Source organism: Durio zibethinus, chromosome 4 (genome assembly GCF_047325235.1).
Source record: "Durio zibethinus cultivar Kanyao isolate XHJ-2024 chromosome 4, ASM4732523v1, whole genome shotgun sequence".
Classification (NCBI taxonomy): Eukaryota; Viridiplantae; Streptophyta; class Magnoliopsida; order Malvales; family Malvaceae; genus Durio; species Durio zibethinus.
Window position 1 is genome coordinate 4,844,517 of NC_143165.1, and position 144,179 is coordinate 4,988,695.

The window sequence follows — 144,179 nt, forward strand, 5'->3', positions numbered from 1 at the left end:
GTTCAAGCTGGTTTAAATCTCGCTCATAATGTTATTGGTAAAATTCATATCGAGATTAAATACATAAAAAAATCTGGCCCTCATATAAAAAGGGTTTATGATGTTGCTAAAAAAAGTTTTAAAGTGAATGTAATTAAGAAGTTACGTCAAGATGTATGTGTGAGATGAAATTCTACCTATTTGTTGCTTGACTTTACTCTTTATTGTAAAGATATATTAATTTATTAAAGGCAATAGGATAAAGATTTTCAACTCTTTGCACTTTCTGACGAGTAGTAGGGTAATGTTTACATTATTTGCAATTTTTAAAAGTTTTCTATGATGTGATAAGTGTGTTTTCTAATTCTAAATATCCCATTGCAAACATTTATTTTAAAGGCGTTTGGAAGGTCGATAATTACTTGGTAGATGCTAAGGTCTACATACATTCTTAAATCCAATGGCTAAGTCAATCCAAAGTTGAAAATGAAAAGTCATAATTAGATCTTTACTAAGAAAAAAAAACGTTTGAGTTGAATAGTGATATTGATATCTTAAATTATTGGAGTAAAAACTCAATTCGATATTCTAGGCTTTCACTATTGGCTCAGGATCTTTTGGCAATTCCAATATCTACTGTGGCTTTTTAGTCATCTTTTAACATTGGAAAAAAAAGTTCTTACTTCTTTAAGAAGTAAATTCAAATAAAAAACTACGCAAACTATAGTTTGTTTCGATGATTAGATGCATGCTAAAGGTTTTTCAACAAGTAATGCTTTTCTTATTGTTATTCTATTAATTTAATTTTTTATTATAACACCCGTACTTATTTCACAAAGTTCCTAATTGTTTACTCTACTTTTTAAATTAGGAATGGATCTAAAATATCTACCTCTAGCGATGATGAGAATGATGATGATAATGATAATTATGCTTCTGCCATAGCCTTTTAGGTTAGCTTCTTAATTAAAAGATCACAATTCTCTTTTATAATTTAGTTAATTTGATATTTTATTAAAATATGATGTTTTATTTTGTAACTTGTAAATTTTAAGAAGAGTTTTGAAGATCTATTAACAAGCAAGAAAACTATTGGAAAAAATGCGAATGCATTTTTCCAATTGCTTTGGACTTTTTTTTGGAATTTAATTTAAACTTGTATTGTTTTTTAAACTTTGATTTAGATTTTCATGATTTGCAAGTTAAGACATATTTGAACTTAGCATGTTATATAGTATACTTATTAGCCATTATGTGATTTTTAGATTTTGTTTTAAACTTTGAAAAGCAAATGTGTTGTAATGTGTAATTTTTTATGATATTTTTTTGTTTAAAGAAAAATGGCAGTGCCTTGGATGGGCCTTGGCTATCTTATTATAGGTAAAAACAAGTTTAGGCAGAAAATGAGGTTCTAAGAGTCGAGCTAGGCGAGGACTAGACTTGTTTATAATTTTTTTCATATACAACTTAAGCTTGGCCCGATCTAGGAACAGGTCTAATTCCGTTGCTAATACATTTATTCCTAGCGATGAAATTTTCCATCATTAATCCGAAATAATCCATCACTAAAAATAATTTCCAACAAAATTATTTTTTTATTAATTTTCAATAATGACTTTAGAGACAGAAAATCCATCACTAATAGTTTTGTAGATTCTGTCAGTAAAACTAATTAGCAACATATGCTCCATTGCTAATATTTTTTTAAGATTTTGATATATTTCTAAATTCCATTGCTAAAAGTTTTTAACGACAGAATTTTTCATCGTTAATTTTTTTATTTTAATATAGTTCTAAGTTTCATCACTGAAAGTCTTTAATGATGGAATTTTCTGTCACTAATTGCTTTTTTAATATTTTTTCAAGAAAATTAGATTAATTTCCATCACTAAAGCCTTTTAGTGACAAAAAAATCCATTTCTAAAAGGCAAAAAAATAATTTTCAAGTCAAGCCCTGTTTTGGAGAACAAATTCTATCTTAGAGGATCAATTCTTCACTCTAAAGGATCGATCTTTCAAGGTTTTAGGCCTAATTTTACATTTCAAAACCTATTGAAATCATCCATATAGATTAAAATAAAACTATATTATACCATAATTCAACATTTAGTTCATTTTGATAAACTTTACTAATAGCACCTATAGATATAAGCAAGAAATTCATAGTTCTTATCAATTCATTATAATCTTCCATAAATATTTATTAAATTCATAAACATTCAACAATAAATCCAATGCCATCCAAATAAATCCATCAACCTCAATTAATAACATCAAACAATAAAAAGTTAATGTCATTGAACACTACCTTTCAATCGATGCAATCCTAAAGGTTCAATTCTAGAAGATTCGACTCCAGGAAATGAATCACCATCAAACATTTGGGTGACCTTAACAAGATCATATTTATGTCCTCTTGAGATTGAATTATTGAGACTTGTGATTGCCTCATTTCCCTAATTTCATTTTACATATTGGACATCTTTCTTTTCAAATCATTGGGTACAAATGATTTATGCATATGATTGCAATATTGTCAAGCCTCACCTTTAACTAAGTGAATAAGCTCTCCATCAAGACTTTGATTATATGTATGCCATATCATAGACTCCATAGTTATTTTTATATATAAAGCCTTTGAAGTCTTTGTATAATTGGCAAGTTGTACAAAAACTTGTAAAGAATTTGCTTTCACCTACCTCTATTTGATTTGCTCGATTTATATCGAAGATGACCACATATCGAACAATAGATTAAATCAGCATTCTTCTTTATAAAACAATAGGCAATTATTCTCACATGCATGTATTTTAACTAATTTAAAGCCAAATTTTGCCAAAAATTTTTTCGTTTGATAAAAGTTTTTTAGCAATTGATTATCCCCTAGAAGCATACTTTTTATCATCAACATGTGACGATTAATGCAGGCTTTAGTTATATTAAACTCCTACTTACAATTTAACAGTTAAGGCATAATAAATAATGTTGTTTGATTTGTGCAACCTGACCATAAAGGTTCATCAGCATCATTCATCAAAGAAAAAAATTTTGAACCTTGTAATTCGGTTGTACCTCCTCATATTTTGATTCACTACCAAATTTTTCATTTTAATCAAAGTTGAAATTTAGAGCATCCATAACCATTATGGCATATGGATTTTCTATTTCTACTTGACACATTGGATTAAATTCTTGATCTACTTTTTGATGATTGACTTTCTTTAATTTCTTCATAAAGGTAGCAATTCGTGTAACCAATGAAAAAACTTTATAATAAAGGTGTTTACACACATTATCTACTTGATAAAATTGTTTATTTTGACATTTGTTGTTAAGTGTACTTAATTCTATCCCCATTAAGAAAATTCATTTGAGAAAATGCAAAATTGATAAACTCTTTAACTCCTTCCAAGAATTCATTGGTAATAAACCCATTTACGTCAACCGATTATACATCTAACTTTTATCATTATCCATTTTCAAACCTAATTGAATTTCAAAAAGTTCATAAACACATAATTATATATGTAACCTAATTAAATTCCATAAATTCCACCAAATTCAAAAATTTTCCAATTTTCATAATAATTTTCCAAATTTGCTATTAATTTCATATATTCTCAATTGCCACAAATTCAACAATAAATTAAAATTTTCCAAATTTTCACAATAATTATATAAATTTCACAAAAACACAATTTTTACAAAATAGTGAAATTCCATAATAAATTCATAAATTCACAATGGCCATAATTCCACAAATTCAACAATAAATTAAAATTTTTCAAATTTTCACAATAATCATATAAATTTTACAAAATACCTAAATATCACAAATTCAAAAAAAAAAATTACTAACCCTAAATTATAATTATTAAATAACTGAAACAAATTAAAAATTAGTAGTAAAAGAAACTATCAAAGTGTTGTTCAACAAGCAACAAGCCCTTAAATCTTACAATAAAATTTTAATTAAATTATTAATTACAAATATAGAAAATATATTAAATAAAATCTTTAAAAAATTAAACTATGTAACAACACCAAAAATCTTGTCAAATTATAAAAACACTTAAAATAACAAAAAAAATCCAACCCTAAATCACAAAAAATTTGAAACCCTAAAGCTCCAAAATTATAAAAAACAAAAAAGATGATTTACCAAAATTTTGTTGAGTTTCAAGTATAAAAGGAAGATAAAGGATGACTTTAGGGTGAGGGAAGCTGAAAATCAATGGTGGGTGGCTTGAATCTAGTCAAATTATAAGGGATAAAAAGAGGAAGGTAAGGTTGGTTTAAAGTCGGTTTGGGCTTATTTTGGTCGGTTTAAGCCAGGAACGGATACTAGCAATGGCCTAGAAAACGAAAGAGAAGAGTAAGCAAAAAAAATAATAATAAATGAGAAGAGTGAAAAAAGGGAATATGAATTATAAGTCCAATTAGGCTTTAGTGACGAATTTTCATTACTGAAAGCCCTTGTCTACTTCTAGCGAGAAAAAAATTTCGTTGCTAAAAATTTCATTGCTAAAAACTATAAAAATCAATTTTATTTTTTAAAAATGAAAACTCTTTTTTATTTATTATAAAAAAATATTAAAATTTATTTTTTGTTTTTGTTTAATTTTTAGCAATGGACATTTTTATCGCTAATTCCATCGATATTAATGGAATTAGCGAAAAAAATTCAACACTAAAACCATCGTTAATTTAGTGACATTTGTTTTGTTTTAACGTACAATATTAGTGACGAAAATTAAATCCATCACTAATCGTACAGATGGATTTTTGTTGTTATTTCTATAAAGTCCATCGCAAAAAGTGAAACCAAAATAAATCTATTTTTGTTAGTAATCCATCGCTAAAAGGGGTTATTAGCGACAAAAATATTCCATCACTAAAGACAAAATTTCTTATAATGATGGTGATTCATATATTTGTGTTATGTAAAATACTGAAATTTATGTATTTGTATTGTATTTTACACAAAAATTACGTGTCACAATTTATGTCGACATAAAAACATAAAATATTTATATTTTTGATTTTGTTACACCTATATATAGTTATTGCTAAAATTTAAAACAATGTCACTTTCATGTTCTTTTTCATATTATATTTGTATTGTGTTATCATATCATGTTTTAGATTATAAATTATACTAGTGATCAATAATATTCTATCATAGTGTTTATAGATGAACTTTTTACTAATGAATTTAAAGTTATTTTTGACATTGCTATCTTATTATCATTGACGAACCAAAACATCAAAACCATACTTTCCTAGTGTTTTTTAGTATCAATATTTTCGTGTATATTGACAAAAGGAATGGAGAAAGAGGGGAGTGAATTCAAAAGATTTACATCAAACGGTCATAAGGAATTTTATGATCTACTATTGGTGCTTCTTCTTTACATGTGTACTTTAGAAATATCTTAATTTATTGCGTATAGTAATATGATTGATACATCACAATTAGATGTAATAACAATTTAAATTGAATAAGATTCGTTTCAATTTTTTTAATAATGTGTAGAATTATAAATTTTTGAAATTTGATCCAATTTTGAACTAACTTTTTGTATGATCTAATTAGAATTGAATTTTATCAATTTGACTTAGTTCATCGGTTTTTAAATTTAAATTTTTTATTTTTATATATTTAAATAGATTTAGATACAAAATAATTATTTTTATTTTATAAAATTTAAAATATATAAAAATTAACAAAAATATATAATTCAATTTATTTTTTTATTTTTCACTTCTCAATCCAAAATCAATTCCAAATTTAATATATATTTTTAATATTCAAATTTAATCTATACTAAATAAAAAATAAATTAAATATTATAATTTTAAATCAAATTTCTTTTCTCACCTCTAATTATAGTGCCCTTGTAGAATGCCATTTCAAATTCTTACATTTCACCTTTTTTTTTTACTTAATTTCCTTTCTTGCGGTGGAGTAATTTTTAATAATTCACATTGCAGTGTTCTAATAAATGTTATGTACCTTTAGTCTTGGGTTTTTTTTTTTCCTTTGAAGCCTACAGATACTTTATGCTCATGTATTTATCTTTGCATCTTAAATAGAGCGATAACTAAAACAGAAATTCAAATTATATGTATTTCAATCATTGCTTTGAAATGCATTTCACTAAGTTTTTATTCTTCTTTCTCCTTCTCTTCATGCCCTATACACTTTGAAACAGAAATTGGGATGAACTTTTTTTTTTAATAAATAAGTTAAAATAGCTTGATAATTCACCTTTCTTAAAAATATTTATATTTAATAATATATAAATTGCAAAATTTTATAATTAAAATATTAGAAATTTTTCAATATTAATATTAATATTTTTTTATTTTTTATTAAAATCAAATAAAATTACTGTTATTAATATAATATTATTTCGGATTCGATCAAAATAAGTCTGAGCTTAAATAATTATATCCGAAATTTGACTTAATTAAAATTATATCAATATTTAAAATTAAAATATTAAAAGACTTTTAATATTATTTGAAATTTTAGTTAAAATTAAATAAAATATTTTTAATAAAATAATATTTTTTATGGGTTCAAACTAAGTTCGAATTTAAAAATCATGTTTAAGTTTTAACTTGAGTTGAACTATACTCACGAGTTTAATAGATGGTTATACTTGGTAAACAACTTTTTTTTACAAATTATCTTCCCCTTTTCAAAAAGGGGAAAACAATTTTGAGAATAATGTATCATTTTTTGTTGATCAATAAATTATTTTTTATTAATCAATTAATTTTTTTATCAAACAAACACTAAAAAATAAATAAATTATTTTTTGAAAGTTATTTTTTACGAAATAAACGAATATATACATCTCATTTGAAATAAAAAGTCCATTTTTTCAACAAAAAAAAAAAAGGAAATGATAAACTTTCTCATAAGCATAATACTAATATTCCATCTTATATAAATATATAATATTTATCACATATAATTTGGTTTTTTTTATATTAAGTAATATTTTTCTATGCAATACCAAGCACAATAATTTAAAATCACCAATGATTTATAATACTATACCACATATATGTTAGAAATATTTTTAAAATATTAAAATAATTTGATTAAGTAAAAACTTAATCATAAGAGGAATCATACTCAGCTTTGTAATAACTTAATGAAAATTTTTCATGATCTAAAAGACAAAAAAATTAAATCAAAAGATTGTCCAAAAGAGTAGTCGACTTCCATATCTAAGGAGTTGGACTACCTTAAGCTACCAAAGAGTTTATTGCCATCATGAAGCAGTAGACTACTGTGCTTGTATAAAAAATTAAGTAAAGCCTTATCACTTAAATGTACAAAGGAAACAGTCAATTGCCTTGGATTGGCAATTGATTTCCACAATTGAAAATTTTAAGGAAGTCTACTATTTTTGCATATAGAGTCTTGTAGATGATTAAAAGGTCCAAGGCAATCAACTACTTAAGAGGAAAATTGATTGTCCTCGTGATGAAAACTTTCTAGAATGAGTGGGAAGTCGACTGCTCTATTTTTATGAATCTATTGGATTAAAGATAGAATCGATTACCTTACTAAATGAGTAGATTATCCTTCCTTTTGTGACATTCTAGAAATAAAAAATACAAAAAATAGTTAATTATCCTCTCGAAAAGGTCGATTACTTTGAGTGAAAAGTTATAATTTTAAAAAAAAATGTGAAAAGTGATTTTGTTTTAAATAAAAATATTAATTATTTAAATGACTCATTTTGTCTTTAAATATCCAAAAAGATATCATTTTTTACCAAAGGAAGTAATTTTTAATTGAAATTATACAATCAAAGAATTATAATTATTAGATTCAGTCCCTATAAATAAAGATGGTGTGAGTTCATTCGAAGGATTTTAGACACAAAATTCTTTCTTCTTTCTCCCATTCTTTAATAAATAAGACTTGTCACTTTGAAATTATTTTTGCTTAAATTAATATTAAAAGTTAGATATCTTCAACTCTCATCAAATAGTATTTAATAGTTTAATATCACAAGTGTAAGGCATCATCAAATAAAATTTTATTGTATCTTAAAAATATTTCTATTATATTTCTTTTATATACTATAGGTAGTAGGAATGAAATAAACTTTAGCGAAAGTATCATTTACAACATACTTTAAAGCCATTTCATTTGTTTTTTGAAAACTCCATCTTATGTTCAAACAAAGTTCGAAAAAAAAAAAACTACAACCGAAGTTACAAATGAAATATCATCATCAATTACACATTTTTGAAAAAGCAAGTCTTAAAACTAACAATAAACTAATTTAACAATATCCTATTTTTAACTCATTTTTTTATCAACAAACTTTTATTTCATATCTATTTTGAAATTTAACAAATGTATAATAGAAGTATAAGGTGTATATATAATTATAATGTGATGTGCATTACCATGAACAATTTTATAAATATATATAATGTACATAAATCATGAGCGTTTTTCTTTAAACCTTAATGATTACTAAATAAGGAAAAAAAAAACACTTTTTTCTTGTCAATTTTTCAACATTGCTTTTTGGGTAATGATTTTTTTATGCATCAACTCTCAATTAATAAAAAAAAAAATGATAGACCCCTTTTTGTAATTCGCCAAAATCATTCAGAAAAATCTTACAAATTGAAAAAAGAGAGCGCCTCGTTTTTCTTTACCGTTTTTCCATTGAAAATTTAAAGAGATCCGCCAGCCATTGTTTCACATTCTTCCTCTTTCTCAAAGGTTAAAAAAAAAAAAAAAAAAACCCCTAAACCCCTAATTTCTTAGATTTTCTCTCTCTTTCTCTCTTTTGCTTTTGTTTGGCAAAATTGGATTAAAATTCGTTCCTTCATTATTGTCCTTTTTAATTTAAAGACAAAGATTTCAAAAAATTAACCTTAATTCTAACTTTGGGTCTAAAAAGAATCAAAACAAAGTTAAATTGGATGTCAAAGAAACTTAGAACGGTTAGAATAGTTGAGATTAGTTGTGATTTAATTTCTTTAATCTTTAAAGCAGCTTTCTTTCAAGTTTGAAATTGTGGTTCTTGATTTTGATTCGTTGAATGCCTTTGCATGCGCCTGGAATCAAGTTTTAGCTGCATATTGCTTTTCTATTAAGTAAATTTGCCTAATATAGGTCTATAACTTTGGTGCCTTTTGATTGTTGTTTTTGCCACTTGCTATGCTTGGATACAAAAATAAATGAAGCTTTTGAAGAAATGGAGACTGAAAAATTATGTTAGAATTGGTGTTTGGTTTACTCATTATTCATTTTTTATCCATTGTGCTTTTGGTTTATGGCAACTTATTAGAAAATGAAAACCAAGTAGGAAAAGCAACAATCAGTTGAAGCCTAATTTAAACATAATTATTTCAATAAGATTTGATCTCTTTGTTTGTGATGGTAGTTGGTTATTGGCTGATTAGTTTGCAATTTGCTAATGAGGGGTTTTGTCTTTTGCGGTAATAAGTATGGAAGGTTGGGATGTAATTAACCTTCCTGCATCTAGCAATTCTTTGTCTGGAAGCGAGAGTGGTGAACTTCGTGATTTGGATGATGGACCTCATCAAGTGGATTCTCAACCTAATAATGCTGAGACTAAAGATGGTGAAACGAAAGCTGGGATCGAGGATCTGAAAGAAGGTGATATCAGAAATCCCCAGAGCCAATTTAATTGTGGAAGTGGAGATAGACAACTCACTTGTTGACGATTCATCTGACATGCAAATAAGTGATGAAATAACTGAAACTGTGAGAGTTGAAGAGAAAATGGATGGCTTTTCAGTGCCTAACAAAAAGCGGATACCGGATGTCAAAAACGGAAGTCCCATCCAGAACCACATGATGGATGGTATTTGTATCCTGCTTCTCAGTTGTTATCCTAAGCTTACTTTCTTGTTTATTCACCAACTCTAGTGCAAGAGCTTTGCTTCTGTAGTCATATGCTCCATAAGCTCAATTCCATATCAACAGAAATAAAACTTTCTCTGCAGCCTATGGAATGATCATTTTTGTTTTCCATAATTCAATGTGCCAGCTGTATCTGGTGTTAAGAGACACTGAATTACATTTGATGACCAGCAACCTTCTGTTCATATTGTGTATAATTTCTTAACAAGGTTAGGGCTGGAGTAAAGGGTTCTTACTTCTGAAAATAATCGAATTAAAAGCTTCATTTTTTAATTCTTTTCTTGAATTTCTGTTTAATAGAAAGGCATAGGATTTCTTAAGATTCAGCATGTTTGGGAACTATTTTGCACTCTTTTCTGTCATGTTTCTTATTGTCATGTCTTTTTACCTTTTTCCAGAGCTAGTAAACAGAAGCTTGATGAACTTTTGCAGAAGTGGTCAGAGTGGCTAGCTGAACATGGTTCTTCATCCCAAGTAAGTCTGGTTAAATTTGTGGTTTGCAATTTTTCTGCCTCCATTCCTCACTAATTAAAGCCTCTGTCTAATTTAGAACTGAGGGTAGAAGAGGATTTACCCTTCTTTCTCTTGCTTTAGCTTCTAATGCCCTATAACCAGATTGTACATTGTTGTTTTTTCCTTGAGGTGTCTTATCCATCAAGTTTTTAGAATCTGTTGGCAATATATGTTTTACTAAACCTACATTTTAGACTGAATTAGGTATTGTTATGAACTTATGGAGTTCATTTGGAGTATTCTGTCCCCCTAAGTGTGTTCATTAGCTGGATAGAACTTTTGAATATAATCATAAAAAGAGATGGAATATCTGAACCAGTGTCTCCTAATGAAATATCTGTTGGTTATCACTTTATTTGCTTTTTCGTTGTGGAGCTTTTCTTTCTTAAATTTTATTAACCAAAGGAAAAAGAAATTACATTGTTTCACTCAAAAAAGGTACATAAATGCCTATGTGCAATCTGTTTCTGTATTGATAGATGGATGCATGCATGCATATTTGTTTGATTGTGTCTGTGTGTTTTGATGGATGGATGGGTGTGTCAATAAGTATGCATGTAAGTGAATATACACAGATGCATGCATAGACAGATGGGTTGATACGATATATGCACATGTGGACACATAAGCACTGATGTGCATGCATCTGGGCCTTGTATTATTATATAGTTCAGTTATTTTATCCTTGACATTAATGTGCAACTGAATGTAATTCAATCTATTCAGGATCAAAATGATCTTATAGATTCAGGAGAAGAGACTTATTTTCCTGCTCTACATGTTGGTGCAGAGAAGCCCTCTGCTGTGGTAAGCTTGTTTCTTGTCTTCTAGACATCTAGTGTTTTGGACCGATGTATGTATTTATATTTTTGTAATTGGAATAGTTTTTATTAGATGTATAGTTTTTAACCTTTTAATATTTTTTTCTTCAATGTCATGGGCAATCTGTTATCATGTAATATTTTCTTCATTATCTAAATTCAAAACCCCAAGTGAAATGTTTTTTTCCCCTTGAAATAGGTGGTTGTTCAATTATTTACTCTCCAAATGGATATGACATTGCAACCCTTACTATTTCTCCCCTAATAATTGTAAATTTTATTCACATTCCTGTCTCAGAAGGTCTGCATTTCTGTCGTAAAAAGGTCTGATGCATTGTGTGAGAGTTTATTGCATTTTCTCTATATTTTAGTTTGATTTTTTTTGGGGGATTTGTAGTCATTCTGGATTGACAACCAAACAAGGAATCCACATGATACAGAGTTCATTCCATTGGATGGTAACATTGTACCTCTTTATGATCATGGAAACGCGGTGGGTTTGACTTCAGACGATAGTTCAAGTAATTTGGAAGGGTAATGCTCATCTGTGCTTTTTGTAATAATGTTTGCCATGTAACGGATAATAACCTGCAAATTTTTTTGTGCATTGAGACTATTTTAAGTGCTTGCACTTTCATGACTGCTCTTTAGTAGCTCACAATAGCTTCCAAATTAATTTTGTGCTTACAATGAATGGCATGCATATATTTCATTGTCAATTTATCTATGCTCTGGTTAGTAGTTCTCTCCATTTTCCAAATATGTGACATTTTATTTGATTTGATTGATATATTGGACTTAGGTTTTGAAAATTGGAGTCTAGTTGAACTCTTTTAGCAAGTGTCTCCGAGTTTTTGTTAGTAATTTTGTTTTGTTCGGTTCTCACTATATTAACATGCTCAATTCATTGATCCCCCCTCTTTTTTCTTTTTTATTTATTTTTTTTTTGGGGGTGGGGGGGGTGGGGGAGGGAGGAGTGGAGGAGTGGAGTAGAGTGGAGAGTGATGATATATGAATCTATAATGGTGTAACTATTGTACAAAAGCCAAAAAAATGGTGACAACTAGCAATTGTTGCCTGTCTGTTGTTAATCAGTTAATGGACCAGACACCCGTCTGAATTATCAAATACGAAATAGAAATTATAGCTAGGAAGTCTTTTCTTGGCAATCAAGTCTGTTAAAATTGTCCATAAAAAAAATTCTGTTAGGTTGGTCGATGTAACTATAACCATGATGCAGCTTCATGGCTCTCCTACTTCTATGTTTGCCCAGCCGCCTTAAATGTTCTGTGTTTTCTTAACTATTTGGGTTATATCTTGTAGAGGCCTAGAGATAAAAGACAATGCTTCCCGTTGTTTCAACTGTGGTTCTTACAGTCATTCCCTGAAGCAATGCCCAAAGCCTCGTGATAATGTTGCTGTCAACACTGCTCGAAAGCAGCAATACAAGTCCAAACGTAATCAGAATACTGCTTCTCGCAGTGCAATTCGTTATTATCAGAACTCTCAAGGTGGAAAGTATGATGATCTAAAGCCAGGCGTTCTTGGTGCTGAAACACGACAACTATTAGGCCTTGGGGTAATATGCTCCTTCAATTCCATGACAACTCCCTCCGCCCTGCCCCCTTTTTTTGTAGTATCTTATGATACAACGAAATATTACACGGAAATAATGCAGGAATTCGCGGAATGGGGTATCCTATAATTATGGTAGATTAATAACAAATCAGTATAAGAAACAGTTGCTTCTTAATCGTAAAATACTTGCACAAATAATTATCTCAAATAGGAATTGTCTTTATATGATTTCCAATGATATTATAAAATAAGGAGATCAGAAGGAATTCACAAAAATGCTTTAAATGAAATGGGGTTCCCTCGAAAATGAACTCGAGAGAGGTAGAGTAGAAATTAATATGATAAAAAAATTCTGATAAGGCCATCAAAACAAGAAAACAACATGAGGGAAGACGCTCATCATACATCAGTTTGGTTTAGGCCTTAAAACTTCAAAGAACCAACGTCCTGTTCAAAGAGTTATTGATTTCGTCCTTCTGTTTGAAATTCTTCTTCCAACCCTTTTTCTATATGCTGAGAAAAGGACTTTAAGGTACATTCAGTTTTGTAACCCCTTCTTATATGATTAGCATCTATATAATAGGCATCCCCACTTCACTACTAGATGCCAAGTACATAGGTAACGAACACATTCCACCTTTATCTTCTGTGCTTATTCGGCATGGATAATTGACTTCTTCTACATAGCTAACAGACACATTCTGCCTTATCTTTTGTGCTTAATGGGCATAAACAATTGACTTATTCAATTTACAAAGCAGAAGGAAATCTAGTCATGTATAAGTTGTTGAAGTCTTATTTGGCCTTTAATAGATGCATAACTAAAGTGAACTAATGATGTTTTATGAAGATTCTGCCAAACGCTGGTGTGGAACAGTGGATATTGAGGTAATCTTCAAAAAGTTGCATTGGCTTGAACTTCCATATTTTTTTTCATTTTCCCTGCATCTGCAAATATCTCTGCCTGAGTATTGATGCACTGAAAGGTTGCCAGTATTACTAAAATCGTTGTTGAGTTGTCAGATAAATTGTTCTGTTTCTTTTTATTTTTTTCATGTTTTTCCCTCCCGCACATTTGTCACCCAGGAACTCTGCATCTTATGTTTCGGATCTGCTAATTTTGAGGAAAGCAGATGCTTTCTGGCGAAACATTAAGTTATTTTTTTTATGCACGCCTTTCCATTTGATTCAGTACTAATCACTGTTTTTAAGTTCCTTATTTATTTGCTTTCACAGGAGTTTGATCCACCACCTTGGCTTACCAGAATGCGAGAAATTGGTTACCCACTGGGATATCTAGGTAACTAACACATCGCATCCATAGAACTTCAACTTTTATTTATAGTTATTGTGTTGAAGCAAACTTTTATTTATAGTTATTGTGTCGAAGCATTATTGGTAAGTACTCACAATTAGAAGAAATTGCAATCTGCTGTCCATGAATGGCCATGCCATTTGCCCAACTATTTGCTTCCTCTTATGTGACAAAAGAGCTATTGGACACATCCATGATGTGGCGTACCAGTTCCTGGATAACATGTGAGGGGTTGACCCATAAACTATTACCAGTTATTTGTAGCAAATAAATGGAACAATAAATCCAGAGGATTGCATGTCATGTGCATCAAGAAAGTAAAAAAAAAAAAAAATAGAAGCAAAGTCCTTTGATGTGGAAAAGACAATAAGGCAAACTATTCCTATTGAATTCCATGCCACAAATAAATCCTTTCCCTTTTAGTTCTAAAATTTACTGTTTTCTGATCTCAAACACTGTGCTTAGATAGAATCAGCCGATGCTAGTTAGTTTTATTTTGGTACAAAGGAGGCCATAGTCTGGGGATAGGGGAAAGCATTGTAGGTGCTAGGATTCAAACTCCAAACCTGTTGGATGCTATCTGTTAAGGATAGTTACATGAACCAACTGAGCTAAGCTTTGGATTTGTATGCCAGTTAGTTTTAATTGTTTGTATTAACAGCTTAAACATTGACCAGATATAACTTGTCTGTTTTCATTCTCTCATACTATTTTCAAATTGACTATTGTCAAACATGTTCAGCACCCGATGATGAGGATCGGCCATCAGGAATTACAATATATGGGTGGACTCTCGATTTAGCTTATCCTATCCCCAAGGTATGGTAATTATGATTCTCCTTACAGCTTTCACAGTCGAAGAGATCTTATACCCGGGCCGCTAAGCCCTTCCCAATATTCTGATTGGGGTAGAAGGAACCCTGTGGTATATGAAGAATTTGTGAGTCATCGTTCCTATAGTTCCTCACTGTACTCATCAACGGATTGGCGTAATTCACCAAGAATTCATGGCTCAGCCAGATTCCAAAATGAGATTGATGAAAGATGGGATAACAGCTACCCTGACTATTCATCTCGGGTTAATAGTCATCCATCTCACAGCAGGTGATGAATAGCATTGTGTTGTAACTTTTGTTTCTGTCACCCGATTTTATGAGGTCATGATCAGGGATTTAAATAGCGGTCGCGATCATGTTTTCGGTCGCGTAGCATTTGTCGCATTTTCGGATATAACGGAGATAATTACGGTCATTGCGATCATCACGGTCGTGAAAATTTTTTTTTTTTGCACAATTTATTATAAAATATAATAATTATAATTATAATTATAAAAACTCTTATTCAATGATTTTAAAAATAGTTTATGACACTCTATGTTTTTTATTTTCTAAAAAAATTATTTACAATTTTATTTAGATTATAAAAAACATTCATATTTAGTTTATCCATAAAATTTTTCTTGACCAAGTTCATATTCAATATTAATTCTAGACAAATCAAATATTAACAAAACATAATATGTTAAATACCAAGCATTTAATTTAATAAAATTACAAACTTAAAAATATAATAATTTCAAATTCCATCAACTACAATTATTGATACATATTTCAAATTTACCACATGGTAGAATGACGAGGAGGATCAGATTCTTTATCTTCACTTTGAGAGCCAAGTTGACTCCATCTCCATCCCTGAGACCTTTGTTCTTGATACATTTGAGGTGTAGGATATATTTGAGGATAATACATTTGTGGTGGAGGGTACATTTGTGGTAACTGATACATTTGAGGTGGAAGATATATTTGAGGAAGTGGAGGATACATTTAAGGTGGATAATAACCATATGGAGGTGGATAACCATGAGGAGGTTGAAAATTATGTTGTTCTGGTGGATAGTAATGTCTTTGAGTACTAGCAGATGATTCACTATACTCAAAGTTACTAGAATTTGGTCTCTCACCTGAAGATGAAGAACCTCTAAAAATTTCATAGTGGTGCTTCTTTGCTTTTCCTTTTGATCAAGCTGTACGTGCACTTTGACCCTCACTAGATTCAGCAAATGAATTTCCTCCGTATTCTGTCATATTAATAAAAAGTCCACCAGTAGCAGCAAGCTCAAATTCTCATCCAAGTGGGCTGTAAGGTCGATTTGCATCCATATTATCACCAAAATTCGCACCATCACCACCACCATCTCCATCACCATCATCATTTGGACTTAAACCACCACCATCATCACTCTGACTTGGTGTTGGACTTGAACTTGAATTAGACACATTCCTTTCTTGAGATTGACGTGATCGTTCAACATTCATTTCATTATCAAATTTATCTGCAAGCAACCAATCAGAGTTTTGACCATCTAATAGAGGATTTTTTTTCTCTTACAGCCATTCTATTAGTGGATCATCATCTTTAAAAATATGGTCAAGGCTAATAGGATTAAAACTATTATTTATTTCATCAATGCTCATTCTTTTTTGATGTCTCATCCTCAACCTCATGTTATAATAGGTATATACAAGTTTATGGAGTCTTGCAAACTTTAATCTATTTCTTGCTTTGGTGTGAATATAGCTAAATGTGCTCCAATTACGTTCACAATTTGATGCAGATGTTGTTTGACTAAGCACTTTGATTGCTAGTTTTTGTAATTCAGGAACACAAGTACCATATATCATCCACCACTCAGCTGTATAAAATTATTTAAATTAAATTTCAATGGGCTATATAATTAAATAATATAAATAAATTATAATTATTTAACTTACTATTTACCTGGATTCATTTGCTTCCAAGCTCTTTGTGCTTGTGGACTACCAAATGTTTCATGCTTGTCTCGAAATAATAACAACTACATCGATTGAAAATACAATAATAAATAAATAAATAAAAAACAATTTAATTTTTAATACATAAAACAAATGTTAAAGTTATAAAATGGTATTAAATACTAACCTGATTAATCATTCTGATTTGAGTATCTATCGAAGGTTCTAATCTTTCAATAACTGCTTTTATAACTTCTAATGTTTCTTTAAATACATTTGCAGAATGTTCCACTCCAAATTAAAATTATGGATTTAGATAGTAACCTAAACATAATTTATAACAATATTATATTAAAGTAATAAAAAATAAATATATAAGCAATTTAAGTATAAAAAATAAACATATTTTTTAAATACCATCTATATTCTTGGTTTACTTACCAGCTGAATGCAAGTCAGAGTACATGAAACTCCATCTATTGTCAATAATCTTTTCATATTCAGCAAAATAACGACAAGTTTGTTGAATTGCTTGTTTAGCTCTATCCACAGCCTCGTAAATAAAGCCCATTGTTGGTTTTTCATCACCATCCACAAGGCACAACACTTTTACCAAAGGCTCATAAACTTTTATTATATCACCTACTTTTTTCCAAAAATCTTTTCCCAAAATGATTTTTTTGACTTCATAAGCAGGTCCTGATTTTTGTTGTCCCCATTTTGAATCTTTAAATTCCTATATATTCATCAATAAATTTTTAGAGTAATATATTTTAAATTAATATTTTAAAACAATAATATTATAAAAATATGCTATATTTAAATAATTGTACTAATTATTAAGTACTAACCTTTGAATTGAACATCTCTCTCAAACTTTGCTTTTGCCTCATTATTTTTTTTAATTGTATGAAATGAGTGGCAAATCGGGTAAAAGCAGGACGAAGTATTTGCTTCCCTTGTGTATATTTCTTCATCAAATTAACAGTCCAAATGTGATTGTATATAAAACAAGTCACTTTCTTTGCATCATCCAAAACCTTTGCCACATTTTTTTCCTCCCAATATCTTCAAGGCACAAGTCCAAACAATGAGCTGAACATGCTGTCCAATACAAATGTTTTCTCTTCTCCATTAGTCTTTTTCCTGCGGCCTTAAGTGCTGCCTCGTTATCAGTGACTATTTGAACAATGTATTTTTCTCCAATTTCTTCCACAACTTCATCTAATAATCTATAGTAAAAGTTTGTATCTCTACTACGAACACTTGAGACATCTACAGATTTCCAAAAAATAGTCTCTTTACTACAGTAAACAAGAAAATTAATGATATGCATTTGATTCAAACTATTGGTCCAACCATCACACATCAAAATGACACCCAATTCATTCCAATAAGCTTTTAATCCATTAACCCATTCATGAACTTGTTGATACTCAGACTCTAAATACACATTTGAGACCTCATAAGGTGTTAGAAGTCTTACATGTTGGCCAACTTCTGCTGCCATAGAAATCAAATTATGCAACCATGGGGAATTTGCTAATTGAAAAGGAAGTCGATCATATATCAAAAATTTTGATATTGATTCACCCAGTTTTCTTCTTAATGTCTTTAGAAATGAATCACTTACTTTTGGTTGTCTTGAACTTTTACTTCTAACCAATTTAGGAACAACTCCCCTTAATGAAAATTCAGACTCATTTGGAGTTTTTGTTCTTTCTTCAAAATATTCAGCAACTGAACCATGAGAGCTTCGTCCTTCTTCATATATGTTACTCCAACCACTAATTCTTTGTCTGAATTCTTGTCTTCTATGCCACTCATGTTGTGATTGGATACTATCTCGCACGGTTTGTCTAGTAGCAAAGTCTTCATCAATAAATCCTTCATAATCATCTTCCCCTCTTAACTGTGATAAAAATTTATTTTTTCTTTTTGTTGTCAGCCTTTTTTGATTTGCTTTCTTGAAGGAGTTTCATCATACTTTCTCTTACTATACCTATTAATAATATAGTTTAAAAAAAAAAAGAAAAAATTAGTTGCACATGCTTATGTAATTTTATAATTTTTATTAAGAAATTAACAATAATATTTTCAAAGAAATTAAAAAAACATAACATACCAGTAACGTTGAGGCATGGTGCAACATTGTCAGTTTTATGAGCAATGTGTTCTTTGAAACGTGTTATTCTTCCTTTTACAATTTTACCACAAAGTTTACATGAAACATTTCCTCTTGTATTTGGCACAGATGTTCTAAAATGCCAACCTATATTATCACTTGGCGCGCCCTCTACTCCTTTACTCAGGAACTCTTCACGTGGTGGCATACTTACTATTTTGTATAAAAACAAAATAAACTTATATTTAGAAATATTAATATTACTTATTACATCATTAAAAATTGATTTTACGCTAAATTTTTTAATTTTTAGTTTTTAATCTTAAGAATATTATTAAATAACTTAATCTTTTAGATGCACTAATTGATATTAATTTTTTTATCACAAATAACTTCAAATAATTATATAATAAATACAATCTTCAATAATTACACAAAAATAATAAGAATTAATCTAATATCAAAAGAATTGACAACAATATAAATATCAAAACAACAAAAAATTATTAAATTTCATATACAAAATTATAAATTAATATCTAACACAATCAAAATATAATATTTAATTTTAATTAATTTTTGTCTAACTTATATAAAAAATTTATCAATAATTTTCATCTACAATCTCTATGTATATCATATTAAATTATTAATCTTTTATTTTTTTTTAATTATAAATCTTCAATCCCTCTAATTTGATTTTATCTAAAAAAAATTTTAAAAATTAAAAGTTTTCAAACTTATATTTTAATAAAATTTTCAAACCTATATTTTTTATTTTTTAGTTTTTAATCTTAATAAGAGTAATAGATCATAAAATGCTAAATTCGTTAAGTAACTTAATTTTTTTGATACAATAATTGATATAAAAATTTTTTTATCACAAACAACTTTTAATAATTATATAATAAACACAATCTTCAATAATTACACAAAAATAACAAGAATTAATATAATATCAAAAGAATTGACAATAATATAAATATCAAAACAACAAAAAAATTAAAATTCATATACAAAATTATAAATTAATATATAACACAATCAAAATATAATATTTAATTTTAATTATTTTTCATCTAACTTATACAAAAAATTTTATCAAAATTTTCATTTAAAATATCTATATATTATATTAATTATAAATTTTCAAAACCACTAACTAAATTTTATCTAAAAAGTTTTCAAAAATTAGTTATAAAATTAAATAAAAAAATTCAATCCCACCCTCCATACACCCTACCACACCCAATCCCTCCCCACCCCCATCAATCCCTCTCCACTTTCCCCCCAACATCCCACCACACCCAATCCCTCCCCACCTTCCCCCCAACGCCCCACCACACCCAATCCTCCCCACCTCATCCAATCTCTCCACGTGCCTAATATATTAAATTGTTTAATTCTTTCTAACAACCCGAGCCGAGACCCTTCTAGAAACATTCCATTCTTCTGTTCATCTTCTTCTTCGTCTTACATTTTACTTTCTCTGGCTTTCCAAAAAATTTTTCTTTTTTTTTTTTCATCTCTCATTTTCTCTCACATCCCTTTATCACTATCACTTGCTGACTTACCTAGTATTTACAAATATCTCGTTCGTCTTTCAAACTTTCACAAGACACAATAGATCGATCATTTTACAGAAATTTTACAAAAAAAAGGTAATTTAACTTTCTTTTCTTACCTTGTTTGATCTTGAATGTTGATTGAAAACTTGAGGTTGATTTGAATTTGAATGCCGAAAATGGCGTTTGAATGGTTGAAACTTGAAACTCTGTTTTCTTGCTCGTTTTAAAATTTCTTTTGATGATAAAAATCTGAGATTGTGAGGCTGTGAGCTTTATTTTTTGATTTGGCTTTTACTTTTGCAGGTTTGTTGTTTTATTTTGCAGGCGTAAAATTTTGTTTTTTTGTTAGAACTATTAGATCCGTGAGTAGAAAAATGGAATAGCGACATTAACGGTCTGTTATTGTCGCTATTGCCCGTTACGCTGTTATTTTACGACCGTTACTCTCCATTTTTGCTGTGAATGAATTTTTCAACCATTTTCTATCTATTAACGGTGGCGAAAAGCAGCGCTACCGTAATTTTACAGCCGCTATTCCGCTATCAACCCGTTTTTTGAATCTCTGGCCATGACTTCTCATCTTCAACTAAGAGGCTGATTTCATCTCCACTAAAAGGTGAGGTGCCTTCTCACTTGGTGCTTTTGGTTTAAAAACATAACTTGTGAAGATTTCTAAAACAGATGATTTATACGTGTGATTTTGTAGCAACAAAAATGTGGGAGGGACATTCTACAATGGCATTTTTTAATACATAAAATGTCGTAGATTGGGGATAAGAGAAGAGGTTTGTTGAGATTTTATTCTTAAAATTGTTGAATGAAATTATTTAAGGTTAATTATATGAATTAATTAAATTAAATTTAAGATTGATTGTATAAATCAATTGAATTAAATTTTAATTTCAAATACAATGATTTAGATACGTCTCAAATGAATTTAAATGGATTCTCATCCTTAGATTTATTCAATGCCTTCTTACATTTTTACTTTATATATGGATTTTCTCTTATGAGGTTTAGAAGGAGAATTTTAAAATTATTTTAAAATGCATCAATTTAAAATATTATCATTTATAATTTTATTATTTGGATAAATATTTTTTAGGAAAAGTTTTGAATTTTAAAATTTTATGAGATAAAAAATAATCATAATAGAGAAATAATGATATTAGAGATAGAATAAGAAAATGTTGACAAAAATATGCAATATTAGTATTATTAGATTTGTAAAAATGTGTGTGTGTATATATATATATTAGTATATTACTATTAATATAAAAAATAATTTTTGAAATAATTTTTTGTAGTTAAATAAAATAAAAATTGCTTTAAAAGGTGAACATAATAAATATGATATTTTATTTAAAAAATAAAGAATTTTATAAATTTCATCTCTTGAGTTAGAATTTGGAAAGTGGATTTGAACACTATAATTTTCTTTAAAATTTTAGAAATTGTGACAATTTTAAATATTTATTTTTTTCAAATAAAATAATTTCATTTTAAAATTTAAAAAATCTACAAATGAATTCCTTCATAAAATTTTTTCACGCAAAGGTACTCTTAAAATTATTGTTTTGACATTTAGAAAAAAAATTAAAAGCAGGCATATCCATTTGGATTTTTAATTCACATTATGTCTTTCAAAGGATTTAATGAATGCAAATCTATATTAGCTAAGGGTTATCTCTCACGTTGCAACATTAATTCCATTAATTCTAATCATTTGTTTTATTATCAAAATTTTTGAATGAATAAAACAAAAAGATTGCGTCTTAATTTAAAAGACATAATAACTTAATGAAAGTTTGGAAACATTAGTAGATCTTAAATTGAGAATTTAATCAATTTTAAGTGAAAGTTTCATAATTTTAACTATTAGAGTGTTTCCACAAAATTACATTTGATGAACATTTAATATATAATAATCTTTAATGTGATAAAAATTTATTAATCTTTAATAATAAATAAAATATTTTTTAATTAAAAGACCACTTAAATTTTTCTTTAATATTTTTGAAAGATTTTTTGGATAGCCTAATTTCAAGTTTTCAAATAAATAAACGAATAAATTTTGAATGAATTTTTGTAGTTAGAGTTAAAGAAAATAAAAGTTATTTAAAAAATAAAATAAATGTTGATATTTTATTAAAAAAATTAAATTTCAATTAAGAATTTGAAAAGTAAATCTATTAAAAACAATTATTTTATAAATAGATCTAATAAATTTAAATATAACACGATGATATGATACAAAAATGATATAAAAAAATAAAAAAAATGAAATGATTTAAAATTTTAATAAAAAATTATATATAAGTTTGACAAAAAAAACTTAAAAATATATTTTTTATTTGACGTATTGATTTGAATTTGATATATCAATATTTTATATTTTATACACATTTAACATCACATAAACAAAATAAAGTCATACAAATAATTCCATTACTGAATATAATGCAATAAGAATAATTTAAAACTAAAAGTAATAATAGTTTGAATTAAATTAGATTTGATTCGATTTTTTTTATAATAAATAGAATTATAAATTTTTAAAATTCAATTTTAATCTGAATCGAACTTTTTTACTAGTTTTATTGGTTTAATAAATTATTTTTTAAATTTAAATTTTTAATATATTATTTTAATATATTTAAATAAATTTAGATATAAAATAATTCTTTTTATTTTATAAAAATTTAAAATATTTATATAAAAGTTAATAAAAATATATAATTTAATTTGATTCAATTTTTGTATTTTTTATTTTTTTATTCAAAATTTTATTCAAACCTATCATATATATATTTAATATTCAAATTTAATTTTAATCAAATAAAAAATTTAATCCAAATTAAACTAAAAATTATAATTTAAAATTAATTTTTATTTTTTTTCTCACTCCTAGACAAAACAAGTAGAATTAACTTATCATTGCATGGAAGGGTGAAAATTAATCTTGGAAGCAGAAATAGTGTCGATGGGCCCATATATTTTGACTCTTTCCAAAATAAATAAAAAGCCCAGATTTGGTCGGTGGCCAATAATTCTCCTATGTGTTGACTTTACCTGACTGGATAACTTAACCTAAAACAGATTTGTTTTCTCTCATAAATCATTCTCTGGACCCACTCACCGACCTTCGATTGCGAAACTCGAGGAAAGCTAGAGAAAATAAAACTAAAGCAGGGAAAAGAGAATAATCAGGTCAACCGCTTCTCTGTCTTTCTCTCTCTCTTTCTTTTTCGTTCCTATTTTTTTCATAATTTTAGGGTTAGGTTTTCTACTTTTTCGCTTTCCCCATATCGTACCAATTATTAAATTACCCATTCAATTTCCATATAAAACAACACAGGTCTTTGAATTTTTTTTTTAAGTACTGTATTGTTTTTGCTTTTGCTTTTGCTTTTGTTTTTGTCTTGTTTTGTCTCTGGTTTCTGTTTGTGGATTTTTTATGTGTTTTGTTCTGTTTGTTTTTTGGGGGTTCTGGAAACTCTTGGCACGATGTCGTATTGGCTCTACGGGAAAACGGTGTGAAAAAAGAAGAAAAAGAGAATTGAAGCTGATAAACCCTAAATTGCATTTGGAACCCGGACGAATCGAATTAATTTTGATTAATAATTTATCTAGGGTTTTGTTTGTAAATAATCATATATCAGAGAAAAAAGAAACAAAATTTCAATGGGGTTTATTTGAATTTCGTCGGACCATCAAAATTATCTTTAAGGGTAATTTTGAAATAATGAAGATTATTGTATGTCAAACTAGTCAATTAATTTCTTTATAAATTAAATAATGCTTGTTAAGAGATTTCTTTTTGTTGAAAATTGAGAATTTGAGTAAGCTTTTCGAGGCTCAAGTTTTCGAGTTAAGCTAAGTGTGAGCATGATTCGGTTTGATTCAATTACATTCTAATAAAAATTAAGTAGTATGTGCCATTGCATTGGAGATTATAAATTAGTTCTTGTTGGTCAGCTGAAACTTAATGATTTGCAGAACTAAGGTTGCTTGAATTTATTATTGTTTAAATGTTTACAGGAGGAGTACATGAACCAGAGGTACCCTCTAGAAGTCTTGCTCTCAGGAAATGTTCTTAATGGAAATCCTAATTCCAACTGTAAGATGATGATGCCGACTTCGGATTTGGCACAAGCACATGCACAAGATGAAACTAATCAATTTGGCTTCATAAAAGGTTAGCTGTCAGCTATGACAAATTGTAACTTTGTTGAATGACCAAATAATTTCCATCTATAATCTGAATGAATATCTGATACTTCGATAATATTCTTCTCTAGGATTCTTTGGTGATGCACTTAAAGCACAAGCTGCTGCATATACCAGTTCTGATTGGAATAATGCGTCCAACTTTGGTATGGTGCATGTTGGGGGCAAGATGGTTCTTTCTACTGAGTCTGGTATATTGCCTGGTGTGGACTCTGGGATGGCCAGTTCAACTATTTTTCCATGCATGCAGTTTTATAGGCCGTCTGGGGCTGAATCTAAATGTCCTTTCACTGTACAAAATCAATCTTATTGTCCAGTAAATGAACAAACTGCAGGTGGTCTTCCTCGGTTTCCTTTAGAAGAATCACAGTCAGATTCCAATGATCTGTTGAAATGGGCTATCCAGCATAAGATTTTACTTGCTTATATCCAGTACAAGAAGTCAGTGGTGTTTATGGGGGATGCTCGATTTTCTTTTGTGAACCATATGCATTCAGCAGTCTGCAGCAAGTATACCTGCAAATGTGAACAATTTTTCTCACTTGCATTGCATTATGATGGCTGTCATGATGCTGATTGTAATATTTGCGGTCCTGTTTGGTATAGCTCTGTCACCAAAAAACTTCACCCTAAGTTTGAACATGTAAAAAGATGTCTGCTAAGAGATTCCGATAATGGAGATTCTGGCCAGCCCGAATGTGGTAGTTCAGAAACCATGCAACCTTCTTTGAAGCGTTTGAAGGTGGAAAACCCTTCTTCTCCCAGCTTGCCTTATAATGGCATGTTTTATGCAACGGCTCCTTTGAAGGTTCAACCATGTTATCCCAAGCTTCCACCCTTGCTGCAATTGCCAGAATCTCCCGTATCTTCTAATTCTGAGGTTATGGAGGGAAAAATCGAGTTGCTACCAAAGCTTACGGAAGATCCTACAAGCACTAATGAGATTGTTAAGGATGTTGCAGATAATTCTCCTATATTGGCTACAAAGAGTTTTCCAGGTCCTTCAGAAGTGGTTGTCTGCAGTAGTAAATTAGAGGAAACAGATGCTGTTGGCAATCATAAAGAAGAGGATATGAACTTCAGAAATGGTAATGATATTGCAGACAATTTAATAGATCACTCTAACAATTTGGAATTCAATACTTGGCCCAGCTTCTCTGAAGGACCTCCAGCTGGTTGTGAAGAGGGAGGAACAGAAGCCAGGGCTAATTCCAACCAGGCTGAGCTAGCTATAGAAAATGAGCTCATTGCACAAGAATCAAGTTGTGGAAAGGAAATAAAGTTGGACAGTCTAAAAATAAGAGGTTTGTCCTTAACTGAAAATTTCACAGCACAGCAAATAAAGGAACATATATCAAGTCTTCGTCAGTGTATTGGTCAGGTTTGTGCTTCATTGTTTATTACTTTTATTTTCCATTTTGTGCTGCCTTAATTGAGTGGATGGATATATCTACTTTATTATCAACTTAAAAATGCTGTTAGAATGCTTTAACTTGAGTAAATATGGATAGAATAGAATTCATGCTATTGAAGGATATACATACTTGCACACATTTAAACATCTCATTGGAGTGAATAATGTGACAAATAGGAGCACAAATAACTTTCTAAGATATGCAGCCACATCTCAACTGAAGTGCACTTTGAACCTGTTATTCAGCATGCATCTAACATCATGCCAATTTTGTCCAAATACTCTGTTGAAGCCCCTGAAATGTTTGAAAATTTCTTTTCCTACAAGTTTGAAACGGATGGGGCAGGGGAATAGTTAGCAGTCATTTTCTGTTATTTAGCTGCCTTAAGGGTGTTGTTGGCATTAAACTTTGTTTTCTTGACATCTCACTGGAACTTGGCCTTTCCTCTTCTTGTTGTTATGGTGGTTTCCCATAATTTTCCATATCACATCACTGCATATATTGTATGCAATGAAGCAGGATTTTTTTAATGTAATCAAACCCTTTACTTTGACAAACCTACATAAGAGTAGCACGAATCTTTTGAATCATTTGGTCTGTTGGTGGTTTTTGTTGTATTAATATTCTTTGGGGTATTTTGTCTTCCTGAAGTTAGCTGTCTATATTATTACTGCTGATGATACCCTTTTTATAAAAGCATAAACTTTGCATTTGTTTGTGAAGTAGCGTTGACATTGTCTTCACTTATTCAAATAGGATATGCAAAAGAAAGAAAGGGGAAATGGAATAGCCAATGTTGACAGCGAGAACTCGTGCCAGTTGTGTGGAGCAGATAAGCTTTCACTTGCCCCAGCACCAATTTATTGTTCATCATGTGGTGGTCGTATCAGACACAATGCAATCTATTACAGCACACCTGAAGAAAATGACATCAGACATTTCCTTTGTACCTCATGCTATAAGGCAACTCGGGCTGAGAGTATCACATCTTCTGGGATTGTTCTTTCCAAGGCAAAGCTGGTTAAAAAGAAGAATGATGAGGAAGTAGAAGAATCGGTAGGCTAATCCATGTTATTTATTATTGTTCATAGTCCTGAAAGTTTGAACTGGTGAAAGACTCACTTTCTATAGTTGTTGTGTTCCTGCAGTGGGTTCAGTGTGATAAATGTGAAGGCTGGCAACACCAGATGTGTGCTCTCTTTAATGATAAAAATGATAAGGAAGGAAAGGCTAAGTTCATCTGCCCGATATGCTGCTTAAGAGAAATTCAAAATGGAGAACGTATGCCCCCACTAGTGAGTACTGTTTTTGGTGCAAAAGATCTCCCACGAACCATGCTTAGTGACCACATAGAGCAAAGACTCTTTAGGAGTCTTCAGAAAGAAAGAGAAAAGAAAGCACGGGTTACAGGAAAGAGCATTTATGAGGTAAGATGACAACTCTTGAGTGTTCTGTTTTATAGCAACATTGTTGGTATGGTAGTGTATTGTGTATGTACAGGTATATTGTTCTTAGTCACTGATCATAACTTAAAATGAAATGCAGAGGAGTTTAATAGTTCATTAGTTAAATGGAATTATGAATGGAAAGATAATGAATCGAGGATTAGCTAGCCATATTATTTAATACATTCAACTAAGCTTAGACTAAGGAATGAACCTTAATAAGAAAAACTATCTAAATCTAAGGTTCAACATGGTTGTAGTTGTTAATATTGGAGGGTGAAATATACATTTTTGTTCAAAAATGAATTTATTTTCATGTAAACCAACAGTTACTATGCATTTCTATTAATTTTTCTTCTTAACTTACCTTTTTGTTTGTGTTTCTTTCCTCAGCACTTTTTGTTTTTATTTTCACCAGTGTGACATTTTCATGTTTGACCATTGCATCTTTTTTATGCTGAACAATGTTAATAGTACTTTTTTTAGCTGTTTCATTGATGGTGTATAATGTTCTATTGTTCACTAGGTTCCTGAAGCAGAAGGCCTTGTTGTCAGAGTGGTGTTATCTGTTGACAAATTTGTAAAGGTGAAGAAGCAGCTTTTAGATATACTTCATGATGAGAATTACCCTGCTGAGTTTCCATACAAGTCAAAGGTAAGATATCTTTTGAAATTACTGAAGTGTTTTGAAGATAATTTGGTATTCCCGAATTTTAACGTGCAGCCCTAACCTTGAGGTTTCTCGATAGAGTGATTTCTACCAGACTTTGACTTAATGAGAACTATTTTTATTTTCCTTTAGCTATCTTTTGTGCCTCTTTTGGCATAAATCTCTAGTTTCATGTCAGCTTTACTAAACCATGATAATTTTTTTCCAATTTCAGGTTATTCTTTTGTTTCAGAAGATTGAAGGCGTAGATGTATGCCTTTTTAGCATGTATGTCCAGGAGTTTGGCTCAGAATGTGGTCAACCAAATCAACGCTGTGTTTATATCTCATATCTTGATTCTGTAAAGTATTTTAGACCTGAGAGGGAAACTGCAGCTGGAGAAGCTCTTCGAACTGTTGTTTATCACGAAATATTGGTATGTTATATCAATTTCTGCTCCACTTATTATGGCTTTTCAAAGCTCCTTGGTTGTTATAGTTGGATCACTGAGATTGTTTCTTGCTTTTCTCTTCTGTTTCAATTATTAGATAGGATACCTTGAATACTGCAAGAAACGGGGGTTTGCAACTTGCTATTTATGGGCCTGTCCACCTCTTAAAGGAGAAGATTATATCTTATATTGCCACCCAGAGATTCAGAAAACACCAAAGTCTGATAAGCTACGGCACTGGTCTCTCTCTCTCTCTCTCACATGTATCTCTGTGTGTGTGTGTGTGTGCTGCATTGTGTCTGTCTGTGCATGTGTATCCTTGTTTGAGCATATGTCTTGACTATTAACTGTTATGCAAGTGCAGGTATCAGTCCGTGCTACAAAAAGCTGCCAAAGAGAACGTAGTGGTTGATATGACAAACTTATACGATCACTTTTTTGTTTCCACTGGGCAATACAACTCCAAGGTGACAGCAGCTCATTTACCATATTTTGATGGTGACTATTGGTCTGGTGCTGCTGAGGATGTGATAAAGAATATTGAAAAAGAAAGTTTAGAAGACTCAAAAAAGATGAGCAAGAAAATTATGTCAAAGAGAATGTTAAAAGCCATGGGACACACAAATCCTTCTGGTCTTGCCACTAAGGATATTCTGCTGATGCAGAAGGTAAAAATTTACAAACTATCCTTCTTTAGTTTTTTGTAACACAAGTATTACTCAAATAGGGTTAATTTTAGTTGAGAATGGTTACCCTCTTAAAATTGCAAATCTGAGATGTTGAACAGCCTGGTCAGTTTGCCTATTCAATTACTGAACCAAGATGAAGTTTCAGTTTTCCAGCTTGGTTTTTCGACAAACCAAGCCAAGCCTGAATGATTTTTTAGTTTGATTCATAGGGCCCATAAAGAAGCTCAATTAGGGAATTTGAACTAAGATTCTGTTGAGCGCGTACAAGGTTCTTGTGAAAACTTTTATATTTTGAATTGTTTACAAATACCTCAAAATTTTTGAAACTTTCATTCTGTTTGTTAATAGGCTTTCATTTCAATTTGTAGTACCTAGCAAACCAGTGGAACTATCTCGGGCTCAAATTTAGCTTTAGCTTTTATAGTTAAATGTCCAAGCCTAAACATGAATGAATTTGATAGATCACTTTCTTTCAGTTTTTGTAGGTAGTGTTATTTGCGTCAAGAAATGGATTAAATTTTACAGTTTTAACTTTTCTTTTTCGGGTGTGTCTGAGGTGGGGTTGTAGATACATATTCAGAAGGGGACATGCCAGATTTTACGCTCTTTCATATAGTTTTTTGCCCCTTAACTGCCAGCATCATGAACCAATTAGTTGATATTTTGTTAGCTCATCTCAACACATACTTTGGCCGATTCCCTTCATGCTATGGAAGGAGCTTTAATTTTTTTACTATTACTTTGAGCACACTGGAATTAGATGAAGGAATTACATGCAGTAAATGTATTTGTGAAAACATGCTATTTTAGATCTGTTTAGTTATATCTTTCTGTTGAATCCTTTTTTATGCAACTATGATAGTCACTTAATATTTGATTTCATTGTTTCCTTTTGGTAGTTGGGCCAAAATATTCTACCTATTAAGGAGGACTTTATCATTGCCCACTTGCAGTTTGTCTGCACATGTTGCCACAGACCTATATTATCTGGATGGCGATGGTTTTGCGGTCTTTGTAAAAGCTTTCAGCTATGTGAAAGGTAATCATTCTTTATCTTCTTATTTATTAGAATATGCTCTTTGGTAGTTTTTGTGCAATTTTTTCTTGTCGACTTCTGGTTGGCACTATATTTCCTTGGAACTCCATTGAGGCATCAAGTTATGAGTAACCTCGACTGGCTGGACTCTTTAACTTTTAGATGGTTATGTCCTATCTAGAAGTAAATTTGAGAATACAAAGCTATAAGATGATAACAATATTAAGTTTCTTTATTGATTCAGTTTGTGTATAAAATATTGAGACTGGAACTATGTAGAGTTCAAAACTTTTTTATCACCTTTGTGAAATGAGTTTTCTGTTGCCAAGTTTAGTAACAATAATGCATTTGTAGCTTACAAATGGGAAATGTTTTATTATACCTACCAATAAAAGGAAGAAAGAATTGCCCCTTTCCTGCTCAATAACTTTTAGCCTCATACATGAAAATTGTGTCGTACTTTCACCATGGAAGATTGCCTAGTGGTACTTCCCATTTTCTTTTCCTGGTCTATAAAACTAGATAGAGGACAAATTTGATATACTGAATAACAGATTACTTTTAAAATATTGATTCCTTTTTGTTGATTACTTTGTAAACAATGAGGTTTCAATTGTCAAAGTAAGATAATTCACAACGTGGCAGGGATTGTTCTGTTTTGCATTAGAAGCTTGTAGATTTTGTTATTTTCAAATTGTCATGTAAGAAATAGGAACAGAAAATTACTAATTTTGTTAATTTCATTTCAAAGAATAGAGTTCTTAATTTTTAAGAAGTCCTTATTGTGCCAAAACAGATTTTAAAAGGATTAATGTTAGAAATGGCCCCTGAATTATACTGAAGTGTTCAATGTGGTACCTGAACTTTAAAAATCTCTATTGCGATATCTAAGCTATGAATTTGTTAATTAATATGGTACTCACCCATAACATCGTTAGCTCCAAATGATAACACATAGCTGACAAACAGTCCTCCAAGTATCACATTAGTTAATAAATTCATAGTTTGAAGTACTACATTGAATATTTCACTATAATTCAGGGTTCATTCACAACATTATCCCTTTTCAAAATTATGACTGCTAGGAGTTAACAGTTGTTAGTGGTTTAAAACTGAAGCATCAAAGTACAAGTTTGGAAATGTCATATGCTGTGGTCTGTATTTATTTGTCTCTTTCTTTAAATTTAATTAGCATGCTCATAATGTTATAACGCTTCTTCCTCGTATCGAAAACCTATCTCCTTCATAGAGCTGTTACTTCATGTTTACAATATGCATTGCTTCTAGTGGTGCACATATTATTCATTGCACTTTACTTCTAGTGGTGTACATATTATTCATTGCTCTTTACCCTTCACATCATGTTCCAGGTGCCATGATGCAGAGAAAAATATCTACAAGGAAAGCTCTCACACGTTATGTACCGGGGAAAAACATTTACTGAGTAGGGTAAATACCTGGCTCCCGTTGTCTTTGCCTTTATTACTAAGGGGTTGAAATATTTATTCATATCTAAAGTAAGTCCAACTGTATCTCACTCTTTTCAGATTATGGTGGATGCACCTTTGGATACTGATGATAAAGACATCAATATGGATAATGGTTTATTTGAAAATAGGCATGGTTTTTTGAGCTTCTGTCAGAAGAACAATTATCAGTTTGACACACTTCGCCGGGCCAAGCATTCCTCAATGATGATCCTACACTACCTTCACTATCCAACTGTGTTCACTGCTGGAACCACCTGCAGTATTTGTTACAAGGACACACCAACAGACCAGTGCTGGCTATGTGAGATCTGCCCGAATGTTGCTGTTTGTGCTGCATGCTATCAAAAAGATTATGGTTCCTTGCATGTTCATAAGTTGACTCAGCATTCTTCGGCTGTTAATTCTGACACCGAGAATAGAGAGGCTCAGAAGAAGGAATTACTGGTACGAAGATATTCGCACCTGATACTATTAGACTATTGTTGCTCATTTTACCTTTTTCATTATAACTTGGGCACCTAGATTTAATTAGAATGTTATTTGATGGCACAGAAAACGCGAGTTCTGGAAGTTTTGTTGCATGCCTGTCAATGCCACTCTCGCTGCTCCTACCCAAATTGCCTTCTCATCAAAAAGCTATTCTATCATGCAAAAGAGTGCAGTGTTAGGGCTGCTGGGGGTTGCCAGCACTGTAAGAAGATGTGGCTCATACTGAGACTGCACTCCAGAAATTGTAAAGAATCTGATTGCATCGTACCACGCTGCAGGTATGATACTAGTAACCTTTCAAAAGTCTCTTGTCATCTAAAAATATCTAGAGTAAATTACACCATTGGTCATTAAACTATAGTTGTGTTTTAAAAATTGTTACTGAGCCATTAAAATTTTCGATTTAATCATTAAAGTTTAAGTGTCTTTTTGTCGCCCAACCGTTAGTCTCTAATAGCGTGCTAACATGGCAATGACATGTAATTTATTTTTCCTAAATTTATGATGCCATGTCAACAATATCATGTGGCACCTGACAGCCGACATGGCAGTATGCCGTTAAAGACTAACAACTGGGTGACAAAAAAAACATTTATTCAAATTTTAGTGATTAAATAAAAACATATTAGTTAGGTGATCATTTTAAAAATACAATCGTAGTTGAATGTTCAATGCTGTATTTTACCCAAAAATCTAAAACAGTTTCTCCATAAAATGATTTATTTTTCTTCAAATTCACAGGGACATAAAGCAGCATGCAAAGATTTTGGCACAGCAGTCTGAAACATTAGGAAGAGGCTGCACATGAAGAACACACCAATAACAGGGCAGGCCCTTGGGATTGATCGGAGCACTTAGTATCTCAATTGTACAGTTAGAATAGGAATGTCACAACATAAACAACTGCATAACATGTCAAAGAGAAAAAGTTGATAGTCAGGTAGCTTGAGGTCATGAAATCATTGTTTTTCTACCTGCCATTGTTGTATAGCTTCTTGTGCTTCAATTTTGGTATGAATAGTTGGCCATGACAAAAAAATATTGTTTTGGTATGAATGGAGTGGTAGGAGGTATGTTTTAAGTTCAAGGATATTAAAATTTTTGTTGATGTTCAAGTGATGTAGGAGAAACAAAACTGTTTATTAATATATATGTTTGAAATAACAGGTGCTGTAGTGTTTTAATTATACTAAGATGTTTATTTACAAAGTTTCTTAGTAGGGGAGTAAATGAACTGAACATAAAAAATTTTCCTATGTTCATGACTTATTCGTATATTTTTAGGGTTATTCATGATTAGTTGGAGTTCAGTGAGGAATTTTTACACTATGTTGAAGCTTGATTTGTTTAAATATTATGATGTTCGAGATAATTTGAGATCGATTCTTTTATTTTAAACAAGCTTATTTTTATATATTAGAAACGAAATTATTGTTGAATATTAAACAAATATGTTAATGAAAATATAAATGAATATGTTCATAAATAATTAAAAATTTATTCATGAATAATTATCATAATCAAATAAATTTAAAAAATAATAATTATAAACTTATAACAAACGAATGAATTTTAAACAATATTTAAACAAATTAATTTGTGAATGTGAACGAACTAAAAATACTTTTGTTTGAGATCGATTCGTTTAATAAACGAAATTTGAAATATTATTCACTGAACGATTTTATTTATTTACACTCTTAAATTAGTGATGGATTCATTCTTTTAATTCTTGCTTACGGTGAAAGTGGAAACCTTTGATTGAACATCGAAAATTTAGAAGTGACTATTAGATAGCGCAGTGGCAAAGGTGGATTAACAATGTGTAACAGGGGCAATTGCTCCCGCTAAAATCATAATCTACTTCTTAATAAATTTGAGGCATAAATATAAAAAAAAAATCCTTGAATTAAAATTAAATAATCATTTAAATTCTTTTTGTTTTATTATAATTAATTAAACATTCAGACATAAATTTTTATCAATAGAGTTTTTATTAGATGAAATTTGATTAATTATCAATATGCATTTATGTGCAATCGAAGATTTAATTAGATGAAAATAAATATTTAAGACTTTAATTATATAAAAATAGATAATTAAAGATTCAACTTATTCAAAATAAAAGATTTATGGTTTAGTTGAATTGAATAAAAATAGATAATTAAGGGTTCAATTAATTCAAAATAAAAAAAAATTCATGATTTAGTTGATTGAAATAAAATTTTAAAAACTTAAATGATTATTGAATTTTTATTTAAAAGTTTTTTTATCCTTCAACCTAAATTTTATTGAAACTCAAAATTAATAAATGAAGATTAATTAGTTAAAAAAATATAATGTACATTCAAACTTAAGTATTCAATATAATTAGATTCCTCAATATACTTTTTTATTCCATTCTTTAACTAACAATAATAATGAATCAATACTGAGTAAAAATATTTCACTCTTTAAAAATTTATAAAAGGTAGTTATTTCATTTAAGATAAGGTACATATATTTATACATACTTTATTATAATAATAGTAATGTTTAGAACAATACATTAAATCAAAGTTGTCATAATAAGTAAGTTCAAAAATTTGATCGTTAGATATAAAAAATAGAGTCATCATTAATTTTTTTAATTAAATAAGGTTATCACATGAATGAATTTATTCTCATTAAAAAAATTTTAAGTTTTACTCAAATTTCTTAAAAAAGTAAATTTTAGTTTATGAAACTGAATTAGGTTTTAGAATGCGTAAATGTATGGAAAGTATTATCATCCTACAACGTCCATTCAAAAAATAATATCAATTAAATTTATGTTATTCATTATAGCTTTAATAAAGCATTTTAGAATAATTTGTACATTGAAAATTTGTTTTAGTAATTTATATATTGGAAAATTTTTAAATTATTTCAATTTGTCGATAACAATTTTAAGAATATTTTTTATCTCAAGAATATTAAAGAAAATTATTATTTTTCTTAAAGAAGTTCTATATTTGAAATTATTAAATTTTAAAAACATATTTTTTTATATAAATTTCTATCCTTTGATATTGGAAAATTTACTAAATTCCTTAATATTTTTTCAAAATTTAGAAAAACCCATCACTTAGAAATTTTTACAAAAATTGCTATTTGTAACTTTTTAAAAATTTTATTATCAAAAATTTCAAAAATTAGTTTTGTGAAAACATCATTATCAAAAAAATGGCCTTTATCGATGAAAATTTTCATTAATAAAAATCATTTTTTCGTCAATAATAATAGTAGAGATAGAAAAATTCTATTAGAACTAATTAAGTCAACAATGCTATTTAGTCAGTAATAAACAAAATATATTCTTAATTATTGATGAAATTTTCATTAGTAAATTTTATCGGTAATTATCAATGGTAAAATCCGTTGGTAATCTGTCAGTAATATTTATTTTTTATTTATATTTAATACATTTTATTTAAAAAAATTTTCATTTTATTTTAGTTTTTTAATTTATTTTTAAAATAATTACACGAATACTAAATTTACATAAATAGAAAAAATAAATAAACAAAATACCCCATTTATTTATAAAAAAAATGTAAAATATTTTATAAAATTATTTATGAATTCTATTAAATAAAAATACAAAAATTCAATTTCGGCATTAGCTAATATTTAAGTCCCAAACAAATAGTCTTCGTAGATATTAATGTTCATCTCACAATTTCAAAAGGCACCCACCAACCTCTTTTCCAATATGAAAATCAAAGACATGAACCTTCATGTCGTCTCCTCGAGCAATGAACTTATTGCCATACTTTGGTTCCACGTCAAATGAACCCCAAGAAATGTTTTGTAACAAATATGCATAACGTGCAAAATGCACTAAAACTTCCACGCTTGACTTTTAAACTTGAGAAACAATATGCATCCATTACAAAATTGTGTAATTTTTTTTTTTTTTTGTAAATTATTTTATCAATAGAAATTTTTCAACGGTAAATTATTTGTAGATTATCGATAAAAAATTTTGTCGATAAAATACGCGACAACAAGCATCAAATTTTCACCTACAGATTACCAATTAAATAAATTCCGTCAATATTTTATTGATAAATATCAATTTTTTTTATTACAATCTATCGATATTTCGTAAATAATTATTAATTAAAAATTTTTATCAATAAAAATCCATAAGTGATAACTTTAATTTTGGTAGCGCATGAACAAAATAAAAGTTTTTTAATTTATTTCATAATTATGAATTATGAATTTCGAAAGAACATCTCAAAACCTTATTTTCACACCCATTTACTTATAAATAGATACCCTTACTCCAACTATTGACACATAACTAGTAGTCTACAACCAAAGAGCCCCGTCTACGCTTGGTGGGTGTTTAGTCTAGCTTATGGAACAGCTTATTTATTGTAAATGCAGAAGTCAGATGTTTGGTTTTCAAAATTTTTAAAATTTTAACTTGCATGGGAAGCATATTTGAGGTTTTAAACGAAGTTATAAATTAAAATTTTTTTAAAAAGTGCTAATTTTAATGATAAAATTTAATGAATTTGTTTTACATTCTCACTGTCAAAATTATAAGGAGAATTATATTATTTCATATTATTTTTTATTTTGTTTATTTTCTATTTATTATAATTAACAAAAATACATATTTATTTTATACGTTTTTCACCTAAAATTTATGATTAAATTTAACTATTTTTTTATTTATTACAAATATACAAAATTATTAACAAATAGTTCTTTTTAACATTCTATATCACTTCTGTATTAAGTTTGTGAAAAACTATTTTAACTTCTTTTTAAATCACTTTTATAACAGTTTTACTCCAGCGACACTTATAAAAACTCCAACTGAACCAAACAAAGCTAAAGGGCTTTCAACCATTCTTTGCCTCCCACTAGCCTTTTTCTCATTAGTTCTTTAGGTTTCTTTTATGCTAAATACCTTAATTACAATATAAAAAATATTTTTTTTGTACAAAAACTTATAATTAAGTTTTATTTCAAACATGATTTTTTAAAAAATAATGATTATTTTATTATTTTTTATTCAGGTTAAATTTATAAATAAGATAATTTTTTTTCAAAATTTTAGAATATCATAACGAGATATGAATTTTTTATTTTAAAATTTTGAGTACTATTAAAAATATAATATTTTTCTTCATAATCGAATTATCTTGAACAAATGTGTGAATTAAATATTCACTTTCAAAATTTCAAAGAAATTTTTGTAAATTCTCTCGTACTAAACATCATCTTAGAGAATATCTACCTCTAGGAGCCAACATAGCTACATAGAAACCTAATCTCCATCTCCAAAACCTCGAAAACAGATGTCACCTACGATTAGTATAATACAATTACTTAACTAATTATAATTTAGAATTATATAAGATTTTTTAAAAAATATTACATAGAATCTATACTTATAAATAATGGACTTTTATATAATTTTTTGTTATGATCGGACAATTATATGATTTTAATAAAAAAAATTGTAAATAAAATGTTATATTTGTTTTCTCCAAAAAAAAAATTTACTAAAAGATAAATTTAAATTTATCCCTCTATTTAGGTCATATGATGTTGAATTAAATTTATCATTTCTTTTGAAAATAGTGTAATTTTAACATTGTACTTTTAATTAGATTCAAAATTAATAAAAAATAAAAACAAAACAATTCATAGAATATTCTATAAAATATTATTTTGCTTCCTTATGGATATTTCTTTACCGTAAAATTTTGATCATTTTAATTAAATTAAAAATAATGTTAAAATTACATTATTTTGAAAATGAGTAGTAAATTTGATTCATCATATTTGAGTAAATTGATAATTTAGACATTATTGAGGGGTTCTAACTAGTATTTCATAAGCACTTCGAATAGAGGAATAATTTTTTTTTTATAAAGATATAAAGAAATAAAATTAATTTAAGAGCGAAGTAAAGTATGATAATAATATTTGAAAATTATTTGATGCAAAGTTTGTGTTGCAATTGGTAACAAAACTTTATAAATCATTGGTGGAGTTTTGAATTCCACAAGTTAATTTATATAATTGTTTTATGTCTATTTAATAATTATACTAATTGATTAAGTTCTTTAAATATGTCTTAATAGACATATGGTAATTTTCTAAATCTATTTTTAGAGTTTTAAAAACTTAATATTAGTGTATGAAATATTTTTCTAATAAATAATTGAGTTTTTATTGAAATGATTTTGAAGGAAAATTATCATAGTTAATGGAGTTTTTAATGTAATAAGTTTAGATAATTGATGTATGTTTAATTAACTTGACGCATAATTATTAATTATGCGTTAATTATTTAAAATTTGCTTGTATTGCTTAAAAATAGATATATCCATTAGTCGAATCTTAAAAAATTTTTCAAGGTTGAGCTCAATCTGGAATATTTTTTAATCAATAAAAAATTTATTTAAATTTATTTTTAAAATATGTTTAAAATTATTAAGATTTTAATATAATTTTCAAACATTTTCTGTTTCAACCTCTTGGATTTGATCGATCGAACCGAAGCAAAAGCCTTGGGGAGGGTTTTTTAAACGCTAACTAAGCCTAGATTAACCCAACTTGATCTATACATACTTAAAAACTTCACATTTATTTTATAATACAACTATTTATTTCAAACATATGGAATTTAGATTTATTTAATTCATGTAATTTATTTTTTTTTATAAAATTAGAATCTTTTTGCATGGATAACAATTAGAGGTAAAGGTGAGAAAAAAAAAATGAGATAACTGAAAATTGATTTGAAATTATAGTATTTGATTTGGTTAAAATCAAAATTTTTTCTTATTTGATTTGGATTAAGTTTGAATATTAAATGTGTATTTTAGATTTGGACTAGATTTTGGATCAAAAAGTGAAACAAAAAATTGAATTAAAATAAATTATGTATTTTTATTAGCTTTTATGTATTTTAAATTTTTATAAAATAAAATAATTATTATATTTCTAAATCTATTTAAATATGTTAAAAAATATATTAAAATAATATATAAAAACAAAAAATTTAAAAATGATAAATTGATCCGACTAGCAAAATGTGAATCGAATCATATAAAAATTTGATTTAGATTTAGATAGAATTTTAAGAATTTATAATTTTATGCGTTATCCAAAAAAAATCAAATCAGATCAAATACAATCCAATCCAAATCATTATTACCTTTATTTATAAGTCTTACAAACTGAATTATCTATCAGGTCTACTAGCTCAATCTATCTTTAACTAAACCTTGAAATGAATTTTAAGATCTAAGTTCATTAAGGATTGAGAATATTATTATATTAATAAATAATATATTTATTTAATTTTAATTATAACATTTCTAAAAAATATTGAAATTTAATATAATTCTTTTTAACTTTAATAATAAATATAAATAAATAAACCAAATTTGTGTTTAAGTTTTCAAATATCAATCGGGCCAATTAGGGATATAAATAATACATTAGTACTCGCAAGCTACTCGGGTTCGATTCGAATAAAACTCGAATTCGATTCGATTATTATCAAGTCGAGCTCGAATAGCTCGACTTATTGATCGAGCCTAGTTCGAATATTCTTATACCCGACTCGAGTAGCTCGTGAGCCTAACCAAACTTTTATATTTAAATTTTTTTAATTTTTTTAATTAATAAAATATCTTGAATTCGAGTTTGAGCTCAAGCACAAATAATCAAACTCGTATTAAATATAAGAATCGAGCTTATTTTAACATATTAATCGAGCTTAATTGAGCGAGTTCAAGTAGCTCAATTTCAATTACAAATCGAGCTCGAGCTAAGAAAATGAAACTCGATCGAATTTGAGCCAAGTATCGAGCCTTGAGTTGAGAGTCAAGCTGAAACTCGAGCTCGAGCTTCTCACTGTATCGGTTCGACTCAGCTCGATTATACCCCTAGGGCCAACCTTATCATTGAATCATAGTAAAAGCTTATTATCAAATTAATTTGGAGGAAAAAAACTAACATACCTTATTTAGATTTTTGTTTGTGAAAAAAATCAATTTTGTCCAAATGAAGTAAAATCAAGCAATTTATATGGAAATTTTGAATTTTGATAAGTCTAAAATTGGAAATAAAGTCGTTATCATCTATCAATAGAGTGGTGTTATTTGTACCCCAAAAAATTTTGAATACCTCTCAAAAATTTAATTTTTAAAAAAATTATTTAAATATCATTAGTTAATTATCTTGTTGTCCTTTAAACTCATTGTTAGTAAGTTACCAAAAATTCATTTTCAAAAACTTCTTTAATGTATCAGAAATTCACTTTTGAAATCTTATTCATTATATTGGAAAACATTACAATTATCCAAAAACCCATTTCTGAAAGTAAATTTTTTACTTCAGTTTCTTTATTACAATCTCTTGATCAATGTCTTGTACGAGAATATCGAATGTCCCTTGCTGTGATCTCCAAACAGATTTCTAATAATTTCTGCTAGGTATGGGCTATTTAAATCCAACAATAGAAACCTTGACTCGTTCGGCCATATTATCTGTTCAATAATATTGTAATATTTTTCAATTCTAACCAATATACATATGAGAGGAATTGGTAATTGTAAAAAGGCATTCATATAAGTGGCTACTGCACTATGTGCAGTGAGACAGTCACTCTCTATCGCACATAATGTAATAGCTAACTTGTACAAGTGCCTCTTAACACTTAGCAATTCCTCCTAGATACACATTTGTTAGAATTGGAAAAATGTTGCAAACGTTATTTAATGGACAATGCCTGGTAGTTAAAAGATTAAAGGTTTTTATTGTTAGATTTGCTAGTTTACTGATAATATTGTTAGGGTCAATGATCCTTACAGTATCAAGTTATTGTATACCAAAAATTTATTTTCGAAAGTTTTTAAAGAAATATATAAATGAATGTCCGAAAACTATTGAGAAATTTAAGAAATATACTTCTAAAATTTTTTGAAGGTTTTTGAAAATAGATGTCCAAAAGTTTTTAAAAGATTTCGAAAATAAATTTTCGAAAGTTTTTAAATGATTCTAGATATCCATTTTCAGAGATTTTCAACAATTTTCAAGAATTCATTTAGGGAATGTTTGAATCACACCCTAAAACTTAAAATCTTAAATCTTTTGAAACTAAACACAAAATCAAACGAAAAAATAAAAAGAAAAACCAAATGATTTACTTCTGATTCTAAGTTATCTAATATCAAATGGGTGATTAGAGCTTGATTTGAGACTTAATCCTTCAAGAGTTTAGGGTTTTCAATTGAAGAATATGGGTGTTTGCGTTTTTTAGTAAAGTTTGTGGTGTATTAAGTAAAAAATTGGGTGTTAACAGTAGTAAAGTGTGAAGAGAAAAAACTTGGAATGCAAAAAGTACTACTCCGATCAATATTGTAATGTAATTAACAAAATATAATTTCATATTATATAAAATTAAAAAAATTATCTATTCTTTTAAATTCTTTATTGTGATTGTCTAATTCATTTTTAATTCATTTTATCATATTCTTTAGAAATGTTTTTGAGCTTGGAATGTTAGCATATTGATTGAGTGAGTCTCAGAGGCCATTCAAGTAGCGTAAATAATACACATGTACTCATAAGTTATTTGAATTTAGCTTAACCAAAATTCAAATTTAGCACGAATAACTCGGTTTATCGAGTAAGCCGAATTTGAGTATTTTAATGTTTAATTTGAGTAGTTCATGAATCTAATTGAATTTTTATATTTTAATATATATTTTATATTTCAATTAGAAAATTATTTTTTTTTTTAAATATCAAATTGAGTTTAAATTCGAATAGTTAAATATGAGAATCAAACTGATTTTTTATTTTATAAACAAGTTTAATAGAACAAATTTAAATAATTTAATTTTTATCTCAAGTTAAATTTAAATTTAAAAATTAAAATTCAAATAAATTCAAGCTAAATTTTAAATAATAAATTTCGAATTAAATTTAAACTTGAATCTTTTATTGTATTAACTCAACTTGAGTAGACCTCTAGGCCACATTATCCACCAAGCTAAGCATAAGCTTGAGATAGGTAATAGTCTTGTTTGTAATTTAGGATAAACGATAAACACAGAACAATAATTTTTCTTTTTTGGTGAAGTTTTAGGAACATATTACTTATAATGATAATTAATCGATTACAAAATAAAATTATTAAATCATGTCATATAATTATATCATATAATTATATTATTAAAATAAATAAATTATGTATTATTAAATAATTTATTTATTTATTAAAATTAAAATTTATTATTTAATTATCACATGTAACGTCCAATAAATGATTAATTTTTTTTGATAATGTAATTATATGATATAATTTTAATGGAAATAACTTAATTTTCATTTAATTTTTTTATTCATTAAAATTTTATATAAAATTTACATTTATAAGTGATACAATGAACGTTAATATAATTTTTTATTATAATTAAAAAATTATAAATTACGGTGATAAAATTTTTAAGTGATTTACTCTCAAGCATTAAAAGGCTAAAAGGCTAAAGCGATCTTTGAACTTAAAATATATATATATATATATATATATATTTATATATAAAGAAAAGAAAGAGAAGAAAATAACAAAAATTTTCATTTCGCATTTTCTTGGGAAAAGTCATCTCTATATACTCAAGGTAGGTCCATATTTATCTCATCTTCGAGCACAGATTAGAGAAAGCTCTTTTTTTGTCAGATAGACTTACTGATTTTTTTAAGATAAAAGAAAACCCTAGTTTTTTCAACTCCGTTTTATTCGATCAATTTGAGCCAAAGAAGATGTTATTGTGTGGGTATTGGGTGTTTGGGTTCAAATGATTTGTTGATCTGATCTTGGACTCATCCACACTTAGACTCAACTATTAGTGTTTTAGGGTTTTTTTTTTTTTTTATTCGTTTGTTTTTGTTTTCTTGATTGCTTTCACGCTTAATACTGAACACGTCACTCACCATTCTCTCTTTCAATATTACTTTATGATTTTACTTTCGCTTTAAACAGAAAAAAATAGGGAAAAAGAAAAACAAAGAAAGAAGCCAGCTTTGTTGCAAGAAACTAAAAGGGTATGGCCTCAACTGAGAGCTCCAGATCTTCACCTTCTGGGTCTCCTGATTCATACATAGGCAGCTTGATAAGCTTGACGTCTAAGTCTGAAATCAGATATGAAGGTGTTCTCTTTAACATCAACACTGAAGAATCCAGCATCGGTTTGAGAAATGGTAAGGAAACAAACAAAACTCCTTTCTTTTCTGTTTTTTTTTTTTTTTTTTTGGGTTTTGGTTTTGATATTTGAGCTCTTTAGTGGATTTTACTTTGTGGGTTTTCGTTGTTGAGGTGAAATGGTTTATGTTGACTGGTTAATGTGAGGCTGATTTTGTGTTGCTGTCAAAAGTTTCACTTTTTCTACTTTTTCTTCTTTAAGTTCTTTGTTGGGTCATTGGGTATAATAAAGGTTTGTAAGTGAGATGAATGTTGACTCAGGTTTCAAATAGCGGTCATGTAGCGGCATTGTAGCCGCCATTTCGCGGTTTCAGTAGCCTCCGCCGCTGCTACATGCTGAAATTGGGGTGTGAACGGGATTCACGCTCATAAAATAATACTGTAGCGGACAATAGTGGCTATATGTAATCACCATTTTCAGTCCAAAATGTAATTTGGAAACCCATTCCTTTTTTTTAGCAGTCACAGAATTTCATATGAAAAAGCACATTCGAAACAAGAAAAACCCTTAAGTCTACTACTCAATCAGCAAATATAAACCTTAATCAAAATCAAAGAACATGTTGTTGAAGTTAATCAATGACCAACTCAGACCTTGAGAGTCGAGAAGAAGCAAAACATCCTTTAACTGCCAAGATAGGAAGATGAGGGACCTTGGGTTCACTATTAGCGTGGCTGGTGGCTTGAGTTGAGGAAGAAGGCAAAGATAGTGTGACTGGAACTTAGAAGAGGTTAGGAGATAGAGGAAGCATGGGAGATGCTATGGATTTTTAGAGAAAGAGACAGTTAGAGAGAGAGGGAGATACAAAGAGGTTTAGTCATGAATTTTGAAGAATGTATGGATGTGGGAAAGGTTTGGTGGCTTTGGGCTCAGCCGAACCAATCACAGTTTTTTTTTTTTTTTCCTTTTTTCTAAGTTAAAATTTAGGTCAGAATTTAGAAGGGTCAGGACTCACGTGTGACTTAAAAGTAAATTGTATTTTGCTTTTTCCTATTTAGGTGAAAATTTGGAGAGAGAAAAGCAAATGATTTGGTGAGAAATTGGACATTGGATATTTTAGAAAATTCTTTGATGATTTTGCTGAAAATTTAAGGGGAATGTGAGCTATTAATTAGTGAATTATTTTTATGTACCATCATTTAAAAGTAATTAGTAGTTTTTTTATATAATTTCAATATTACTAATGTTATTGTTAATTTTATATTTTTATTAGTTAATAAAGATTAGTTTTGCTACTATTATATTACTTTGATTTAATTAGTTATTTAAAATGTTGCACTTGAAAATTTGATCTAATGGTAAAGTATATTTATCCATGGTCAAAGAGTTAGTTTTAATCATCTTCCCCCAATAAACATATGTTATAAAAATAACTAAAATTTTCTTCACTATTTTTCTAATTAAATTATTATATTCTTAATTAACTTCATATAAGATTCTTTTTCCATCATATGTATTTATGACATTTATGTCCATGAACTTCATGGGTATAATAATGAAAAGCATTTATAGTTTGCAATTTGATTCTGAATTATAGCTACAAAATGTGAAAATTTTATTTTAATCTATAAATAAAAAATTAAAATGTCATAAATTACTTTAAAAATCATTAAGTACGAGTTTTTATTATTATAATTATAATTACTAAAATTTATAGTAACTTATGAAAAATAAAAATTCACGATCGTGATGACCGTGATGCAATCCAAATCATGTCTGTGACCGCAATTTAAATCCCGATGCTGACTGTTTAAGCAACTGGTATTAGTTGAGCTAGTCATTAGATTAAATACCCAGGAGGCCAGCATTGTAGAAACAATTAAATGAATCTGGAGTTTAGCTTAGTTGGTTAATGCAATCACCCTTAAGAAGAAGTGGAATTAAGTAGGTTTGGGTTAAGTCCCTCCATCTACAGCCGCTTATCTTATCTCCAGGTTGCAATCTTCTTTGTACCAAAAAAGAAGATAAAGTTAAAAATGTGGATAATCTAGAGAACCAAAAAAAAAAAAAAAGGAATGTTATAAGGCTGAAACATAGGACAAAAGAGCTGAGTATTTGTTTTCTGATTTACTTTCAAACATCTGGTGTATATCTCAATTTATAGGACCTGTGAAATTTAAATAATAATTCAGTGTTGGCTGCCTGCTAAAATTAATACATATCACACAGTTTCCTGTATTTTTAATCCAACACCTGTAAAACACATAAGATTTTACATTTTACAGCTCTCTAAACAACTATACAGCGGCAATTAAGTTGGCACAGCACAATTTTGGCAATAATCAGGGATTTCGAGTTGTTATTTGTTAAGGACTAAAATGTTTTGTAAAAGTAGTTAATGCTAGTTTGGAGCACCCTGAAGTTGTTGGAAATTTAATAAAAAAGTGAGTAATAAATTGAAGGTTTAAGTATTAGTATTGATGATTGAAAGGGTCAAGTATTAGTGTTTACATGGATTGCTACAAAAGAAATAATATAAAATTTGACAATTGTGGCGAGGATCTTGCAGCTTCCAATGTTATTCTTGTGCTTGTGGTTAAGAAAGGCCTAGTCTATGTTTTAGTGACTATTCTTGTCATTTTGGGTTTTAAGATGTTCTTCTAAATAACTTTTCTTTCTTTAACATTGCAGTAAGGTCATTTGGAACAGAAGGGCGAAAAAAAGATGGTCCACAAGTTCCAGCAAGTGATAAAATTTATGAGTACATACTCTTCCGTGGAAGTGACATAAAGGTATTCCAAATATTATTGGAACTGTAGAAAATCAGAGTATCGTATTGAAGAAAAAACATGAATGTTACAAGCTCTAAGGATTATATGCATCTGCTTTTGAGAGATAAAATAGGAAACTAAATTAGAAATAAAAATATTTACAGATTTCCTAAAATAACGAATTTATTAAACAATACAGCTGGAACCATGTGTTTTCCCACAGGAACTAATGCACATTAATAGTGTAATTATCTACCTTTTAATTATGAAGTTTCGCATTTGGCAATTGATCATGGATAAAGAATTGGACTCTGAATTTGAATTTTGGTCCAAGAAGGCTGTTTTTGAAGAAATGCTGAATTGCTGTAGAGTATCAAGGGTATTTCTTTCGTTGAAAGTATCTTCTTTTGCTTCACTTATGGTGCCATAAGTTGTTCATTTGCTATCTAGACTTGCGCCAAAAGAGGCTAGAAAAAGCAAAAGTTGTTTTGTCGCTTGATCACCCTCCTATTATTGCTTGTAAAGTCTGTTAGAAGTTTGTTTTGGTTTATGCTGAAATACTTTCCAAGTTTCAAAATTTCTTGGTGTTTTAAATTCATTCAACAAAACTATTTTCCTTGAACAATCTTTATGAGATTCAATATTATCTCTTATCTGGTAAGGTGTTGGTGCAGCATTTTATTAATGCTTGACTTATAGATGACTGTAATGAGTTACCTCATAAGTAATACTAATCTTTGCTGCTTAACCTCATGGTGTTATTGTTTATCATGGAATTTGGACTTAATGTTGTATATTAGTGCCAAAGTGTCTTAGGATTGCCCCTGATACGTACCTGGAGCTCAGTCTGGTCAGCAGGCTTAGGTTTGGGTGCACCATTTTGTTAATGCTCGACTTATAGATGACTATTTATGAGTGACCTTACAAGTAAAAGATTAATCTATGCTGCTTAATCTCATGGTGTTATTGAAAGTTGTGATTATGTTACTAGGCCAGAGTGAAGATTTCATGCTACTAAATCTGACATTTTAGATTTATCTGCACAAGAGTTGAGAAAAAAAAAAATATTTACATGCACTAAAGCATTGTAATTTAGATGCCGCATTTGCTAGAATACAATTTGGTTCCATCTACTTTTTAGTGAAGATAGAAAATTTCTTGTTTCATCTCGAATTTTATATAAACCTATTATCTATATAAGCGCCTTAAATGTATTTTTTTTTCTTGTTCTGCATTTGTTTTACAGGACTTGCAAGTTAAATCTTCTCCACCAGTTCAGACCTCAGCACCTATACACAATGATCCTGCCATTATACAGGTAGAGGAAAGAAAATGGTTATTATTTATTGCTATATTGTACTGCTAATAAATAGCTTTTTTAAACCAGTAATATTATCAAGTTTATATGGAATGATATTTAAAATATTTCTAGAACTGGAGTGTCATCGCTAATATTGTACTTCCTAGTGAAAAAAAGAGTCAAAATACTGTATTTATTTATTTATTTTTACATTTGTGGTTCTATTTTAATTTCCAGTATTTAGGAATTCTAGGCGTTTGAATTTGGTTTAGAGTTTAGAGTTTAGCTTGTAAGAATCAATCTTATTTCTGTTTCTAGTAGTTTTCAAATAATGACTTAGCGAGAATTTGGAAAATTGTTATGAGATTTCGCTCTTTCAGTTGTTTCTCTCTGGTTTTCTCTCCCTAATTTTCTAATTTCTCCAATTTCTTCTGTTTCTTCCCTCTTCTCCTTGATTTCCCTCTATATACTCCTTCCTTCCCCTCCTTGTTCATGACTGTGCTTAAATGTGTCTTTCTATTGTTAAGATATGTAGATCTGCATAATCAAAATAATTGGAGGCTAACTCTGAGTATATTTTTTACTGCTGTTTTCAGTTTCAAATAGCATTACAAATTGGCATTTTGGGGTTATTGGAATCAAATTTTATTATTTTTCAAGCATCAATATAGATACATGCGTATTAGTCAACTTTGCTTTCATTTGTACTATTCCTTTCTTGTGCAGTCTCACTATCCCCAGTCAGCAATTGCATCCACAAGCTTGCCTTCTAGTACTGGATCTATACAAGATCCAGGTTCCCAAACTCCGTCTGTAGGACTGGTGAGGCCAACATTTCAAGGCAGTCTTCCATTATATCAACCTGGTGCAAGTTTAGGGCCATGGGGTTCATTGACTGCTCCAACCACAAATGGTGGGCTTTCCATGCCTATTTACTGGCAAGGTTACTATGGGTCAACAAATGGTCTTCCTCCACAGCAACAACCTTTACTCCGACCCCCACCTGGCTTGTCAATGCCACCTTCCATGCAGCAATCTATGCAATATCTAGCCATGAATGTGTCATTACCTACTGCAGCTTCTAACTTGCCAGCTTCTCAGTTTTCTGAAAACAGTCAGTTGCTGCCACCCTTTGGTACAGGCGCCATGAATTTATACTCTTCTTTTCTTCCATCACATTCTTCTACAGTAGTTTCAGACTCATCAACTAGTTTGAATCCAGATAGGGCTTCTTCTTTAACTCTTTCTACTGCAGCTCCAACTAGTAGCTTGCCATTGGTATCCCCATCAAGTACTGCTTTAGATAAAAGTGCTGTCATGTTGTCTTTTTCTGACAAGCCTAAGACAGTCCCTGATCCCACAATGCCATTCAAAGGCATGCCTGATTCTGCTTCCTCCACCATAGGGACAACAAGTTCAGTTTTGAATGATGGAATGCTTCCTTCTTTGGTAACCCCAGGCCAGCTTTTACAACCTGGATTGGTCACAGCATCTTTTTCTATGTCTTCACAAACAGCTCAGAAGGACGTGGAGGTTGTTCATGTGTCATCTCCAGAATTGACGTCAGCACCAGCACTAGCACCTCTGTTAGCAAAAGCACCACCACCTCTGTTAGCACAAGTGCCACCACCAGTTTCAGCACAAGCATCACCACCATTGTTAGAACAAGCACCACGACAACCACCAAAAACAGAAGGACATGAACCGATATTGCCTTCACCTTCACCCTCTGACCAGAAGGTATTGCTACCATTATCTTACTTCCATTCTGCAAAGTGAAAGGGCTTAAAATCTGAGGTACTTTGATCCTGTGACATTTAGTTTTCCTTTTGAGAGGGTCAGGGATGAACGTGGAACAGTCTTCTTTTCCTTTGTGTTCCCCCATCCTTCTCTCTCTCTCTCTCTCTCTCTCGGTTTTTAGGCTCTGTTGAGTTGCTCCCTGTTTTTGACTCTCTTGGTCCATTTCTGAAGCATCAGATGTGACTTGTTTCTGGAGATCATAGATATTAAATGGTTGTGCTACTGGCTTTGGGATACAAGTATTCCAACATGATTTTGCCCTACAGATGAAAAGGACAATTTCTCCTTAACTTAAAATTTAGTGTTTAGACTTTGACCACAATTTCTCCTCAACCTAGGGATGTAAGAATTTCCAATTTGGAGTTACCACATGCCATAATTTGTAGAGTTCAGCTCCTTTTGGTCCCCTTTTTAGTTGAAGGAACCCCAGTTTTTGACTCTGAAATTCAACTACTATAGTGACTTGATGCCACTGAGCTGATGTTGCTAACTTCTTGAAAAGAATTTCAATCTACTGACCTCTCCAAAACAAGGTGGCTAAGTGCCTAATCAATTTTTTAACTCATTGAATTGAGAAATGTTTTCTCTCAAGCAATTTCTTATCTATGACGCATTCTGACTTGTCCATTCAATTTATCTTTTGTTTCCTTTTGACATATCAGGGATTATATTACCAGGTTTCTTTAGTTGTGGCTGGTTTGACCATTGGCTATTAATTGCTTTATCCTTCCCAATAGTTAGGATGCATAATTTTCACGTATGCATATCATTATGTTGGCTTGAAAAAGTTACATATACGCTAACATGCTAGTTTCCCATTTCTGGTGCATTTTATGTTGGTTCTTCACCCCCTCCTAGCTACATGGAGCTCCAATGCACGCCTATCATAGTTACAGAGGAGGACGTGAAAGAGGAAGAGGAAATGGGGTACGTTATCTGTTTCTTTGCATTGCCAGGTTGTCATTCACGATGCATTTGGTGGCAATGCTAATCTTTTGAGCAGGAAGTAGCCATGTTAGTGTCTATAATGAAGAATACATTAAATGGAAGTTTTGGAAAGCTTTTGCAATATCACTCTATGCCTTAAAACATGTTTTAATTTGAGTACCACCCTATGTTAGGGAAGCTAATCGAATAGTCTGAAGTTTTGGGATAATAAAAAACTGATTTTCCATCTATGTAGAAGACTATTTACTTGATAAAACCCTTATTTATACCTTTCGAATTTCATAATTCAAAATTTGCCTCTTGTTCAACAATTAAACTTATTTGGGTCATTTTGAAAATTATAATAGATTGATTGCAATGAAACCATGATTTGACAAATAAATTTCTACATTAGATTCACCAAAAGAATCTGCGATGATGTGCTTGAATGGTCTTGATCATATGGAAGTGATGCACAAGAGCATATGCTGATCTGAAACTTTTATCTCTTTGTTCCCTTCTAGTGTGTGTGAGCCTCCATACAGGCATTTATGTTGTTCTCCAGATTGTATGGTATCATTTCAGTCAGTGTAGTTTGATTATTTCACTCTAAAGGTTGAGGTAAAACAAACAGTTCAAACTAGATTTTTTGCATAGTGTATTCTTATTGCAGTATAATCATGAGAATTGACTGATCATGATATTGGGAACTTCAAGTATTTTAAGCTTTAAGATTCATAAAATCTTTATTTTCTTATGGTAGTCTCCAAGATTACATAAAAGAACCAATTCAAAAGTTTAACAATTTTAACTTACTTTCTCCTTGAAGGCAATGATATTACCTGCCAAATCCTCCTTGGAAGTCTTTTTGTATTTATGAAAAATTGTTTTATAAATTTGACCCTGTAAGAACTTTATTCTGTTGGTCATTGCTTTGCCAACCATGATGAACTCACAAGGTCCGTAACCTTTATAGTCCAATGGCTTAGCATGGTTGTAATGTCAACATTTGGTACTGCAGATTTCACGTTCAGCAACCAGATTTACTGAAGAATTTGATTTCACAGCGATGAATGAGAAATTTAACAAGGATGAAGTTTGGGGTCATCTCGGCAAAAGTAGCCGAGCTCAGGAAGATGTCGATGATTTACAAAATGAAGATAGTGTTGGGTCCCTGAAAGGGGAGGTTAAGGTATGAGCACTCCACCCCATGTGCATGTTGGTGCCAAACAAGTTTCTATAATTTGGTTTCTAAATTTTTTTTGTTACTTATTTTTATTCTTTTGCAGCGTGTATATGTTAAGGATGATTTTTTTGATTCCTTGTCCTGTGATTCTCTTGGTGGTGGGTCGCGTGGGAGAACTAGATTTTCAGAGCAAATGAGAAGAGATACAGAGGTAATATATTCCATTGCATTGGGGGCTGGGCTTGTTTGCGTTAGAGGTGTAATTGAGCTGGGTCGTGATGATACAATGAGAAGCATGAGCTTGATCCAAACTCGAGGCTCAAAACTTGCTAGCTTGATTGAGTTTCATTTTTTTAGCTTAAGTTTGACTTGAGCTAGAAATCGAGCACTCAAGCTTGCTCAAATTAGTGTCATTTACTAAGTACAACATTAGCTCGATTCCCACACTTGGCTTGAAGTTCAATTATTTGTGCTCAAGCTCAATAATAACCAATAGGTATATTAAGGGTAAAATAATAAGTTAAGAATTAAAATAATAAAAATATATATTAAAATAGAAAAACTTGATTAGGCACACTAGTCACTCAAGCTGGATATTAAGATGCTCAAACTTGTCTCACTTGATAATTCGGGGTATTCAAGCTCGACTTCGGCTCGACAAAAACTGAGCTTAATTTGATTTTTGAGTCAAGTTCGTTTAGCTTGTGAGCATCAATGTCTCGTTTAACACCCTGTAAATGACAAGTTCAATGGGGAATAGGAGGAATTGGAGCTTGGACTTCGACCAAAGAAGTAACGACAGTTAAAAACTGATCTGGTTATGACTTATAAGCTTGTAATGGAGTTTACATAAATCTCTGGCGTAGTATTTGTTGATAATGTGTGTTTTTCAATATGCATGATCTCGTATTCTTGATAAAATTCTCTTTACAATGTCTATATAGACCTTTGGTGATATCCCACGGCATCGTGGTGGTAGAGGCGGCCGTGGACCTTTTCATGGTGGCAGAGCACGTGGTTCTTACCATGGACGAGGCTATGGTTATGGTGGGAGGGGTAGGGGATATGGCATGGCAAATCGTACTACGTAGTTAGCAGCTGGAATTTAGTACAATTAGTAGATCAAAGTATTTCCAGAAATGCATGGATGTGTAGACCAAATTGTAGATCCTTCTAATAGCCTTTCATTATACTCTTATAAAAGTTTATGCTTTAGGATTCTTACTATTGAGCTATAAAAAAAAAGGGGACCCCAGAAGACATAGAAGCTTTTCTATGGTTAACAGTTATTTTGGCAAGTAATCACAGTTCTGTATTATGTGAATTTCAATTTTGTTTTCATGGTTTCTCATTAACGATGATTTTAGGACAATTTGGGGAGCATATTATCTAGTCATTGCACCATTCTGGGTTAATGTCTCGTGAAATGTTTAATGTTGATTTTTAATTTAAAAAATTTTTAATATGAAACTTGAATTTTAAATTTTTTAACAAATAATGCAATGATTATAGATGATATGTTTTCAGTGAAAAGATTTTTAGGCAAAAAATCGGTTCGTTTAATCATCCAAAATATTTTTTTTTTTTTACTTGAGAGAATTAAGACTATGTCTAGTTGATTTTTTTTTTTCCTATTGACACTTTATTAAATATTAATTTTTCATCATATGATTTTGTTTGAGAAAATTGAGGAATGTATTAAGGAAGCATCATCTAAATAATGATCTTCAGAAGGAATGATGTTATAATTATAAAATTATAATTTCATAAATAAATGTTGAAAGGGTTGATTGGTTGCTATAAAAAATTAAAGGTTTTGATGGTTTTTTAATTATAATTTAAGGGTTTTTTATATCCTTAGAATTAAATTAAAACTTTCGTATTTAATTATGATTGTTAAAAATTTTACAATTATCATGACACGGTATCATATTTTGAAAACATTTATACAATAAATTTATTATTAATACTTTTAAACACATCTTTTTCAATGTATACGATTAAATTATCATTTAATAATTTTTTATTTAATTATATAAATTTTTAATAATGTTTAATACTGCAAATGCTCTTACAAACCCAAAACAAAATGAAAAAAAAAGTTGTCCTTATGTCTTGTGGCCTAGGCTCTTACAAACCCAAAACAAAATGAAAAAAAAAGTTGTCCTTATGTCTTGTGGCCTAGGCCATTAAACACTTACTCTTTTAAGTACACTTAATTCTGCAAGAGGAAAATTTAGATGTGAAATTTTTTTTTTAATATTTGTAAGGCCTTGTGTCCTTAATGTTATCTTTACCATACTGCTTTTTATAACTCTCGTTTGGCATGATCAATGCAGCCATGCTGGCATAAAAGACTGTTCCTGGAACAAAATGCTTCAAAAAATTGGTTCATCTTACAGCATATGCAGATCCACTTAAGAGTGTTCATGAACATTCTCAAAAATTGAAAAAAAAAAATTATAATTCCATCGATAGAGTGTCTTACTTTTATCTCGGGTATTAATGGTCTGTGGGCTGGTTTGAAGTTCCACAATTATAAGGGCATCAACGACTTTTACATTCTACGCTCGTATAAAATATCAATATTTCATGTATTTACATTGTGTTTTATATTAAAGTTTTATGTCATAATTTATATCTTACATGAAAGACATTAAATATATTTTTTATTTTTATAAAATATATATAATTTTTATTAAAATTTTAACCATTTTACTTTGTATATATATATATTTTTGTCGTTTTCATATAATATTATATCATATCATATAGTTTAAATTATCAACTATTTATTTTGAGGGCATTTTGGTTCGTTTTGTGAAGTTATGTGGTTCTTAATGATTTTTATGTTATACTTTTCTTTTGACATTATACTTTTTTATTATTGCATTTATTATCAGTATTTTTTCACAAAAAAAAATATTTTTAAAAAATTAACTCAACATCTATCTTATATTTTTAATTAATGATTATAATATATATAAAAAATATTATAAATTATCACCTGTGTCCTTATTTTTTAAAAATTACTGCATCGTCCGACAACGAATTTTTCATTGATGTTAAAACTTACATTGATTCTATCAATTATTATTGTTATATAATAAAAATGATTTTCAACAATAAATATCTCGAAAATTTATTTACTCTATCAAATAAAAAATTAATGATTAAATGAAAATTTAATTGTATATATTTAAAATATTAATAACAAAATTATTATATAACGATTTCAAAATTTAAAATTACGTTAAAAATGATTATAAATTTTCTAAAAATTATGATTAGATACGAAAATTTTAATTTATTGTTATTATATTCTTTTTATTATTATTATTTTTATAATTTAATATAATTATAACGAACTGAAAGTTTTTCTATCACATATTTGATCTAAAAATTTAATCATAAAACGATATGCTGAAGTTTTTCCGCCAGGCATCCGAACAAAACCTATATCTCAAATTCTTGCAACAGGAAAAAGAGATGGCTCATCCCAACGATGCTATTATATTTGAACAAGCAAGAATGAATCAACTAGCTTAGAGAAACAAGTTTTACTTGGATTAAACAATTTTGGCTCCAGTAGGCAAAAAGCTACACTCATCCGCTAAGCAAAGCAAAATGTTCTCCCCTTGCCCTCCAATTTTTGAATGCCCATAAATAAAAGAAGGAAGGAATATCCTATCGAGGTAATCACATTTGTTTCGATATATACTCTTCGAGCACTTAACCCGCTTGGATTACATCTAGACAAATAGAAGCGGGGTGCCGTGCAATGAAACGAAATGTATGCTGTGGAGGAAAAATATGGGTAGTATATTTCCAGACAAACCATTTACAGTACGACTTACAAAAACACGTATGGATTTGGGAAAAGATCTCCCACGTATTGGGTAGCTGATAAAAAAAAATGGTATCATCCAGGAAATCTGCTAGAAAATCCAACTCTTGCAAGAAAATTGTCAAATCTGCTACAATAATCATCCTTGAACCTCAAGAGCGAAAAACCAAAACAAAACTTGCTACAACAAATGAGATTGCATCACACTTCTGCCCGGAGAGGCGAAAAGATCGCACTCTTCACTGAGTCAGGTTAAAAAAAACCAAAATAACACTGGAAACAATGTGAGCCTATGGCCTTATTCCACGAGGAAGAAAAGAAATTTAACAAAAGAAAACATGTGATAAAAATTTTCTCGCCTTATTGTTCCGTGGAGATTGACCAGAATGATGGTCTATAACATGAGCAAAATTGTTGAGAAGCCTCGGTGATACATTTACGAGCCTTCGAGGACTAGGACCACAGGTGTTCTCTTCTATATTCTCTCACAATGACAGGCACGCTTGTGGGTGGCACCTAAATCAAGAAGAGCAGCTAATCGAGTTACAACTTGTTGCAACATAAATAGGTAAGACAAGTAGCATGGCTGGGAAAGAAAATTGCCCTGGCTTAAAAGCATATTCAATGTTTCTACCAAGGATACCCCAACAAAGCTTTCCTAAAATTTCCTCAACTAAGTCTTAATCATAACATATGTTACTTTTAACTAGGCCTGATAATTTTACATATGACATGATGACATGATATGAAAAAAACATAAAAGCGATATGGTACGGTTTAAAATTTTAGCAAAAACCATATATGGGTTTGGCAAAAAACATAAAATGTGTTTTGTGTTTAACATGTTAACATGAATTGTTACAAGGCAATTTTCAAATTATACATGTATTTGACATGAAATAAATATACATAGATACATGAATTGCTAGGTCTACTTTTAACAACTAAAAGAAGAAGCATTATCAAAAAATAACTTACCATGCCATAATCTGTGATTACCATGGAGACATAATCTGAAGGTGTTGCATCGTAACTGTCAATGAAAAGTTTGGAATTGTCAGTCCTTAGAAGATATACTTAGTTTTACATCAGCAAATTATATATACTTACATTAAATTCAGAAGCTGCAGATTTTCACAATTGACCAAACCATCTAAGTAGTTGATTTCCTCTCTACCATGAACTTTAGAAATGGCATCTGGATTACCTGAAACAGATGGAACAGACACCTAAGCCACTTCCATTTAAGTGACCAAAAAAAGGAAACAAGACCTAGCAAAAGTTAACTCCAAAATCTATTCCCAGAAATGCCTACCAAGCTCGTTAGAACATATTGAATCAAGCTGAACCCTTTCATGAAATTTATATGCTTCACAACACACTAATACAGGTACACGGAATGCATGAGCAACCATAGCAACACAAGCAGTCCCAACTCTTGAGTAAACTGTTCCATTAGACAAAACTGATGAAGCACCCAGAAAAACTCGAGTAACTTCATGCATGATATAAGAAACTGCGTTTACATGAGTGTATGTACAGCTAAGGCCCTTCCTCACCAATCTACGTAGCAAGAGCTGTCCTTCAAGCTTTGGATGAGAGTCAACCACTACAACACGGAATTCTTTGCCAAGCTCATGGGCATGCAATAATATCATCTCAACTGCAGAGGATGCCCCATATGTGAGAAGAACGTCCCCATCACTAATCTTTGTAACAGCATGTTCAACTATCACCTTGTCTGCAAGGATGATCTTTTCATTTATGAAACGATCAATATCCAACATAAGTGTAGTTTTTGCTTCTGATTCTGACAGAGCCAATGGTAATTTTGCAATTCGACTCTTTAAAAACTTGATTGCATTACCCATGCTAATTGACAGTGGCCTGCATTCAATCAAGAAAGAAACATAACTACTAATCCTTGCAGTTAAATCTCTAATTAGAGTTTTTTCTGGTGGAGTTGAGTAATCCTTGATAGCCTCTTTGAACGCTTGAAGCATCGCAATACAACGAGCATTCCCACCGTATATATCTCCAGACAAATACTGCAATCCAACCTGACAAACCAAGGAAAGCCCTATTGAAATGAAAATTCACCAAGACTTTGATCTCTTTTACACAATGATCAAACATAGCTAATGTACTAATAAATAACACAGAGATTCATGGGTGCGGCCGAAGTAAAAATCAATAAAGCATGATTTGCCAAGAACATGTTACTAGGAGATAAGAGTAAGACACCACTCTATAATTAAGGACTATTTTTTCTATACACCAGTAGAGGAGGCTTTTAATTCCACGTAGTTTTATACAATTTCCAGGGGTCCATTTAATTATTAATTATTGTTTAAATATATCCTAAATGGACATTATCAACAATTTGAATCTGCTTATGGAGTTAAAAAATACTCCACTGACAGTGTATACATATATGCATACATCTATGTGCATTTATATGGTTTAAGCATGTATAAATGCGTGTGTGCAAGTGAACTGTTTTTCCATAAGAGCACCAAGTCAAGTTTGTAGGAATACCTTGTAGAGAGCAGGATGCATTGGATCAAGCTCAAAAAACTTTGTCTCTAAATCAGGAAGCTGAGTTCCATGTTCATATTGAGGCAAATGCCTGAACAGTTCCACTCTATTCCTAGCTTCAGTTTGTTTTACAACAGCACGCTTTTTGGCTTTCTCCACCCGGCTTGTATCATCATATTGCATTCGTGGATGAGGAGCATCTTTCTTTCTATCTTTCTCAGGTGCACGATCACCTCCCTTCTTATCAGAAGCTGCAACTTGAGAACCATCATTCTTTTGTGAAGAGGGTTTTGTGGCTTTAATTGGTTTTGTATTTTCTGAGGTCACAACCTTAGATGCAGAGCTTGATGCCTTACTTCCTTCAGCTAATAACACGTTGTGATCAAAAGGAACACATTATGAGTTATTAAAGGATTTTTTTTAAAAGGTGAATTACACAAGACAAAACAAATAACTATAAGTCAACAGCATACTCATTTAGGTTTTGAGTCCTGTTTAGAGAATAAACTGAGTTTTAGATGTACAAATAGGAAAAGCTGTATGCAATTAAAATGCAAGCATGGTTTGGGAGCAAGAAGTCATTTAAACAAAGCTCTTGGGCATAAAAAAAGGGGGAAAAAAAAGCCAAGTAGCAACATGTACCTTTTGCAGCAGCTTTGGCAGCTCGTTGAGCCTCCTGCAGGGCACGTCTTTCAGCTTTAGAAGTTTTCTCTTTCAATGGCTTTGAACTAGCACGTCGATCATTCTGTACTTCAACTGATGCTCCACCAGCCTCTTCCGCAGTCAAAATTTTCCCTTCAACTTGTAAACACTTCATATTCAGAATTCTTTAGAATGACGAAAAAAAGACTCTAAATACATCCAACCATTAACCATAAACAAATTAAAAGAGTTTCAATTTCTTTTGACCACACATGAAAGGAACTGTCTTTCATTCTTCATATTAAGAGATCCTTTTCCCTCCAAGGATTATAAGTTATTGCTAGTCACTAGCTTTCGGTTAATATTCATCCAAATAAACTCATCCCAAGAAGGAAAGAAAATAAAAAACCCACAAAAAAGAGATAAAATAATGTAATGTAAATATCAGCAAACCAAGAGAGAGGCTAAACTGTTAATCACTTATTCATATTTCTAATAAAGCTATTTTTCCATAAATATGTAACTGAGCCAACCCAACTCACAAGCTACTTTAACTCGTTACAGAAAATAATTGAATTCAGTTTATAGCTGTAAGTCAAGCTCAAGTAATCCATCGAGCCAAGTTTGAGTATAATCATACTTCATTCGAGCCTCTTTAGACCTGATGAAACATTCTAGTTTTTTTTTTTTCCTTTATATATTTTTCATATAATTTGTATTAAAATATGTTTTACATTATTTAATGAAATTGAGCATAGTTTAGCTTAACTGGGTCAAGTCAAGCAGCTTGGTTTATTCTCGAGTCAAGTTCACATTTGAAAATCGAAACTCGATCGAACTCTACTCCAGTTTCAAACCCTGACTTTGTAATTGAGCTCGAGCTTGAGCTGTCTACTCTATTGAGTTCACTCAGTTCAACTACACCCTCCCGCCTAAACATTCCAAATTCCTTAAAACTTTGCACAAAGAAAAAAAAATCAAATATACAGAGAATCAACTTCATGAAAATGCCAAAATCTTTGAAATTTTCACAAAGTGACCACTTACCAGAGATTCCTAGAGCCAAATTAACCACCGACACAGTGGTGAGCTCACTCGCGGGTACACTACTCGCCTTGACGCCCGAAAATGAGGATGGCGATTTCCCGTAAACGACCTTTCGACCAGGCGATCGCAAGTCTTTGTTTTCAGGGGGAATCATTACAGTTCGAGTGGAAGGCGAGAACGGCTTCGTGGGGGAGGTAGCTTGGAGAGCCGTACGGAGGAGAGCGTCGGAATGGTGACGTGGCGGAGGAATCATAACAGGGGAAAGTGAGCTATCGGAGGGAGATCGATCGTTAACCGGAGGGGAAGACTGTGAGGGAGATTGGATCGGGTCGTGGTGACGTGGAGGATCCGAAATGGCGTGGTCGGGTGGTGGTGTGAAGAACCCCACTTGACGGACCTTCGGGTCGCTGACTGTTCGAGCGGTTCGACGAGGGTCCATATGTTTGGAACGAGTGTTTGGTTCGTCCGATTTTTATTTTTTTTTTATTTAAGGGGATTCATGAAGGAAGGTTTTCTCGGGAAAATTTGGGAATTTAGGGTTTTAATGGAAGAGTTATGTAATGATGTGACTTTGCGTAGACAAGAACTTTTTTTCTTTTTTTAAATAAAATTGTTTTTCTCTTCCCTTATTTTGTTCTTATCCCTAAGCTTTTTTCATTTTTGAATTTTTCCTTAATTGGGCAAAAAAATCCTTCTTTTTTTTTAATAATATATTTTTGAAAATCAAATTATTATTAAAATATGTTTGATTAGTAAAATTTTAAATTTTGAGAGAAAATATAATTTTTGAGAATTTGTGATACTTAAAATTTTTTTTATTTTTAAGACATAATATATTTAGATTCACTTATTTGATTGAAAAAATTTACATATATTAATTCTTATAAAATTATCATAATATCTTTGATAGATATAATGGTAACTTTTCATTTAATTTTACTAAAAATAAATACCTAAAATAACAAAGAAAAGAAAACAAATATTTTAATTGATTTTTTTATAAAATTTCATCAATTAAAGCATTTTTTATCTTTAACTACTTAATTAAGACATTTTACTTTTTTATAAAAGGATCAATCATTTAAGGTATTTTTATATACAAATACTTTAATTGAGAAACTTTTTTTTAATTGATCATTAGGCATAAACATTTTAAATGATCTTTTTTTACACCTTAATTAATGATATTTTATAAATAAAAAATAATAAATTAAGTCATAAAAAATAAATGGATCATTCAAAAACACCTTAGATGATCTTTTTATTTTTGCTACGCCTTAATTGATGATATTTTATAAATTAAAAAAATCAATTAAGTCGTAAAAAATTAATTAAATTATTAAAGGTATTTTTATCTAAAAACACCTTAAATAATTATTTCATTTTTTCGCTTTAATTGATGATATTTTATAAATAAAAAAAATCAATTAAATCGTAAAAAAATAAAAAAATCATTTAACTGAAATGCCTTAAATGATCATTTTATTAAAAAAAATAAAATATCTCATTTAAGGTATTTATGTCCATAAACATCCTAAATGAGACATTTTATTTTTTTAGAACTAATTATTTAATGTATTTTTGTCATGAAATGTCTTAAATAATTCTTTTAATTTTTTTACACCTTAATTGATCAATACTGCCTTAATTGAAACATTTTTTTATAACTGATCATTTAAGGCATTTTTGTACAAAACACCTTAAATGATCATTTTTTATAATATATAAAATGGATCAATTAAGGCATTTTTGTTCACAAATGCCTCAATTAACCATCAAGTTATTTTTAAAACTTATCAATTAAGGTGTTTGTGTTTACAAATGCCTTAATTGATCATTTTAAAATATTCATTCCCCGTTCTTGAATTTTGAAAAATCAAGTGGTTAATACAATTGAACAATAAACAGTTGCAAATGCATGTATTTCTCTAAACCCATCAATCCATTTACTTTGCATTTTGGTTTTTTCATCTTTCTCGTTGCCCTCGATCATCAACTACTCAATATTGTTGCACCTCGTTTTTAACAGTATGCACATATTTTTTTCTTTTTATACTATTTATATTCTTCTATATATGTCATTTTTTCCTTTCCTTATTATATATATTTATTTTTATTTGTATAACCATTTACCATTATCACATATGTGGCACAATCTCCCTTCATTACATACATGGTTTTTTCGTTGTTATTTAGGTTGATTATTGTGGTTTGCTAAATGATTTTGTATAAAATAGTTGCTATATTTGTACTCATTTATTTTGCATTAGACTCTTGTCTTATGATGAAATACAGTATGGCTTGTACCTTTATAATATTATTGATTTTCTTATGTTTATGTATATTGTAGTGGATATTGGTTATTTTAACTATGTGATATATAAAGAAACAATTTAGTGTATCTTGTATAATTTTGATCAAAATCGCAAATATTATGAAATCACCTGACTATCTACTGAACATGAGGAGACACACCCTTAGTGAAAAAAAACAAAGGGACATGGGAAAAAAATTAAAGCGACAAAGATGAAAATTCATGTCAAATCTAATCAACATGGGCAGCCTGTGTTGAATTGAGTATAAAGTTGGCTAGCCATATTGGAGTGGTCATCCTGTATACTATTTCTATTATGTACCACAATTGATAGATAGTTCCCAATGATAAAATGATAGTATATGGGAGTCAATTGTGGTATATTTAGTCAACAATATCCAAATTTTAGTTAATTTGAATTTTGATATGAATTAATGTGTTGATACTAATTGTTTTAAATTTATTAAGAACGTTTTGACATCCTAATTGAGTATAAAAAGCTTGTGTTACAATCGACTGAAAAAATATTCAAAGACTTTAAGAACAAATTGACAACCTAATATATTTTACTATTCATTAATAATTCTAAATTGTTGGTTGATCCTCCACCATCATATGTAGATGTTACCAATCATGAAGAATGATTGTAGTTTGTTCGAGATTGTTTATTAAATGAATTTTCGGTATATATACCTAGTTTGTTATTTTTTTTATAATATTTTGTTTAATATATTTGAAATCCTACTATCAAACTTACCTTTTTTTTTTTTCAAGAAAATCATAGAACAACAAAAAAAATTTCAGGCCAAATAAGTATATCACCATCGGACATTGAGAAAGAGTGGTTATGCAAATGTCCTGTATGATCTTATAAGTATTCACATGTTTTTTTTATACTCCTATATGAATATTTATGAACATGCAAACATAGATTTTTTTCTTATATCGCTTTAATTTTTCAAGAATCATCTAGCTTTGGAACCGAAGTTTCTAGATGGGATGTGTAAAAAAAAAGATATATGCACAAAGATAGATCGTTTGCAGATGAAGCAACTAAAGAAATAGCTAAAAAGATTATAAGTAAAATTCATGAATTCATCACATATGATATGTTTGTGCTTGTATGCATGACTATACATTGTACATGGTTTCTTACGCATTATTTTTTTGTGTTTCAAGATGAATTTGCAACAAGATATGAATATGATAAACTGCTAACTAGTTATGACAAAGACCCTTTGTCTTTAGCATTAGGATATAAAGAAAGATATAGTCGAGTTTGAGAGATTAGTAGATTTGTATTGCCATCATAATTCTTTAGTAATCAACCCAAACCTCTTTAATGAACAATACAAAATATAAAACTGTTTATTGTTATCATATAGCTTCATATATAGAAAGATAATGGCAAGACAAATGACCCATAGATTTAGATTCATTAACCCAAATTTGATTAGTCATGAGAGTGTCACTATCGTTATTCGTGGTCATCATGTGGGTCAATGTATACGACAATGGGCAGATTATTTACTAGTCCTTATAATTCTGCATAAGTTCTATTCATAGTATAATTGTATCATTTATGACATCTAATATCATGCCTATTATTTTATTATCATACTTATTATTTTTCGGGCATCATTGGTAGCTTATTGTAATTTATACTAATTCATGGACATCATACTTATTTAATTACGCTCAACCAACGACGATACCTAAACCTGATATTGCCAATTTAATAAAGAGATATTTCATGTTATTAATAAGTGGTAATTACATTATATTATATTTCTTTATATTACAATAAATTTTTTTACTATTGTTTTTCTATTCAATTTAGGGGAATGACTGCAATTGATAATAATAGAAAGATAAATTTGGTGTCATTACCAATAAGTGTAAAATATATTCTTTTATATTGAGTTTGTTTAGATAAATGTTTACCAACCCACTCAATGTTATATTTCAGGTATCTTATCAACCAAGAGTTACTGAATATGAATATTATATTCTTTTTTTTATAAGGGAGATTATTTTATATGATTTTATGAGCACACTATTCAAGGTTAGTATTAATTTCATATAATAGTAATATCTTTAAAAAAGAAAACATAGATATTATGCAAGTTGAATGACATTAACTTCTTTAAAATTTGTTTATAATGGAAGAATAAGGGAAGCTTCGCGAAAGATAAACTAGATGAAGTTCGCAAAGAATAGGTTAAGTATGTATTAGGTTTCGCTAAACATTAATGTTAGACAATATTTATTGGCTGTAAATATATGCATTACATTAATCTAATTTTTTTGCAAAGGCTGAATGGTTGGATATTTGTTAATTTTGATTGGTTTATATTTGTTTTATATCATTTGCATTATATCAAGACATATACAACATTGACCACTAAACATTGTTCTATCAATACAAGTGTGTGATATATAAACCCAAATTGTGTGGTCATTTAAACAATTACGATTTTTGTTGTCTAAATACAAATATGAAATTCGTAGTAATACAAATATTTATTTGATTCACACAAGTACGATATCTATTATAAATAAATGAATGTATAACATGCCACAAAATTTATATATTTACAACTAAACCATTCATGCCTTAATTAGATAAATATGTTTACAAATTTATTGTATGAATATGGTATACAAAATGTTATGAGGTCTACGTGTGTCCAACAAAAGGAAAGTCAAACAATGGGCAATATGCATTACATGTGTTTAACTATTTCCTAATGCAATTACTTTTAAATATAGCATACATAGTAAAGAAAAACTTAATTTTGTGATTTTTTTTCAACATGTACTCATTAATAGCGATGATTTCATTAGGCATGAATTCAGTAAGTTGCATTATTTTATTGAAAAGTGACTTTCTTCTATTCGTATTCTTGACTTCTATTTGAAAATGAGCTAAAATGTCCTCAATTACATTCACAACCATATTATATGATGCACCAATTTTGTCAATGTTATCAACTAAATCAGCAATTGGTCTATCGCCACTCCTAAAACGCTTATTGCCTAACAATATCATCCTAGCATTGCTTGAAACAATAGAACCAATTTCTTCTTCATCTTTTCCCTTTATCCTTATTTCCTTCTGTATTAATATAAAACTCTAGAGAGAAGTAAGCATCATCATTAGTATTAAATGATTCAACTGTATTGGTTGTTGTTTTGGCTCTTTGACCAATTACTCTATCAAATCAAAAAATCACTTTAAAATCATCAAAGAATGGAAATTGTTTGCTCTTTTACCGTTTAGCATGAACATGTAGCTGCCAAAAGTTCAAACAAATATGAATCAAATAAAACCCACAGAAAAAATATATATATTAGTAAGGTAAGCCATAATGTAATCTTAAAAAACTTACCCAAACTCACTAATTAAAAACTTGTTTCTCAACTGTGATACATTTTTCTTAATCATACCACCCAAATCTACTAGAATTTTTCATTTCACAAATTGCATGATATTGTCTCTTCAACAGCTTAACTTTGGATTCGATGTAGGGTTGGCTTTAAGTTGTGAAGTGAAAATGAGTTGCTTTAGGATGCGTTCAATATAACCAAGATATTCGACACGGAATGTCCCATTATCCGCTTTCCATCTAGGATCTACAACCAAAGAATATAGGTATTGAAAAAGATAGGAATCTTACTTTCAAGGCCATGAATGGTTACCTATGCCTAAACTTTCGTTTATTCTTTTAGGTAAACCTCAGGCCAATTGTGATGGATTGGCATGCAATGAAGACATGTTCAATTCTAATCATATGGTTAGACATTATGCAACAATATCAATATAGCAAATCAAAAACCCATCAAAGGAATGAAATAAACGAATAGACATCGAAAGAAAATAAAAAAATGTGTACTCCAATTTGTAATATACATTGGACACTCAAGAAAAAAAAATATAATGTAAACATATATTCAACATTGATATAAAGCAAATTCGACACTTAACCATATGGTAAATATAATAAAAACCATTGAGTAAATGTTATAACATACAAATCATTTCTATAATGTTATTATCCCCGGGATTGCAACCAATAGATGAAAATCTCATTAGCCAAATTATCTGTAGATTGAATCCAATAATCAGAGGACTCAACATGCATAATCAAATCTTGATGTTCAGAATCATCTGGTGGCTAATACTTTCTTCGGCAACATCACCTTCTGTATGTTCTAAAACCATCTCAGACCTAATAAAATTATGGAATAAGTAACAAGCATAAATGATTCTATATTGTTTCTTTATTAAATAAAATGATTTTTTTCTTAAAATTGCCCATCTAGCTTTCAATATACCAAAATATCTCTCACTACAATTTTTTGTCTAAGAGTATTTCATATTGAAGTATTCTTACGGGGTCATTGGTTGGAGTCTTGCCCTCCAATCACTAAAATGGTATTGTTTACCTCTATAAGGTGCCAAGAATCTTTTCTCATTTGTATATCTAACATCACACAAATAGTAATTACCTATTATCCAATTAATAATATTAATAATATGAAAAAAAGTGTTTCATTAATAACATAACACGAACATAATAAAAATAATACCTTATGGGATTTTCAACCCATTTGTACGTGTAACAGCATCTTTTAGCACTTTGCAATCTGTTGCAGAACCTTCTAATTCTGACAGAACGTATATGAATTGCATACCAAAAATACAAACACCAAGGACATTGGTAGCAATTTCATTTTTTCTTGTTTTATATCTAGGCCTGTCAATTGCATCTGCATTGACTTTGATGTATGTCTTATCTAAAGCACCCAAACAACCCTTAAACCATTTTCATCTATTATCTGTTGATTTTTTTTGTATCGATTTGGATTTTTTAAACAACATCATATACAATCTTAAAACAGAACTCAACACTGAATGAAATTATCTATTAATCGTCTTTCCAGATCTGGCCACTTAATATTTCATAACTTTATTTTTGTATGATCGACAATGATATGGAGGAAGCTAATAACTAGTTCTTCTATTGACATATGTGTAGATGACTATAACCCTTTTCTGTTTTAAGCAAATGACATAATTTTGTAAAAGTTCTCTTGTCTATTCTAACATATCTATATACTATCTATCACTCTCAAAGATCATTTCATTTAAGTTTAACTTTATAATATGTAGCATATCATAAGATGTTTCATCATAAGATAGTCTATGTCGTTTTTTAATGTTCATATTTAATAAAGTTACAGTAACAAAACATAACAAATGTAATAAAGTCTTTACCTGATTTGAATGCATCATACGCAATGTAACCAATTGCATCTTCATTCTTAATGATAAACCAATCATAACTGTTTAAAAGATAAAATATCATTAAAGTTGAAAACATAAATAGAAAGCAAATCTTGGCATATGATAAATGGAATATATCAAACATCATCAAAGAAAATATAAATCAGCAACAAAATATTTTTGGATGAAGGAGCTAAAACAAAACAACCACAAAATAAGGTGATTATATCATAAACATAAATTTAGATCTAAACAACATCTACAAATATGAAAAAAAAAATAAAAACATTGGAAGGCAATAAATAATGCAAACTAAATAAAAAGATCAATAAAAAAAATATACACATCATTTTTTGTAAAAAAAAATAAAGAAAACAAAAATTAAATGACAGATATTAAAGTTGAAATTGGTTCAAAGAAAAAAATAAATGCTATGAGCTAAGATATGTTGAAATAAAAATTAGAAATGTATTGGGTATTGAAACATGATAAAGACATCAAATAAAACGTTCCATATATACAAATACCTTATTTGATGTATAAAATATAATCTATTCTGCTTCACGATTAAACATTATAACATTCATATTTCAGAACACAATCTTTGAAAGAAAAAATAAAACTTTAATATGCGACAATTAAAGCGTTTGTATAAAGAAACGCCTTAATTGATAACCATGTAAGGCGTTTCTCTTTACAAATACCTTAATTAATGGACGCTTCTTTGAAAATCATCTATGTCATAACATAATCTTCAAGAGAAAAAAATACATTTATCATAAAATTATCAATTAAGACGTTTCAATGAAGAAACACCTTGATTGATGATCAATTAAGGCGTTTGATGAAGAAAATGCCTTCATTGATGCATTAATCAATTGCATGAAATGCCATAATTGATGATTAATTATGGCATTTTTTCATGCCAAATGCCTTAATTGCAATAAAAAAATAAAAATACCATTGAACAATTGAGTTTTAGTCATTTTCAAACATGCATTTTTAAAAAATAACGACTGTGATAATTTTTTATTCATACTAAATTTGAAAATAAGATAATTTTTCTCTTCCGAAATTTTAGAATACTATAAAAAGAAGTATGTTTTTAATTTCGAGACTTTTGATATTGTTAAAAATTTGACATTTTTTCCTGTAATTAAATTATCATGAACCGAACGTGAGAATCAAATAATTACTATCAAGATTTTGATAAAAAATTTATGAATTCTCTTCAACCAAGCGCACTCCTAATATTTTCCTATTTATTTCAAAGCTCTCAAGTAATAGTTTTAGATATTGGCCAAAAAAAAATAATAGTTTTAGATTGAATTTGGCTAATAATAAGCATTAAATTGTTTGATTTTGTATTTATTTTTTATAGATTATCATGTGCTAAACTAAATCTATGTATTTATATTGTGTTCATATTATATCAAACATGTATACAAAATGAAAAATTATTGTATCAAATTCAAAAAATATAAAATATATTTTTTTATTATTTTTATTAAATTCATATATAATTTTTTAAAAAATTTTAAATTATATAATTTTTATTTTTTATATTATTTTTTATATCATGTTTAAATTATTTAATTTATGTTAAAATAATTTGTATCTATCTCACTTATAAAAATTTTAAAATTTCATTGACGAAAATTATTTATTTATTTATTTATTATTTATATTTTTATAAACCCCTACCCCCAAATTTATTGATAAAATCTAAAAACTTTACCAACATTTAAATTTTATGGCATCAAATCAAACACCTAGAATCATCATCGGATAAATTTCAATTATCTTGAAAGGTAGATGACACAGACACAAGACTGAGCGAGTTTAATCTTTCAAGTAAGCCAGATCCTCTCACTTAAAGTTCAAACCAACCCCTTGGCCAATTTAACCTATCAAATGTCCCTAATTCAAGTAGTGACAGTGATAACACAATAAACATCAAGAAACAAACCGGCAAACAACCGCCGCAAAGATTAGATCTGCCGATACTAATATTCATATTATATTAAATACTGAAATTCATATATTAATATCATCTTTTATATAAAAATTACATATCATAATTTTAATTAATATAAAAATATAAATTTTTTTTTTGCTTCATTAAACTTATATTTAGTTAATACCAAAATTTCATATTACTTTTATGTTTTTCTTTTTTATTGTGTTTGTATTATATCACTATATTATATTTAAATTAACAAATCTAATATTAAACCTAACAATTTTAAAATATGATAAAAAATTAATATAAAAAATATAAAAATATATATGTTAGAATTTAATAAAATTTATGAGTTTAATAAAAACTAAAAAATATATTTTATGATTTTTGAAATGGATTATAACAAATAATTTTTATGTAAAACATAAAATAAATATATAAATTATCAATGTAGGATATAGCTGATATACTGTTGAATTCGAAGGACAGAAAGGCGAAAACACATAAATTTTCTAATTTCTTATCTGTTTAAGAAATTTTCCATCCATTTCGAGCATACCTTGAAAATCTGGTGGACTGATACCACCGACTAAAAGCGGATGCATTGTCAACGAATTTAAATCAAGAAGATGAAATGACAAAGGGCAAGAGATTAAGAACAGCTGATATATAAGTGTTTAAAGTATCAATGATGCCAAAAGGGGTCTGCATGAGGTAAAGCAACACATCATGTTATATAGTCAATCCTTGATTTGGATAAAATAAAATCCATGAAAAGTCATTCAGCAGTGACATTCACCTAGAGATGCATTTAAGTAGTCGGTGAAAATCACATGAAACTAGGGCATACTGGTCCCTTGGATAAGCCAAGGCGAACTTCCATGCTATGGTGCAAGTCCAGTGGCCGTACAGTCTCGGACTCTTGAGGATCTGCAGCCACCAACAAAAACTTCAAATTATTGCTAAGCACAAAATAAACCAAAACCATACACTATTCCATTGCCCAGATTGCTGAGCGACGAATCTGCATCTTTAAAGGACTGTGATGTAGGAACTTAGGGTGGAAAAAATAAAAAAACTAATTCAAAACTGTAGTATTTAGTTAAGTTCGGTTTTTTATTCACTTCAATTTAAGTTTGAATATTAAATATTTTTATTAAGAACTAATTCAAAACTGTAGTATTCAGTTAAGATCGGTTTTTTATTCACTTCAATTTAAGTTCGAATATTAAATATTTTTATTAAGTTCAAATCAGAAAGTAAAAAAACCAAATGATCCAAATCAAATTAAATTGTATATTTTTATTAGTCTTTATATATATTTTAAATTTTGATAAAATAAAATTAATACTTTTATATCTAAATTTATTTAAATATATTGAAAATTATATTAAAATAATATCAAAAAATAAAAAAAATAAATAAATTTCAATCCAATGAACCAAACCAAATCGAATTGGTAGATTTCAGTTCGGATCAAATCAATTATCGATTTCAAGGGGAAGTCGGTTCGAATTCGGATCTAATTTTAAAAATTCATAATACTATGTATAATCCAAAAAAGCCAAATCAAATCTAATCTGAACAATTATCACCCCCTTAAAAGAACATTGCAAGAAATGAATCATCATTCATTCATCTCAAACAACATACATTGTAGTGCAAATATTACCAATTTTCAGGTAAGCAGACTAAAATCAATGACACCTGGCCTAATCAACAGAACGGATAGTAGATGGAAAGTGGAAAACATAATCATAAGAAATGGCAACCAAATTTACAAAAGCAGCATATACAAGTTTCTAAATTTTCCTATATATTCGATGCCATATAAATTCAGCTGAACTTTTTGCAGGAAAAAAGGGGAACCAGATTTATATCTTTTCAATATCTAAAACCTTGGCTTAGAGCCAAAGAGTTGAAGGCAAATGACAATAGGAAATGTAGGAAAAAAAATGATTGTGAATGCTTATTCTGACACTAAATGACTGTTAGATAGCAATTTACCATGTCTTTCATACTTAAAGGAAAACTAATGACATAAAAAAGAAACGACACTGACATGGTAATATAACTCCAAACATGAGACTGAACTGACCTTCCTCAAGTCTTTCACCGATGGACATTGGTCAGTAATCATGAGGGATGCAATCAAGCAAATAGAGACTTGAAAAGATTACCAAGTACCATACAATGATGTTGACCAATAGTAATTTTAAATAGAAATTTCAAGCAAAGATTATCAAGGGGCAAATTTGTACAATAAAATTTGCAAAAAAGAATTTCTTTTGTATTTAGTGTGTATTGTTATACCATTCAGATAATCCTCAAAGCCAAAATCATCCAAAGTTCCTGTTAATGCTTCCAACCCTAGCATTGAAGATGGGAGCAATGGCCTCTGGAACCTGCATAATTTTCAAAGAACATACAAAAAGGATATTTAGCAGTGTGTACTGAATCTGCTTCTAGCAACACTAAAGACATCATACACCATCTACATCCAAGGCAGGTATTTCGGGTCAGGTTAGATTTTGCCACCTCTAAGCTAGACTATAAAAACACATTAAATTTAAGAAAAAGTGAAAAAGAACAAAGAAATTACCGGTTGTTTTCTCATAAAAACCATAGTTTGATTAAAAAAGTGAATGAGTTTTTTAGTTGCATACCTTTTCAGAAACCACTAACCAAAGAGATTTCTTACCAAATAGGATTCAACCCCAACTCTACTCTCTCTGAAGAAAGAAACTATAAATAAAAGAAAGCAAACAAATACCAAATAGATAAATAGTTATGCATCTCTTTTAAGCCCTATCAAGGTCATAGAGGCAGCTTTAGGTGCAAGCCTCCAATGAATTGCAATTCATCATACAAATTGTTCTTTAGTCCCATACAACAACCTCCCAGTCACCACACAGCACATAGGATCCTTCATTTAGCCTCCAAGATAAAATAGAACAAGACAATCCTTCAAACTACTGTTCATTTAAATGTATGTCTTATTTTTGTATAACTACTCCACATAAAACAGAATCATATGATCATTGAAACTATAGTAACTTAAATATAATATAATTCAGCTGTTTCAGCATTAAAAGAAGCAAGCACCTTAAAATGTTCACCTTACTCCCTTGAAATAGAATATATATATATATATATATATATATATATATATCCCTTGAAATATGCAAGGCAGATATCACAAACAGCCGATATGTCAGCATTGGGATGAAACATTACTTAGTTACTCAAACATCACCTAATACTATAATCTTTTGAGGTCCCCAATCTCTACCTTAAAAACCATTTCCAATTTCTTCATCAAATAAGTCCTGACTGTAAAATCTCACATCCAAGAGTCCATAACCAATAGGTTGTATAATTCTAAAAAGGTTGACTGATGTAGGTGTATAGACCAGAAGGAACCATACAAGATATGGAGCCAGTGTCAAGCTACATTTGACCTCTCTTATTGGCTCAACTCACAAAATAATGTTCTTGCAATTCATATAGCACTGTTGTTTCTCCATGAAAATCATGATTTCATCTTCCCAACTTTCAGCTCAATTGCTCTTCTCCAACCTGGACCTATATTTGACTTCCCTACCCTTCTTTATTGCCAGCACCTACAACCAGTGTTGTCAATGGTGCAAGGCTCACTCTAGGTGCTAGAACCCTTATATTGCCCAAGGCACAGAAAAAGCAATCACTTGAGTGAAGTCACGTGCAATATGTATATGTGTGTGTTTTTATATGTGTGTCTGTGTATATATATAAAAGAAGCTTAAGATATATAATTCTGATAATAAACTCTAAACAGCAGTCTAGTTTATCCTACAAAACATGAAAAAATTTTCTTGTTCTTTTGTGCCAACATGCATGATTTCTTTATTGTCCCGTTTTTGTTGTTGAATACTCAAACATTGTGATGTAGAGAGTTTGATACTGTCCCCTTTTTTACTATTAAAGTTATGGTTAATGAAAAAAATTAAAAATTAAAGAAATTAAAGAGAACTTCAATCAGGTAAAGGCTTTTTGTGCCCACTGCCTTACAAAAAAGCACGCCTAGGCATGCTCCTGATGTAATGCAACTGGCCTGAAAGGCTCTAAGGGCGCTTGTGTTTTCTGGCACTATGCATGTCTTAACAACACTGCCTAAAACTAAATGATGCTTACTGGACATAAGAAGCTAGTTAGCAAAAAAAAGATCATAATTATTCCAGTTCTTTATTCTTATCCTCTTCCAACTTTAATCTCCATGTTTACACTGTTTAATCAAAAGATAGTCCAAAATAGCTCATATAATTATTTCATCAGGCAAGACAAAATCCTAATTATTGAGAGAAGTAGAGCAATTTTTTTACTAAGCAAGCCAAATATTGGGCTTAAAAGGACTAGGAATTCATCATAAACATCTCATACCGCGAGAGAATTTGCCTATCGAGATCCATTTTGAGTGGCAATGCTGTACCATAAGTATTGGCCAGGACCTTTCTCCTCATCTCCTCCTGTGTTTTCTTTGCCTATAACAAACCCATAACAAAACCCCAATTAAATAATATTCCAATCTCAATACTACAAAATCTAATAAAAAATTTTAAAAAAAATAAACCGACCAAAAAACTATCCTTAATTTCACAAGAACAATCTAGCTTCTATTTTTCTTTTCCAGTAATGAAAAACCCTAATACTATACATAGTTTTTTAATTTTATGCAGTAATACAACTATTTTACTCGTGCTTTTGGTTTCTGGTTAGTGAAGCTAAAAAGAATAAACAAAAGGATTCCATTGACTATAACTTCCCTTGTTTTCTTGCATTTTCTCGTAAAACAAACAGAGGAGGGGGAGAAATTACAGATTCGTAGGCAGATTGGAGAGGGTGAGATCCAACGAGGTCGCTTTTAACGCCGTTGAGACCGAATCGAAGCGCGTCATTTTGAACTCCTCCGATTTCGTGCTGAATCGTCTTTGATGCCTCCATTTTTCTTTTTTTATCTTTCCTTTCTTTCGGCTCTTTGGAATTTTTATAGGCTGTTCGTTTAGGAATGGCCTAGCTTTGCAAGCAAGAAAAGGATAAAAAAGAATTGGCATAGTAATTAGAGAACGGCGTCGTTGTTACTCATTCAACCAGACGACACCGTTTGCATTTATATATGTGCTGGCATTCCATTTGAGGCCCAACTTTTGTTTTTTGTCTAAGATAGTGTTATAGTCACTCTAAACTCCAATTATTTCAAAGTTAAATTAGGTTAAAATTTATAAGAGGATAAATTTTTTTAAATTTTTATTTTTATTTATAAGATTTAAAACTAAAATTTTATTTTTAAAAAATTTAACTTTTTATTTAACAGACAATATATGAGACCCAATTTTGATCTCACCCACTAGTAATATTTTTTATAAATGAGTATTTTAAATGATCAAAATACTTTCCAAACGGATGGTTTACATGATAAAAAAAATAGTGCTTTTCATAAATATAGAATCTCTTTTTTTTTCTTGGCCTACTTGTATTTTATGTACTAAAAAAATGTGTAAATTTAAATCCGTTAGAAGAATATAAAAACATAACTTTTTTATAAATTTAATAAGTTTAACGTAGATAAAATATATTTGAATCGAACGAAAATAAATGGCTAAAATATTTTTAAAAATTAAATTATTTATTTTTTAAAAATAAGTCTATATATTTTTATTATATTTAAATAAATTTTTATATTTTTTATTTGTATATAAATAAAGTTTTATTTTAAATGAAGAATATCATTTATGTTAAGAGTTTATTTAGGTATAAATTAAAAGTTTAAGAATTTATTTATATACAAATTAAAAATTAAAGACTTATTTGATTATAAATTAAATATTAAAAACTTATTTGAATGTAAAAATATATATAATGGCTTATTTAAATAAAATTGTAGAATTTAATAACTTTCTTTATTATTTTAGTCTAAATAAATCTATTTAAACCGATTTGAACAAAAAGTCTATCAGATAAAATCTAAAAACCTCTGATCATTAAACGGAAAAAAAAGTCAAATTGTGTTATTCATCCCTCTACTTTGGTTAAATAATGAAATTAGTTCATTTACTTTAATATGTTTAAATTTGATCCCTATACATAAATTAATTGTTGAACTTAGTCAATTTGTTAAAGTTCAAATTTTTTTCGTTAAAATTGATGAAGTGGCATTTGACTTTTTTGATTTAATATTTTTTGCTTATATAACTATTGACTTCATTGATGTGTCAAATTTTTTATGATGATTATTATGTGAAACACAAGCTAATGAAAATCTTTATACAATAAGTAGTCAAGTGCCCACCTTAAGGCAATTAACTGCATTAGCTAGAAATCAGTCAAGTCAATTCTTAACCATAAGGAAATCGATTGCTATTAATTAAGAGTTTTTTTAACGTTGATTTAGGCTATAAAAGTTTATTGCTGGATAAGAAAAACTATTTTGAAAATTGATAGGAGTCAACTGCTCTAGTGATGAATGTATTTTGAAAATTGATAGGAGTCGATTACTCTAAAAAGAAGCCAACTACCCTGCCTTAGATAACAATCTAAAAATTGAAAATACAAAAGATCAGTTGACTGCCTTTTAGGTAGAATCGACTACTTTGTTTGAAAAATTATAATTTTTAGAAATAAGAAAAATAGTTTCTCTTGGTATGAAAGTTTGATAGTTTAATAAACTAATTTGTCCTTAACTATTTAGGACATATTTCTAGTAAAAAAAATGTGATATTTTATTAAAATAATACTATCAAAAAGTCACAACCTTATAATTCAATCTTTATAAATAAAGATTTTTGTGAGTTCACTTGAGACATTCAAAATTTCAAATTTTATTCTTTCTTTTCTCTTGTTCTTTCTTAATAAAAGGTTTTTTTTTTTTTCATTGTTTGCTATAGAAAATTTTGTTAAAGATATTTTTGCTTCTCATTAAAAGATTTTTACGGAGCATTTGGTTCGAGAGAATCCATAAATTTTTTCTCAAAATTTTGATGGTGGGTATTTAATTATCATGTTTGTTCAAAGGTAATTCGATTACGAGGGAAAGTAACAACTTCCTAATAGTTTCTAAAGTCCCAAAATAAAAAACTCATATCTCCTGTGGTATTTTAGGATTTCATAAAAAAAGTTGTTTTATTTTCAAATTTGACCTGAATAAAAAATAATGAAATAGTTGTTACTCTTTTAAAAAAATATGCATGGAAGTGACTACAACTCAATTGTAGATTTTTGTTGTTAAATTTTTTTTTATATTGCAATTAATGGTAATTAATATAAAAAAATACTTTAAATAATTTATTATTTAAGGTGTTTAGATTGAAGAAACGCCATAAATGATGATCATTTAAGGTGTTTTTCCCAATAAATACCTTAAATGATCATAAGATGGAAAACAATTTTTTTTTTATTTTGTCAAAACTTTTCCCAGGCCCTCTTCCTCCTTGTTTTGGCTCTTAATGTAAATTAATGGCCAAGATTTGTAATCTCAAACCCTTTAATTTGATCTAATGGCACATTGGTTTTGAAAATGACTTTTTTTCTTAAAATTAAATAAAATAAATGGGGTTTAGAAAGGTGAAGTCGATGTGGACCAATGTGAACCAAGTTGAAACTGTTTACTTAAATTACTATTATTGATTTGACCTTTTTATATTTTTATAAAGAGATAATTTAAGTCTTTTTTTGTATTGAAACTCTTTAAATAATCCTTTTATAAATTAAAAAATATTTGTTAAATATTTCATTTATAAAACAAAATAAAAAAATCATTTAAGGCATTTTTACACTGAAACACTTTAAATAATCCATTTATTAAAGTATAAAAAAATTATTTAAGACATTTTCTGTAAAAAAACGTCTTAAATAATTTTTTTATATTTTTATAATAAGAGTATTTTTATATAATAAAAAAGATTATGATAATTATACAAGAATTAATATACATGAATTTTTTTCAATCAAACGAATGAATCTAAACATAGAATACCGTGAAAATGGAAAAAAAATCTTAAACATCACCTTTTTTCCTAAATTTCAAGATTTCGCATACCAAACACTCCCTTAATTGTTTGATTTTACTAATGTAAAGTAATTTAAACAATGCTTCATTATATTTTAAAGACTTTTTAATTCAATCTCTTTTACATATCATCATAAATAAAGGTGAAATAACTTTTAAGAACAATAACATTTATAGCAAACCTTGAAGCCATTCTATTTAACATTGAAAATTCCATTTTGTTCAACCAAGTTTCAAAAGAGAAAACTACAAGAAGATTATCTACAAGTACATATAATTTGGTATTATTTAAGCCATGTATTTTTAACATTTTGATAACAGTTTTTCTTTTTTTTTTTTTTTGGACCATTAAAAAATACTCAATTTTTTATTAAAATTCTTTTTTAATGATGCTCTATAGGTTTTTGAAGAATGTAATAAGCTATTTACCATATTTTAATTTTTCCCCTTAATTATTCTATTTGTTTTCTAAATGACAATAATTGATGCTAATTGATGAAGTGCATAATTTACTATTGAAACAATAAAAATAAATATAAAAATACATAATTTACTATGAAAAATATCATGACCATATAAAATTTTTAATTTGACTGCAAAATCAGATCCAATTGAGTATTTAAAGTATAATTTAACCTAGATATTATTTAAATTTATCTTGATTTATTTACTAATGAAACTTTTAACATGAAATTATGCATTTTTGTTCTAGATGATGGTGAATAAGGAAAAATATTAAATTTAATATAAATAGAAAATATAAATGAATTAAGTTATGATCATTATGATTGTATGATTATATATAATAGATAAATAAAAATATGTATATTCTTTTATTAAGATAATATCAAATTAAAATGAATTAAAAAATATAATTATGAAAAATGCAACAAAAAAGCTAGTAACTTATATTTTACATATTCTTCATTTTAATAAATTGAAATTTAAAGGAAGGAAAAAGAAAATAGTAAAAACAAAAAAAAATGAAAATGAAAATAAAAAATAAAAAATAAAAAAAAACCTAAAAATAAGCCCAAAAAGGAGGAGCTGAAATTAAGCCCACAACTACCTCTAAGGCCAAAAACAAAACGGTGTCGTATCCATCTAGGGTTTGTCAAAGCCTCCCCAGTTAGATCTATAAATAATAGCCAAATCCCAAAACCCTTCTCACCGTTCCATTTTAACTCTGCTTCGCATATAGGGTTTCTGGCGGACTCAATTCCTCTTCCAAATCTGGGTTAGGGTTTCTACTTTCATTTTTTTTTTTGAAAATTTCGCATTTTTCATCGATCAATTGATGAGAAAACCAAAACTGCAACAATATGATTGGATTTATTCCATGATTACTTGTATTTAAGTCTCTGATGATCATTCTTATCTATTTTTTTCTTGAAATTTCTTCAAAAAATTCTCTTTTTTCTTTTAACGTATTAAATTTCTTCTATTTTGAGAAATGATGAGGTTTTATTTGGTCCGTGTTTCTGATTCAACCGTGACCGACAATTTTTTTTACCAAACTCTGATCTCAAAAGTTCCATCAAATTTTACTTTTATTTATTTTATTATAATTTTTTTCAAATTTTTTTTACAAAGTTTTAATTTTTTATTGAATTAGCTCTGTGATTACTTAGCCCAATTTGGGCAATATACGCTATTCCGATATGCATAAAAAAAATGAGCTGAAAACTTTTGAGAGAAACAATGAGAGCTAATTGTTTTTGTTTTAAAGAATTAATTTAATTTTTAATTTTTTGAGAAATTAATTGTTTTTTTAATCATCTGCTGTGATGAATTATGAAAAGAATTCGCATGTCAGACTTCAGAGATTTTTTCAAAAAATCTATGAGAAGAAAATTCATGTCTTCTGAGCAGAAGTTTGATTTGTTTTTAATAATTTTTTTTATAAAAATTTTACGATATGTTTTTAAAATATATTTAATTATTTTATTTCTCAATGCAAGAACTGAGATTGAGTTAAACTCTTGTTTGAAAAATTGGATTAAAGCTGCCTATGCAAGATGAATTTAAACAAAGGATATTGAATTTGTGTAAAAGGAGTAGGCTTCTTTGACTCAAGCTTAAATTTGCTAATTTGAAATTTGAAATGAAAATCGTCTTGTTAGTCAACAGTATATGGCAAGTGAAGTTACTCTGCAATTCCTGCTACTGGTTTGATTCGAAAAAAGTTTCGAGGATGATTTGTTTATTATTGAGTCGGGTCAAGCTATTTGATTAATTAGTTGGTAAAGTTTAAATACTTTAATGTTTTATTTGAAAGACTCGCGACTATTTTTTATATAAAATATAATATAAATTTAAAAATTATTAATATTTTTTATGATATGGATACATTAATCGACATCCTCTCAAATTAAAATTGCATCCACTTCTTGCCAAAACCAAGCTATGATAAGCTGAAGTGCTTAATTGGCAAATGGACGACTGTAGGTCTATATCTAAGATCCTACAAGATCTAGGACTTCAAATTTTTTCTTTTAAAGAATTCTGGCTTGTTGGCCAAAGTTGCATTACTTCGATTGATGCAGTGGAACTAGCATCTTCCTAACGAATTGCTTTCATATATGCTGATCTTCGTCAACTGCTTGTAAAACCCTTTGCAGGATCATAATGGAATCTTAAGCACTCTGAGCCTCTCGTTTTCCACTGCATTGATATTATCTACACTGTTGCATAACATTATGGTCATGAAATTCAGCTGTTCAACAGTCGCAAATGCAGACTCAGCTGCCCCATCTGCATATGGATCCAAACCTTTTGTGACACACAAAGCTTATGCTTCTACACTAAATGTAACAACTATACTTGAGAAAGCTCTCTGGATTTGTTTAAAAATAATAATAAAGATACATGAAAGAAAAAGAATTTTACATCTTGTTCCAACTTATTTGTGGTTGCAATTTGAAGTTTTTGCAATTGAACCATCTTTCAAAGTTTTTTTAAGTATGGGTATAAATGATATATTAATATTCATAAGTTATTCATATTTTATTCAAATAAAATTCGAATTCTGACTCCTAAAAAAAGTTTATGAGTTAATTTTTTATATTAATAATTTTTTTAATTTTATAAATGAAGTTAAAAAAATTTTTAAAATTTTTTATTTTGTAATATATCTAATATTTGCCATCTAATTAATTTTATTTTTTAGATTTAAATATTTAATTGACATTGTATTTATAGTTTATAAATAATTAGATTTCTGTCATCGTTTTACCGAGAGTTTATTTATTTATTTATATAAATTTTTGTTGAATTAATCTTAATGCAAAAGATTATGCAAACATATTTAAAAAATTTCTTCCTTTTTTCGTCAATATAAACTTAAGTGTAATTGGGGAATATTTTTTTTCAATTTTTTTTTGTGAGATTGGATTTAGACATTAATTAGAATTTCATTTCAAGTTATATTTTATTTTATATCTTTTTATTGAAAAAAATAAATTATATTAATTAATAGTTATAAGCACATTTCATATTTCCAAAGTTAATCTTGAAATATATTTTGCAATAATGCTCAGCCGCCATTGAATTGGGAGTTTGGGATAGTTTTGATATATTATTATAGATAATGTAGTTTTCTAATCAGACCATTCATAAGAAGATTTAATTTTACACCAAATTGGTCACAATAACTGGTTTATCAACTTTTTTATTTTTTCCAAGTCTTCCAACGTTATAGGGCAATAAAGAGTTTGTTATTGGCAATAATTGAATTGAAAAAAAAAAATAGAGGAAGGTTCAGGAGAGTAGAAGAAAGGTCATTTCAAAATTCCAATTACAAAAAATTTATGGAAGATATTTTAGGGGTATATTCGACTACGGATATAATTGATCGAGTTTAAGGTAATACAATATTAAGTTTGAATTAAAACTCGATTCAAAATTCAAGATTCGAAACTCGAAACTCCATTCGAACTTAATTGAGTTTTATTTTTCTAGTTCAAGCTCGATTCGAGATAAAAATCGAACTACTCGAACTAGCTCGATTAGGCTCGATTAATATATAAAAATAAGTTTGATTCTTATATTTGACAAAAACGCGATTATTTATACTAGAACTCGAGCTTGAGTTCAAGATATTTTGTTAATTAAAATAATAAAAATATATTTAAATATAAAAATTTGATTAAGCTCATAAGTTACTCAAGTTGAGTATAAAAATGCTTGAACTTGACTCGATCGATGAGTCGATCTATTCGAATTTGAGCTCGACTAAATAATAATCGAGCTAAATTTTAATTTTATTTGATTCAAATCGAATCCGAGTAGCTTACGAGTATTAATATATTATTTACATCCCTACATTCGACTATGAGAGTTATAATCCCTAAGGAAAATGTGCTGTTAAATACACTCCAAGAACTTTTTTTTCACATCAAAAATATTTTATTATAAAATTATCCTTTTAAACTATTTAATTGTCTTTTAGTAAATTATCTTGTAATTCTTTAGATACTTTTTTTTTATTATTTCTCTTCATTAGAGATGATAATGGATAGAGTATAAGTTGGATAGAATATTTTTATTTTTGTTTTTGAATTTTTATATTATATTCATCTCTGTATTCACACTCAATGGAAATTTCAAAATTATTCTCATTCCTATGAGTATTTAATAGATATGAGTAATTTTCGTATCCATAACTTTTTAAAAAAATAAAAATAAAAATTTATTTTTAAAACTTATTTATTTATTTTTATTTTACATATTTATTAATTTTTGTAAATATATTAATATATATTTTTAAAATAGAAATATATTAGTTCTAATAATTAAAATAATAATTTATATTGTTTAATAAAAAATTTATTTACTAAATATATATATAGGGTATGGGTACGAGCATGGATAGATACTATATTATTAATCTATATCATAACATATAAATCCGTAAAGTTATCGCTAGATTTGACTTTAAAGAGTCGTCACCAATATTTTTTATTTAGGTATGATTAGTCACTTAACTAAATTTGTCCCATTTTAAAAAGAAGTCACAAGCTTGATTCAAGTATATTTAAATGGTAAATTTTAATCCACGAAATCAAATCAAGTCTGGGAGTACAGTTACATGTGTGAAAAGTTATAATACCTTTATAATGCTCATCAAAGGATGGTACCAAATTGATTTCATGTTATCCAAGCAATTGAACATGTTTATATTTTTACCAAGTAAATTTAATATTAGAAATTGGTCTTAAAGTTACTTCAATCGTGTGATAGTAACTTAAGATAATTTATTTACCTCAAAAGTATTCATAGAGACTTGTATCCTACTTTGAAAAGGCTCCATTGTCGGATTCGTTAACATATTTTCTAAAAAATCATTTTTTAAAATCAATCAATAAAATCCTCTAATCGTTTAGTAAATTTTTATATCAATGCATATCCTCCAATCCTTTAGTGAGATTTTTTTGTTTGAAAACCTTCTTTGAAAAAAAAAGGTCATTAAATCATCCAATGGTTTAGTAAGATTTAACAGAAATTTGACTCTTCTAATCATTCAGTAGGATTGAAAAATTATTTTTTTAAAAATTTATTAAGTGCTCCAATCACTTGGTATAACTTAATTTAAAATTCTTAAACCAATGAGAATCTTCCATTGATAGGAATAATGAATTTATTATAAAAATTTATTTTAAATATGCATAAAAGAAGAAAGAGAAATAACTAAATAACATAAATAGACATACAAATAAAGAAGAAGAAAAATAAAAATTACCAAATAAATTAGGTTACAATTGATTCCAAAGCACATGGGCTTTTGTAATTGTGCTTGCCCATTTTAATTACTAGTTGTTGGAACTAGTTATGATTTGGGTTTCTTATTGGACTGGATCTTCAAACTGGGTCAATCTCTTTTTACTTTCCTACTTTTTCACCATCTTGTCTTCTTTTTTGTTTCTCTACAAAATAGCCTATTGCTTCGCTGGTGCCCTTCACCTATGGTGATTGCCTTTCTTTCTGATTTAAACAAAAATCAAATAAAAACCTAAAACATATATATCTGAAACCCTAAAAAATTTTGCTACCAAAGCTTTTTATTGAATACCTCCATTTTGTGTTTCTTCTCAACTCCTTGTCCCAACATAAAACTTAAAAAAAAAAAATCATAATTATCTAAACCCAAAACACTAGAAAAGACTATAAAAAACCTTTAAATTCTTTTACTTTTTTTTTACTCTTTCTCTCTTTATTTTTTCTGATCGGTTCTTCATTATATTTAATTGATTTTAATGGGTTTTTTTTATAAGCCTCTAATCCCAATTACAATAGGAAAATGAGTTTTCTTGGTTTAAATCTCTTAATTAACTTTAACATTAGATTTTTAATCCAAATCCACCTCTTAAACCAATTCCTTTTTACAATTCTTTTTCAATTAGAACACTTTCAATTCAACCCAATTAGAATTAAACCCTTTCCAAGTTTCAGCAAAATAATTCTTTTCTATTTTTTTTAATTTTTTTAAATAATAATAATAACTCTAAACTAAATAAAATACCAAAAATAAATAAAAAAATTTAAAACCTAATTTTAAAATATAAATTGACCTCAGACTAAATGGGGTATCTACAATCTTTATTATCAAATGAGCCAAAATTTTAAAATATTCATCCCTACCTATATCCCTATTCTATAATGTAATACCTATACTTTTATTCATTTGGGTAAAAAATCGACTTTCTTATTGAGTATAGATAAGATTGATATTCCTACTCTTTTTTTTTTCTTTTTTTTCACTTCTCTTCTTCTTTGCATCATACACACTTCATACACCCAAAAACCTTAAATGTTGGAAAATCTAATTTCTTACCTTGTACATTGTCAAAATGGATAGCCAAAAGAGAAAGAAAACTAATGGGGATAAAAAGTGCCCAATAAACAATGAGGTAACTCGCAATTGCAACTAAAAATTTGCACAATTTGAAAATATGTTTACATAAGATGATTATAGAATAAAGATATACATATCTAAAAATAATAATACATTATGGATATGCATATCTGATAATGTAAACTACTTTCTGGATATGTATATATGGTAATGCATAATGCTTTTCAAATATGCATATCTAGTAACATAAAGAGCTTACCTGGTATGCATATTTGATAAGAAAATACTGATTTCAAATATCTATATCTAGTAATGTGTTTATGCAATACAATTTGAATATGCAAAACAATTTGCATTTCTGTAAACTTTTAAAAGCTTTCAAATTTTCATTTTCGTAAGCTTTTAAAGGCTTACAAGTTTGCATTTCTTTAAGTATTTAGAAGCTTATGGATTTGGATTTTCATAAACTTTTAAAATCTTTCGAAAATTAAAATCTGTAAACTTCCAAAGGCTTATAAACTTAAAAATTCATAGGGTATTTTAAACTTATGAAAAGAAAATTCCTTAAAACCCTTTTAGTTTACGAAAATTTGTTTCCATAATACACAATTTCACAATAATAAACAACAAACCTAGATTCATTTCACACAATATTTAACAAACCGTCGACAAAGTCTTACCTCAATACAAGAAGTAAATAATCTATTAGTCGATAAGTTATGATTTGAGGGTTTGATTGATGGTTCTCAAGTTTAGTTTGGTTTAGGGTTTGATTTTGGAATGAGAAAATGAAGATAAAAGGATTAAATGGATGTAAAAGGTATGAATGGAAATGATTAAAGGTTGGATGGGTGTAATGATGACTAAGAAACTTGATTTCTATCTTGAATTTTGTGTTTTATTATTTGGGTGTAAAAAGAAGAAAAGTTTGAAAGCTAAATGGATCAAATTTCTAAAGGAAAAGAACGAGGGAGAGAGAAAGTTTTGGAACATGTTTGATGTTGTCTTCAATTAAACTAATGTGTGAACCTGACTTCGACATGTCAAATTTGGTATTTTTTGGATAAGGTAAAATAATTTTTTTACTATTTGAAAAAAATTATTTTTTAGAAAATATTTATTTATACCAAATTTAAATAAATTTACTTTATTTTAGGTAGACCTGACAATTTAAAGTACGATACAATTATCACAATCTTAAAGTGAAGCTAAGAATCTCACATCGGTTGAGTATTAGAGTTAATTTTGGGAGATAAAAGTTCACACCATCTATTCTTTGTAATGCATCTTTTGTGGGATAAAATCGTGAGGTCATAGGAGCTAGAGCGGATAATACCTCACAAGGGTGTGAATTTTAACAAGTAGGTTGATTTGAGATATCGGATAAGTGCATACCCGGGTTTTAGAGTCGTGCGGGTCTGAAGGTTGAGTCTCGACCCATGACATAGTAACACGATACGAATATGATATAAATATAAAACATGAAGATGACACGACTTAAAATTTTAACAATAATTATATTTAAGTTTAATAAAATAAAAAAAATATTTTATATTTTTATATCGACACGAATTATGATACATAATTTTCGTGTAAAACATAACACGGATATACAAATTTTAATATTTTAAATAATACGAATATACAAATCATCGGATGTAGTTTCAGACAATTCCCAACTAGACCAACACGGATTGAACATTTATTGCATCTATTTTATGAATTAATCCCTGATATTTTTCATCACTTATTTACTTATTTAATTATTTTCAAAATTTTGATTTGACACCGATCGCTTGCAACAAATATTTAGACCTTATTGATGAGCTTGCGGTGAAACAATCTCATATTCGAAATGGCTGCTGCAACAAAGAGAGGTTTGTTTTGATTGAGTTTTGGTGAAGTCCATGTTAATCCCTATGAAGCTCTTCTGTTAGTGTGATTATTAAGTGGTTGACATGCAAGCTAATAATACTTTTTAATATGTAAATTCTATGATGTTGCCTTCTTCAGTATTGTTTCTTTGTTAAATTTACAAAGCAAGTCAAATGGGCGGACAATGAGTGTGTTTTGTTTGTTGTTGTGTTTTTTGAATACATGTGGAGTTGTTTTGATTTGTATGTCACTTTTGTAAATGTATTGTATGATGAAATGCCTAAATGAAATTCTTGGACACCATGCTTTTAACATCTCTCATGGTTCTACTGTTGGATTGCTATGTAAGGTGATAACTGTTGTATTTCATACTTATATTCCCCATTCTTTTATTTTTTACTTACTATGTATGTTTATTTTTTTTAGTTTTAGCTTGGTGAATTCTTTTCTGCTGTTATCTTTTTCTTTTTTTTTTGCTTTTCAATTTTTGATTTTTTTTTGTTTTTGTGTTGGTTTACCAATTTTTTATAACTAATTTCGTTGTATACCTTAGAATTATTGGTCAATATGCAGAACTAAATGTTAGTATTCAATACTTAATCATATCTAATGCATGCTGTGGCAAATTGCTTTCGGCTCATATGGATGGATTTATTTGATCCAATGAACTTACACTTTTACCTTATATCACGTATTCTACATGAATTATATCATATAATAGTCAATTTTAATGATACGTTGATTTAATGTAAACTTTTTTTTATTCTTGTTATTATCCTATTATTTTTTGGATCAATTAACATATCATTAAAATTGACATTTAAAGATTACGAGTTCGAAAAAATTTAGACGCATAATATATTTTTTAGTCCGTATGTAATTGGGTAAGGAATATTTAAAGATAGGTTAGAAACTTCATAACAAATATTACTTTATTCTTTTTTTTAGTGCTATAGCACTAATAAAGTACGTCTAAACTATATTACGTGCATTGTGTTTCAAAATTGTATGACTCACTTTTAAATTTTTAGCTATAAAGAAGTGAAGTTTTTAGTGGTTTGCAAATGTAATAAGTTGCTTTGTGATTCTTGCTAACCGATTACGATTTTTATTGTGCATGTGCTAATATATGTGTATTTTATTTATTAAAACATGTGCAAACACTTATACTAACATATATTAATACATTATCTCAATAATAGCATTGTCACGTAGTTATAGTTGTCGTCAAATAAGATTTGATCAAGTTCAATTGTTTGTAATTTTTATATTTTATACATATTTGATGTGAAATAAGTAAATAAGAATATAAGAATGATTTAAGTTTAGTTGGCACTTTTAAAATCTTGTTTTGATCCATTTAATCCGATCATTTAAGCTCATAATTGTTTAAAATGTTATTTTAAAAAATATTATTATATTTATATATTCATATTTTAAATGTATTTTCTTGTTAAAATTAAAATTAAATAAAAATAATTTTATTTATATAATATTATTATATTATATTTTAAATCATCAAATTTTAAAATTTTATGAGATTTACCGTTAGACAATACCACGTGCGAAACTTATCCCCACATAGTCTCAAGGCGTGCGTTTTTTCGGCCTTAGTGGATGGTCCCCTTCTACTTTTTGCCCATATCAAGTATTCAAGTCTATAAATGAAAAAAAAAAGGTGATGTCCATATTATCCACAGTATATATTACTTGTACTAGATTTTTTGGCCGGTCCATCCACATTTGGGATATTTTCTTCAATGGACGAAGCTAAGTAAAACAATTGGCTATATTTTCAAGTTAGAAGTTTAATTTAATTCAAAAATTCATTTTTAAGAACTAATATTTAGTAAATTTTAAATTTTAATTTTAATATTTATCATTTTTTTTTCGACCATTGACCATGAAACTTACAATATTCATTTCCACCCATTTAAGATTGGGATTTGATTAAACCAATGCTACCAAAGAACCTATTTGTGAAGTTTGAAAATCATGTAACTATAAAAGAAGAAATTAAAATTTAAACAATACAAACAAATCATATGACATTGTTAAATCAAAATGATAAAAATTATTTTTTTTTTTTTGGAAACTACAAACAAATTATTTTCATATATAAAAGTGGATATGTTAAATAATTGGGAAGCATACATAGAAAACGCTAACCTATCTGTTTGTTTTATTTAAATTACAATTTTCAAGATTACTATTTTAAAAGAAAAAAATTCAAATTATTGAAATAGAATTCAATACTAGATTTTTTTTTCTATTTTGGGCATATTCCTCTTTTTCTCTACTCCAAGTTTCATAAAAAAATTTTATTCATTATCTTTTTCCTTGGTTTTCTAGAAGTGAAAATTTACTTGAATTTGTCCTTGAAATATCAAAATATTCTTTGTTTGGTACAGAAAGTTTGTTTTTTTTTTTTTCATTCACCGCTTCCTCTATGCGGCTCCGTCTTATTCAAACATCACGTGAATGGTGTTTTCCTTCACATTGCGTTTCATCCGAAATTCAATGACTAATAAATTATTTCAGGTTGGAAATAGATATGCAATTTTCACACTTGTCTATACCAATAATTTTCGAGAAATCACAATATAAAATAATTAATTTAGTATTTAAAAAATTGTTTGTAAGCCTAATGTTATTGTTTGAAGTTAGAGATGTTAATAAGTAAAATATAAAATAAATTATTTTTTATTCATATCATCGGTATTTATATTATATATATTAATATTTATATTTAATGGATATTTTAAAATTATTTTATTTTTATTTTCGTAAGTATTTAATAGATATAAGTAATTTTTGTATCTTAACTTTTTTAAAAATAAAAAATAAAATTTTATTTTTTTAATTTTATCTTTGAACATTTATGTAATTTTTTATAAATATATATTTTTTAAATACAAATATATTATTTGTAATTAATAAAATATAAATTTTATATTATTAAATAAAAAATTAATTTGTTAAATATATAAACAAGTACAAAACATGTGTTATATTACTTATTCTTGTAGCCGCATCCAATAAAAAATTTAAAACCTTAGACATAACTACCTTATTTCAAAATTTAATATCAATCCCCATTACTATTGGAGTAAAAATCAAATTCTTTATTGAATTTGGGTAAGATAAACATCTCTATTTAAAATTAAATTAATTTTTGACTCATGCAAAGCATGGGGTTTTTAATTTGTATAAAATTATTTTAATTAATTAAGTTTCCAAAAAATATTATCTTTCTTTTAAATTTTAAAATTATATATTGTAGTTATTTCAATTTGAAATTAAAGTACAAAAAAATTTATATATAATTGTATTTAAAATTGGAGAGTATAATTTATTTTTATTTTTTTCCATAAACTTATAGATTGTGTTTAGAAACTTAAATTGAAAAATAGATATTTGTATTTTAAAATTAGTATAAAATGTATGATAAAGTATATGTAAATATAAACATTATTTTATAATTATTTTTCAAATTTAAAGCTTTGTTGGATATCTATTTAATAGTGAGTTTGAAATATTTATACATATTTATGAATTTGAAATTAATCTTTTTATAACTTTCAAATTAAATCAATTATTATATTAAATTTTATTTTATTTTAATTATTATATTGAATTTTATTTTATTTTATTTTATTTTATTTTATTGAAATTCCTAATATAACCTTCAACCCCCTTCTTAACTACATACTTAACTGAAAAAGACATTACGCACCTAAGTTCTCTCGAACTCTCAACCTTCAAGTGCCAACTCTAATGACATGCCAACTAATCCAATAGATAGTCGAAGTCATATTGAATTTATTAACTTGTGCACACTATATTCATTTTATTCTTATAATTTATATATTAAATAAAATGCAAATTCACTTTATTAAATTTACCTTTCCAGGTGTAACAATAGTGTTTTTTATTGGACAATCACTTATTCTAAAATAAGTTATTTTAATTTTTTATGATTTATCAAACAAAAGATATTAAAAAATTTATAATATAAGAAATTGATGCCAAGAATTGATGTTTGAGATGTGGAGATTAATTGCAAATAAAAAAACTCACAAAAAAGACAACTCGTAAAATTTAAATAATGATAGAATATGATTATTAGATTAAAAAAGATAAAAGTTTATCACAAAGATTAGAAACTAAGGGATACGAAATATCATCATAAGAATTATAATCAAAGATATAAAATAATATAAGTTCACCACTATAAGAAATCCATTTAAAAGATACAAAACTTGAAGAACAATCTAAAAGTTACTTAAGGATAAAAAAAACTCTATTCTAACTTCTACTAAAAATAATAAAAAATATATAGGCTAGGTATATCCCTCCAAGCAGGAAAACTTTTAGATTACATTGCTAGAATCATGCTTAAAATCATGAGATTTGCATATGAACATAATCTACCCATTTATTCTTACAATTTATGATAATGAATCTGACCACAATCTTATCCATATTTATGCTCTTCTTTTTCAGCTAGTGAGAACACAATCTTCCTACTCCAGTTCACCTTATTTTTACATTTATTTAGTAGATTTTGACCAACATAGACCCATATTATTTTTGGATAAGTCATCCTTAATCTTAGTCAAAGTTATAAGATGTGTTGACACTCTGGTGTCCCTCTCCTCTAGTTAGAAAAGATTTGTCCTTAAGTCTGAATTAGTTTTCTTGTCATGGTAAAGTGATAAATCAGCAATATTAAAGATAAAAGATACTCCATAAGTGTCAAAAAGCTCTATCTTGTAGGTATTATCCTCAATGCGTTAGAGAATTCTAAATAAACCATCTGCTTTCGATTGTAATTTGCCAAACTTTCCTTATGAAAATCTTTTTTTTTTGTGTAAGTAATCTCACACCAAATTATATTTTTTGAACTTCACATGTCTTCGATGCATGATTATTGTCATTTTATATTTCTTATTTTTTTACAAAATTGTATTCTAAACTTATTTATGAAATATTTTGACACTCTTGACTATTTCTTTTACATCTCCATCAAAATGCTGGTTAGTGTAAAATTGAATTAAATCTAAAAGATAGATTATATTCTTACCAAGAATAATTTCAAAAGGGCAATCTTCTTTCTCAACATACACATCACTCACGCTGTATTATATAACAAGTGAGGATTCAAGATCACTATAGGTCTCCTTAACACCTTGTTCAAGATCCTAAGGTACTTCAATAAGTTTTTCTTTAGCATTTTCAAGATCTTTATCTTCAACTAACGAAACTATCTTTCGATTTGAACACTCAGAATGTATATGCCCAACTCCTTGACACTTGAAGTCTTTTTAGGTTTAAGTGTTGACAGTACTAGATTGTGATTTATTGAGAATGACTTATTCTTTTTTTATGTGTAGATTTGAAAGCGGTTTGGTAGAAACACTAGTCTTACACCTGCTTCTTTTGTTAATGTATTTTTTCATCGAAAGATCCATTTGTTTCAAGTTATGTAGCCTAAGGAAAACGTTTTGTCAAAAATTGTCTGGAAGATACTTCCTCTTCAACTCTCTTTTCATCTTCTCCCAAGTTGTAATTTTTCTCCTGCCTTTTCTTTCCTTTTGCTTCTTCAAATTTTCCTACCAAAAGGATGCATACTTTTTAAGTTTAATGGCCACTAGCTTCACTTACGATATTCAGAGACATCATGGTATTTAAATATGTATTTCACTATGTATAGCCAATTTAAAAAATTTCCAGGCTGCATCTACCCTTCAAACTCATAAATCTCTATTTTTAGATTGAATATACTAGGTTAAAGTTAATTTTTACATAGATAGTCTCTAACTTATCATGGGTGAGATAAGGTACTATTATCAGAGTCGCTATTGTTTCCATGATATGGATTGATTTCTCTTTTATCTTTTTTGTTCCTCTTTTATTGCCTCTTTATCTCTATCTCTTCTTGTATATACAACTGATGTTGTAGTTGAAGAATCTGTTATCGCATCTCCTCTATAAGGACATATTTTGGGTCAATATTAGTAGTTGCTGTAACATCGGTGTTGGCTTCAACCTCTTCTGTTAGTGCTTGATGACCATAACCTGTCATAGCTTTGATACCAATTTGATGTCGAAAATTGACGTTTGAGATGTGGTAATTAACTGCAAACAGAAAACTCATAAAAAAGACAATTCACAAGGATTTGAATAATGATATAATATGATTATTAGATTAAAATGGATAAAAGTTCACCATTAAAATTAGAAACTAAAGGATACAAAAATATCACCCTAAAAATTCTAATCAATGATACAAAACAATAGAAGTTCACCACTCTAGAAAATCCACCTAAGAGATACAAAACTTAAAGAACAATTTAAAAATTGCTTAAGGATAAAGAAAACTCTTTTTTGTCTTCTACCAAAGAATAATAAAAAATATATGGGTTAGGAACATCCTTACAAGCATGATAACTTTCAGATTACATTGCTAGAATCATGCTTAAAATCATAAGATTTGCATGTGAACATAATCTACCAATTTACTCATACAGATTACATGATAATGAATCTGACAATATTCCTATCCATTTTCATGTTTTTCTTTTTCAGCTAGTATGAACATAATTTTCCTACTCGAACCTACCTTATTTCTACATTTATTTAATGGATTTGGATAAAGAATATGCTCATCTTATTTTTGGACAAGTCCTCCTTAGTCTTAGCCCAAGTTATAAAATGTGTTGACACTCCAGTGTCAGATATATATGTTAAAATTAATTCTAAATCTTTTTATATATTAAAAACTTAATGATTTGATTACAATCAACATATTTATATATGTAAAATAACCATTAAATAATGAATTTCAAAAATTTTATTAGAGAACTCATACTTGTTTATTAACTACTTTTCCTGCTTTTGTATGTACATGCATTTTAATAGATATTTTTAAATTATAATTTTTTAGTATTTAAATTATCAGAATTAGAACCTTGATTATTGAAACTAAAAGTTCAGCATTATACTAATAGTTTACGTGGTTGCTAGTTACTTTTAGATTATATTTGATGCTAAATTATAAATATAAAAAACTACATAATATAAAAATCAAATCAATATTAGGTGGTACTAATTTAACGATGGTGAAATTTGTCTAAATAAAATAATAAAATTAATAAATTATTTTTATAATAAATATATTAATTGTTTCAATGATTATATTATATCCGAATATTATAAGCTCTTATTCGAATATTAAATAATTAATTGGTAATAAGTTTTTAAAGTAGGTTTTTTAATATGGATTAATTAATTGGAAGTAATTTAAATTCCTTTATCATATGGTACAAAGTCCTATATTTAATGTATTATTGCAATATTAAAAAGACAATATATAAAATTGAAATTTAATCTTCCAATAATAATTTAAATTTAAATTAATTTCATTATTTTATTTAAATATATAAAAGACAGTCTTTAGTGAAAAAGGAAAATGTCCAATGTGAATTATTTATGTTACTGACTTGTGGACGATTTTAAAAAGATACTATGTTTCTTCTAATAAATGTATTTTATTTTATTTTATATATTTTTAATTTAAAAAATAAAAAAATAAATTGATTACATTTATTTTTTTATTATTTACCTTAAATCACTCTCATAAATTTCATATGAAATGTATTAAAACTTTGATTGCCATTATTAATAAATATAATAATTTTAAGTCTTTTTTTTTTCAATTATAAATATTTAACTATTGAGTTATATTTATTAAAAAATATATTTTCTAATTTTTTAAAAAATATTTCCTATTGACTCCACCTTTTCAGTTATACATATATATTTAATATATTGATTTTAAAATAATTAACAGATGATCATTTAATTTCATTTAATTTTTCATCATAATTAAAAGATATGGAAATTCATGAGTGATTATCTTTTGATTTAGTTCCTATTTTTATTTGTATTATTGACCAAATTAATGGTAACTTATTTATATAAGACAAAAATATTTGATATTTAAAATGGTAATAAATGTAATTAATTTAGTCTAACTAATTATTTTTAAGTAATAAAAAGATTACTATAAAAAATAATAAAAATTTTTAAATAAATAAAACACATTTATTACAGAACATGATTTTTTAAACCCATCCACATGTCAAAATTATAAGTTACTTTTATTGGACTATTTTCTTTTTTATTAAAGGTTTTAACTTTTACATATTTATATAAGATGAAAAAATATTCATAAGTAATTAACTTTTTTTTATTTAGTTTCTATTTTTATTTGTATTATTGGCCAAATTAATTATAACTTATTCATATAAGATAAAAATATTGGATATTTAAAAGATAATAAATGTATTAATTTAGTCTAACCAATTATTTTTTAAGTAATAAAAATATTGCTATAAAAAATAAAAATATCTTAAATTAATAAAGTATATTTATTTGAAAACACATGGTGATTTTTAAATTTATCCGTTTATCAAAAATATAAACTATCCAGGATTATTTTTTTATTAAAAGTTTTAATTTTTATATATTTATATAAAATACATTAAAAGTGAGTAATATATTAATTAATAAATTTATAATTTAAATATCATATTCAAAATTTTTAAAATTTAGATATCACGTTAAGTATTTTATTATAGTTTAAATATCATTCTTAACATTAATTCATAAAAAATGATATGATCATTTATGTTATATCTGTTATTAAAATATAAAAAGTATTTTTATATTAATATTTTAAAATAAATAAAAATTTTTTGGCCAAACAATATAATTCAAAATTAGAATTAGATAAAATATAGTATTATTTATTAATATAATAATATTACCAAATCAAGCCTGTGATCTTGGGCAGGTAGTCTAGCTCATTAGTCATTGATGGAGCAATTAGTACGACTCTTTGTTGACAAGCAGAAAAGCGTTGAAAATGTAAAATTTATTAATTTAACGGTTAAGGTATAAAGTAAGAATTATTATGAATTTTAATTATTAATTAATAAAATTTAAATATTTTTATTAAGTAAAGCTTAAATAAAATAGTAAATTTGAAAAAAAAATTTTAAATGTGTTTGGTTTGGAAGGTCGATGAAAATCTCATAGCACCGTCCTTCCAAGCTGACCTTCAATTTAATATTTAGGTCAAAATTTAATAGTAAATTATTTATAAATATTTTTAAAAATTAAAAAATAAAAAAATTTTAAATAATTTGTAAATAATTTCGTATTTTCTTTTAACATTTTTATATTAAATTAATAAATTATTAATAATTTTTTATTTATATTATAAATAAACATTTAAAAAAAATTTAATCCATCGCTATTAATAACCGGTTCATTATTTCATTCGATGTTTTAGCCGGTGACTACCCAAAACATAAGTAGACAGTTTTTCAAAGGAAAAATAAAACCTGTTCCGTCCAAATTATTAAAAAAAAAAACAATCACGTGTATCATACATACATCCAAAAAAAAAAAAAACGTATTTCTCCTTGCCATATTTTTCGCTGACATTGAAGACTGCTTTGACTGTTTCACAGTCCAGGCTCATAGCTCTATCGTCATTCCTTAGTTCATTTTTAATATATAGAAAATATTATTAATTAATTTTATTAATTTTATCAATAAAAAATGTGTTTAAAAAATTTTATTGTTCAAAATAAATTTTTTTTAATTTTTTGTTTTTTAAAGCTTTTGGTGTCCAAATTTTTTTTTTTTTTTAATTTTGAATGTTTAAAAAATTTTAAAGATGTCTTAAGGGAAACTTTCCTTTTAACTTTTATTTTTAATTTTTTAATTTTTAAGAGTATTCATGAATTTAGATTCGACTTTATCATAAATAAATTTAATAATTAATGTATTATTATAATATAAAATATAATTAAAAAATGAATAATTGATATTTTTTATAAAAATTTAAATATTATTTTTTATACTAATATGAAATATAGTTAAAATTTTAATATGTATTATTTATATATATATTTTATATTTTCGAATTATACTATTGTATTATATTTTAAGTCGATAGGTGCAAAGCACGGGGTTTTTAACTTTTATAAAATTATTTTAATTAATTAAGTTTCCAAAAAATATTATCTTTCTTTTAAATTTCAAATTTATATATTGTAGTTATTTCAAATTGAAATTAAAGTACAAAAAATTCTTTATATATAATTGTACTTAAAATTGGAGAGTATATTTTATTTTTTTTCAAAAACTTATTATTTTTTACCTAATCTGTATTTTTAAAAATGAACACAAAATCTTTCCTAATTTAATGATATCATTATTGTTAGCCTGTTAAATGGCTAATATCTCTTTCCTTATTTATTACTTTAAATTTTATTTAATTTTTTATCATAATTAGAAGATATGAAAAAAATATTCATGTGTGATTATATTTTTATTTGTATTATTGACCAAATTAATTGTAACTTATTTATTTAAGGTAAAGATATTTGTTATTTTAAATGGTAATAAATGTAATTAATTTAGTCTAATTAATTATTTTTAAGTAATAAAAAGATTACTATAAAAATAATAAAAATGTTTTAAATAAATAAAATATATTTATTAGAGAACACATAATGATTTTTTAAACCCATCCACATGTCAAAATTATAAGCTATTCACACTGAACTATTTTATTTTTTATTAAAGATTTTGACTTTTACATATTTATATAAGATGGAAAGATATTCATGAGTAATTAACTTTTTATTTAGTTTCTATTTTTATTTGTATTATTGGTCAAATTAATAGTAACTTATTCATATAAGGTAAAAATATTGGATATTTAAAAGGTAATAAATGTAATTAATTTAGTCTAACTGATTATTTTGTAAGTAATAAAAATATTACTAAAAAAATAAAATATCTTAAATAAATAAAATATATTTATTAGAGAACACATGATGATTTTTTAAACCCATACACAAGCCAAAATTATAAGCTATACACACCAGACTATTTTCTTTTATATTAAAGGTTTTAACTTTTACATAATTCTATAAGATGGAAAAATATTTATGATTAATTAACTTTTTATTTAGTTTCTATTTTTATTTGTATTATTGGCCAAATTAATTAAAATTTATTCATATAAAGTAAAAATATTAGATATTTAAAAGGTAATAAATGTAATTAATTTAGTCAACTTATTACTTTTTAAGTAATAAAAATATTGCTATAAAACATAAAAATATCTTAAATAAATAAAATATATTTATTAGAGAACACATGGTGATTTTTAAACTCGTCCATTTGTTAAAAATATAAGCTATCAACATCAAACTATTTTTTTATTAAAGATTTTGATTTTTATATATTTGTATAAGATACGTTAAAATTAAATAACACATTAATTAATAAATTTATAATTAAAATATCACATTCAAAATTTTTAAAATTAAGATATCATATTAAATATTTTATTATAATTTAAATATCATTCTTAACTTTAATTCAAAAACAATGATATGACCATTTATGTTATACTTATTATTAAAATATTAAAAATATTAAAAATATTTTTATATTAATATTTTTAATATTTTAAAAAATAAGTAAAAAATTTTGGCCAAAAATATAATTAATTAGATAAAATATAATATTATTTATTAATATAATAATATCACCAAATCATGGGCAGGTAGTCTAGCTCGTTAGTCTTTGAACACAAAACCGCTGGCGCAAATAGTATGACTATTTGTTGTAAAGTTAAAAAGAGTTGAAAATGTAAAATTTATTAATTTAATGGTTAAATTATAAAATAAAAATGTTATTATGAGTTTTAATAATTAAATTAATAAATTTTTTATTTTTTTAATTTTTATTACTCCAATTAAATAAAACTTAAATAAAATAGTAAATTTGGAATGTATATTTTCAATGCTTTATATGGCAAGTAAAATTATTCTATTGCTTGGTATGGAAGGTCGACGAAAATCTCATAGCACCGTCCAACCAATCTAAGCATAAATCTAACATTTAGGCATGAATCTAATGGTAAATTAAAGTATTTATAACATTTTCAAAAAGTAAAAAATTTTTTTTTAATAATTATTTTGACATTTTTTTGGTGAATTAAATTAATAAACCTATTAACAATTTTTTATTTATAAATCTATCACTGCTAATAATCGGTTAATTAATTTCATTCGATTTTTTAGCCGGTGACTACCGAAAATATAAGAAGACAGTTTTTCAAAGGAAAAATCAAACCTGTTTCCGTCCAAATTATTAAAAAATAAAAAAAATCACGTGTATCATACATACATAAAAAAAAAAAAAACGTATGTTCTTCTTACCATGTTTTTCATTGACATTGAAGACTCCTTTGAGTAGTCCACATCCCACGCTCAAGCCTCTACCGTCATTCCTTAGTTCATTTATAATATGTAGAAAATATTATTAATTAATTTTATTAATTTTATCAATAAAAAATGTGTTTAAAAAAATTTTAAATGTTCAAAATTTTTTTTTTTTAATTTTTGGTTTTTTAAAACTTTGGGTGTCCAATTCTTTTTTTTAAAATTTTGAATGTTTAAAAAAAATTTAAAGATGTCTTAAGGGAAAATTTTCCTTTTAACTTTTAAGAATATTCATGAATTTAGATTCGACTTTATCATAAATAAATTTAATAATTAATGTATTATTATAAGATAAAATATAATATAAAAATGAATAATTTATATTTTTTGTAAAAATTAAAAATTATATTTTACACTAATATGAAAAATAGTTAAAATTTTAATACGTATTATTTATATATATATTTTATATTTTTTCATATTATATTTTAAGTCAGGAGGCGTAAACCAAAACAGACAAAATTCACCCTCCACTAACATTTATTTTCCTTTCTATATAAACCCAGTCCCACTCGCCCACAGTTTCTCACCAATTCCTCCTTTTTCTCTCACCCCAAACGCTCCTACCAAAGCAAAAAAGAAACAGCAATGGCTGCCTCAAGCTCTGCTCTAGGAACTACCATTTCTCCTGTGAAGCTAGGTAACCCCAGATCATCATCAAACTTCATTTCAAAGACCAATCCCATGTTCCCTGCTTCATCTTTCAAGCTCATCAAAAACCCATCCTTAAATCTAAGGCACAAGCTTTTTACATGCAACAGTTTCCCAGTTCCCAAACGATCTTTCACTTGCAAAAGCCAGGCTATTCCATCTGATAACTCAACACCCAGTAATTTTGATTGAAACCCAACAATTTTTTACTTCAATTTTTTCAATTTGATTTGGTTTTTTGGGTTGATCTTGTTGATAACTTGTTTGGGTATTCTTTGTTTCAGATAAAGTTCAAGAATTGCATGTTTATGAGATCAATGAAAGAGATCGTGGCAGTCCAGCTTATCTTCGTTTGAGTCAGAAACCTGTTAACTCTCTTGGTGATCTTGTCCCTTTTAGCAACAAAGTAAGTTCGTCACTAAATTTATTGAGGAAACCAAAACAATCAAAATTTTGGTATTTGTTGAATTTTGATCTTTTATTTCTTTGACTTTTCTGTGAAAATGGTGAAATTATAGGTCTATGTTTCTTGTTTGTTTCTTGGGAAAAAAACCAGTAAAAGTTTGATTTACAACTTGCAAATTTTTTCCACCAGAATAAAAAAAAAACAAAACATCTTCCTGGAAAAGCACATAAATAAATAATTCCCAATAAAAACAAAACACTTTTATTAAAGTAATATTTTTAATTAAATTCAAGAAAAATAACACATTTAATTTAATTGTAATTTCTTAATATTAAACCATTAAAGAGTAATAATATGAAATAGCATTATATCTAATTTAACAGAAAAAGAAATTATATATATGTGTAAACGTGCTAGTCAATTTGATACATAGGATAATTTGTATAATTATATTTATTTCATATTAAATATATAAAATATAAAAATTATTGTGAAGTTTTTTAAATTTAAATTTAAATATAAATTTATTATTTTTTAAAAATTTAATATTAGATTGTATTATTTTTATATTATATTTTATATATTTTTTATGTCGTATAAGTGCGATTAAAATTTTTATTTCAGATTTTTCAACGTTATTTTTAAAAAATAAATTCCTTTTTATTCTAAAATTTTAGAATATTGTTTCAGATATACACCGGAGACTTGGAGAAACGTATAGGAATAACAGCAGGGATATGCATTTTAATCGAGAACAAACCGGAAAAGAAAGGTGACCGTTACGAGGCCATCTACAGCTTTTACTTTGGAGACTACGGTCACATAGCGGTGCAGGGACCATATTTGACTTACGAGGACACGTATCTGGCTGTTACTGGTGGGTCAGGGATTTTTGAAGGTGTGACCGGTCAGGTTAAACTGCAGCAAATTGTTTTTCCCTTCAAGATTTTCTACACATTTTACTTGAAGGGTATTGGTGAACTCCCACAGGAGCTCCTTTGCAAGCCTGTTGAGCCCAACCCTGCTGTTGAAGCCACCCCAGCTGCTAAGGCTTGTGAGTCACATGCCACCATTGCAAATTTCACCAACTAAATTAGTATTTTAGTCAATCTAGTTTGGCATTGCTATTATAATTTAATAATTTCGTCGCGATCGTGAACTTTAATCTTAGAACTCTATCTTATTTGGTGTTATGAATGTGTTTTTAATTCCGATAATCAGAATAAATTTGGGTATTATGGTTGATCTTTTAATTTCGATGATCAAGTTTAAATTTTTACAATTTTAAATAAAAAAAGTTTACATTGATTAAACATAGACTCAAATGCAAATGGGATCTTAGTATTAATTATTTTTTCTCTTTTTTTTTCTTAAATCTTTTGTTGTGGGATACATGATGGTGATTGCCACCTTTTTTATTCTTGGGATATTCTGTCAGTAGTTGCCATCATGGATGAACCATCCATTTGCCATCAGCGAATAGTGTATTTAAATTGTATAAAATATTAAAATTTATATATTTATATTATATTTCGTATAAAAATTATATATTATAATTTATATTAATATAAAAATATAAAATATAAAATTTTTATTTTATTAAATTTATATATAATAATTATTATAATTTTAATTCATGTTATTTTTATATTATATTTATATCAAATTATTATATCATGTTTTAAATTATTATATTATTTAATAATTTTTTTTAATATAAAAATAATTCAAACTCAAATGAAACGATTACTGTGTTATGTATTTTTTTTAAAAATAAAAACAGGTGTCATGAATAACCTTAATTAAACAATTGGAAGTATCAACTGGCAAAAAAAAAAAAGGTAATAATAATTAATAGGTCTTTTTCTTTAGCCGAACGGGCAGAGACTATGGGTCTCCACAAGCGTATTGGATATTATATTGACAAGTACTCTTTTGGTTGGTTATACTAAAGCTGAAGTGTGTGGCCCCACTTCTATATTAGTTGTCAAATTTATTACTTGAAAACTGTTTTACTTTATATATATATATATATATAGATAAGTTGTAAAATTAATACTAAAGGTGAAAGCATATTGAAAGGTGTGCCACCTCACGTGCCCCACTACAAAACAGATTGGAAAGATAGAAACATTCAAATCCATCAATCCCTCTTTCGTTATAAGATAAGATAATAAAATGTGTGTAGAACATCTCACATACAAATTTTCATTTTTTAAAAATTATCTTTCTAATTATTAAATTTTTTTTTACATATTAAATATTTAAGATGTGTTTAGAAGATAAAATAATATTATAAATAAAATTATTTTATTTTTGTTTAATGTATGTAAAAATTAAAAATATGATAATTTATTTATTAATTAAAATTATTTTTTTTCAAAATTTATATAATTTAAATTATTAATGTAATTTTTAAGAATATAATAAAACATATAAATTTAATATTATGAATTAAAAATAATCTTTTATACGTTGAAATTATTGAATCATCTTATACCAAAAGATGATTAATCTTTTTTACAATCATATTTTTTTTGTAGATACAAATCAATCATAATATAAAATCACTATTATACTATCTTATCCATCATCTTATGCATCAAATATGATCTTAGATCAAAAGCACTTGTATTATCTATCGTGATAATGAAAACTTTATTTATTCACCATCCAAGCAAATGGTTTCAATGCATTTTTCAATAATATTAATGGAATGATCAAGAATTGGATTGAAAGTCAACATTCATTGATATAATTTTCACTCTTAATCAATGAAATGAACTGTAAGACACATATAATTAAGGTTTTATCTAGAAGTCCAAATATTAGTAGTACGATAAACTCTTACTTTTGAGTTTTTTATGTATAAGAAAAGCTTTTTTTTCTCATTAAAAAAAAGAGTTATAGTAATCCTTAACCATAATAAACTTCAAAAAGAACTTGAAATTGAGATTGCATAACACTACAAAAGTCACAAAATCCCTTATGCTTAACAATCATAAAAGGCAATTCATCCAAGATGATCATCTTAGCACAATATTTTCTGCAAATTTCTTGATCAAAATTTTATGTAACAAGTGATGAACTACTATTATTCCTTGCTTCATCATTAGACAGAACTTTAAAAATTGAGGTCTTTGATTTTCATCAAGTTTGTTCAAAGGGTTTTTGGGTTATCTATTCTTATGGCTACACAAGACAACAATTCTATTATATTAGGATACTTCATGCTTTTATCACAATATTTGCAAGAGGCTTTTGTTAGACTCTACTGTTATAAGTAGACTTGGTAATTTGTGTGTTCGTATCATATAAAATAGTAAAAAATTTATATATTTATGTCATGTTTTATATAAAAATTATGTATAACAATTCATGTTGATACAAAAATATGAAATTTTATTTTTTGATTTTGTTAAACACATATATAATTATTACAAAAATTTTAAACTTTGTCATTGTCATGCTTTTTTTATTGGGTTTATATTGTGTCATCGTTTTGTATTTTAAATTATCAAATCTAATTACATTGCAATTTAATAAAACGTTCTTATATCTTCGATGTTAGGCATCTCAATTTGCCACTATGTGGTCTTTTAGCATATGATGGGAAAGGCATAGTGACATTCCTAAATTATTTGTTATTGTTATTGTTGTTACTCTAGAAATATGAGTTTCAACCACTAATGGCAAGTTCTTGATTGAAAGGTTTCAACCATTAATTAGTGACACATCACAAACACTTTGACTCTCGAGTGGAGTGTTGCTATTAAAGGGATTACTTGATGTTATTGAATCAATCTAGCTATCCAACTATCTAGATAAGGATAAAATATAACATGTTAAATGACAGATAAAACATAAAAATACACTCATACAAAATAAAAAGAAAATTAGATCAACTAGCCCAAATTACTTAAGAACTTCAATTTGGGTGCACAAAGTCCACATTAGTAAGTAATAATGCAATTGGATGCCAATTTCACACAGGGAATGCTACTAGAAACAAATATGGTCTCATCGTACTAAAAATATAAGTGTTTAAAAACTAATGTTAGTAGTAATTTTTTTTGTCTTTGTAGTTTTTGTTTAAATTAGGAGGATATTAATTTCATTATTTCAACACCAGAACCTTATAGTTAGACCTTTATCTAGGACAACCTTTTACTTACACTAATTATTAACAAAATTATATGATCATCTAACTACTTTCACCATGAACCATGATATCTTCATTTTTTTTTTACCTTTTTATAAAGGAAATACTATAACTTGAACTTAAAATTTCTACCAAAATCATGAACCATTCTTACCATTTTAGCTAAAAATTAAACCAAGTGAGAGCGGCTATTTATTCCCATTTCTATTAAATACCAAAATTGGTATATATTGTGAGCTATGCCTAGGTTCTATTATTACTAAAAATTGGACTTACCTTGAAGATTCATGGTATTACTTGGAGAAGGAAGGCTAGCAGTGGTAGATTTACATGGAATTATGGGGTGTCCATAAACATTCTTAAAAATTGGAAAATTAAAAAATTAAAAAAAAATTATGTTGGACGCCTTTAAAATTTTCTTCTGAGCACCTTTAAAAATTGAAAAATAAAAAAAAAAATTTCACCTCAAAAATTTTTTTAAACACCATTTTCATGGATCAAATTGATAATCCATCAATAGAATTTTTTTTATATATTATTTTCTAGTCTAATTTAAGTTGTAAAAAGTTAGAAGAATATATGATAATTTAAAATATAATATAAAAAAGATACGAAGGTAATATGATTTAAAATTTTAATAAAATTCATATATGTGTTTAACAAAATAAAAAAAAAAAATATTTTTGTATTGACATAACATGTAACTTTCATATTTACATTTTTTCTGCAAAAATATATGTACATAATTAGGGACGTCTCATTGAAAGAAACCACTGGCTCAAATAAGTCTCTTGTATTATTGTTAATAATTATTGAATGAATCATGCAATCATTGAATTTATGTATGTACACATATTTGTGTATATCATTTTTTTTTTCTTGTAATGCATGAAGATCAGCTACAGAGTCATGTGTTTAGTGAGGGTGTTTATGGACAATTTCAAAGATTAAAACATAAAAAGATTTGAAGAAAAAATTTCTGCTAAGCAACCCAAAAAATTTCCCTTAACACTTTTTTCGTCCATAAAATTGGACACCTTAAAAAAATTTCGAGATCAGTCACTAATAAAAATATTTATGGATTAGGTGTAGACATTTAATTTTGTTCAAATCAATTTGAAATTGTTCAATTTTTATACTTAATTTAAATATTTTGATTCAAGCCAAATCATGCATTCCAGATTGAGCTCAATTAGACTTTAATTAGGATTAATCGTTTTTGGATTATTTTTGTATGGATTCAAACTTAAATCCATTTAGTTAATAGATCAATTTTGAGTTAAAATTTGAAAGCCGTGATATTTTTTAAAACCTAAATTTGATAAAGAAAGACTAGAACACTTTTTTTAAAGCTTCGAATCTGTTATTAATGGTCCAAATGTAGTATAATTTAAAGCCCAAAATTTACGCCTAATTTTATTGAATTACTTTAATTAAATAAGAAATTACAAAAAATAAACGAAAAAAAGAAGAAGCAAGAAAACATGTTATGGCTCTGCTAGTAACCACTACCCTACTCCATTAACCTGTTGGCCGCTACCTTGCAACTCTGAGGAGCTGTTAAACCTTAGATTGTTGCAACCCAAATTCACAGATAAAAATTCACAAACACACAACAAAATATCTACAATAGACCCATTCAATAAAAAAATTTCCAGCATCCCAATACCACTAGGCCAGGAAAAAAGACACAAAAAAAAAACCTCTTCCAACAAAAATCACACTCCCTTCATTCACGGCATCATCAAAACCACCCCAGCCACCACCTATTCGCCCCCTTCCTTTCAACAAGGGCCTCAACCGAAACCAAGTCCACAACAAAATTTTTCATAAAAAAATTCCACAGCCCTTCCATAGCTCTCATCGACAACTTGCACTCATCTTGCTATATCAGCACTCCATAACCACCACCATCAGTCAAGCACCACCTACTTTTGCCTATCCAACTAGAACACCCTAAAACCACAACCTCCACCAACATAAAAAAATCACCATCACACAACCAAATCAACAGCCTAGCCGAGACACACATGTAAATATCGTATTTTGTCTGAAAATTTTTTCAAAATTGAAACGGGCCTTATACCATAAATTAGGCTTTAATCGAAAAGCTTTGAACCCAAAAATTAAGAGCTCAAAAATTTTAATTTTTAGTTTTAATTTTTTTAGTTTTAATTTTAGTCATAATGTTAATTTTTGTATTTAATTTTATTTTTATTATTCTAGTCAAAAGTTAAAAAAAAAAAAAAGGTAAGAAAGCCAAAAAAAAAGAAAAGAAAAAAGGAAAGTTTGAAAACCCAAAAGAAATTGAAGATCTTGGATTCAATGAATTGATGTTCTTGGGGCTTAATTCATGCAAAACAAAATCAAATAATTGAATCAAATAAAATCACCAAAATCATATATTTCAGAATTAATTATTTTCCAAATTGAAATAGCTTGGAGCCTTATATTAAGGACTTAAATTTATGATAAAAAAATGTGGAAGGAAAGTGGAAGAGTTTGTAGTAGAAAGAACAATTCCAGCTATACTAGGATCAGAAGGAATGAGGACTAGGAACAATGGCAAATCGTTAAAACTAGCAATGGCTCGAGGCTTTAGATATTTTAACATGAGGTTTTAGTTTCCTTTTTAGAATCTTGATTCAACAAAGAAAAAAATAGGTCGGAATAAAAGAGAAAGAAAATGAAGGATGAGGTGGAGTATGCCAACAATAGAAGTGAGCTTTGGAAAAGTGACTTGGCTTCTCACCAGCCCAGACATGGAGTAAAACCTTAAAGTTGTATCGAATTATATTTGGCCTTAGTTCAATTTATTTGGTAAGTTCTACTTTTTTGGCTTATTTTTGCATCTATTTATTTTACTTAGTGGTAATTTTTTCCTTTTTATTCTTTTATGCATATTTAAAATAAATTTTTATAATAAGTTATAAAATTTTACCAAATGGTCGGAAGATTTAAACATCAAATCAAGTACTACCAAATTATTGAAGGATTTAACGAAATTTTTTAAAGAATAATTTTTCAATCCTATCAAATGATTAGAGAATTTAAATCTCGGGTTAAATCTTATCAAATTATTGAAAGATTTAATAATTTTTTTTAAATTTCATGGAAAGGCTTTTAAATAAAAATCTCACCAAACATTGGAGAATTTTATTGATTATTTTCAAATAATTAATTTCTAAAAAAATATATTAATGAATTTAACGATGAAGCTTCTTTAGAATGGGACACTAGTTTTCATGAATACTTTTAAGATGAAAAAATTATCTTAAATTGCTAATAAACTATTGAAGTAATTTTAAGATCAATTTTCAATAATTAAATTATTTTGATAAAATTACAAAGAGACTTTATGACTTCGATAATGTGAAATTAAACTGGTAACATCTTTTAGATGAGCGCTATGAGGGTACTATAACCTTTCTCACACATAATCGCACTCTTGAAACCTAAAATCTAGTTTTGTAGACTAGAATTTATCTTTTAAAGATACATGAATCAAGTTTGGAACTCATCTTTAAAATGGGATAGTTTCAATTACGTGGCCAATCACACCTAACAAAAAAGATTTATGACGACTTCTAAAGTTTATATCTAACTGTAAGTTTACAAATTTATACATTATGATAGTTTAACGACTCTATTAGGAATAGCAAGAGTCAGGCCAATAAATGATTTCTTGTTATCCAAGCCTAACCTAATAAATTTAAGAATTTTTCTTATTTTATTTATTTATTTATTCATTTTATATATATTTGTCATTTATTTGCACATGCATAACATGAACTCTACACTCAAGTTCTATCCCTTAAGAGGGAGTAAAATATCTATGCTTTCATGAGATTTTATGTCTCCGCATGGGTTAATGAAAAATTCCACTCAAATTGAACCCTATCCGCTTGTAGCCTATAATGGGTAAAGATTGGGGTGCCTTACTAATTTATAATGGACATTGATGTAAGGAACAATTTGAGAACCCTTAGATTGTCAAACCTTTAAACCTAGCATGTATATAAACCCTAAGGGTTTGAACCTAAGTTAGAGCTATGCCTTTTCTTGTGTTATGAAATCCTAAATAGGACATATGATGGGACATTTATTCTACTTGTGAATTTATATATTTTCTTTGTATTTGCATACTAACCCTTTATGTTAGTTTTTGTATATATCATGTTTACTAACCCTTTTTTTTTATTGTATATGCATGCATTTAAATCATTAATTCCTCTTTATTGCATTCATACATTTTGTTTTGGATTCATTATCATGTATAATCTAATAGTTTCATAAATATCATTATAAATTTATACTATAACTGTGAGAAATCAAGGTTAGCTCAACACTAATATTACACCTAGGCTCAAGCTAAAAGAATAGAACAAGATAATGTAAGCCGTGTTGCAAAATTAAAAAAGCTTAAGAAGAGATTAAAGGAGAGTTGAGCAAAATCTTTGAGCCATTGGACAAGTTGAATAAAGGAAATGCGATAGAAGAAGATGTTTCACATGAGGTTACTGATATTTTATATCCTTCAGTTTATGGCCCATATCAGGCTCAATCCACTCCAAGCTTTCCATCACAACAATTTGCATTTTCAATAGGCTATACTTTTTTAAAAATGCTATCTGCATGTATCAAAAGAAAAGTCCAAAGATATAATAACCTTGCCCTTACTAAAAAAGTAGTTGAATCGGTCTAAGTTCCTAATTTAGACATCCCAAAAGAGAAATTAAAAATGGTTGAGGCTTTGAAAGATTTAAAATCTGATTATAAGATGAATATGCTAGAAGAGAGATTATGAGCCGTTGAGGGTATATACTTTTATGGCTTTATAGATGCAGTCGACCTCTGCTTAGTTCCAGAAGTTTTAATCCCATCAAAGTTCAAGATCCCTGAGTTTGAGAGTACAATGGTACTTAAAGTCCAATCATACATGTCATTATGTATTGTCAAAAAATTATCGCCTACACTAGTAATGAAAAGCTATTGATGCATGTGTTTCAAGATAGCCTTACTAACTCAGTTACAAGGTGGTATGTTCAGCTAGATTGAACTCACATATATTTTTAGAGTGATTTCACTTGGGTATTTATTAATCAATATCGCCACATCATTGACTTTACTCTTGATCAATTTTTCTTTACAAAGTATATAAAAAAAGGCAATAGAGTCCTTCAAAGAATATGCCCAACAACGAAGGGATATGCCTGCTCAAGTTCAACCTCCTTTGACTAAGAAAGAAACAACTATCTTGTTTGTAAATACATTGAAGGCAATTATTATGAAAAGATGATTGGAAATGCAATAAAAAACTTTGCTTACATGGTGATCTCAGGAGAGATTATTGAAAATGCTATCAAGAGTGATAAAATTGAAGAAAGAGAAGCCAACAATACCAAAAAAGGTGGGATGCCTAAGAAGAAAAAATCTGAAGTCCAAACAGTGAGTTTTAAGAGGAAACAATTAAGAAGTTATGCTTCATATCCATCGTATGTTCATCCTGCTTACTACTCGATAATCAATAATATTGCATAAGTCCCTTACTAGCCTTATTAGCCAATCATAAGTAATATCGCTCCTAGTCCTTATTAACCAGCCTTTCAAACATCTGCATATGGGTTTAATTTTGTTAGTACACCAACTTCAAGGCCTTACAACTAAGTGATTTAGAAAGATCCAAAGGCAATCAAGAGAGAGTTTGTATTGATCTTTTCCTCATAACATACGTTGAGCTATTTTGAGAATTGGTCAAGAAGGACCTGTATCTCCAGTTCTTTTGAAACCATTAAAGCCATCCTATGCTAAATGCTACAATGTTAATATTATATGTGATTACCATAATGAAAATGTGGGTCACTCTATAAAAACTTGCCTTGCTTTCAAGTATAAGGTACAAAGTTTGATTCGAGTAAGCTCGATAAGCTTTAATGAATCATGAGAGCTGAATGTCCACAAAAACCTTTTGTTTGATCACCCAGAGGCATAATTTTGAGAAAATTGATTAGAATTGCTTGTCATTTTTAATTTTTTTTGGAGTGATGGACTTTTTTTATTGTACTTGAATCTCATCTTATTTTTCATTATTTTAATAAAAGTGGCAGATATTATGCATTTTCATAACATTTTCATTTTGGTGTGAATCACTATTATATACTTTTACCTTATCATATCTTTTTCTTTATCCATTCTTTGATTCTAAATAATGAATGTTCAGACAGTCATGACAATAATTTTGGATTCGATTTTGAAAACATCATTCATGATGATGACATGATTGATAAATTAAGATTGTTAATTCATTGGGATTGCTAGATAAAAAAAGATAAATATGATGAAAATTTTCTTTTATTGAGAGGTGAAAGTGATGCAATACATGATTTTTGCAATAGTGCATTCACAAGTTCGTTCTTTGTCAACCAACATTCCCTATTAAAAGTATTCATGTTTAAAATGATAAATGTTCATATTTCGTCTACCTTCACAAAAAGAATAAATTATCCTTTGCTATCCCATTTGAACTTGTTGAAATTTTCTTTCAAAGAATTCTAACCAAGGATTACCTCCATACTAGAGGCGAAGTTTGAAAAGTTTGTTTACAAAAAAAAGTGAGGATACTTAGTGATTTTAAGGGCACAACCTTTTTATACTCAAATCTTTCTTGAAAAAAGATGAAAAATAAAATAATGAAAAAAAAAGAAGGAAAGAAAAAAAAATTGATGGGCAAAATGTTAAAGTGTTCTACATGAAAAAATGATCATTAGTTTGACCCCTCAAATATAGTTTAAGCCTATTTTGCCCATTTCTTTCATAATTCTTTAACATAGCCTACGTTATATCCCTTAAAAATCTATTTTGATCGAATGTGGATAATCAAATTGGAGAATCATGAACTGAATTAAGATAGACCTACCATTGGGTTGTTTGAGATTTTGATCAAAATATTACTTATGGGTCAAAGGGGAAAGAGAAAATAGAAGAAAAGATGATAAAAATGGTGTGCAAAAAAATTAAAAAATAAAAAAAATTGACTTAAATAGAAAACTTGAAAGAGTGATTTAAGTAAAAATAGAGATTTAGAAAAACAGTTTCATTTAAGGATCCTAGGAATATGGATTAGGAATATCGACGAAATGTGTTTTTGAGAAAGAATTTTGAGTTAGAGTTTAAAATTATCTAAACAATCATTACGTTGATTACCAATTTAAAATAGTCATAGCATCTTGTTTTTATCTTTGATTTGTTCTTAACCATACTTCTTTTCGATAATGAAGACCCATTTTTCTTATTCTTTACCAAGTGTATATCCCCTGAATGAATTGATGAAATGTATCATGTTTGTCATAAATTGAAATTATGATAAATAAATGAGTGATAATATTTGTAAAATATTTTTTCATTCTTTAGAAAGAAATCTAAAAAGAAAAAAAATGAAAGAAGCCTGAGAAGATAAAAAGAACGGGGCAAATAAGATAACCCAAGTGTAAATACATTGATGGATTGGTTAACATAACCCGTTTCCAAAATTGAAATAGGCTTTATACTATAAATTAGGTCTTGATTGAAAAACTTTGAGCCCAAGAATTAAGAGCCCAAAAATTTTAATTTTTTTAGTTTTAATTTAGTCATAATGTTAATTTTGATATTTAATTTTAGTTTTATTATTTCTAGTCAAAAATTAAAAAAAAAAAAGAAGGTAAGAAAGCTAAATGAAAAAAAGGAAAGGAAAGTTTGAAAACCCAAAAGAAAAATTATGTGAATTGAAGATCTTGGATTCAATGATTTGATTTTCTTGCGGCTTAATTCATGTAAAACAAAATCACATAATCAAATCAAATCACCAAAATCACAGATTCCAGAATTGATTATTTTTCAAATTAAAATAGCTTGGAGCCCTATATTAAGGACTTAAATTTGTGATAAAAAAAGTGAAAGGAAAGTGGAAGAGTTTGTTGTGGAAAGAACAATTCCAGCTTCTAATTTCTTGAGCCATGTCTGTTTATACCATGATTAGAAGGAATGAGGACTAGGAACAATGGCAAATAGGTAAAACTAGCAGTGCCTCAAGGCTTTAGATTTTTTGATATGAGGTTTCAGTTTCTTTTTTAGAATCTTGATTCAACAAAAAAACAAAGGTTCAAATAAAAGAGAAAAAAAATAAAGGATAAGTTGGAGTTTGCCAGCAATAGAAGTGAGCTATTGGAAAAGTGACTTGGCTTTCACCAGCCCAAATATGGAGTAAAGCCTTAAAGTTGTCTTGAATTTTATTCAGCCTTAGCTCAATTTATTTGGTAACTTCTACTTTTTTGGTTTATTTTTACATCTATTTATTTTTCTTAGTGGTATTTTTTTCCTTTTTATTCTTTTATGTATATTTAAAATAAATTTTTATAGTAAAGTTATAAAATCCCACCTTATGATTAAATGATTTAAATATCAAATTAAGTACTATCAAAACTATTTGAGGACTTAATAAAATTTTTAAAAAATAGTTTTTCAATCCTACCAAACAATTGGATGATTTAAATCTCAAGTTAAATCTTATCAAACAATTTGAAGATTTAATAAATTTTTTTTAAAATTTCGTGGAAAGGTTTTTAAATAAAAAATTCTATCAAACTATTGGGGGATATGCATCAAAATAAAATCCTACCAAACTATTGAAAGATTTTGTTTATTGTTTTCAAGTAGTTAATTTCTAGAAAAATACATTAATGAATCTGACGAAGGAGTTTTTTCATAATAAAAAACTAATCTCCGTGAATATTCTCGAGATGAGAAAATTATCTTAAATTGCTACCAATCTATTAGAGTAATTTTAAGATTAATTTTTAATAATTAAATTATTTTGATAAAATTACAAAAAAAAAAACTTATGACTTGGATAATGTGAAATCAAATTGGTACCATATTTTGGATGGGCACTATAAGGGTGTTATAACCTTTATCACGCGTAACCACATTCTCAAACTTAAAATTTAGTTTCGTAGATTAGAATCTATCTTTTAAAGATATCCGAATCAAGTTTGGGACTCATCTTTAAAATGAGACAGATTTAATTAGGTAACCAATCACACATAAACAAAAAAGATTGATGGTAACTTTTAAAATTTATGTCTGATGATAGATCTATAGATTTATATATTATGATAACCCATGTGAACCACCCAACACTGCCCGAGCCACCAACATGGCCTAGCCTTCAAGTCTACACCATCATCTCCACCAAACCCGAGTTTATCCTCTATCGATATCCTCAAACCATGATTACCACTAACCTAAAAAAAATATTTTTAAAAACCAACACCCTTTACCCAAATCATGTTGAGTAATCAAGAATAAAAGCAATGTTGAGCAATTGAGAATAAAACCAACACCCTTGGGTTTGGGGAAAAGCAATGTTAAGCAACCCAATTAGTCAAAAAAATAACAAAAAGAAAAAGAAAAAAAAGAGAGAAAAGTTTAGGTTCTAAAAAAAGGAAAAAAAAAAGAAAACAAAGTTTCAACATTTGGTAAGAAGAAGAAAAAAAAAAGAGAAAAAAGAAAAGTAATGCCACTGTTAGTGGTGACAAAAAATGGTCACTACTCTCACGACAATCTTTTGGATGACTGGGATTGGTGAAAACAATGATCGAAAAGAGAGGAACAACATATTAAAACTATAGAAGGATCGAAAGGTGGAAGAATGAGATTTTGAGGTTTGAAGTTTTGGGCTAAATTTTTAGATATAAGCTATTATGAGGTGATTTGAGAAAAATAGAGGCTAGATTTAAGAATAATAGATTGAGAGGAAGCTACGGTTGAAATTTAGGAGCCAAAAAGTGTCAGCTAGTGATGGTGATTTTTTTCACCGAAAATTTTTGTTAGGGAATAGGCTACTGATTTTTTAAAAAAAAGGGATAATTTTTTTTAAGAAGAATAAGCAATGAAATAAAAAACTTGGTTTTTATATATTTTTTTAAAAAAAGTGTGGACATCAATTTGTCCAATAAAAAAAATACGAAATACATATAAATATAAATATGAAATATAATAAAAAATACCAAAATAATACAAAGTACAAAAAAAATGAATGAAATATAAAAAAAATAGAACATAATAGAAAAATCGAGGATGGCAGTGGTACCATCCCTGGCACCACTGCCACCACCCATGCCACCAGACCCACCAAACCCTACACCCCACTCTTTTGATCACTATACCTTACCCTCCACTCCTCTAATTACTCATTTTGTTGACAAAACTGTCGGATATGGCCAAAACTAATAAAAGAGGCATAGGGCTTGTGCTTACACCCGTGCGTAGCCCTATGGCCTTCCCCCCAAACACACATGGCTGGAGCTCTATAAATAAAGCTCCTAGCGAAGCCAAAAAAAATGGAAAAAAAGAAGAAGACGCTGTAAAAAAAATATAAAAAAAATACATAGTCTTTCCGTAGGGAGGAACCTCATCGAAACTTTGAAAGCAGATCTAGGGAAGTGGAGACTTCTTTTGGTGAAAAAGAGGTCAGATCTGTGCTCAGGGGGTTGAGAAGAATTTGTGAGAGATTTTTGAAATTTTTTGACATTGTTGACGGCGGCCGGAACTCGTCGCCGGCAAAGACTGCTGCAGCCGTCGTGACAGACGGCCACCAACCCCAGGTCGACTGAAGAAGAGAGAAAAAAAAGAGAAGGTTTTTTTGCTAGAAACCGAATGAAATGAATGAAATTTTTTTTTTTAACTTTTATATAAACCGTCAGGCCTAAAATGACGCCGTTTAAGACAAAGAGGATCCGCGTGTCAACCCGCGACCCGACCCGGGATTCACGCACTCGACTCGACGATCAATTTCTCTATCAGCCTTTGACCGATATGATTGGATCGGAATCGAACCGTACAGACCGAACCGAACCGATACTGAACTGCCTAGACCCAACCGAACCGTCGAACCAAACTGCACGTGGATCGGACTGTTGACCGGTCCAGTTCAGGTAAAAAAATTTTTTTTTGAATTTTTCTTATTTTTATATGTTATTTTATTAATATTTATGCATATTAAAATAATTATATTTGTTAGATTAAGTGATGAAATATGTGGTTAAATTTTTTATAATTTTGTTAATTTTTAAAATAAATTTTAAAAACAAAATAATATATATAAAAATAAATTTAATAATAATACTAAACTAATAAAAAATGTAAGAAAAGGAAATTTTTATCCGACGCTGAGATTCAAAGGTATTTCGAGTAGTGATGCCTAAGAAATCTCGTGGTGAGAAGATTTTTTTAAATACTACCAGTGTATTGGAGTATTTATAAAAAAATTTTCAATACAATAAAAATTTTATTTTTTAAAAATAATAAATAAAAATTGATGAATATATTAAAAATATGAGTAATAAAAATGAGAAGAAAATAAATTTTATCCGATGATAAGATTCTAAAAGTATTCTAAGTAGAGATGCTTTAAGAAATCTCTAGGTGAGAAGATTTTTTGTAAAATATTACTAATGTATTGGAATATTTATAGAAAATCTTCAATATATTGAAATTTTCATTTTTCTTCAAATTTTTAAATAAGAATATTAATAAAATAATTAATAAAATTTCTAACAAAGGAGAATAAAATGTGTGCATAAATATAGTAACATTTTACATTGCATGCATGGCATAATTTTTTACGAAAAGTAAATTCAGACCTCCGAGGATGAGATTCTAAGGTATTCCGAGAAACGATGCCAAAGAAATCTCTAGGTGAGAAAAAGTTCTTCTAGTGTTACCAACGTACTGAAACATTTTAAGAATTATTTCAATAAAAAGGTTTTAATTTATTTTTCTCGAGAATAAATTTTTTCTAATAAATAAAAAAATGAAGGAAATTATTTTTTTTGAATACCAAAAATTGGACTATTTTTATCAAAATCAAAGGATAACACAGTGTTAATTGGTACCATTTTTTAATGGACACTATGGGGGTGCTAATCCTTTCCCACGTGTAACCGACTCCCGAACTTAGACTGTTTCGCAGACCGTAAAATTATCTTTTTAATAAATTTTAATTAATTTTGAAACTTTATTAAAAGGGTATGTTTTAGTAGGTGGCCCATCGCACCTAACCAAAAAAGATTGGTGGCGACTCCGTTATTTTTTTATTTCATTTTCAAATTCATCGAACGGACATAAAACCGTTACGAGAGCTTGGCGACTCCGCTGGGACGCCTTTTGTTTTCGAGAGTCAGGCCAAAATTAACTACTTGTTATCCTCAAATTTTGATTTAAATAGTCTTAATCAATTTCTTAAATTTTTATTTTTTATTTTTAGTTAAAAAAATAAAAAAAACAAATCAAAAATAAAAAGCAAAAAATTCACACACATTTCTTTTACTATACCTCTTATGTTTTATTTTTTTTGTATATATTGCTCTCAATAAATTAGGATATATTTACACGCAATGGCATAATGCATCTCATACATGAGCTTTATACCCGGGCTCTGTCCTTTGTAGGAAGAAGTAAAGTACCTATGATCTCATGAGGTGATAACCTCCGTAATGGCAAGCAAAATACTTCCACTCAAATTGAACCATTTTCGTTTGTAGCCTGTAATAGGTGAGGATCGGTGTGCCTTACTACTCCAACATGGACGACAGTGAGGAACAATTTGGGAACCTTTAGACTCTGTCAATCCAAACCTAACATATAATAAGCCTAGGAAACTAGCCTTATGTAGAGCCTAGAAAAGTTGTGTATAGTATAATACAAAACAAAACAAAAAAAAATCTCAAAAAACACTAAAAAATAAAAAAAAATATTTTTTTCAAACCACACTAACTCAATTTTGTTTCATTTTCTTTTTTTTTTTTGCATTAATCATATCATACAGTTTTGCATCGAGATATTTGCTCTAGGATATTTCTCTCAAAAAGTTTTCATGGATCCCATAGAACTACAGATTTGTTCATCCTCAATCAGTATGCCATGTGAGTCGTATAATGAAGTACATGTTTGGTTGAAAGAAGCTCAACAAAAGAACGGAGATTGTTTACCTACCAGTTATGTGTCTAAGTTAACCGAGAAAGTGCATTTGGATCTCACACAGAATGATTTAAAAGCGTTAGCTGCTGTCTGGGGTCAATTAAGTGAGAAAAGAAAAAAAAGCTTTTGCAAAAAGTATGGGCAGATTGCATCCTTCATTTCAGTAGTGATCAATGAACAGCTGGTCAAAGCAGCTATACAGTTTTGGGATCCATCCTATAGATGCTTCACTTTTAATCAAGAAGATTTGGTGCCAACTATCGATGAGTATTCGATTTTGCTCGGGATAGAACTACAATGTCAAGATAAAGTATTTATTCGAAAGCCAAAATCAGATTATCGTAAAAAGTTAGCCAAGCTTATGGGGGTTAAAGTAGAAACCATTGATTCTTTTACGAAATCTAAAGGTGAACATCTCAGCATTCGTTGGGACTTTCTCTGAAACTTCATTCAAGAGCATTTGGATAATGATCAAGGTATGGATGTGTTTGCTCTAGCATTGTATGGCATGGTAATCTTTTTGAAGACTTTGGGTTACATTGAGATAACTGTGGTAGACTTTTTCGAGCAAATTAAAACCCAAGTAATTAATCCTGCTTCAGTAATCCTAGCCGAAACCATCAGGTCATTGAATTTCTGTCGATGAAATAAGAAATGACGATTCATAGGATGTGCATCTGTATTATACGTATGGGTCAAAAGTCATTTCAAATGTGGGAATAGTGCATTTTTGAAACCATATATTTGAAATAAGGCACCACTTGAAGAGTTTTGTAAAAGCTAATGGCCGACATTAAAGACTAAGGAAAAATGGGTCTTTTTCTTGCGAAAGCTTACTGGGGATGAAATCGAATGGATGGCACCTTGGATGCCTCGTGTGCCCTTGTTGTATCATGAAGGAAATGAGCCATGGATTCCGTTATTAGGGCTATGGGGCATTATAAGTTATGCTCCATTGATGGTACTTAGGCAATTTGGTACAAAACAGTTTGTTCCTACTACTCATGATCTGGTCCAAGTAAAATTTATTTATGGAGAATTGAATCCATCAAGAACCTCAGAGCAGTTGATCCAAGCATGAAAGAGAACACAAAGAATGAGATTAGGGCCTCTCATCGACAAAGTCACTTCTGATTATCAGATTTGAAAAGTAAGGTGGTCTAGAGACATAATACTCCCTCTTGATGATAGCTCATATCAATTGGTTAATCTTTTAGAAAAGATACAATTATCAGAAGTTGAGCTTGTCAAGAAAGAATTAGAAGTTGAAAAAAAAGAAATAAGAAGAGAAAATTTAAGATTTCATGAGAAAGTAGGGCAATTGAAATATGAAGCGGAGATACAAGAGAGCAAATTAGAAAAAGTCATAAAAGAACGAGATCTGGCTAATAGTGATTTGAAAGATCTACACCAAGAAAATAAAAGGTTACGAGTTCAATTCAAAACAAAAAAAGTTACCAAGTCTTACCTTAGCCGACAACATGAAATAGATAAGCTCCGAAAGGGAATAAACCAATGGAAGGGTAAAGCTCAAAAAAAGCAAGAGGAAACCATCAGAATTTCTCAAGAATGTCAGAATTTGAAGGGATTATATTCTACAACCTCAGCAAGATTGGTGGAATGCCAAAACGAAAAGGAAAGATTGAAAGTCATGCTCGTAAAAGAGAGAAGAAAGCACTTCGAAGTATTGAACGAAAAAGAATCACTTCACTAGGTGATCCAAGGGTTAGAGATAAAACTACAAGACCACAAAAGTCATATTTCAGCAATGATAGATGAGTGGCATAGAAAAGAAAAAGATTGGATCTTCACATGTGATTCAGAAAGAGATGCTCACATGAGATGGAAGATAAAAAGCTTAGGGAGGCAACAGTACATAAAGCACTTGACTAATCAAGTTTGCAAGGCAGTAAGAAAAGCATGTGAGATGGTTGAAAAGGTAAAAGCATTAAGAAGAGAAGTCAATCTCATAGAGGAATATGGATAGCACCTAGTGAACTTTTTAGATGAGGCAAAAGACCATTATGAGCAAGTCAAATGCTTTTATGGATATAACTCTAGGATGGTAAATCCTATGTAACAAAAGTTGTATGGCATTAATAAAATTTTTAATGTTGAAATTCGTCCAAAAACAAATATCTCCCACTTGCATTCATGCATCATATACATCATTTTTCATAAAATAAGTAAAAAAAATAAAATTTTTAACACATAGCATTCTAATTTTTTCTTTTTTTTTTCTTTCTCAAAATAAAAACTTTTGTGGTAATAAAGGTTCAAGAATAGCTCACCCATCAAAAATTTTGGCCCAACCTACTCGTCATTCATACAATACCAGGATACAGACAAGAATCATGGAGCAAGACCAGGCCAGTCGATTTGAGAGAATTGAGAAAGCTCAAGAAGAACTAAGAGGAGATCTCAATACAATAATGGATATGCTCAAGAAACTTGACAAGGGAAAAGTAGTGGAAGAAAATACTAACCTTCAAGAACAATCACCAGATATGGTAGATCCTATCTATCCTTTAAGGTTTGAGCCACGATTGAACCAACTGTCATAAGAAACTAGAGTACTAATTCTTACTCTCGGTGGATATCCTAATCCTTATCCAGGAATGACATCCACACTTACTCCAAGATAATATTAAAATTTTGTTAATCCTATTATGATGGAAAAATCACCTGAGCCAATCTTAGTTCCTGATTTGGATGATCCCAAGAAAACAGAAAAGCTAGGGATACAGACACCTGAAAAGGTAGAAGATATAAGTGCCCGGAAGAAGATGAAGTTATTGGAAGAAAGGCTTAGGGCTGTAGAGGGAATGAATTTTTATGGCTCCACAGATGCGGCTGACCTTTGTTTAGTTTCAGATGTGATAATTTCACCTAAATTCAAGGTCCCTGAATTTGAAAAATATGATGGCACAAAATACCCAATGACTCACATCACCATGTATTGTCGAAAGATGGCAACATATGCTCGAGATGAGATGTTATTAATGCATATATTTCTAGATAGTCTTACGGATTCTGCAGCTATATGGTATGTTCAATTAGATAGGACTCGTATTCATTTTTGGTAAGAGCTTACAAAGGTATTCTTTACACAATATCGACATGTCACAGATCTGATTCCAAACCGTCTATCTCTACAAAGTATGAAAAAAAAAAGTAACTGAAAACTTCAAGGAGTATGCATAAAGATGAAGAGACATGGCTGCACAAGTTTAACCTCCTCTCACTGAGAAAGAAACAACTGTTTTATTTGTGAATACCCTGAAAGCATCGTATTATGAGAGATTGATAGGCAATGCAACCAAGAACTTTACAGATATGGTGATATCAGGTGAGATCATTGAAAACGCCATAAAGAATGGTAAGCTCGATGCATGAGAGACAAATGGAGCAAGAAAAGATGAAGCTCTTAAAAAAAAGAGAATAAAACTCAAGCAGTGAACTATATGGGGCAACAATTCAAAGGTTTCACACCTTATCCTACACTAGTATACCAAACCCATTACCCTTCTGTAAACCATGTTACATCCATCCCTCATTCATATCAACCATACCAGTCATTGCCACAACCAGCTTATTCACTCGTTTTCAGTCATCTTTTCAAATGCTCACCTGTAATCGTCTTGTTGTACCTATCAGACCAAGATGGAGATCCAGTTTTAATAGTGGTTTAAGAGCCCCAAGAAACACCTAAGAAAAAATTACTTTTGATCTCATTCTCATGACATACACAGATTTGTATCCTCGACTTGTTGAGAAACATCTGCTTGCTCCTGTTATCGTTGAACCCTTGAAACCTTCGTTTCCTAAATGGTATGACCCCAATGCACATTGTGATTATCATTATGAAAATCTAGGTCATTCCACTGAAAATTATACTGCTTTGAAATGAAAAGTGCAAGGGTTAATCAATGAAGGAGTATTAAATTTTGATACAACCAACAAGAAACTCTAAATGTCAATAGGAATCCTCTACCAAATCATATCAGACCATCAATAAATACCTTAATTGATGGGCAAAAAAGCTACGTGAAAGAGAAAATAAATGAAGTTAAGACTTCGATGGCTAAGGTGTTCGAAGTATTGGTCAAAGCTAACATGTTGAAGCAAATAGAACCCCAAAATTACTCTGAAAAAATTAACCCAACTGAAAGCTGTAATTATCACAGAGGTATTATGGGGTATTCTATCAAGAATTATCATCAATTCCGTCAAAAGGTACAAAAATTGATGGATAAAGGTCGAATGGAGTTTTACCAAGAGAGAGAAGAGTTAGTGAAAGTGTCTACCATTGATTCAAAGAATAAGTTTAGGTGTAGATCGATAACTATCTATTATGATGAGAAGCCAACATCAAAGCTAGAAAAGCTCGTTTCTTGACCAGTGGTGACAATTAAAGTCCCTGGCCTTTTTTCATATCAGAATGATAAAGTAGTACCTTGAAAGTATGATTATGATGTCGTAATCAACCTAGATACTCCAACATAACGGGTGTAGGGGGCATAACTCGAAGTGGAGGTGTTATACCCCAAAAATTTTAAAAAAAGCTAGAAAAAAAAAGCCAAGGTAAGAAAAGAAAATGAAAATCAGAGTGATCTTGATGCAGCACCAAAAAAAGAATGTCAGAAGCCAGTATCTGATAGCGAAGCATGTGAATTTCTAAAGTTAATAAAACATAGCAAGTATAGCGTGGTAGAACAGCTTAACAAGATGCCAGCTAGAATTTTGTTATTATCATTATTACTCAGTTCAGAGTCACACCGTAATGCTTTACTGAATGTGCTAAATCAAGCATATATGTCTCACAATGCTTCTGTTAAATATGTGAAGCAGCTTGTTGGCAATCTGACGATTTCAAACTATATCTCTTTCAGTGATGAAGAGATTCTTCCTGAAGGTAAAAGAAGTACCAAGGCTCTTCATATTACTGTGAAATGTAAAAGTCATACAATGGCTAAGATTTTGATTGATAATGGCTCATCCATCAATGTTATACCTGTGACTACTCTGGTAAAATTTTCTATTGATGGATCTTATATGAAACCTAGTCATATGATAGTGAGAGCCTTTAATGGAACCAGAAGAGAGGTGCTGAGAGATATAGAAGTGCCATTACAGATTGGCCCATGTACTTTCAACGTGAAATTTCAAGTTATGGACATCTCTTCTTTATATAATTATTTATTAGATAGGTCAGGGTTTCATATGACAGGTGCTATTCCATCCTCATTACATTAAAAAGTCAAATTCATTGTTGAAGGAAAGTTAACATGTGTGGCAGGAGAAAAAGATTTATTGGTAACTCAATCAACAAATACTCCATATGTGAAATCAACAAATAAAGCTCTGAAATGCTCTTATAGATCTTTCGAGATTGCTAATGCAATATATATAGCTGAAAGATCTAAATTGTATTCACCACATTTATCTACGATAACTAAAATGGTAGTCAAACAACTTATCAAGATGGGATGGTACCTGAAGCCAGACTTGGAAAGAACCTACAATGAATCACAAAGCCATCGATCATATATGAAAAAAGAGACAGATTTAGCTTGGGATATAAGCCAACAAGAGGAGACAGAATAAGAATGGTGAATGAGAAAAGAGATAAGAGGATAGCTAATCTTAGGGGATATGAGTCGAAGTCAGAACCCATAATCATTCCATACCTCTATGATTCTTTTCACTCGGGAGGATATATTTATCCAGATTTATTGGGAGCCCCAAGTGCAGAATTTATGGAAAAATTTTTAGAGCTGGCCATTCAAATGGTAGATGATGAAGAAAAGAAGAGTCAAAGTGAAGAGCTGTTCGTGTACCCTTGTCTTTCAGATTTTAAGCTGGATAATTAAAAAGTTACAGAGCTGCCTGTTATTTTTAAAACTTTAGAAAAGTAATGTACTGTGAAACCTTAAATCCCTAATTACTTTCTACGAGTATTAGGAGATCTTTTATGGTGTGTTTATGTTTGTCGTTTTAATAAAAGATTTGGAAGATGCATTAGTATTTTTTTTATTGTTTTCATCTTCATTTTACTTTCCATTATTTTTTTTATCATTTTCTTACCATTCCATTTTTGTGTGCCAATATTCTCTTCATCTTACCCTTTGCAGGGTCCCAAATAATGAACACGAAGATAATCATGGTAATAATCTCATATTTAATTTTGAAAACTTAATTCATGTTGATGAACTTGATAATGAGAAATATTCAGATAACTATACACTACCTCTTGATTTGTTAAAATTAATAGAACACGAAGATAAGCCAATTGAACCCCATAAAAAAATTACTGAATTAGTGAATTTGAGAGATGGTGAAAACAAAAAAGAGGTTAAAGTTGGTATATCTCTTTTACCAGCTGAAAGACAGAAGCTAGAAGAGCTGCTTTAAAAATATGTAGATGTGTTCGTGTGGATTTACCAGGATATGCCAGGACTCAACACTGATATTGTAGAGCACAAGTTACCTTTAAAATCAGGATGTAAGCCGATACAACAAAAGCTAAGGCACATGAAATCAGAGATGCTGCTGAAAATTAAAAAGAAAGTGAAGAAACAATTCGATGCTGGATTTTTGAAAGTGGAAAAATATCCTGAATGGATAACCAACATAATGCCAGCTCCTAAGAAAGATAGAAAAGTGAGAATGTGTGTCGATTATCAAGATTTGAATAGAGCAAGCCCCAATGATAACTTTTCTTTACCTCACATCGATACTCTAGTGGATAATACTGCTAGGCATTCTACATTCTCCTTTATGGATGGTTTCTCAGGCTATAATCAAATCAAAATAGCTCGAGATGATATGAAGAAAACTACATTTATGACCATGTGAGGAATATCATGTTACAAAGTCATACCTTTTGGGTTAAAAAATACTGGTGCCACTTATCAAAGAGCAATGGTGACTCTCTTCCACGACATGATGCATAAAGAAATAGAGGTATATATGGATGATATGATTGTAAAATCTTATGAAAAAGAAGATCATATAGTCAATCTCAAAAAGTTGTTTGACAGGTTGAAAAGATTTCAACTGAAATTGAATCCTGTTAAATGCACATTTGGTGTCAAGTTAGGAAAACTATTGGGCTTTATGGTCAGTAAAAGAGGAATCGAAGTGGACCCGGATAAGATACAAGCCATCCAAAACTTATCTCCTCCTCGTATCCCAAAAAAAGTGTGAGGTTTCTTAGGGAGACTAAACTATATTGCTCGTTTCATCTCTTAACTCACCTATAAGTGAGATCTTATTTTCAAGCTTCTCAAAAAATATGATCCAGGAGAATGGAATGATGAATGTCAAGAAACTTTTGATAAGATCAAAGAATACTTGTCTAATCCACCTGTGTTGGTGCTTTCAATCTCGAAAAAACCTTTGATCTTGTACTTAACAGTGCATAAAAATTCCATGGGATGTGTGCTGGGACAAAGAGATAAAACTGACAGGAAAGAACGAGCAATATACTTTCACTGATTATGAGTCCAAGTATTCACCATTAGAAAAGATATGTTGTGCATTAGCCTGGACAACTCGAAGACTTAGACAATATATGCTTTATCACACTACTTGGCTCATAGCAAAGCTAGATCCTATTAAGTATATCTTCGAAAAGCCCTCATTGACAGAAAGAATAGCGCGGTGGCAAGTTATGCTTTCAGAATATGATATCATTTATATGACTCAAAAAGCTATAAAAAAAATGCTGTAGCCGAGTTCCTTACTGATCGCGCTGTAAAAAATTATGAACCAATGAACCTGGAGTTCCCTGATGAAGATGTGATGGCCAATGAAAAAAATGAACCTGTTGAAGAGTCTTAGAGGATGTATTTTAATGGAGCTGCTAATGCTTTGGGTCATGGTACTGGGGTAATTTTAATATCTCCTAATGGGCACTATTATCCCATTACAGCCAGGTTAAATTTTAATTGCACAAATAATGTGGCTGAGTATGAGGCTTGTGTTATGAGTCTGTAAGCAGCAATTGAAAAAAAAATCAAAGTATTAGATGTGTTTGGAGATTCAGCTCTAGTCATCTATCAGTTACGAGTAGAATGGGAAACCAAAGATTTCAAGTTGATACAGTACCATAAGTACATTTCTCAGTTGGTTAAACAATTCGAAGAAGTTTAATTCAAGCATTTACCTAGAAAGGAAAACCAAATTACTGATGCACTGGTTACTCTAGCTGTAATGATTAAAATAGATGCAAATATTAAAATTCAACCCATCAAGCTGGATGTAAAAGATGAACCAGCATATTTTTCAGGTGTTGAAAAGAAGTTGATGGGAAACTATGGTATCATGACATTATGCAATACATTAAAAGCCAACAATACCCAAAACATGTAACAAAAAATGATAAGAGAACTATCAGAAGGTTGGCTATGAGTTTTTTTCTTGATGAAGACGTCTTTTATAAAAGGGATCGAGATCAAGTACTCTTAAGGTGTGTGAATACAGTTGAAGTGAAGAAAATTATTGAAAAAATGCATGATGGAGTTTGTAGGGCACATGTAAATGGTCATATGATGGCTAGACAAATTATGAGGGCTGGATACTATTGGTTGACAATGAAGAGTGACTGTATTGATTATGCCAAAAAATGTCATAAATGTCAGATCTATGCTGACAAGATCCACACTCTTCTAACAACATTGCATGTTTTGGCTCTTTCATGGCCATTCTCTATGTGGGGTATGGATGTCATCAGTTTCATCACTTCAAAAGCTTCAAATGGACATAGATTTATCTTTGTGATGATTGATTACTTTATAAAATGGGTAGAAGCCGTATCATACGCTAGTGTGACCCGATCTGTGGTATGCAAATTCATAAAAAATAAGATAATATGCAGATATGAGCTTCCAAAGATAATTATTTTTGATAATACCAAAAATTTAAACAGTAAGATGATGAATGAAGTTTGCACTCAATTTAAGATTCGTCACTGTAATTCGGTACCATATCATCCAAAGATGAATGTGGTAGTAGAAGCTGTAAATAAGAATATCAAATGAATCCTAAAAAAAAATGATTGATACTTATAAAGATTGGCATGAGAAGTTACCCTTTGCTTTGCATGCTTATAGAACATCAGTTCGAACATCTACCGAGGCCACTCCATTTTTTTTGGTATATGGAATGAAAGCTGTGTTACCGATCGAAGTGAAAATTTCTTCGCTGAGAGTCCTGATGGAGGTAAAGTTAGAAGAAGTAGAATGGGTTCGAAATCGCTATGAGCAGTTGAACCTCATTGAAGTGAAAAGACTTACAGCACTTTATCACGATCAATTATATCAAAAGAGAATGATGAGAGCACATGACAAGAAAATACATCCTCGTTGCTTTAGGGAAGGAGATTTAGTGCTGGAAAAGATCCTTCCAAATCAACATGATAATCAAGGAAAATGGACATCAAATTGGGAAGGCCTGTATGTAGTGAACAAGGCTTTTTCTGATGGGGCATTGATTTTGACAGAGATGGACGGAAGTGATTTACTTGCTCCGATAAACTCAGATGCTATGAAAAAATATTTTGCTTGAAAAAAAAAAAAAGTAAAAAATAAAAAAATAATGACTCATCTAAAGCTAAAAACTTTAAAAAAGGTGGCCTGGATGCAAAGAAAAAGCATCGTTCCATAATACAAGGGTAAGTGCAGTTTGATGAACTCTGAAGGATCAAGAAAGTCATCTAATTTAGTTTTAAAAAAAGAATCTAAGAATATTCTGTTCATGATTATCTTATGATCATCATTTGGGCACCTTTGTTTTAACTCAAATACTTTACCATGCACTTGTTACCAGTTTAATAAAATATGCTATTATTCTTTTAGAAATAACACATATCCACTCTTTTATTCTCATTTTTGTTCGCCATATGAATAGAAGAAATGTGTGATTGCATTTTATTGGTCTTGGGTTTAAAATGATGAAAAGAAAAACAAACATAAAAGATCTTAGCATTACTTTTTAAAAGTTGACAAAGGTAAATGAAAAAGGATGAGAAAAGCATGACAAGACATTGATGTTGCAGACTTTTGAAGAAGAAAAAGTATTGTGGTCAGATGTTAAGAATAGATTGGTCGTTTAAGAATTTTGATAAAAGAAGCCAAAAGTGAGAGATTTTGAGAACTTTTTTACTACAATGAATAATTTTGATTGCATTACATGCATTGCAGTTAGAGCACTCAGTACATGCATCCATGAACAGTTTTAATAAGGACGGAGACTTTCCATTTCCTGATCAAATAAAAGATTTCAAAAGAGAATAATTTACTTGTTAAAAGAAAAGAACTAGTTTTGAGAGAAGATGAGATTTTAAAATTGTTGAGCCTCTATTAAGAGGAGCTCTTTTCAATATGGATTTTAAAGTTGTTAAGCCTCTGTTGAGAGAAGCTTTTTCAGATGATATTTTAAAGTTGTTAAGCCTCTGCTGAGAGGAGCTTTTTCAAAAGAGATTTTTAAAGTTGTTGAACCTCTGTTGAGAGGAGCTTTTCCAAAAAAGATTTTTAAAGTTGTAGAGCCTCTACTGAAAGGAGCCCTTTTTCAAATGAGATTTTAAAGTTGTTGAGCTTCTGCTGAGAAGAGCCCTGTTTCAAGATGAGATTTTAAAGTTGTTGAGCCTCTGCTGAAAGGAGCTTTTCCAAAAGAGATTTTTAAAGTTGTAAAGCTTTTGCTGAGAGGAGCTTTTTCAAAAGAGATTTTTAAAGTTGTTGAGCCTCTGCTGAGAGGAGTCTTTTTTATATTTTAAATTTCTAAAAGTTGTTGAGCCTCAAGTGAGAGGACCATTTTCGATTAAAAAAAATTTCGTTTGGATTTCTGACAAAATTATTGTCTTTGTCTTTACCCTATTACTGATTATCAGCAATGTACAAAGAGGGACAACTGTGGACATCGATTTGGCCAACAAAAAAAATATGAAATACATATAAATATAAATACGAAATATAATAAAAAAATATCAAAATAATACAAAATACAAAAAAAAATGAAATATAAAAAAAAAATAGAACAGAACAGAAAAATCGAGGATGACAGTGGTGCCATCCCCTGCACCATTGCCACCACCCATGCCACCAGACCCACCAGAACCTACACCCCACTTTTCTGATCACTATACCCTACCCTCCACTCCTCTAATTACTCATTCCGATGACAAAACTGTCGGATATGACCAAAACTAATAAAAGAGGTATAGGGCTCGTGCTTACACCCGTGCCGAGCCCCATGCCCTTCCCCTAAAACACACATGGCTGGAGCTCTATAAATAAAGCTCCTAGCGAAGCCAAAAAAAAAAAGAGACGTAAAAAAAATACAGTCCTCCCGTAAGGAGGAACCCAGCGCCTAGAGCTTCCTGCACGAAGAAAAAAAAAGGGGGGTCAGTTTCATAAAAAGAAAAAGAGTCAGAATACACAAAAAAAAAACCTCACCGAAACTTTGAAAGCAGATCTAGGGAAATGGAGACTCTTTTCGGTGAAAAGGAGGTCAGATCTGTGCTCAGGGGGTCGAGAAGAGTTTGTGAGAGATTTTTGAAATTTTTTGACACCGTCGACTACGACCGGAACTCGTCGCAGGCAAGGACTGCGACACCCATCACGACGAATGGCCACCAACCCCAGGTCGATTGAAGAAGAGAGGAAAAAAAAAAGAGCCTTTTTTGCTAGAAACCGAATAAAATGAATGAAAAAAAAATTTTTTTTAACTTTTATATAAACCGTCAGGCCCAAAATGATGTTGTTTCATTAAAGGCCCAAAACGACGTCGTTTAGGACAAGGAGGATTCGCACGTCAACCCGCGACCCGACCCGGGGTTCGCTCACCTGACCCGATGACCCGTTTCTCTATCAGCCTCTGACCGGTCTGACTAGACCAAAACCGAACCGATACTGAACCACCCAGACCCAACCGAACCGTCAGACCGAATCGTCGAACTGAACCGCAAGTTGATCGGACCGTTGACCGATCCGGTTTAAGTAAAAAAAAAATTTTTTTTAATTTTTCTTATTTTTTATATGTTATTTTATTAATATTTATGCATATTAAAATAATTATATTTGTTAGATTAAGTAATGAAATATGTGCTTAAATTTTTTATAATTTTGTTAATTTTTAAAATAAATTTTAAAAATAAAATAATATATATAAAAATAAATTTAATAATAATACTAAACTAATAAAAAATGTAGAAAAAGGAAATTTTTATCCGGTGATGAGATTCAAAGGTATTCTGAGTAATGATGCCTACGAAATCTCTAGGTGAGAAGTTTTTTTAAATACTACCAGTGTATTAGAGTATTTATAAAAAAAATTTCAATACAATAAAAAAAAATTTTTTAAAAAAATAATAAATAAAAATTGATAAATATATTAAAAATATGAGTAATAAAAATGAAAAGAAAAGAAATTTTATTCGATGATGAGATTCTAAAAGTATTCCGAGTAGAGATGCTTTAAGAAATCTCTATGTGAGAAAATTTTTTATAAAATATTACCAGGGTATTGGAATATTTATAAAAAATCTTCAATATAATGAAATTTTCATTTTTCTTCAAAATTTTAAATAAGAATATTAATAAAATAATTAATAAAATTTCTAACAAAGGAGAATAAAATGTATGCATAAATATAGTAACATTTTGCATTGCATGCATGGCATAATTTTTTACGAAAAGTAAATTCAGACCTCCGAGGATGAGATTCTAAGGTATTCCGAGAAGCGATGCCAAAGAAATCTTTAGGTGAGAAAAAGTTCTTCTAGTGTTACCAACGTATTGAAACATTTTAAGAATTATTTCAATAAAAAGGTTTTAATTTATTTTTCTCGAGAATAAATTTTTTCTAATAAATAAAAAAATCAAGGAAATTATTTTTTTTGAATACCGAAAATTGGACTATTTTTATTAAAATCAAAGGATAACACGTTAATTGGTATCGTTTTTTAATGGGCGCTGTGAGGGTGCTAATCCTTCCCCATGCGTAACCTACTCTCGAACCCAGACTGTTTCGCAGACCGTAAAATTATCTTTTTAATAAATTTTAATTAATTTTGAAACTTTATTAAAAGGGTTTGTTTTAGTAGGTGGCCAATCGCACCTAGCCAAAAAAAATTGGTGGTGACTCCATTATTTTTTTTATTCAATTTTCAAATTCGTCGGGCAAACATAAAATCGTTACGACAAAAAGTAAGTTTTCAAAGGTGCTAAATGCACCATTTAGGCAAAAAGGAAAAGGAGCAGCTACTGACCCATGACCTGCCAACCTGACCCTTGTTATGACCTATGACTCGTTTAGAACCTAACTTGACCCAAACCCAGCTGACTTTCAGACCTCTTTTTTGCACAAGGCTTACATCACTTTTTGATCCAATAAGTTTGTTCTTTAAGTTTAGTGGATTATGGACTTTGGGCTTTATTCTTACAGCTTCGTTTAGGTATATTTCCTTCTCCTTTTTGCTATTTATTTTATTTTGTCTTTAATATTTTTATATTTGTTGATATTGCTCTAGGAATAGTGGAAAATAATAATTGTATTAATAAATAAAATACATATAGATATATTCTTGAAAATTAATTTGCTTGTGGATGCATGATGAAATAAAATAAGATTTGAATAAAAAATGAGTGTAGAAATTTTGTGATCCCAAAATGATTTTCAAAAGAAGGTTTTAGGAATAAAAATAGAATAATATTTCTATGAAAAAAATGGTTTTAGAAACCTTGTCTAGATGTTAAAAGGAATTCAAATCATATTTTGAATAGTTAATTTTCTCAAATTTCACCTAGATGTTGGAGAATTAAAAAAAAATTTCCTACACAAAAATAATTAATAATAATTTAAATTCATTCATTTGTAATTTTCATTTTGGAAAGGAAATGATAAAAAAAAAAAAAGATCAAACATGTACATGATGGATCAAATTGGTCTTTTCATTTGTTTTTTTGGTTTGCATTTGCATCGGTTATTTGTCTTATGTTACATTAAAAATAAAATTTTTAAAGAAAAAGGAAAATATGAAAATTGAATTTGCTTTGAAAGTTCATCTAGATGTTGGGGATGATTGAGGAAGTTCAACTTATCAATAATTCCCATTTTTCCCTAAAAAGAAACCCTAAACCCTAAATCAAAGTTCTAAACCCTAAACCAAAGCCTTAAACCCTAAACCAAAATCCTAAGCTTTAAAACAAACCCTAAACCCTAGCCAAAACCCTAAATTACCCAAACCTTAAACATAGCCTCTAATCCTAAATCTACCCAAAGCTGAAATCTAATCCAAACACAAAAAAAATAAAAAATTCAAGGAATTTGCAAGAAAATTTTATATGAAATAATTTGTTCTTAAATGTCGCTTAGAGGATGTGGTATTTAGAAAATTTTATTTAATTAAGTTTTTCATGTGATTCCTTAAACAAAAAATACGAAGACTAAACAAAGAAAAAATATAAATAAAATTTTAAATATAAATAATCGTACCTAAACTCTACCCAAAGATTAGGGAGCTCGGATGGTCTCTTTATATTTAAGGATCCGATTCCAAAAACACATCTCATTAGCTTACATAATATACATTTACATATATTTATTTTTAGATTATTGATTGCATTCTTCCACATATTTATATCTCTTATTTTTTACTTTTTGTTCATTAATTATAACGTTATTTATTTTTCTACATAAAAATTTTTTATAAAAATTGTTGTTTAAAAAATGGATTGTGAAAATAAAATTAAAATAACATTTCAAGGAAAATAATTTTTAGTACTTTGCCTAAATGTTGGAGAGTCATTAGCAATTATTATATTCAAAGAATGTTATTTTGATGTTTAAGGAATATCGTGATGAATTTTAGGCGGAAAGAATTATCTTTAAATTCTATTTAGATGTTGAGAATTTTAACATAATTTTTTAACCTAATGATTTTTGCAATATTCCTAAAAAGGTTTTTTTTTTTATCAAATAAAATTTATTTTTTAAAAAAAGTGAAGTGAATTATTATTAAACATCAAAGATAATACATGATTCATTGGTACTATTTTTTAAATGGGTATTATAGGAGTGTTAATCTTTCTCTATTCATAATCATACTCTCAAACTTAACTGTATTTTTAAATATTAAAAAATATTTTTGATAAACTCTAAATTTTTTTTATTTTATTAAAAAAATAAACTTTTTAAGTGACCAATCACACCTAATAAAAAATATTGATAACAATTCTCTATTTTTTTTTATTTTTCAAAATTTTAAATCTTGTGATTGGTTCACAAATCCACATATTACAACATTAGGATGAGCCAAACTATCAGACTTTCCTTTCTAAAAGCCAAACCCGATTCTAATCCATTCATTTAATTATTATTTTTATTATTAAAATAATATTTTAGATTAAATATTAATGTTAAAAATATTTTTTAATAAAATAAAATAAAATATATTATTTACTAATAAAATAATTTAATCAAATTAAAACCTCCCATAATTGACAAATATCTCGATCGAACAAATACTTCTGATTATACATACCTATATATGTATTGATATATTATTTTTTAATATTTAAATTTGATCAATAGGTTTATTATATGAATGAAATAACAATTAAAAAATACTTAAATAAATATTTTTTAATATTTAAATTTGATCGATATGTATTGACAATAGATTTTATGATCGACAAGTAGATTTAGTAATTATTTTAGTATTTTAATTTTCTTAATTATAGTTTAATAGACATATGACAACTTTTTTTAATGTATAGATTGAAATTGAAAATTTATTAAATAAATTAAACATAATACTAGTTCAAATACAATGAGTACATTTGGAGATAAAATCATATTTATAATCTCTCTTTGTTGTATAAAAAGACACTTTTCAATCAAAAGGTCAATTATTAATATCTAAAATTTTGAATAAATATGTTATGCATTATATATAAAATATAAATTATTTTATACTTTACAATTCACAAAGAAAATAGGGACCTTTTGGTTCCGTTTGTTAATAGAAATTTAAATTCCATTTATCAAAAAACCAATGTAAAATAACAAAGAATATGATGATGCTTGGATCATTTACAATTACTACAAATATAAATAATAATTTAATTTAAAACATCATTCTTGTATTTGAGTGAGGAAAAGATAAATGAATTAAATCAAAGGAGGAATTGTTTGGTTTTTACTATTAGTAATTTTTTTAGTGGACCATTGATAAATCAAATGTAAATTTTTTTTAAAATTTGCGATATAATCTAATCTTAAAATGATATTACATTCATTTAGTGACAGTAACAATTCAATTATTTTACTTAATGTATATTAGTATAAAATTTTAAAAATCAATCTAAATTCAAATCAATTTTTTTGTTAAAATCAATGTGATTCGAATTAAATTTTTTAAGTTTAATTCATAGAATTTTAAGAAATAATTTTTTTATTTTTTTATATTATTTTAATATAATTTTTAATATATTTAAATAGATTTAAATATAAAATAATTATTTTTATTTTATAAAAATTTAAAATGTATAAAAATATATAATTTGATTTGAATATTTTTAATATTTTCAAATTTTGTGTACTTACAAAAATATTTAATATCCAAATTTAAATATAAATAAATAATTAATTAATATCCAAATTAAATAAAAATAAATAAAAAATTAATCTAATCCAATCTAAATATTATAATTTCAAATTAATTTTCGAATTTGTTTCTCTTTTTCTCCTCTCTACTTCCCTTGTTTTTTTTTAATGAATTAACTAACAGTCAAAAAAAGGAAAAGGGGGAAGGCAGTAAAAGAACGAAAATGTAGTAAGGAAGTAGTGGGGTCCGTGCAAATCTTGGGTGGGGCGAATCTCATACGATAGGGATTACATACATTACACGTGGCAACAAACAAGTGGGCCAACAAAGATAAGGCTAGATTTAGTAGATTTCCGTGTTGCTTAATATAGTACTTATCAAATTAGTCCGCCATCCCCGGGTCTTGTTCCATGGTAGGACTTTAATTATGAAGCTCCATTAATGAAAGCACCATGAAAACAATGTCTGCAAATTATCATCTCCTTTATCATTCTCCATCATCTTTGGGATTTTGAGCTTCTCTTTGTCTTCTTCTTCACAGGGTATTTTTGAATTTCCCACAGAATTTTACAGCTTTTTCTGTCATTTACAATTATTAATGATGACCAGTTGCAGGAGTAGAACATATGTTGATTTTTTGTTTTATTTCTTGTCTGTGTCTTCCTGTTTTGCTGTCAGAGAATGTTACATTACAGGAACATAAAAAAATGTTGGACATTCTTGCAAATTGTGTTATCAGATGTTCATCAGATGAGATTCATGTGAAAGTTAGGAATATATGTTTGATACTAGAGCCAAAACATTACTTGTCTTCAGTTTTTCTTTGAATTTCTCATGTGATTTCTTGCTGTGAATGGAACAAGATGAAAACTTGAACCATATGTTTTGTGTTCTTTTCATATTCCAGAAGTTGAACGTAAGATAAAATGTTACGTTGGGTTTGTTTATTCTTTTTTGTATTTGAGATTGTCACGGATTGAATTTTGACATTTAAAATTTAGAGTTTAATATTTTATTAACAGATAATACGATTGATAACACTTTCGTAATATTGGATTTGTTTTAATGAAACAAAAATTAAAATTTATAGTGTCTGACATAAGAAAAGTTTTGAGGTTTTTCCAAATGTCAGAACAGATTGGAGATTTTATCCCTAATGTTTTCATTATAGTTCAATGCAAGCTTCATAATCTCTTGAATTCTGTGCCAATGCTTCCTATGGGCTAGCATGTACTTCTAGAGGCACTTTCTCTTAAATGAAAACAAAAGCATTTTTTTTTTTTTTTTACTTTTTCAGTTTCAAAGCATTAGTTTAGATGTTTGTGAATTCAAGCATCCATCATTGTTAAATTTTATTTCTCTGCACTATGAAAGTTGCAGGTCAGCATGGCTGTGGTTCCCCTATGTTACAAAATGCCATACAAAGAACAAAATTTTCAAATTCCTAACGTAGCAAGACAGTCTGAGAAAGGCTTAATATGTGGCTGCACAGACGGTTCTAAGTGTTTTTCTTCTAGTTGTGACCACAGATGCAAGGGGTGGCATCCCTTGCATATTTCTTCCGGTATCGTAACAAACACCGATACCGGAAAGAAAGACGGAGGTTTTAATAGACTGCAATGGCATCTTTGGACCTTAACTGGTGTGCATAACACAAAATTTCATCTAAGACCCTTATCCAGGAAAGCATTGCCAAAGGAAAATTCATTGCCTGGTACTAATGAATCACAGCTGAGATTATTGGATTCTTATTTTGGAAAACTTCAAGAAGATGCAAAGAAGGCTTCTTCAGATTCTTCAAACAAAACAATGGATTTGCTTGATACAAGTGGGGAAAGTAGCATAAAGAAGGAGCTCAAGTCTCTCGATGCTTATCTTAGCAAACTCGATGAAGGTACTTTAATATGTCAAAAGGTTTATTTTTAAGTCCGTATTTGATCCTACAAATGTTAACAATAATAAATACATCTAACAATTCATGTATTTGTGTCTTATTTTATACGAAATTTACATATTATAGTTTGCATTAATACGAAAAAAACGAAATATTTTTTTTATTAAATTCATATATGATTTTTGTTAAAATTTTAATTTATGTCATATTCATGTCTTTATTCATATTATTTTCGTATCGTATTTTAAATTATTAAGTCTGGTAACAAGCCTAGTCTTTTTGACATTGTTTATGCCATGAGTATAAGAGAAGGCAAAAGCCACCATAAGGAACATCTTGATATTAACCTTGATAAAGTATCATCATCCATTGGACTAATTGCATATGATTATTAATACTATTGCCTTCATTTTGATTTAGGAGCAAATTTTTCTAAATTCATATAGAAAGTGTGGAAAACAAGCATTCATGTCTGAAAGTTTGAGTTTCTTTTGAATTTTTCAGATTCAAATTCTAAGAACTATGTATTATCATCCGATGCCGGTGGCCAAACCCCTGAAGGCAACCCAATAGCAACACCATTTTCTGTAAGTGAAGATGCTAAGATAGAAGAGGAAGCAAAATTGAGAAGTGATATAGGCTTCAGACTAAGGGATGTTGGTAGTGGCTCAAAGAGGTCTGAAGCTTTGCAGCAATATGATGAAGCCTCTGATCTCTACTTAATGTAAATCACTAGTCCTCTTAAGTGATTTTATGTTTGTTGCAAATCCATTCATGCTCTTATTTATCTATGTTTTAGCAGTGACGGATCCATAATTTTTTTTTTTTTTACAGATATGTTCACTTATCATATACATAAAAAAAATTATCAATGGATTTATCAATTTTATCGACGGATAGAAAAATTTTCCTTCGAATTTTGTTGTTTTTCAACCTTCAAGCATGGATCTACCACTGCATTTTAATGCTAGAAATTCTATGCCTAGTGGATAATACAATCTCTCATATGCTTCTTTATTCTTTATTTGGATACAGAAGTATACTGGCTTCCATAAACATTGCAGTGTTTCTGTTTGAAATTGCCACTCCAGTTAGAAGTTCAGGCTTGGAGCTGTATTCCCTTCCTTCATTATATGGAGCGAAAATAAATGATATGATTCTGCTTGGAGAATGGTGGAGGCTTGTGACACCAATGTTTCTGGTACAAGATTAAAACAATTGGGTTCGTGTTTCTTTTCTGTTATTTTATTTTATATTATTTTCTGTAAAGAATTTCAATCAAAACAATCATTTTCGTTCTTTGAAAACATATTTGAATGACTAGGTAAAGATAAACAGTAACAGATTCAGGACTTTTTTTTTTTTTTTAATGTTGTCCACCTATATATAAAAGATTACCCACAGCAGGGATAAGAAAAAAATTGAAAAAACCTTAAATTGATTTGAAATTATAGTGTTTGATTCGGTTTTGATCGATTTTTTTCTCATTTAATTTGAATTAAGTTCAGATATTAAATGTATATATTACATTTGGATTGAATTTCGAATAAAAAAGTAAAAAACTGAAAAAAAAAATATAATCGAATCAAACTGAATTATATATTTTTTAAATTTTTATAAAATAAAAATAATTTTTTATACCTAAATTTATTTAAATATATTAAAAATCATATTAAAATAATATATAAAAACAAAAAAAAAATAAATTTAAGATATCGTTAACTAAACCGAACTTAATTTTAAAATTCAATAATTTAATACATTATTTTAAAAAATCAAATATAATCTGATATTATCTGAACTGTTGTTATCCCTAACCGATTAATTTCAATTTTGTCGATGAACACCTTCAAATTTTCTTATTTTTCAGTCTTTACAGGTGTTTGCTTCATGCTTTGATCTGCCATGAATTGGATTCATACATTGTTGTCAAATAAATATCAATTGTTTTATGAAATGTTTATCATTCATTTCATTTGCATGATCTTAGTTTTTCTTTTTGCTTCATCCACCATAATAACATTTGATTTCGTTAATGTTTGATTTGGCAACACAGCATTTTGGAATTTTTCATGTAGCTCTTGGTTGTTGGGGGCTTCTTTCTTTCGGACCTAAAGTTTGCAGACATTATGGATCGTTTACATTTTTCTTAATATACTTGCTCGGTGGGATCTCTGGAAACCTGATAAGCTTTCTTCACACACCAGAACCGACTGTTGGTGGGACGGTGCGCAACATTTCTCCTCCTTGTTCCTTTCTCTCTTCCAAGTAGACCTCACATTTCAAACCTAGAAATGATAACATGCACGAAAATGATACAAAAAAAAAAAAAGATATGAAGGTAACAATTTAAAATTTTAGTAAAAAATATATATGGATTTATTAACAGACAAACAAGTATATTTAGTATTTTTCGTGTCAACACGAATTGTGATACATAATTTTTGTGTAAAATATGATATAAATAAATAAATTACCGGTATTTTGCATGATACGATTTATTTCTAAGTTACCTAATTAACTGCAATGCAAAAAGTATCAAGTTATTTCCTTCACAGTTTGAACTTGTTGGTTGGGGCTATCTATTGCCTGCAGGGACCAGTTTTTGCAGTGATTGGTGCCTGGCTGATTTATCAAAAACAAAACAAAGATGTAATTGCAAATGATATTTTTGAGAGAATGTTCCAAAAGGCAATGCTTGTGACAGCTCTTAGCTGCATATTAAGCAATTTTGGTCCCATTGATGACTGGTCAGATATCTTCCACTTATATATCTTATTGTTTTAACATGAACTTTGTAGGACAGCAAAATTCATTCATTATTCATTTCATACTGTTAGAAATTAGAATTAGAGTGAAAATAAAAGTAACGTATTGACTATGGCAGGACACATTTTGGAGCAGCTTTTACTGGTATAGCATATGGTTTTTTCACATGCCCGACGCTACAATTGGATGATACATCATCAAGAACTGGTCAAGAGGAAAAAATCACACTTGTTGGACGATATGCTGATCCTTGCAAATCACTCATTGTGTTTACTGTTTTCATTGTGGTTTTCAGCTCTCTACTTTTCATTATGGAACCTCCTTTAAACACATAAATTGCCATTTGATGACTTTGCATAGAAGAAAAAGAAAAAAAGGGTTTGAAACAAAATCTATAGCTATTTCGTTGAAATAATCATGTAGCGTGACGGCACCTCACTTCGAGAGAAATACTAGAATTGTGTATTGTACATATTGAATAAGATGATCTTAAAGATGGTTTCACATTTTTCTTCATCTTTGGTAATACCATCCATATTGCACATATTCGAACCTGCTCTACATAGATTTGCCATCTTGAAATAATAAAAAGTCTTGCTTGTAGTCAATTTTTTAGATGTTCACTTATAATATATATTATATAAATTGTTAGCAAAATTTGAAATAAAACACTGTTATATTATTATAATTGTTTACGACAAATTTTCATATCTTTAAAAAATTAATTGCATTAGTATTAATACTAGAAAATACATATTTCTCAATATATATATAATTAAACAATTATTCAACCAAGAATTATCGACAAATTTATCAATTTTTTCAATAAAAAGAATCTTCATAAGAAATTGGGGGTGTTTAAAAAAATTTCCTTTAAAATTTCTTGTTTTCCAATCGTTGAGAGTATTTATGGACACCTTTAACGAGCTACCTTAGTTAATTCATTAAAAATTACTTTTCTTAGCCTTCTAAAATATTTAAATTCAAATAATGAAAAAAGAAATACATTTTTTTTTTGCCACTTAAACCAACCATACGTTGTTAATTTCAACTAAAATTATATGTTTATATTTGATGCATAGTTAATATATAAATTCTATATATGTTAGTGAATCAAATGATATTATCTCATTAATGAGTAGATATTAATCTTTAAAATAAATATACAAAAAATTAATATTTTTAAAAAAGCTTATCTATTAATAAAGTGATATCTTCTTATTTATTTCATTAATAAAGTGACATCATCTAATTTATTGATAATGTATAAAATCTATATATTAATAAAGAATCAAATATAAACCCAAATTATATTTATTACGATGCAATCTACTTATAATTCTTAAAAGTAAATCCTATTAAACCATTTTAGGTTAAAAGGTTAAAAATGCTCTTAAATTATAATTAAATAATCATTTAAGTTATTAATATTTTATTACAATCAATCAAACTACTAATTTCTAATAACAATTAATTAAATTCAAATTGTTTTGAGTTAATTTTGTAAATTTGAATAATTTTGAATTCAAACCAAAATTTGAATGTGAATCAATTCAACTATCAAATCTTGAATTCAAATTAATTCACCTTTAGATTTGAAATAAATCATGTTTAGATCATTTAGAATTGGCAAAAGAATTAAAAAGTACTTAACTAAAATTAAATAGAACTAAAATTAAGCAATCATTCTTATCATTTTATTACAATCAATTAAATCTTCAAACATCCATTAATATCAATTGAATCTTTATTAGACAAAAATTAATTAACCATTAACACTCATTTTCATTCAATCAAAGGCTCAATTGATTAAAAAACATATTTAAAAATTTATTTTGATAAAAATAAATCTTTAAAAATTCAATTGAATGAAAATAAATGTCTTATAATTAAATTGCAATAAAACATAAGGATGTAAATAAACAGTGCATTCAATAAACTATTTGTGAACATATTCTGTTTCTATTCATTTATTAAATTTAACAGACGATTTTAAACAATATTTTTATATTTATTTATTAAACGAACTGAATACAAATAAAAATCTATTTGATTCATTTATTTATGAATAAATTCGTTTAAAACCCATGTTTATTATTCGATTATTTCGTTTGCTGTTCATTTATAATAATACTAATAAAATTATATTTTTATCTTTTAATTTTATTTTAAATTTTATTTATATTTTAAAATTCGTTTATATTCATTTGAATTCGTTTATGTTTGTTTAAAATTTATTTATTTAGTTATAATTTAATTATCATTCATGAATATATTCGTTTATATATATTTGTAAACATGTTCATTTAATATTCACAAACGAACTCGTTTAATTTAATTGAATTGAGTATGAACCAAACGCGAATATCCTATGACTTGAACAAACCAAATTTAAACAAATAGAACAATTTTTTACGTAAAACAAATGGAACCCTAACACCTCATAGGAAAAAAAAAAAAAAAACAAACAAACAAACCAATCACATACATAAATTCATTTGTTTATATTCAATTTATTTATAACCCTAATAAAACAATATAAACTTGAATAATTATTTAATTTTTGTTAAAAGACATTTTTTATACTTAAACCTTTAAAATTCAAATTATTTCAAAGTGAAATCACTTTAAATTCAAATTATCCAAAATTGAGATGTATGAATTCATCTTGTTGCCTGTTTTTTAATCAAATTGAATTTGGTTTTTCAAATTATATCAGCTTTACAAACTCAAACTTTTCAAAAAAGTCTTGGCCAAATATATCAAAAAAAAAAAAAAGGGCAAATGCACCGCAATTTTTCACCAAACCCAGAAAACTACTCCATGTATACTTTAATGAGCAAAACAGGGCAAAAACAAACACTTTCCGGCTTCCAGTGGATTAAAAATCACTAAGCAAATGACAGAAACACAGATAAGATGTTTAAAACATGAAGCTATTAACATTCAAAGAAAAATATATAGAAGAAGCACCAAAAACTTGATTGGAAAACGCAATATTTTACCATTGACAAATGAAAACCAAACCAATTCTTGTTCTCCAATGATAAAGCACATAATAATTCAATTCCAAGTGCTGGTGAATGCATAAAAAAAATAACTTTCTATGACAAACCATATTGCATCTATGTAAAACCTGCAAGATAACATACAGAGTTCATATCCTATCAACTTATCTCATCACTGCTGTCCCTCACCTGGCTCGTGCTTTGAAGCATCCTTGATCTCATCTCCGGCTTCATCCTAAAACCGAGGAAAAAAAAACACATTAATCCCAAAACAACAAATCATCTGAATAAAAACTTGAGAAGACCCTTCATCGGTTAAAAAGGAACATGCCAGGTGCAACATTAATCAATGAAACAATTAACATGAGTAATACAAAGTCCCAAGTTAACAACAATAACTTCAGAATATTAGTTCTGAAATTACTCCATTGAGGTGAAATGTGTTGTGGCTTGTATACTGTGGATGGAACATTCTTGATACAGTTAAAGAAGCATGAATTGTTTTGGAGATTAATTGAAACTTTAGGATTTTAATCCTAACACTAATTTATATGAGATGTAATGCCCGGTGGTTTAGAGATTAAGGTAGAGAAGGTCACGACAATGGAAGCAAAATGGTTAGACATTTGTCAAATCCAGGTTGAGTGTGGAACGAAGAGCACCCAACCAGCCAGTTTGCACCAACAAATTGTTAGTGTGAATTATGGTGATTTAAAAATAATTTTACTTGATGTCTAAAGACAGCACAGCTGCTTGATATTTTCATGATTAACACATCCACACGCAAAAAGGAGAGAGAGAGAGAGATACCGTGATGTCAGATGTCCAAAGGGTCAGATTGTCCCGGAGAAGTTGCATGATCAATGTACTATCCTTGTAAGATTCCTCACCCAATGTATCCAACTCAGAAATAGCCTCATCAAAAGCCTGCCAAATGAAAAACATGTCATTTTATAATGGTTGACAAGCAACCCTTTTACATTCAATTCATGTCCTCGAGAAGACATTTGTGGATCTTCACATAAGAACAATCTAATTTTCATGCCTTGAATATATAGAGTTAAATTAATAAATCAAAGTAAAAAGGGTAACATTTTATAAAAATTACCAGACTTCACATGAATCAAAGCAAATCATTAACATGTTACAATTTAGACTCACTCTACACTACAAAACAAAAAACTTAATTCAATCTTTTACCAACAGATTTCATGAGCAAAAAGAGTACATATATAGTCAATCTTTCTCCTAAGCCCACCATCCAAACCATTCTGAGTATTAACTAGATTGGCACAGTAATTATCAGTTGTTAAAAGGTTGAGTACTCAAACAAGCAACTCACTTAGATATAAGGAGTTGCTATCACAAGTAAATCAATCCAGTTAGGATGGGATTAGACTAGAACAATTTACCATGCCATCCAAAACAGATGAAACACACCAAGACATTTAAAAACCAGACAACTAAAACTCCATAGTTTATATCGTTAGCTGTTCTAGTCAACAAAGACCGAAAAATAAAAAAGAAAAGAAATTAGTAGCAAAGTAGTAGAGAATAAACACCTGTTTTGCAAGATTGCAGGCACGATCAGGTGAGTTGAGGATTTCATAGTAGAAAACAGAGAAGTTAAGAGCAAGTCCCAGCCTAATTGGGTGAGTAGGAGCAAGTTCAGCAAGAGCAATATCCTGCCACCATAAACAAAATAAAAAACTAAGAAATTCTGTCTGAACCTTTTCAGTAAAAAGATGTTCAAGGAATTATAGAGAAAGTAACTCATATTGAGAAGATGACATCACCAATTTCACACACCTGAGCAGACTTGTAAGCCAACAAAGTGCTCTCAGCAGCATCCTTCCGCTCGGTACCAGTCTTAAACTCAGCAAGATACCTGTGATAATCACCCTTCATCTTAAGGTAAAACACCTTGGACTCAGCAGATGAGGCTGAAGGAATGAGGTTAGATTCAAGAAGGCTCAAAATCCCATCACAGATCTTGCTGAGCTCAGCGTCAATCTTGCCCCTATACTCCTTGATGATTGTAACATGATCCTCATTTCCTCTGCTCTCTTCCTTCTGCTCAATGGAAGAGACGATCCTCCATGAAGCCCTCCTAGCTCCAATCACATTTTTGTAAGCCACAGAGAGAAGGTTCCTTTCCTCGACAGTCAGCTCCTCAACATCGACAGTTTTTGCAACTTTCTCCATGAACTCTACCATTTCCTCGTAGCGTTCGGCCTGCTCGGCCAACTTGGCCATGTAAACATTTTCCTCTCGTGATGATTCAGTTGGCAACATCTTTTCCTATATCGATCTAATACTTGATCCTGCAACACAACAAGATTTCCTTTATTAAACAAACATTTATAACCAAATTTTCATCGGTCTAAACACGTGCATCGACATCAAGAACAATCACTGGAGACATTCCCATTCCTCAATCCTAAAACATGAACAGTCTTCTATTCTTAGTTCTTTGTTTCTACAAATTTGTCAAACTTTTAGATCCAAATTTTTTCCAACCAATACAGTTACAACCTACAATGTAATTATTAATAAAAAAAAAAGATGAAAACTGTGAGGAAAATAAATCATTAGCAGTAGCTCCTTTCTAATAGTTTCTCAGTAACCAAACATCAAAATTCTTACTTTTTTGGATACTAAAATAGTAAAAAATTTCCTATTTTCTTTTTCCTTAATTTCTTAAAACCCAACAGATAGCAAAAAAAAAAAAGAATCCTAATTAGTCAAATCAAGCTATAAAAAGCTCAAATCTCAAACAGATCGAATCAAAACACAAAAATTAAACAAAAAAAAAAGCTAAAAATCACTCATTGCATCAATAAAAAGCAAAAATAAATAAAATAAAAACATAAAGATCCGAAAATAAAAAAAAAATCCAAAAATATCAATCACAAAAATTTAAAAGAGAATCTATCCAAAATAACGTACCTTTCGAGGATTGTTTTTCTTTCTTTTTTTTTTTATTTGTTGATGGAAATGAGAGAAAGGAACGAAAAATATATCAAGGGAACGAAGAGGGCTGCTTTTTTATTAATTTTAATATTTTCCAACGGGAGTGTAAAAGAGAGGAAGAGGGAAACAGGATGGTCCAACGGGAAACTGACAAGTGGCGGATTTCAGAGATTCCCGTGCAATTTTGGGCTATGTTGGAAGTTCACCG

At 28.6% G+C, this 144,179-nt stretch overlaps 8 protein-coding genes, 1 long non-coding RNA gene, 4 other non-coding genes and 1 pseudogene across 31 annotated transcripts; 11 read left to right on the plus strand and 3 right to left on the minus strand.

Annotated features, from left to right (window-relative positions):
- The first annotated feature begins 8,696 nt into the window (after positions 1-8,696).
- LOC111288617 (uncharacterized) lies at positions 8,697-15,319 on the plus strand (annotated as a pseudogene). The gene is made up of 9 exons (XR_016341387.1): positions 8,697-8,746; positions 9,477-9,863; positions 10,044-10,125; positions 10,315-10,390; positions 11,156-11,236; positions 11,648-11,784; positions 12,574-12,829; positions 14,065-14,128; positions 14,886-15,319. The product of XR_016341387.1 is annotated as an uncharacterized LOC111288617 (transcript).
- An 8,374-nt stretch (positions 15,320-23,693) lies between these two features.
- Positions 23,694-33,691, plus strand: LOC111287373 (histone acetyltransferase HAC12-like). 5 transcript variants are annotated; one of them, XM_022877895.2, is made up of 15 exons: positions 23,694-23,820; positions 24,652-24,808; positions 24,912-25,031; positions 25,176-26,221; positions 27,012-27,311; positions 27,404-27,682; positions 28,227-28,355; positions 28,585-28,785; positions 28,898-29,040; positions 29,165-29,468; positions 30,389-30,528; positions 31,896-31,974; positions 32,073-32,459; positions 32,568-32,782; positions 33,246-33,691. In XM_022877895.2, the coding sequence occupies exons 2-15, from the start codon at positions 24,661-24,663 to the stop codon at positions 33,310-33,312; spliced, it is 3,558 nt and encodes a 1,185-aa protein (XP_022733630.2). In that variant the 5' UTR covers positions 23,694-23,820; positions 24,652-24,660; the 3' UTR covers positions 33,313-33,691. The 5 variants fall into 5 exon arrangements, with proteins under 5 accessions (XP_022733630.2, XP_022733627.2, XP_022733629.2 ...); XM_022877892.2 differs by having other exon boundaries at positions 24,912-26,221; XM_022877894.2 differs by having other exon boundaries at positions 24,912-26,221; positions 30,443-30,528; positions 33,246-33,591.
- Positions 33,692-43,060: 9,369 nt separating this feature from the next.
- Positions 43,061-53,019, plus strand: LOC111287094 (protein decapping 5-like). 7 transcript variants are annotated; one of them, XM_022877320.2, is made up of 9 exons: positions 43,061-43,189; positions 43,552-43,769; positions 46,403-46,503; positions 47,729-47,800; positions 48,509-49,522; positions 50,441-50,509; positions 51,531-51,701; positions 51,799-51,906; positions 52,640-53,019. In XM_022877320.2, the coding sequence occupies exons 2-9, from the start codon at positions 43,616-43,618 to the stop codon at positions 52,784-52,786; spliced, it is 1,836 nt and encodes a 611-aa protein (XP_022733055.2). In that variant the 5' UTR covers positions 43,061-43,189; positions 43,552-43,615; the 3' UTR covers positions 52,787-53,019. The 7 variants fall into 7 exon arrangements, with proteins under 7 accessions (XP_022733055.2, XP_089615286.1, XP_022733053.2 ...); XM_089759160.1 differs by lacking the exon at positions 50,441-50,509; XM_022877318.2 differs by lacking the exon at positions 52,640-53,019 and having other exon boundaries at positions 51,799-52,574.
- Positions 53,020-55,496: 2,477 nt separating this feature from the next.
- Positions 55,497-60,286, minus strand: LOC111287212 (translation initiation factor eIF2B subunit delta-like). Of its 4 annotated transcripts, none has more exons than XR_016341389.1 (8): positions 59,770-60,286; positions 58,723-58,875; positions 58,081-58,445; positions 57,069-57,602; positions 56,858-56,989; positions 56,653-56,749; positions 56,521-56,575; positions 55,632-56,058 (listed from the first exon to the last, which is right to left on the minus strand). XR_016341389.1 is itself a non-coding variant. In XM_022877567.2 (7 exons), exons 1-7 carry the CDS (start codon positions 60,206-60,208, stop codon positions 55,996-55,998), a joined length of 1,917 nt encoding a protein of 638 aa, XP_022733302.1. In that variant the 5' UTR covers positions 60,209-60,286; the 3' UTR covers positions 55,497-55,995. The 4 variants fall into 4 exon arrangements, 2 of the variants coding, with proteins under 2 accessions (XP_022733302.1, XP_022733301.1); XR_016341388.1 differs by having other exon boundaries at positions 58,723-58,881; XM_022877567.2 differs by having other exon boundaries at positions 55,497-56,058; positions 56,858-57,602.
- A 9,685-nt stretch (positions 60,287-69,971) lies between these two features.
- On the minus strand, positions 69,972-74,387 carry LOC111287585 (cyclin-B1-2-like). Its single transcript, XM_022878227.2, has 4 exons — positions 74,191-74,387; positions 73,756-73,856; positions 71,650-71,741; positions 69,972-70,266 (listed from the first exon to the last, which is right to left on the minus strand). The coding sequence occupies exons 1-4, from the start codon at positions 74,314-74,316 to the stop codon at positions 70,166-70,168; spliced, it is 420 nt and encodes a 139-aa protein (XP_022733962.2). The 5' UTR covers positions 74,317-74,387; the 3' UTR covers positions 69,972-70,165.
- A 4,060-nt stretch (positions 74,388-78,447) lies between these two features.
- On the plus strand, positions 78,448-80,267 carry LOC149519053 (uncharacterized). The gene is made up of 2 exons (XR_016341912.1): positions 78,448-79,620; positions 79,999-80,267. It is a non-coding gene; the product is annotated as an uncharacterized LOC149519053 (long non-coding RNA).
- LOC149519054 (small nucleolar RNA Z199) lies at positions 78,666-78,747 on the plus strand. The gene has a single exon (XR_016341949.1). It is a non-coding gene; the product is annotated as a small nucleolar RNA Z199 (small nucleolar RNA).
- Positions 78,826-78,904, plus strand: LOC149519055 (small nucleolar RNA SNORD18). The gene has a single exon (XR_016341965.1). It is a non-coding gene; the product is annotated as a small nucleolar RNA SNORD18 (small nucleolar RNA).
- Positions 78,991-79,058, plus strand: LOC149519056 (small nucleolar RNA U54). Its single transcript, XR_016341948.1, has one exon. It is a non-coding gene; the product is annotated as a small nucleolar RNA U54 (small nucleolar RNA).
- Positions 79,154-79,252, plus strand: LOC149519057 (small nucleolar RNA R64/Z200 family). The gene has a single exon (XR_016341960.1). It is a non-coding gene; the product is annotated as a small nucleolar RNA R64/Z200 family (small nucleolar RNA).
- An 18,700-nt stretch (positions 80,268-98,967) lies between the features above and the next one.
- Positions 98,968-100,792, plus strand: LOC111287431 (allene oxide cyclase, chloroplastic-like). 2 transcript variants are annotated; one of them, XM_089759161.1, is made up of 3 exons: positions 98,968-99,122; positions 99,418-99,539; positions 100,230-100,792. In XM_089759161.1, the coding sequence occupies exons 1-3, from the start codon at positions 99,071-99,073 to the stop codon at positions 100,629-100,631; spliced, it is 576 nt and encodes a 191-aa protein (XP_089615287.1). In that variant the 5' UTR covers positions 98,968-99,070; the 3' UTR covers positions 100,632-100,792. The 2 variants fall into 2 exon arrangements, with proteins under 2 accessions (XP_089615287.1, XP_022733740.2); XM_022878005.2 differs by having other exon boundaries at positions 99,004-99,311.
- A 25,094-nt stretch (positions 100,793-125,886) lies between these two features.
- LOC149519058 (uncharacterized) lies at positions 125,887-126,288 on the plus strand. The gene has a single exon (XM_089758909.1). It carries the CDS (start codon positions 125,887-125,889, stop codon positions 126,286-126,288), a length of 402 nt encoding a protein of 133 aa, XP_089615035.1.
- A 7,431-nt stretch (positions 126,289-133,719) lies between these two features.
- Positions 133,720-138,506, plus strand: LOC111288621 (Rhomboid-related intramembrane serine protease family protein). 4 transcript variants are annotated; one of them, XM_022879583.2, is made up of 7 exons: positions 133,720-133,869; positions 134,708-135,221; positions 135,726-135,945; positions 136,257-136,422; positions 137,278-137,448; positions 137,817-137,971; positions 138,109-138,506. In XM_022879583.2, exons 2-7 carry the CDS (start codon positions 134,714-134,716, stop codon positions 138,323-138,325), a joined length of 1,437 nt encoding a protein of 478 aa, XP_022735318.2. In that variant the 5' UTR covers positions 133,720-133,869; positions 134,708-134,713; the 3' UTR covers positions 138,326-138,506. The 4 variants fall into 4 exon arrangements, with proteins under 4 accessions (XP_022735318.2, XP_022735319.2, XP_089615288.1 ...); XM_022879584.2 differs by having other exon boundaries at positions 133,726-133,869; positions 134,702-135,221; XM_089759162.1 differs by having other exon boundaries at positions 133,730-133,869; positions 134,702-135,221; positions 136,260-136,422.
- A 2,464-nt stretch (positions 138,507-140,970) lies between these two features.
- Positions 140,971-144,178, minus strand: LOC111287423 (14-3-3-like protein A). Its single transcript, XM_022877976.2, has 5 exons — positions 143,948-144,178; positions 142,808-143,322; positions 142,561-142,683; positions 141,809-141,925; positions 140,971-141,233 (listed from the first exon to the last, which is right to left on the minus strand). Exons 2-5 carry the CDS (start codon positions 143,291-143,293, stop codon positions 141,171-141,173), a joined length of 789 nt encoding a protein of 262 aa, XP_022733711.1. The 5' UTR covers positions 143,294-143,322; positions 143,948-144,178; the 3' UTR covers positions 140,971-141,170.
- Between the last annotated feature and the right edge of the window lies 1 nt (position 144,179).

Excerpts from the sequence above, each read along its gene's own strand:
- LOC111288621 (XM_022879583.2), top strand. The coding sequence starts at position 134,714 with ATGGCTGTGGTTCCCCTATGTTACAAAATGCCATACAAAGAACAAAAT. Across the intron at positions 135,222-135,725 it reads TCTTAGCAAACTCGATGAAG|ATTCAAATTCTAAGAACTAT; the intron begins GTACTTTAATAT and ends TGAATTTTTCAG. Across the intron at positions 137,449-137,816 it reads AACCGACTGTTGGTGGGACG|GGACCAGTTTTTGCAGTGAT; the intron begins GTGCGCAACATT and ends TATTGCCTGCAG.
- LOC111287431 (XM_022878005.2), top strand. The coding sequence starts at position 99,071 with ATGGCTGCCTCAAGCTCTGCTCTAGGAACTACCATTTCTCCTGTGAAG. Across the intron at positions 99,312-99,417 it reads ATCTGATAACTCAACACCCA|ATAAAGTTCAAGAATTGCAT; the intron begins GTAATTTTGATT and ends TCTTTGTTTCAG. Across the intron at positions 99,540-100,229 it reads TTGTCCCTTTTAGCAACAAA|ATATACACCGGAGACTTGGA; the intron begins GTAAGTTCGTCA and ends ATATTGTTTCAG.
- LOC111287585 (XM_022878227.2), bottom strand. The coding sequence starts at position 74,316 with ATGGAGGCATCAAAGACGATTCAGCACGAAATCGGAGGAGTTCAAAAT. Across the intron at positions 71,742-73,755 it reads GATAGGCAAATTCTCTCGCG|GTTCCAGAGGCCATTGCTCC; the intron begins GTATGAGATGTT and ends AAAATTATGCAG. Across the intron at positions 70,267-71,649 it reads CTTTGAGGATTATCTGAATG|ATCCTCAAGAGTCCGAGACT; the intron begins GTATAACAATAC and ends TGGTGGCTGCAG.
- LOC149519058 (XM_089758909.1), top strand. The coding sequence starts at position 125,887 with ATGAAAGCTGTGTTACCGATCGAAGTGAAAATTTCTTCGCTGAGAGTC.
- LOC111287094 (XM_022877318.2), top strand. The coding sequence starts at position 43,616 with ATGGCCTCAACTGAGAGCTCCAGATCTTCACCTTCTGGGTCTCCTGAT. Across the intron at positions 43,770-46,402 it reads CAGCATCGGTTTGAGAAATG|TAAGGTCATTTGGAACAGAA; the intron begins GTAAGGAAACAA and ends TTAACATTGCAG. Across the intron at positions 47,801-48,508 it reads ATGATCCTGCCATTATACAG|TCTCACTATCCCCAGTCAGC; the intron begins GTAGAGGAAAGA and ends TTTCTTGTGCAG.
- LOC111287212 (XM_022877566.2), bottom strand. The coding sequence starts at position 60,208 with ATGGACCCTCGTCGAACCGCTCGAACAGTCAGCGACCCGAAGGTCCGT. Across the intron at positions 58,446-58,722 it reads TGCCAAAGCTGCTGCAAAAG|CTGAAGGAAGTAAGGCATCA; the intron begins GTACATGTTGCT and ends ACGTGTTATTAG. Across the intron at positions 56,750-56,857 it reads AATATGTTCTAACGAGCTTG|GTAATCCAGATGCCATTTCT; the intron begins GTAGGCATTTCT and ends CATCTGTTTCAG.
- LOC111287423 (XM_022877976.2), bottom strand. The coding sequence starts at position 143,293 with ATGTTGCCAACTGAATCATCACGAGAGGAAAATGTTTACATGGCCAAG. Across the intron at positions 142,684-142,807 it reads TGGCTTACAAGTCTGCTCAG|GATATTGCTCTTGCTGAACT; the intron begins GTGTGTGAAATT and ends TTATGGTGGCAG. Across the intron at positions 141,234-141,808 it reads TTTGGACATCTGACATCACG|GATGAAGCCGGAGATGAGAT; the intron begins GTATCTCTCTCT and ends CCTCGGTTTTAG.
- LOC111287373 (XM_022877892.2), top strand. The coding sequence starts at position 24,661 with ATGAACCAGAGGTACCCTCTAGAAGTCTTGCTCTCAGGAAATGTTCTT. Across the intron at positions 27,683-28,226 it reads CAGGAAAGAGCATTTATGAG|GTTCCTGAAGCAGAAGGCCT; the intron begins GTAAGATGACAA and ends ATTGTTCACTAG. Across the intron at positions 32,783-33,245 it reads TGCATCGTACCACGCTGCAG|GGACATAAAGCAGCATGCAA; the intron begins GTATGATACTAG and ends TCAAATTCACAG.